We start from the raw sequence: 125,569 nt of genomic DNA, 5'->3' as shown, positions 1-125,569 counted from the left end.
TAACAGTTTATGTATGCTTTAATTCTGAGAGAAGTTTGGATAGTGGGATAGACTAACATTTTTATCTCATCCCCTCTTTAGGATCCTAAATTCAAATAGTAGAATTGTGAAACTGGTTTTTAGGAGAGGTATCTTGGATATCCAGTTTCTGTGGTTGATCCCTCACTTGCTCATCCAATGACAGCAAGAAGCTTTCTGATTTTAAAGTCTTCTCAATTGACTAGAACTTTCTTATTGGATTCTGCCTCAGTTTTCCTTATAAGCACTGCAGAAACAAAAGGGAAGCCTAGGAATATGAAACTAGTGAGAAAGGAAAGGCACATGGTGATATGTGACATAAATACTCTTCCAGCCATGGTGGGTGTAACAATTCATTTCTTAAATTGCGTTGTGCCTTCCCAATGATGTCAAACCCTAGAAGTATTACAGAGATAGTAGTATTTTAGAAAAGGATGAGCTCTGTTCTGGTCTGCAGTGACTCAGTTTAGATATGAAAATAGGTTCTGAAAAGTGACCTCTTTGTTCCATCTGATTAGACTAGTCCATGTCCATGTGATGAACATTTATTCATCTTTATCAGCAAGGTTTAAAAGATGAATGGATTATCAAGACTCCTACATCTTTTGGTCAGACTGTATTTTGGTAGAATATGTGAAGAGGAGACCCAGTTTCTAAATGAAGGAACTTTGCCTTTTCTCTGTCATGTTGAAAAAGCTGATAAGTAAAATATCACTAAGTGATATTCCTTCCCTTAACTATTCCTTTCTTGGCTTCCTATATGTTGAAAGAGAGAATATCTTTTGAGGAATGTGTGTCAAGCAGGAACCTTGACATGGATTTGGTTTCAGTTGTTTTAAGGCTTAATTAATGAAATGCCTTTATCAGCTTTCCAAACTTTTTTTTATATATTGATACAACAGACCGGGGAGCTGGATCTCCTGCTATACTCACATGTTTGCTACCCATCAGCTAAAGCTATCATTACTGTCTTGGAAAAGTGGCAAAAGATAACATAAAATCTTTGTGTAAATTAGTCAGTAGGGTCTGATACATGCTAACAAGGTTCCTGACTAGCACCTCAGTATTTCAGCACCTTAAACACAATAAATTTCAATCAGTCAACAATAAAGTGAGTGTTTCAACTAGACTTGTTGTCTTGCTTGTTTTTACTATTGAATTGGTGATCAATAGAAACCTCATTCATCATGACTGGTAATCATATTAGTAAAGTTCAAAAGGAAATGTGCTCTGTTTTTCAAAGAATCCAACTTAAAAAAGTCCTGAGTTTTCTTCATTTACACTTGAATAGAGATTGAATCCTTAAAAGGCCATTGAGGATAAGGACAGTTCTTAGACATGCTTATAGAAACCTAGGTTTGGGAAAAGAACCAAAGTCTTCAGTAACTTTAGTCAGTGCAGATGTGAAGGTAGATCCTGAAGGGTGATCTGTCTCATGTGGAAGGTTGGTAGTAGGTGTCAGTGTGGGCCCTTCATTACCGCAGTGATGCCATTTGTATGCCATCTCTGTGGAAGTTAAAATTGCCCAGGGTTGACTCCAAAACTTTGAAGCCAGAGAATAATTTCTCTTGCTTATCAATTCTGCTGACTTTTCTTGTCAATACTGTGTAAATAAGCACAATATATCAGTGAACTAAGCCCTATAGAGCTGTTTGGTTTGATCCCAAGTAGCTCAAGGTACCCAGCCTCATGATACCTATTATTGTCATTCTCAGATCTCAGGGCTTCCTCAAGAGAGAGCAACCACATCTGTATTTTTTTCCTTTCAACTAAGTATCCATATTAAGCCTTTTAGGTTGGGTATCTTAATTCCTTTGCAAGTTTTAAGCAGGAATAGGTGAGGCCAAATCAATCAGTAGGTTACTGTTTGTTTAAAGGTGTTTTTGCATATATCAGATATATAATAATGTATATTTAAAATTTGTTATACTTTTATATGGAATACATAAAAACATAAAATCATAGCAGACTTTTAAAAAATTCTCTCCAGAAGAATTAGATCTATTCCTGTCCTTTAGGAAAGGAGCTATAAAAGGTCTTTATTTGCATTATGTTCTTATGGTCCAACCAATAAAGAAAAAGTGCTGAATTAAGAATTTACTTTAGAATTTATCTCTCAGCTTTAGGTGTTATTAGGCCTAAAATGCCAAAACTATCCCCTAAACCCTCTTTAAAAATTTATTAAATTTTTAATTGAAATATAATTGAATTACAATGTGCTAGTTTCAGCGTGCAACAAACTGACTCAGACACACACACACATATATATATATACACACACACACCCATTTTTCTTCAGATTCTTTTCTGTTATAGTTTATTCCAAGATACAGGCCTTTGTTGTTTGTTTTACACACAGTCGTCGTGTCTGCTGAGCCCAGACTCCCTGATTCACTCCCCGCCACCTCTTTCCCCTTTGGTGACCGTAAGTTTGTTTTCCATGTCTGTGAGTCTCTTTCTGTTTTATAAGTTAAGTTCATTTGTGTCATACTGTAGATTCCACATATGAGTGATATCATCTGATATTTGTCTTTGGCTTGCTTCACTTAGTATGATAATCTCTAGGTCCATCTATGTTGCTGTAAATGGCATTATTTCATTCTTTTTTATTGGCTGAGTACTATTCCATTGTATAAATGTACCACATCTTCTTTATCCATTTATCTGTTGATGGACATTTAGGTTGCTTCCATGCCTTGGCTATTGTAAATGGAGCTGCTGTGAACATTGGGGTAAATGTATCTTTTCAAATTAGACTGTAAACCCTCTTTAGGGATAAAATTCTCAAGGTGACTAGGTCACGCATACCTTTTGCCTTCAGAGGCATTATGTCATTTAATCTTCACAACAAACCTACAATGCAATTATTCTCCACATTTTACAGGTGATCAATTTGCACAATTATTTTGTACAAGTTAGAAATTGTCTTAAATTTTATGTGCTTCTTGCCACAATTTAAAATGTGCTTTTTACCACAATAAGCATGTAGCATAAATCTTAACCTTTTTTAAGTGTAATGTTAATCCTATTCACATCATTGTTCATTTGTACAATTTGGAAAGATTATTGGCCTCAGGTTAAAAGTAAAATGTCTGGCCACAGTCAAATACAATCTGGTCATTTTGAAAACTCAAATTTTAGAAACATACATCAAAAACTTTTGCATTCTTTCTAAAGACAACGTTACTAGAAGGGTTATTCACAAATGTGGTAAAAGTTACTAGAAGGATTATTTTTCACAAATGTGGTAATTAACCAAAAATTAGTTTTCTTTTTGCCTACACTCTTATTAAGCATATATATTTACCCCTTTACTTGTATTTACGATATAGACTTACTTTCAGTCTCACATTGAAGGCCCAGGTCTGATCCACAGTATTATTTCACATCCCAGGGATGTAAGAAGAAAAGAACAGTTTCCAGCCCTCTGACATCACCTAACGTAAAAGCTTGGTACAGGCACAGTTTAGCAAAGAGCTACTGAATTTAAATTTGCAAGAGCTGAAGAAAAACTGCATAAAATGGACAGAATCCTTGCCAGGGTAGCTGACTTAAGAGCAATAAATCAGTGAGATCTACAGCACAGGATCACATTATTCTGGCTTTGTGGCCTTTATAGACACTGAAACCCGGAAGAGCAGAAATCCCTTTGAACTTACATTTGCAGCATTTGTGTTTTTTTTTTTTTGGTCTTTATTTCCTCATCCCGCCATCCCTCTCTCCTGGGTGCAGAATCTGCTTACCTATCTGCTCATGTGGCCTTGATTTACCTGTGGGAGCTTGCTTACTCAGAGAAAGGTACTGAGGACTGGACTGGGTGCAGTTTGGCCATGGCACAATAGAGGGAGGTGGGGAGCCAGAGAAGGGCGAGCTCAGGAACGTGTCTGGGGAAGTGTGCGCGCACCGCGCCCCAGGCAGCCAGGAGGAGGGGGCGGGACGGGGCGGCTGCCTCTGGCTGCTCCACCCTCACTTTGTGTCAGCAGGTAGAGAGCGTGATTGCAGTCCCAGGGGAGGGAGTCCGAGCTAGAACACCAATTACAAACCACAGGCTTCCTCCTCTAGGGAGTTGATCCAGAATTGTCTTTCTGGAAGGGAAGCACTCGAATCCCTCCGAACTTTCCAAGTCTATCCATGATTCAGAGACCTTGCCTTCTCCCTTTGGGATTGTCTGTGTTCCTGGTAGTGAATTGTTGCTGGTGTCTTTGCTTCTTTGCTCTTTCAAGATCTCATCATTTTTATATGCGGTTTGGGGAGAAAAAGGACTTTTGTTAGAAAGGAGATTTCAGAAATGGTTTTGGATCCTCTCTAAGTGTTTTTAGAGTTCTTGGGGACAGTAGCTCTAACCTTGGAGTAAGTTTCTGCCTTTGACCTGCATGGATTATTTTTTCAGGCTGCGGAATTTCTCGGCTTCTACCTGCAGTGTGGGGCACTTGGTTTGGTTGCAGAGTAAGAAGGTGGAAGAATGAACTGTACTTGGTTAAGCAGTTGAAACCTTTTCTTGAGCAGGATCTATAAAAGCATAATTGAATTTGTTTCACCCCCGTGGATTCCAGTGGGCCCGACAGCACAACAGGTTTGCAGATTTCTTTTGAAATTCTTTTTTTTTCTCCCTTTGCCTCAGCGAAAGAAAAGAATCTATATAACAGGTTCATATTCAATTGTTTGGCTTTTCAGCACTTATTCTGAAGACTTAATAAGATTTTTTAATTTGACCTCTGAACACAGTGGGCTTTGTGATTGAAGTGCTTTTATATTTACTTAAGGGTGCACATTTTGAAATCTTAGAATAAGATTTTGTTTGTACAAAGACCCAAATTCTCAAGTGTGCCTAGAAATAGCACAAACCTACTCTACTCAGGATTATTTTTACTTTTTCAGGGCATTCTACTTAGAGCCTGTAGGCTAATCACCTCCTTACTCCCCCTATCTTTTATTCCCCACCCCCTCAAGGAATTTGAAAACGTGTTAGGAATAGTCCTTTGTTTTACTATGAACCCAGAAAATTACAGATTATAAGATCTGGATAATAAAGTAGTTTCCAAAAGCATCTCATGGGAAATCACAGTGCTTGGCATTCTCAAGTAGGGGAATAAAAGGTGGAATCCCTAAGATAGAAAGGAAAATAAAGATAGAAATATGAATTTCTAATGGAAAAGATAATTGGAAAGCCAACCTTTTCAAATATTCTTCTAATTATGAAAGTTAGAAAAGATTGTGATGCTCAGATTTATCCTGTGAATATGTGAAGACATAATTAGCACCTAACTTAATGGCAAATCTAGGTAGAAAATTTAAAACTCATAGTATATTTAAGTTCATGAAAAGTGTTATAGGTTCAGTGGGCCTGGAACTTTGACTAAACTGAAATACAGTTTAATGCTGAAACTTTTATGAATATGTGTAGCATCTTTGGCCATCTCTCAAGGTGTGGTCTGAAATATTGTTCCCTCTCCTTCCCCTTAAAAAAAAAGCTCTGTGATTTTTAGTCTTTTTCCATTGACAAGTTTTGTAACTTCCAAGGGCCACCTCTTCATTTTCCGAGCTGGAGTTTTTCACTCTCATCTTTGATGCATGGCCTTAGTCGTTTACTTTGCCTTGTTTTGTTCATTAACATTGGGTTTAGTGGCTCGAGAAGTTGTTGCATATGCAAGACCAGCACCAGGTGATCTGACATAATAAAAATTCAGGATGTGACATTCAACCTCAAGCAACATTGAAAATTCCAAAGAGAAGTGCGATATCTTTACTAATCATAGTGAAGATGGGAGAAAATGACATACTTGAAGCAGAAGTAGGCTGACAGTAACCTTCTTCCCTGCTTGAGCAGGAATACCACCTGTCCTTGGGAATATACTTTAGAGAAAGGAAGGGCCAAAACTACGACTCGGCTTTCTGAAACTGAAGCAGAAATTTCTTTTCCTCCGTTTGTCTGGATTTGAGAACCTGCGTTTGGTCTTAGCTAGTGGAAGCAGTATGTATGGCCGAAGTGCATCGCTGCAGCTGGTAGCATGAGTGGTGGCCACCAGCTACAGCTGGCTGCCCTCTGGCCCTGGCTGCTGATGGCTACCCTGCAGGCAGGCTTTGGACGCACAGGACTGGTACTGGCAGCAGCGGTGGAGTCTGAAAGATCAGCTGAGCAGAAGGCTATTATCAGAGTGATCCCCTTGAAAATGGACCCCACAGGAAAACTGAATCTCACTTTGGAAGGCGTGTTTGCTGGTGTTGCTGAAATAACTCCAGCAGAAGGAAAATTAATGCAGGTAAGGATGACTTTTATTTTTTTTCACTTTCCATCTGTTTGAAATATACCTTCCTTCTTTTGTCTCCCAAATGGAATTCCACAGAAGGGTTCTGTGGCTTTCTATTTGTTTCATCTTGTTAAACATGTTACTTATTGACATTCTAAAGCAAATTCTGAGTTTATACTCGAGAAGAAACATAAATGCTGTATTTTATAAGATCAACTGCTTATTTTTAACTCTGGTATTGCACTGCATTACATAATAAGACCTTTCTTTGCAAGTGATATATTCTGGACACTTTTTTTTAAATAGATGAAATATATGGGCTTATATTTAATTAACCCAAAGAGTGTACTTATATCCTGTTTTAGATTTGAGGTGAGCACGAAGGAGGTTGATTTTGATGGTCAGCAGCACCCTGAGGTTCTAGAATGCCTGTGGAGCATATTTGATCGCTGTGTCACTTTTAAAATCCAGTCAAGCTTGAGTGCTATGGTTGGCTTTATACCGTGTGTGGCACCCTATTGCTAAGCCCAAAATGGAGAGGATTGGATTACAAAATGGACACAAGGTGTAAACCTGCCTCCTGATCACTTTGGACTTGTCTACACTTTATTATTTTCAACAATTTTAAATTTAACATCTGTTTTTTATTGACCCACAGAGTGTTTCAGACACAGTTTCTTAGGCTTTGCGGTTGTGAATTTTGCCTATAACTCATTCATAGCCTACTCTTATATGTGCTTAATTTATGAACTGACTGAGGCCATAGCATTTCATAGATGAATTGCTCATACCCGCCCCCCACCCTGCAAAGGTAGAGCCTGGGGGGCTCTGCCTTTTTAATGTGGCATTCTAGTATCTTATTCTATAAAATTATATTACTTGTTGATTAAAATTCATTTTATCAAAGGACATTTCTTGCTGTAGCTCTCAGTCACAGGTGAAAATGTTGTTAAATATGATTCATCTTAGCATCCAAGCTCAGATTTTTATTGCATGATATGAACAGAACCAAAATATTGTATTAATTTAAATTTTGGTCCACTCAAAGGAAAAAGATGAGAAAATTTAACAAATTACAGAACTCTCTTTGCCCAACACGGAGTTTTATGTATATCACTTAGTGGCGCTTCATGATCACTTCTTAGGCAATATTTTGAAGCTGGGATAAGTGAAATGGAAGAAGAATTGGGTGAAAAGGAGGGCTCTGTTATTTAGAAAAATAGACAGGCAAAAAGAATATATCTGGAAAAAATAGTGTAAGAATTTTTGGAAAAGAGTCTGTTTAATTTGAACTTTTAGGACAGACTTAGGAATATTTAAAAGTTGAAACCATAAATCATTTTGAATACAATTAGAAAGGAAACTTCCTTCCTGACTTTGCCTGGTCAATACCTTGAAGCACGAGGTATGTACCCCATTTTAATTTCTTGCCCTAAGTAATTTCAGTATGGAATCATATTCTGATAGCTCTGAGGCCTTGGAAGCTGTACTAAAGCTTTGTGCCTTATTAATGTCCTGTGGCAGCATGTTCAATGGGTTAATTATATGCTGCGTTAAATAGTGTCCTCTTTTATTTTAAATTTTTTGTCTTCTATTATAATACATCTCTACGTAAAGTTTCTGTGTATTCATAAAGGAAAAGGTATGTAAGAGATGTTAGCTGGCATTCTCTCTGCGATTTATTACTTTGTCAATCTTTATCATATCTTCTCCTATTTTAACCTTTTTCTCATGCTGGTAGGTATTGCTTAATCCTTTTTTTCCACCTATTAACTTTGAGTCTATCACTGTCTTAAGTATTGATTCTTCACTTTGTGAAGAGGGAATTTCATTGTTATTTAGCAAGACCTTTCCAGGCTTTCCAGTGGCTAGTTTGCGTCATTGGCAATTTTCAGTCTTTCCTTCACCTTTTCTCTCCATGCAAGCCTCTTCTATGTCAGGGTCAGTAATAAATTTGTATATTAGCTTAGTATTAACCTCTGGAGATTTTCAGTATTGGTCCTGGTTTATTGTCTATTAATCAAGTTTTAATCCACAATAATTACTAAATTTTCTTAATAATCTCTATGAGAGACTTAAAAAAAAAACTTTTGAATGAGATGCATCAGTTCTTTTTTATCCACTATTTGATTAACTCTTTCAAAGAAGTCTAGCGTGTTAGGGACACATGGTGTACACTTCTAGAATCCATGCTGTTTGTTCCTTATCAGATTAAACTGCAACGCAGGTTTACTCAACTATGGTTAACCAGGCCTTCCACTCAGCTCAAGTTCTGTTCAAATGTCCTAGAGCTGTGCTTTGCTGCACTTTAGCTTTCTTGGTGGATATCTGTCCCCCTGGTGTCACAAATCCAAAGACACTTTTCTCTGTTGGCATTGCAGAATTTTGGATAATTCTATGTGTCCTTCTACCTATGAATTATTCTAGCTGCCTGTTAAGCTTGATTATCTTCAAAGATACAGTTAAGTCTTTGTAAAATTGGGCATGCTATGCATCAGGAAATGTGAAGTTATGAGGACAATGATTTAAAAAAATAATAATGACCGAGTTATTGTGGTTTCTGTAATTTCCAGAAGTTTCATAAAATCTGACATGTCTTTACATTTTGTTCAGTTATTTCAGTGTATGTACTATTTCATAAGGACCAAATTAACTGGATTTTCATTTGTATTACAATTTGGATTTTCCTTAAACAAAGAGAAACATCCTGTGACAGTGTGCCCCAAATATTATTATTCTCTTTAATAATAAAATAGACCATAGAACTTTCTCCGAAAATAATGTTGTTTGTCTCAGCTTCATCTGATGACTATATATACAAGACCAGGTCTTGGTGAATTTTTGCCCTGATTCTTTTTCCTCCGTTTTCTCTTTACCAAGAGTTATATCCATTGTATAGTATATGTTTAGAGTCTCTTTAAAGTACTATAATAAAGTCAAAATAAAAGAGGAAATGTTGCTTTGGCCATATTTCTTCCATTTCTCAAACTGTCTCTTCTCCGTTTCAAAACTCCCCATCTTAGTCTTGACCAAATTATATTGTTTTCCTTCCTATTTGGCCCAAGAGCCGCTTCTCTGCACAACCGTATTATTTCAAATCCCTGTGAGGGTTTGCCATTGTCTTTAAAGTGTCTACTTCTTAGGTTTCCTCTACATTTGCCAAAATCCTGTCTCTCCCTCTTTTCTGATTTCCTGCTACTTTTTAAATCTGTTTCCCATTTAATGTTTATGTTTAGGATAACGTTCTACCACTCTTCTATCTCAGTATTTCCCTAACTAGCCATCAAAAATCCAGGTCCAAAAAAATTTTTTTTATAATTATGAGTATTGATGGATGTTAACTAAGCTTATTGTGGTGATCATTTCACAGTATATACCTAAAAATAATACAGTGTTATGTATCAATTATATCTCAGAAAGAAAAAACAGAATGTGGGGGATACACACACACAAAAATTCATGTCAAGGAAACTAATTACTTGGCAGTGTGATAAAGACAGTGGTAGCGATTACACTATTATTCTTATTGTTTTGACCATTCTTTCAAATATACTCTTTTTTTCCTCCTGGTTTATACAACTGTAGAGGGAAAATCAGCTGTAGCTTATGCACTGTCTCATTATCCAGCTTTCTGGTTTGTTAACCTCTTATCAACATTTGTTTGTATTATTTCTTAGTTATATTGTTGCTACCACTTCTAAAAATGATTACAGTCCTGTTTTCTTTCTCAATTCTTGCTCTTTATTAATAAACGTTACTTAGAGGGACAACCCAAAATTCATTTTCCTTCTCTTCAAAGCAGAAGCCCAAGAGGATCTGAGTGTAGCGCAGGAGAGGTCACTGATTCTTTAAACATCACATTCTTCCTGCTCAGCTGGTTGTCCTGGATTTTCTTAGACTCCAGGTTAAAGTTATGATCAAGATTAGAATGTGTTGCCCTGGGGCTTCAGACCTGCTATGGAAGCTGTGGCAGGGCAGCGTTTGGCCAGCAGCAGGGAGCACCTCCTGGACAAATTCCCCCTCGCACGGTGTCTCTGCTTGCCCCTTCACTTACCTATTAGTCAGCTCATAGTTATCCTATCTTGGCATTCTCACTTTATTTGTAGTCAGGGCCTGAAGTGAACGTTTTGGGGAGGAGGAGAAAACTTCAAAGTTTAGTAAGTTTTGGCCAAAGCCAGAGAGACAGTGCTGTATGGCAAACTTGCAGTTGACAAAGTGATTAAACAGTAACTAAAGGGACTTGACTTTTAGCTCCAACCCTGCCACTCAGTAGTTGGGTGACAAAATAGCCTTTTCCCTTTCTTGGCTTTATTTATTTATTTATTTTTCTTTCTAGGCTTTAGATTTGCATCTATATAACTGAACCTGGGCCGTGCACTTTACGTGTATCAGCTCCCTGAATCTTCATTATACCTTCAAGAGAGAAATACAGTCCTTTTTTAAAAGATTAGGGCAGATGTTTTTTAATTGTGTTTTTAAATGAAGTGGAGTTAATGTACAATATTATATAAGTTACAGGGCTTCCCTCGTAGCTCAGTTGGTAAAGAGTCTACCTGCAATGCAGGAGACCCGGGTTCGAGTCCTGAGTCAGGAAGATCCCCTGGAGAAGGAAATGGCAACCCACCCCTGTATCCTGACCTGGAGAATCCCATGAACAGAGGAGCCTGGCAGGCTACAGTCCATGGGATCTCAAGAGTTGGACACTACTGAGCACACACAGGACAGCATATAAGTTACAAATATACAATGTAGTGATTCACAGTTACTGAAGGTATAACTCCATTTATAGTTATGATCAAATATTGGCTATAGTCCCTGCGTTGTACAATCTATCCTTGTAGCTTCTTTTATACATAGTAGTTGGTACCTCCTACTCGCCTATGTATTGCCGCTCCTCCTCGCTCCCCCCACTGGGAGAGGCACTAGTTTGTTCTCTGTGAGTCTGCTTTTTTTGTTGTTGTTGTGTTCACTAGTTGTTGTATTTTTTGTTTCCACATCTAAGTGATATCATACAGTAGACATACAGTACTTTTATTTTCATATATTATAGGTAAAGAAACGGAGGCTCAAAGTGAGTCTCAGAGCTATTGGTCAAAGTCTAAAAGTAAGTGGCACAGCTGAAGCTTGAACCCCAGAGATCCTGCTTTGCTCACTCTAAAATTTCGTACATCTGAAATGCTGCAGATGAACACCAGGGTAGGCCTTATATAAATGATGAATTTATTTCCAGAATAGAAGAGAATGCAAATGATGAGTGTTATTCTCTGCAATTAATCCAAACTATATATATTTCTTCTTTTTCTCTTCATTTGTGCTTCATTTACAAAGATATTTGTAAATCAGAATGTGATTTACTTGGTATATCTGTTTTAGTGTAACAATTATTATTACCTGTCTCTTCATTTTATAACAGTAAGTTATTTAATATAGGAACATGAAATAATAAACTTTGAAGTAGTATGCATCTAACTGTCATTGCTCAAGTCAGAGCTTCTTGGAAGCAGAGATTTCAAAGATTTTGTAATTTTGCTTTGAGGCCAGCCTTTAAAAGAAGTATAACTATTTGAAGTACAGTCAACTCTCAGTTATTTATGTTAGTGGGGGTGCAGAAAATTCAGTTAATTGATAACTGACTTTGGCATGTAGTCAGAAGTGTACCATCGGATGTAAATCCTCTGTGCACAAGCAGGCTGAGGTGCTTGCCCCCTGGCATCCCAGCCTGACTTGGCTTTGTTGTTAGAAGCGTGGCACCCAGAAGAGAGAAGAAAGCTACAGATTGTTTTAATGATAATTTTTCAGGTTAAGGAGATATCTCACTTATGTAAAAGCACCCATCAGACAGATTTGTATATATAATCATTCTGCACTTCATGTGGAAATCCAGCAGAATTGTTATACGTTCAAATTCATAAATCTCTCTGGTTGTAGGAGGTAATGAATGAGTGGTGCCCTTGGTTATTGCCCCTATCAGGCTATTTAGTGTCCTTTGAGCTGATTCCAGGGGTAGGCATTTCCTTGGTTTTTGTGGTAAACTGTGTGTGTGTGTGTGTTGTAATTTTCTTTATCTATAAATTAGTCATGGTTAACTTTTTTTTACAGTTTTAAAGATATCCGTGAGGCTCAAGGTTTTGTTTTGTTTTCTATTTAAAAAAGCCTTTACATTTTATCCACTGAGAAGTATTTATTGGAACTTTATGTGCTCCCCCCCCATCCCTTACTCCCTTCAAATTACTAAGTACAGTAGAGGAAAAGATATTATAAATGAGCAGTGTACTATTATAAATGTTCTGTCAGGAACTAGAATTGATAGCAGGGTATTATTGTTAGAGAAGTGTGTGATGATGTTCCATCAAATTTCTGTAGTGCTTTTCTTCCAGGGAGCTTAAAATGATTCACAAATACTTGTAAACCAAATATGGGTGATACTCCCTTTTATAGAAAAGGGAACCTAACGAGAGAGAAAGCAAGTTAATTATCTTAGAACAAAGTCACACAGAAATAAATGGACCCTGTGTATTTTGCAGGAGATAGATGAATAATCCACTTTTTTTTTTTTTTAGTAGTCCACTTTTTAAGTTATCCAAGGATGTGCTTTTCTCAGGGAAATCCTCAAAAGCTAAAGTATTGTCAATGGCTGAGATATAGGATATGGTCCCAGTATCCTCTGTTGGGACCTATGTTGCTCAATTTGGCAATTCAGCTATGGGTGAAGCAGAGTGCCAAATATTCGTCTCAAAAAGCCCTCTGAGCTGACTCTGTGACCTGCATTCATTGTTTTGTTGAGAATTGTTGGAGTGGGAGCCAGAGCCTTTACAATGAGCTGCTGAGGGCCTGCAGGACCTGGCCCGGCACCTGCACCTCTCACCTCCTCAGCCCTCACTCTGCTCCAGTTGCTGTGACCTTGTTGTCCTTCAGCTGAACCGGGCCTGCTCCCACCTCAGGGCCTTTCCGCTTCCACGTCCCATTTACATCCCAGGCACTTTCTTCTCTTAGTCCCTCCAATGTCAGCCCCAAGTGTCAAATCACCTTCTCACGAGGCCTTCCTGGGCCTTCCTGCTCTGAGGACTCTTCCTGTTTCCCCAGGGCTCCTCTTCTCCGTCCCCGCTTTTCTCTTCTTTATAAACTTGCTGCAGGGGCACACACTTTCATGCTGTCTCCCCTCAGGAGGCCGTGAGCTCTGTGCAAGCAGGGATTTCATCTCTTCAGTTCAGAGCTGTGTTTTGGGGAATAGGGCTTTCGTATACATTAGTGCTTTTCACATAGCAGGTACTCAGTAAATATTTACTGAACGAATATAAGGAACATTATGGTGGTGCTGAGTGTCTGTGATTGGTCAGAGATCACTCTAGGATGAAACAGACTTATTTATCTCATCACATTTTTTAAGTACATTTTTTGAAGTCAATTATTGAGTGCTTTGGGCTTGATAGAGCATGCTGTATTCTGTTACTTCTCTGACTTATTACTGACAGCATAGTGTCTCCTTGAGTGTCATTTTCAAACTGTAAATTTGGCTATAAACAATTTGTTTGGTTTAATCAATATCCTTTACACAGCACTTACTTAGTTTTAATAGCCCAATAGTTTAACTGTTAATTAAACTAGTTAAAATAGTTTAACTAGCCCAATCCCTGCTCTTTAGGAAATTCTCATTTTCCAAGAAAAATGCATCGGGGTACTGCTGTTAAATCTGTGATTATAAGATGGTATGTGCATGTGTGGCGTGCCCAGTGATGTCTGATTCTTTGCGACCCCCCCTAGAGTGCAGCCCACCAGGATCCTCTGTCCATGGAATTTTCCAGGCAAGAAGAATACCGGAGTGGGCTGTCACTTCCTCCTCCAGGGCATCTTCCCGACCCAGGGATCAAACCCATGTTGTCTGCATTAGCAGGCAGATTCTTTACCACTGAACCAGCTGGCAAACCTGATTATAAGATAATAGCATGCATCCAAAGGACCTTACCTTCTTAGTCCTTAGGGCTTGTGAATCCCAATTCTGATTCTGAGATACCCTAACACAGTGGTTTTTGATCTTCTTTTTTGGAGGGGGATCACTGGCCCCTTTGAGAATGTGATGAAAGTGATTGACCAAATGTACTTAACGTACAATTTTGTATAAAATCCCAGTGGAGAGAATCTCTGAGACACATGTAAGAATCTAAAGATTCTAGATTAAGAGCTGTTATCCTAGAATAATCCCAGTTATTTCAGAAATGAAACCAAATTCTCAAAACTAACTTACCTTGAGTTTACTTAATTTGAAAAATCTTTGTATACATTAGGAGAAGTCAGACAGACAACAATATTACGGTGCAGTTATAAGAAGGTTGGCCTGACCTAAGATGACCTTAGATACAAAAATTGGTATCTGACCAAGACTGCTTGTGTGTGGTTAAGGAATTGTGCTCCCCAAATATTAAGTGAAACCGCATCAAGAAATGCCTGTGTGTGCGTGTGTGCTAAGCCCCTGGAGTCATGTCCGACTCCCTGCGATCCCATGGACCACAGCCCGCCAGGCTCCCCCTGTCCGTGGGATCTTCCAGGCAAGAATACTGGAGTGGGGTGCCATTTCCTTACACCCCTTCATCATGGTGGTTTCACTCAAAGACACATAAGAATAAAAGATATTTTACTACTTTGTTTTGATATAAGCAGAACAATTGTGGCCCTGTGTGCCCATTTGGTCCCTGAAGTCAGAGAAGAGAAGCTGTAAAACCAGCTAACTTTGGTGACTTTTCCACATCTGTTTGTCTTCTATCCTTTAAGCTCCATTGCTTTTCCTAAGGTAGGAGGCCTTGGGCCTCCTTCAATTTCAGTTTGCTCTAACGGAAAACTTTGAATCTCTTTAAAAAACATTTATTATTTCTTGTATGTTTGTTTTTAAATAACAGGTAAGCTACTTTACATACTCTTCTTTTTATCTGGGTTCTAAACATTACAGTTCATTTTCTTTTGATATTTTTAAATATATTAGAGTTTGTATTTAATTTCAAATTTAGAAACATCAAAATAATCAAAGTGATTTAAATTAGGGTTTTTAAAATTGTAAACACAAAGTCTCACATTTTTCCTGGAGAGAGGAAATTAGATTATTTAGATACTACGATCCTGAATCTGAAGCAGTGCTTTTTCTTCAGGATGGCAATATAACTATCTTCAAGACCCCTGTTTGTTTTTTAAAAATCTAGAGCACCTCTATTTGATGGAAATCAACCATATATTACTGTAATTTAAAATAGCATAGTCAGTTATCATTACCTATCAATTTTGTGTATGTTAATATATCAAAAGGGCACTGTTGTGCATAACTAACTATATGATAGTTGATAATTGACAAACACTGCTGCTGTTATTTCTGTGGAATAACTTGGATAAGACTGAAGACCTTATGTTTTATGCCTACTAATCTTGCTGTTTCCTAAAAATTGATTGTAGATTTTCATTCTTTTTTCTCCTGCTTTCTACAGTATTATGAATTATCCATTCTTAAAAAGAAATCTTTCACATGGTTCCAGTTTTGTGTTCTTTCACTGTTATATCTTCTACTTAGAATCATATTGGCTAATCTAACTTTAAAAATCTTGTGGCCAAATTATTTTTAAATTTTGTGAAGGACTTTATTGGCCTTTTACTGGAATTAGGTCCTATTCAGTTTTCCTTACCTAGGGTGAAATACAATTTTGGGTGGGAGGGCAGAGGACTAGCCCCCATTTGTAAAATATAATCATCAGATTTCAAGTTAGGAAAAAACCTAATCCAATCATTTCATTTTACAGAGGAAGAAATAAACTCAGATTAGTGCTTTGCCAGTCAAACAATTGCCAATCTACTGCCATATCTTACTGGCCAGCATTTTTAGCAAACCTTATTTATGTATTTTAAACTTTTTTGGGTCATTGTGGGAAGATTAAAAAGCAGATGTTGGCAGAGATTTTCTCCCTGAACATTCCATTAAGAAGATATTATGGAGTGCCGTAGGGTCTCTTTCGTCTTTGATCCCTAGTCAACTAGAAGGCATACTTAAAAACAAGTAAACAGACAGAAAAATACCTTGCTGCAACTTAGCATTACTTTACATGGTGCTATGCATACAGTAAGTTATGCCACAGAATCACTGCACGAGGTGGCCTTTGGTCCTGGACTGTGTTCTCAGAACAACAGAGGCTCTTTATGAACTCTAGGCCAAGATCCTTATTGAGAGTGGGGACTGCTCTGGAGTCTCTCCATGTCTTATACTTGGGGTCTTCTGCTGTGGGGTCTTCACTTCCATACTCTGGGCCAGGTCCTGTGGGAATGATACAAAGGACAGCACCCTTGCCTAGACCAACTGAGGAGATACAGCTTTAACAGTGGAAAGCAGTATGTGATGAACGCCAAACAAGAAGTGCAGGCATAAATGCATCATAGTGCCAATTTTCATTTTCTTAGCAGTCATTCAAATGACTGTGGTGATTCTGTCTCGAGGTCCACTATGATTGAAGAAAAAATAAACAAAAAATGTAAAATTTTAACCCAGGCAACTTCAAGTAGTTTAAATCTAGAGGACAGTTACAGCCCAAACAGTCATACCTTCTAATTTTCACTTTTATCAGTTAAGTATAGGTTATAATAGTGCCTGTATGTATAATATTCATCAGTAGCATTTTCTTTAGAGGTCCAAATAACTAAACACAATGGCTTTCTTTTAAAATTGCAAACTGGCTTTCTAAAATGAGAAGTTCCTGTTAAATTGTAGTAAAATTAAATAAAAAATTTTAGCTTTAAACAGAATTCAACACATTGGGAGTTCTGTTTGAATTGATAATCTCATTGGCTCATTTTAAATCTTCATAAACTGCATAAAAGAAAAAATAAATACTAGGACTATATAGAAGGTGAAAAATATTTTTTAAATTAATTTATTTAATTGGAGGAAAAATATTTGAATATCATCTATATTTAGAAAATTTAGAAAAAGCCTTCAATACCAAGGCTTTTATTATTATCATTGACTTTAGTCATTATTAACTGTTATTCTCATTCTCTTGGTTTTAGTATAATTTACCTGTATGCTATGACGAAAACACTAGGTTGTTACCTACTGTGAACTTAGTAAACTGTATTGTATACATCATATATTTTTATTGCTGTCAGAGATTATTTGAAATTTAGTTGTCTCCCTTTGGACGTAGGAAAAGTTCACAGGTGCTTTGTGACCATTTAAAAGGTAAAGGCAAGTCATTTAACCTTTCATCTGTTGGGTTAGGGTTGGTGGAATAAGTAAATAACCTTTAAGTTTCTTTCCAGCTCTAGACATTTAGAGGTTATACTTATTTCAGAAATAGACTTATTAAACAAAAGGACATGCAATTTGCTTATTTTTTTCCCCTTGAGATAAAATTTATTTGGTAGGTAGTCACAGATTTTTTTGGTCAGAAGAAAATCTGACCAAATTCCTTAAAGTCACACAACAAATTAGTAGCCAAACTAAGCCCTAGACTCAGTTGCACTTTAGTCCTTTGGTCCTATACTGTGTTTGCATTCAGTTAACACACATAGAAAGGACTTTTTCTTTGGAGTTTCATATTTTAAAATATGTGTAGTAGATTGAGGACCCTTGTTCTAAATCCTTCATCAAGGCTCTCCCAGTGACCAAATCACACTGACATCAATGACGAGCTTATGTCTAAGTGAATCCGACCGAACCTTTGGAAAGGCTTGAAAAAGCCAGAGATAGCCCAGAACCATTGTAGTAAAAGGAAGATTATGAACCTGCCCCTAAAATAATTTGTAAAGTTGAATTATTAGAAGTTAAGCTGAATAGTTAGGCTAGAAATAAAATTTCAGGATAGCTGATGGGTGCCGTGTGTGGAGCTGTGGGTTAGAGCGTTAGTATGTGAGCATATGGGGGCATTTGGGAGGAGTGGAAGTGGGGCCATCTGATTAGTAACTGTGCCTTGTTATTAAACAGTGACTTTCCGCATTGTGTGTCCCCAGAGTTGGAAAACTTCCGCTGGCAAAAATAAAGAGAAGGGCTGCCGTGCTGTTGCTGAGGGCCCTACAGTAGACACAAAAGCGCCTTCTCAGAGGCCTGCAGCGGAGGCGGCTTGTACAGGCAGGCCCGTTCCTCTCAAAGACTGGGAATCAGATTCTTTCCCCAGGGGGTTTCCAACTAGTTTGCACTTCAGAAAAATCTTTTCTTTCTCCTGCTGTTCACGCCCTGCAAAGAATTTTCTTCCAACCAAAGAAATTGTTTTCTAATCAAAGATTCTTGTCCTTAGTTGTTGGACATCAAAGAAAGTTTGGAGGAGACTGGGGGATTATGTGAGTGCCTAGAGTTTATTTTGAATGCAAACTTGCAACATTAGCAAGTCTCCCAGAGAATATACTTATTTAAGGACTGGGAGCGAGCCTAATATAGCCAAGGCTCTGTTTTTCCTTGGTTGGATGTCAGGTACCCCAGTCAGATACAAATGAGCTGAGCAACTCTGTCAGGACTTAACTCCTGTATGTTTGGTTCTTGACGTTCTTCGCAAGGGGAAAGGTACCCTTATTCCACCTACCCTTTTAAAATCTGATATTAGGGAACATCAAAATCTATTGATAAACTCGAAACAAAACCCCCTCTTTTTTAACCTTCAGTACTTCAACTCTTTTAACTTCTCCCAGGACGGTTAATGAGATCACCAGTGTTGGGAGCCGCATTCCCTGCATTCCCCCACTGCCTCCGAGGTGTTGATGATGTCATTTTCTCCCACAAAGGAAACCCTCAGCACCCCAGGGCCTGAACTCAGGTCTTGGCAGGTAAATGAAGGAGGAACTTAAACTGTTGGGTTGAGTCAGGCGTAAAAAGGCACGACCATGTTAAGCACCAGCTTCATAGTCTCATCTCTGGGGCCTGACTAGGGAGAATTTATCATTTAGGGAAAATTAAGACTGTAACTTTAAGAAATTATTTTCTGGGTAAGAACAATGATTCACTTGATATTTTGGTTCTTGCGCTTAGGGACATTCACAGGGCATTGTTCTCAGATTATGGCTCCTTCTTAAATATCCTTCTCTTGAATCCACAAATTTTTTCCAGTTTTTCTGGAACCCATTTGCAGATTATCTAACTTTTCTTCTAACAACAACAAAAACAAGAATTAGGAAAAATAAAGTGATGAATCAAGAAGATTTAGGCAGAATTATGCCCTGGGTAAAGTACATTCTTGTTATTTTACTCTTGGCTCTGTGAATATGAACAGAAAAGAGTATTGCTCTAGAAAATTTCCAATCTCTTTCTATCCCTTCATCGCAACCACAAAGTAGTGGTTGGAAATAGAATTCCAGGAACACCAAAAATGCTCACAATTTCAGTAGTGGCAGCTACAGTGCCCCCACAGGGATCTCTGAGCATTCTTCCTCGGGGGCCTTCTTGTGGCCTCTTTGTGGTTAGGAGCCCACATCATCAATCACAAAGGCTTGCCCTGAAGACAGACCTGCTAAAAATGTCAGTTATCTGTCCTTGCCATCAGAAATAATTCTTTATATTTTACTCTGTTCTGAACTAACATGCTATAGTTTTTTTTTTTTTTAAGAGAGAAATGCAGCCTCTTTGATGGACTCATCAACTGACCATTTTCACAGAACTTTAAGTACACTAGTTTATAGTACTAGGAAACTGTCTGAATGGGTGGGTTAAGCAGGATTTACCAAAGGTTTTTATTCTACTCAGTAGTGCTAACTTGCCTGTGTTACTCCTATGCAGATATTAGATTGCAATTGAGGGGTTTTATTTCATTTACTTATTTTTGATTGTTTTAAGACTTTATCTTCTAAATGCTTACATATTTGGCTGCAGCACGTGGGATCTTGAGTTGCAGTATGTGAATGACCAGGGATTGAACTCTGGCACCTGCCACATTGGGAGCATGGAGTCCCAGCCACTGGACCACCGGGGAGGTCCCAAGGCTTTATTTATTTTATTAGGAGTTTGAGGTTTGGGCTTCTCTGCTGGCTCAGACAGTAAAGAATCCACCTGCAATGCAGGAGATCTGGGTTCCTGCAGAGACACTGGGTTGGGAAGATCCCCTGGAGAAGGGCATGACAGCCCACTCCACAGTTCCAGAAGAGCCTGGTGGGCTACAGTTCATGGGGTTGCAAAGAGTCAGACACGACTGAGCAACCAAGCATGGCATGGCGCAGCACGGCCCAGGAGTTTTAGGTTCACAGCAAAACTGAGAGGAAGGCATAGCAATCAACCGTATGCCCCTCCTTCCCACGCTCGCGGAGCCGCCTCCATTATCAGTGTCCTCCAGGAGAGTGGTGCGTTCATCAGTCGGTGAACCCACACATCATTGTCACCTGCAGTCCATAGTTATATAGGGTTCACACTTGGTTTGAGGTTTTTTAAACACTAAGCATATATGGAGAAAATTCACTGAAGTGTGTGTCCCTTTAGCTTATATGCAGGAATAACTTGAACTATAAGGGAAGCACCCAACCTGCAGCAGACCTTTCATTTTCGTCATGTCATTTCTTCCTGAGTTGGTGTATGATTGAACCAAATTAATGCTATTATAGAAAATGCCGTTTTTCAGGCAGTATCAGTCTTCAGGGTATGGAGCAGGATTTGGCGTTTTGTTTCCATTTTTATTGTTTTGTTTTCTAAAGGGATGTTTGAATTGGAGCCTGTCTGGCAGGATTCCATACTTCTACCAAACCACCTGTCCTGGCAGAGACAATGGAATCAAAAGTCAAGTTCTTTATGACTGCACCTGCCTTATAAGTGCTGCCAGAAGTTCTGATTTTCTCCTGTTGCCAACCTCTACCCAGAAGCTACAGTAGCTGACACCCGAACAGGGGGTGCATACACCCCAGGTGGGGACTTAGATGTTGCAGTTCAGGAAGACCAGTGCTAGTTCTCCCATTGACTTCTAACGTAGTCTTTGCAGAGCATTCAGTGATCACTGTTTATCAAATGGAGGAGATGTAACTCCCTGGTCCACTTGGTTTTCAGGATTTTTGTGAGGGTTGATTAATAATGATGAATCGTTTGGTAATTCATTATTTGGAAGTTTTCTTGTGCAGTTATACACCTAGTAAGCATGAAGGAAAGTATGATCTACCTGAAGGATATCAGGAACATGTCTCTGAAGTCAGAACACCAGGCAGCATTTCCAGGAGTGAGGAGTCACCATTGTCCCTGCTGCTTTTTCCTTTTCCCAGATGTGTAAATTACCCTGTGGGCCTTCAGCTGAATGCTCTCTGGTTAGGCAGTTGTTGTGGAAGCAATCGAACTCCCTTGATGAGGACTTTTCTCCTTTTGAATTATCAGAGCATTTCTTGGGTTCCCTTAGGGTAGAGTTACTTCATTATCTTCTAACTTTATGTATAACTGAAGACCTTCTGGCCTAAGTGCATAATTTCTATCACCGATCGGGTAATTGAAGATAATTACGCCCACCAAATGGTGCTCTTTGCACAGTATCCACATATGATGATATAATATGATAATAAGGCATAAAGTACATTCCAAAATGAGTGGCAGCATCCTGCAGTGAAAAGAGCTCTCAGTAATCCTGTGTTCAGTCTCAGCTCTGGTCCCTCTTAGCTTTGTGACCTTAAGGAAACTTGCTTAACCTTTTTGAATCTGTGTCCTCATAAGTAAAATGGGGATAATAGTAATAAATAGCCTGCCTACTTGAAATGAAATAATATATGAGCATTGTCTTTGAAAATTGCAAATATAAGGTACTGTTATTCATAGTAATTTGACGTGAACTGTTTCTTATTCACCTAATTACTGTAAGAAATATTAAGTTTGAGGGTTATTGATTTTGGCTCAGTTGACCTGTTTGAATTCAGCTGGCATTATCCCGAAATAACTAAGCAAGACCATTTGTGTTTTTTATGTAGCTAAGAAGACAAAGCTTTAGATTCACAACTTTGTGGGCCAAAGAGCTGATTACATTAACCATAATACAGTAACAGGTAGCCATGGTGACTTAGAGAGTGACTAAGTGTGTGGAGGCTCTAGGGTAGGAACCTAAGTTCCATAACTGCCTTCCTTGTGCCGTGGTGAATCACGTGCCCTCCTTGGACCTTTGCACACGGGTAAGCCCATGACCTTCCTTCCGTGGTCAGTGAGGTAATAATCACTGACACAACGTAAAACAGCTACTGTCTAAGTTTTTACTTCTCAGAGTCAGAGGATCCTAGAGCCGTATTACACATCACTTTCACATTTTCATATTTGAAGTTTTTAGAGTATTGTTTTAATGACTGCTGCCCTGGAACAGCTGCTCAGACTGCTGAAGGTTCAGCTGCCCAGCTTTGCAGCAATTTTCCAAGGGCTGGAAGAGGAGTTCAGGATTATCAGGGAACAAATTCACCCAGTTCTTTATACGTGCACTGTGCTGGTCCCAACATGTAGGTCTTTGAAGCTCAGCAGATGAGGTTCTATAGCCTGCTTGGAAATTATCCCACAAGTCCCTGCGACTCCCAGTCCCCAACCTGAGAAGTATTAGATCAAAATGAGAGTGCGCAGTTTCGGACGTAGCACCTATCAAGTGTTTGTGGTCTGGAAATCATTTTCAGGTAAAGATCATCATTGAGCCATCTCAGGGACTATTATTATGCAGTACGGAAAATCTGTATTCCATCCTGTAACCTTACCAATTTGAAACTTCCCCCACAAATAGGTAAATAATGGGATAAACGTAATTATGGGTTTTCTCATCTTTTCTACTTACCTGTCGCTGTTATGATTAAATACACGTAGCTTCTAACTCTTTTAGAAACAAACTCACTCACCATTATTATCCTCTCAACACTTGCATGGTATGATAATCCCTTTCAATCGCAGTGTGGCATAGTGGGAGTCCGGAGGCAAGTGTGTTTGGGGGATGATGGAAAGAGGCAAATGTTATCTCTTCTATTGGTTTTGGGAAGCGTCCTCCTCCTCTGAAGGTACTTCTTGGGGAAAACTGTTTTCTTCTCAAGGCCTAGGAAAGATTAGTGAGAGATGTCTGCAAAGCGTTTGAAGCTCTTTGAAATAAAGTCATGGATAAACACTCAGTATCACTGTTACTATCATTAAAAAGGAGAGCCCAGCATGTGATGTTTTGGGTCAGTTCCAGCGGTCTTGTTTGATGTTCTTAGTTCCTTTTTTGACCTTTACCTCTTGATATCTTTATACATTTATTGAGGCTGTTGGACAAAGTCTTGAGATCCTAAGCAATATGGTGTGTTAAGAATGAATGAACTGCTAGCCTCCATTTTTTAAAATGTGTTTAAAATGAACAATAGAGATTTCTGTTTTGGATACCTGTTATTCCCAAGTTTGACAATCTTGGTAGCAAACTTAATACCTCATCCTTTGATTTTTTTTTTTTTATTTCCAATTCTATTCTTTACCTTGGAACCAGAGTTTTAAAGGAAATTTTTCATCAAGTAGAATAAATACCAAATTAGCTAGGTTTTTTTTTCTATCTTTGCTTATGAATTAGAGATAAAAGAATGAAACAAATACTATGAGAACTAATGGAAATAATATAAATACTTTCTAGGGATCCTGTACATTCCAGTTTCCTGCACATCAGAATGTTAAATTATTTCATGCTAAAAATGACCATAATGATATCCTTCTAGTGTTACAAGATATCAAAGATACTAAATAAAGGCTAAATTATGCTCAGTATAATGTACTTAAATGGGAAAGTATACCATTACATTTCATTTCATTTATTTAGGCTGCACCATGGTTTAAGGATCTTAGTTCCCCAACTAGGGATTGAACCTGGGCCCTGCCAGGGAAGTCCCAGCATGTACACATTTTAGAAAAGGTTTCAGGATTTCTCTGGTGGCTCAAGTGGTAAAGAATCCCCCTGCCAATGCAGGAGACAGATTCAATCCCTGGTCTGCAAAGATACCCACGTGCCATGGAGCAAGGGAGCCTGTGCACCACACCTCCTGCGCTCACACTTGGAGCCAGGGAACTGCAACACTGAACCCACGCGCTCTAGAACCCGTGCCCCGCAGCAGGGGAAGCCCGCACACCACCGCTGGAGAGGAGCCCCCGCTCGCGGCAGCTGGAGAAAAACCTGTGCAGCGACCCAGGCCCAGCACAGCCCCAGATAAATAAATTCTGTAAAAATTTAAATTAAAAAAAAAAAACCGACATGAAGGGGTTTCATTAGTGTGAATTGAATTTAAAAGGACTTCCTTCAGGTCTTTGGAGGGTTGAATAAATCACAAACTTTTATTTTGTGCCTTCTATCTTGAAGGACTTGTGCTAGTCAGAATATCCTGTTCCCTGATTGACAGTTCTTTTTGAGAACTGAGTAGAATTATCAATTATTATCTCTTTCTTTTTTTTAAATGCTGCCAGTCCTTTTTTTATTTTTTTGGGTTTGTGGGGTTTGCATGTTTTGTAAAAAAGTGGACACATTCTTCATAACTCTAGTTAATTAGTTAGTGAACTATTTTTTAAAATACTTATTCTACAGTCAAGTTTGCTTATACACACATGTATTTTTCCCCTTCTAGTTTTTCAGTTGAGTTGTTTTATTCTTTTTTAGTCCCCACCCTAATTTCAGCATCTCTGCATAGACAGGTTTTTTTTTTTTAATTTCTAAGCTTAGATGTCACCAAATAAATGTAAAGATGGAAAAAGAATTGAGATTTCCATCAGAATCAAAGGAACTCAACAGAAATTGAAGATGAGGATGGTGTTTGTTAACCACCAATAGAAAATTATTTGAAATTAACATCATCTTTAGCTTTATGTAAAAACAACCACCCTGAATCTACTCTGCTAATATATGTGTTTGTATGATACACATACAAAGGACTGAAAATGACTGTGTATTTTCAGTCCTTTAGGGAAAACTCCTTCCTTTAAGCAAACCTAGGATCAGTGTCTGAAAACAGCTGCCTTTGGAGACCCTGCAGCCAAATTAATCACCTGGCCTTTGAGAAATTTTGCCTATTGAGAGGATGGTCACATCTGAATGGATAAATTTAATACACTCCCCCCTATCTGTTCTCTTTCCTGAAGTCCCTTCTTCCACTTATGATTTTAGTTAATATCACTTAGCAGCAAACAATCAGGTCTAATCCCCCCACAAATTGATGTCTTTCTCTCTGTTTCAGCCTTGTCTCAGATTCAGTGTGTGGGAGTTAAGTTTCTAAGTCCTGCTCCCTCACCTCACCCAGGTTGCATTGGCTGCTTCTGTTTCCTTTCTCTCCTTTGCATCTCATAGCCACTAAAAAAAAATCTGTGCCCACTGTCAGATCAAATGTCTCTTCTGACTATGCAAAGTTATCACTTCTGTATCATCCATATTACGTTGGTCTTACTCGGTTGGCATTCTGATGACCAGGTCTACTCCCTTCTATGTCATGGACTGCACAGGTTCACTGTATGTGTTCAGTGGATGTCATCAAATGCCCATCACTTTGTTGAACACACTGGTGTGCTGCTGCCACGGTTCACCTGGAGACTGCTTTCTGCAGGCTGCATTAACAGGCGACTGCATGCCAGATTGCATGCTGACAGCCATGCCTTCCCATCAGAAAAGGATCCTTTTTCCCTCCCTATCAAATGAAAGCTTAGATTTTAGAGAAAATTACAAAATACAGAAAATGAGAGAGAAGAACTGAAATCATAGTATCTGCGGTTTTCTCTGTCCTTAAGGGTAAGGCAGCTTCCTGGAGGATTTTATTGTAATAGGTTGAGGGAATGTTTATAGTCATCCCTTTGCAGTTGTTTAGAAAGTAATTTCTAAGCAGAAGTTCCTGCATCATCTAGAAAACTTTTAGCTAGAGAAACCACATTTCTTTTCTTTCTCAAGCTGCAAAACCAGTCTAACTTTTTTTTTTTAGTTTAACACTTGATCTTTATGGTGAGAGACTTAAGTTACATGATCTTCCTTGCAAAAGGATGTTTCTCAGATTTTTGTGTTTTATGGCTTTCTAATTTCATTGCCATGGTCGATTTGCTTATCAGGGAACTGTGACTATCTATAGGAGTTCAAGGGTACACGGCAATAAACTGTCCCTCGAAATAAGGAATAATTTCATAGCTATTGCTATGATAGTAGATTTGGATGCATCTTACCATGGGTCCAGACCTCTGGAATAATTCAGTCATGTGTATATTTAAAGTTAGGGAACTTACCATAACATCCTGTTTAATATTTGCCAGTTTTACTAGGTACCAAGGCAAAGAGGTTGTAGTAGTATTCTCATGAAGAAGGAATTCAGTATTTCTTATCTATTTTCCATATATTGTCAATCTGTCCAAACAAACCTACTATATGGAAACCTGATAAGGAACATTGTTTTCCTCTTGATATACTGCCTACTCAGCACCATGCCCCACTTTGGAGAACCCTATGGCAGAGTTTCAGCTCTCTAGATAAGGCAGAATATCTGTAAAAGAGCTGAACCATTGAGCCTCCATAGATTTTTCAAAACCGTAAAGGTGAGAGGATTTGGAAGATGCGCGGGTGCCATTTCCTTAAAGAGCCCTAAAGTTCAAAGATGCAGCTGGCGTTGTACAGCTAGTGTATCAGGAACGGCCCAGGAACTGGAAAAGTAACTGTCGCACCATGGTCTTCCGTTGTTATCCTCGAAGGTATTCAACTAGGTGCCCTTGCCCTTCCCTGTGAATCACTTCCTCAAGTTCTTCTATCCTTCTGCAGTCCTGCTTTGAACTTGTGTACTGATCTCCCTTACAAAGTAAGGGCCCTAAACCAGGGACAGTAAATGCTCTAGGCAGACTCTCAGCCACGCTGTGTGAGGAGGGTTGTCCAACTGTCAATTTCTGCATTGTGTAATATCCAGTGCATTACTTTTTTTTTTCATTCTAACTGATGTCAAGTCATTGTTAACCACCAGTATAGGGAAAGACTGGAGACATGTTCTGTTTCCTCTTTGAGGCTGTTTTTCTCAAAGTGTTTGGGGCTAGATTCTTTAGGATTGTCTGGAATTTCTTCATAAAATTCACCATCAGTGAAGAGGTTTTATTTTTGTAGTTTTACTTCTCAAACTTACTTCTGACTCATTTTCTCCCTACAGTTTCAGTGCAACCAAGATTAAAATTTATATTTTAAAACTTAACACGAACTCTAATCTTTCCCTAGGAGAAAAGGGTACCCTCACTAGGTAGGGGTCCAGAGAAGGTTGGAAACACTACAACAATATCCAGTTGTGTTTCTGCTCAAGGCATGGTGTGAGTAAATGCTCATTTCTGTTGCAGAAAATACAAAACATTATAATGAATCTCAAAAATCAGTCAGTTTCCTGACCTACACTGTAATCAAAATAGTAATGTCAAGTTCATCTCCACCTCAAAGTAGACAGTCTGAAGAATTGTCTTTGAACATGAAGGGCTATCTTCCACTACACAGGGTGGGTCACTCACTGTCCCGTAATAGCAGCATCACCAGCAAGTTAGGACAGGAGAAGAAAACAACCACGGCCAATGGAAGCAGCAAAGGAATTCAAGGAAGCACCATGTGATAATGATCTCATATATTATTATCATACATGCATGGACAGAAGAGCATGAATTGGTCCACTGTCCCCAGATTTTCTTGTGAGAGCATATTGTGATGTTATACAGTATCTGTTCCCTCAACATCAGACCATGTATGGAAATTAAAAAGCCATAAATCTAACCCCTCCTTAGATTTTGAAGATAGGTATTTCCTTTTGAGAGAGTTGTAGTAATAATAACTTTGGAGTAAATATGCAACTATCTTACATATTGGCTTCAGACTTATAGGTCTTAGTTGCCGTTTCCTCTGCTTTCAAATGTATTCAGAGGCCAATAGGTACTTAATAAAGAAATAGTCAAAGTTTCTACTATCATTCTTTGAAGTCTATAAGTTAGCATGTAATCAAAGATAATTAGACTCAATGTTCCCTGGCTTAAGTGGTCTTTTACTATTTGCTGACCCCAGAAAGCTTTTCTGGCATTATTGGTGCTAGGTCTGTTTCCCCATCATAAGCTAGCTGGTTTCCCATTGTAAGTCATGATTAATACTCATATTGCAACTCATTTGTATTTGTGTAAAAAATATTTTGACAGTGTTCAAACAGATGCCAGTCTCTTGGGAGTCACCCTAATGAAGAGGGTCACCCTTAGCTTCCGAAGTTTATTTACTATCATTTTTGGAGTCTCTCATCCTATCTTAGTCTCAAGGTGATATTCTTTTTCAACTTATACATTGCTCTCAGAAAAAAGAAAAAAAAAATACAATATACTGTCCCTCCTCCTGTGTCTGCTACCCTGCAATAATAAACCCAGCCTCGCAGCTCTGCCGTCCTCGAGGCTTCTGCGCATGTGGCAGTGCAGATTTCTGCTTCAGCTCAAGGTCTAGTTGACCCACCCCCAGCATCCTCTAGCTGTCAGCCGTGAGGACTCCTGCCTACACCTCCTGAACTGCTTGGAAAAGAATCAGGTTCTTCTGACCCCAGAGCTGACCTTGACCATTCCCCAGCCCCGCGCCTCCCTGAAGCTCGGCCCCCTAGGTGCCTGCTTCATGCTTGGGACTCCGATTTTCTTACTCAGGCCCCGAGAGAGAGAGTACATTCTGAACACTCCTCCTTTTGTGTCGGCATCCCTGTGAGGTGATTTGGAAGGACTCCAGTCAGGCATGCAAGGGCTCTTTTGATACTATCTGATGGGTGGGTAACAAATTCGGGCGCCTGGCCAAGATACACATTGCCTGTAATCGTTAACTCAGTCTGTAAACAGTTCAAACGGCACCGAGAGGCCGTCAGTTATTATATTAGAAGAAGCCTTTCATCTCTCTTGCTTAGAAGCCAGGCGTCCAGCATTGGCCCTACGGTGGCCACTGGAGCCCTGGAACTCTCTGCACAGCCCCCAAGGCCGAAGCCACCGTGGACGGACGCTGGAGGCTGCTCCAGTTACTGCCTTTCAAGCTTTCAGCACTAGAGCAGCAACTAAACCATTCATTTCCTTTTGTTCTACACCTGAATGATGCTGGAAGGACAAAAGAAAAAAGAGGCGAAAAAACCCCCCAGAAAACCCTTCACTAGGAATAAAATAGTGAGGAAGGAATTATATTATCTGGGATCGGAAATTTATTTTTCAGCTCAATTTTTCTACCCACATTCATGTTTTGAAAGCTTTATAGCTAACCATTGACCTTTTTATTACCCCTTTACTCCAAACTGATTTTTTAAAAAAATATATTTATTTATTTGGCTGCACTGGGTCTTGGTAGAAGCTTGCAGGATCTCCCTGACCAGGGATTGAACCTGGGCCCCCTGTACTGGGAGTGTGGAGTCTTAGCCACTGGACCACCAAGGAAGTCCCTCCAGACAGATTTGCAGTTTGGTCCTCAGTGTACCTCATGCCTCCAATTAAGCTTTCAAGTTATTCAGTGTTACTAGATCCCAAGTGCAAGCCACAGTGCTGAGCCCAAAGGAGCATGAAAATTACAAGCATTCCTGTCCTCAAGGTGCTTACTGATGGAGACGTTAAGATGATACCAGATATATACTAGAGGTGAATACCACCACGAGTGTTTATCAGTGCTGAGCATGGTATACACTGAGTTTCTACTGGTGTTCATAGCAGTGTGAACAAGGCTGATCAGGGAAACCCCTTTCCAATTCTGTGAGATAACTGTTTTCAGTACTTAAAGAAAATTGACCTGTTTTCCTTCATCTTCTCATCCACTGTCTTTTTGCCTTTTTCATTTTTTTTTTTTCCCCTTTGCTTCTTTTTTTTTTTTTTTTTAATTAGTTGGAGGCTAATTACTTCACAACATTTCAGTGGGTTTTGTCATACATTGATATGAATCAGCCATGGATTTACACGTATTCCCCATCCCGATCCCCCCTCCCACCTCCCTCTCCACCCGATTCCTCTGGGTCTTCCCAGTGCACCAGGCCTGAGCACTTGTCTCATGCATCCCACCTGGGCTGGTGATCTGTTTCACCATAGATAGTATACATGCTGTTCTTTTGAAATATCCCACCCTCACATTCTCCCACAGCGTTCAAAAGTCTGTTCTGTATTTCTGTGTCTCTTTTTCTGTTTTGCATATAGGGCTATCGTTACCATCTTTCTAAATTCCATATATATGTGTTAGTATGCTGTAATGTTCTTTATCTTTCTGGCTTACTTCACTCTGTATAAGGGGCTCCAGCTTCATCCATCTCATTAGGACTGGTTCAAATGAATTCTTTTTAATGGCTGAGTAATATTCCATGGTGTATATGTATGCCTTTTTCATTAAATTGCAGGTTTATGCTAGGCATACACTGAGTGGTCTAGGTGTTTAGTGAATGAAGTCACTAAGCCTCTTTTAGAATTATTCTGATAAGTAGAATTTTACAGAGGTGGAAATACAGACTTGTCTTCCTATTGAGCATTCTGGTACTAGAAGACAGTGCAGGAAAACCGAAAACCAAGCACAACTTACTCTAAGCATCTTAATTGCAGAGGCACCTTTATTGAAGATTATATTTGAAGTTTTCCAGGTTCGTTTTAAGGTCACTATTGCTGAAACAGTTTGTTCCATATGTGTGCATCCTCTCCAACCTAGCAGTTTTCTCTCTAGATATGGATCAAGAATGTGTGTGCTAAGTTGCTTCAGTGCTGTCCGACTCTCTGTGACCCCGTGGCCTGTAGCCGGCCAGGCTCCTTTGTCCATAAGATTGTCCAGGCAAGAATACTGGAGTGGGTTGCCATGTCCTCCAGGGGATCCTCCAGGGGATCTTCCTGACCTGGGGATGGAACCCGTGTCTCTTAAGTCTCCAGCATTGGCATGCAGGTTCTTTACCACTGGTGCCACCCAGGAAGCCCATGTTCCACAAAGCATAGGAGCAAAATTTAGATTAGGCCACAGATGTTAAGTAAACATGTGAAATAAAATCCTATGCTCCTCGTAATCACAGGTGAGCATCAAAGCCTTGGTTATGCCCCTTACACCAGAATCCCAACTATAAAGCAGCTGTATTCTTTTCCTCTACAAAGCAATGTCTTAACACTTGCCCCGCTTAACTTCAACTAAAGGAAAGTGACAGAGCCCAAGATATTTTTCCAGAGGAAAAAGGGGTATTCAGGGGTGGAGGGGGTGGCCTGATATAATTAACTTAGTGGGATCTCTTGATTTGTTAGTTAGAAAGTTCTGATCTCATGCCTCTTACTTGCTTTGTTTCATTTTCCATTTTGCTCAGCTTTCTGGGTCACCTTCTCATCCCCTTTTCATATTTTGGACTTGGGGTTTGCCTCTGTCCTACCACCCAAGTTTTTGATTCTGAATGCAGCTTTAGAAGAGCATGGATAAAAGAAAAGAGAAGGCATGCCTTGAAGATGTGCACGCTTGTACTCCATCCTGGGTTCAGCTTCTGATTTACCAGCCTGCCGAGGACAAATTCCAGTAAATCCTTTCTTTTACCTAGGTTGACAGTATTTTCAAAGAAGCTCAGTCTTAAAGAAATTAAATCCTTTAGAAGAAAAAAGGCACTAGAGCAAACAAAATCAAGTTTCTTTACCATTTGCTCAGCATTGTTATTTGTTCATGGTAAACAGTGGTTATTTGAAAGGGTGTGTTAAATCACATTTGTACAGTAGAATTGTAGAAATACAAAATTTATAAGGTACTTCTACGAGGAAGCTTTGAGGCACACTATCTGATCCATTCAGTTCAATGCCTTGGTGAATTCTGAGGTCATTTACAGGTTTAATATGATGGAGAATAATGGAAGCCCCTGCTCTTTCCACCTGACTAGAGCCTGTCTTTTGGGAAATGATATTAAATTCTGGCTCCCCAGCCTCCTTCCTTTCCTTGGACCTGTTAGTAAAGAAACTTCCTCAAGTTATTTTGGCCCCTTGAGGTCAGTGGTTTACAAAATTTAATACGTAGCAGAATCAGTTTTAGACAGCTTCCTGAAACTCAGATGGCTGGGCTCTATCCCTGAGTTTCTCATATGGTATGTCGGAGGTGAGCCCTGAAAATTTGCACTTTTTGAACAAATTCCCAGCTGATATTGATGTTGCTAAGTCTCAGGGATACATTTTGAGATCCAGTGTGCTGAGGTTACTGCCTACTTTATAACCATGATGACTTTAACAGAGATTGACCATCTTCACAGGGCCAGAACATCCAACTTGTGTTGAAGTGACTGAGGCTTTCCTCTCTGAAAGTGAACGCTTAGTTATGAGAGATTTTGGCCTACTTGCAGAGATTGAGTGGCCTGAAGGAAGGCTGGGTCACTTACCTGAAGGCACCAGGCAGATGGCTTACCAACTCTTCTAAGCAGCAGGTTGCAGATACCAGGTGGGAGTTTGCTTTTGGAAAATCGACTAGCTGGACTACAGAACTAATAATATGACATAAGGGGAATAAAACCAATGCTTTTTTTTAGGTCCATGGATTTTATAGCTCTTTTTAATTTTTTATAACTTCTAATTTTGTATTAGGGTATAGCTGATGAACAATGTCATGATAGGTTCAGGTGAACCGTGAAGGGACTCAGCCACATATATGCATGTATCCATTCTCCCCCAAACTCCCCTCCCATCCAGGCTGCCACATAACATTGAGCAGAGTTTCATGTCCTAATACAGTAGCTTAAAACCAGTGCTTTTGATTAGTTTCTTTGTCATCCTCAAGGAAAAGATTCCAAGGTTGCCTTGACTTTTGGAACTCTCATTTTTCTTCTTTCCACTTCCCTAACTACAGGACCTCTCAGGTTTTACATTCGATCATTTTAGAAGCTAAATGATTCAAGTTTTACTCTAGCATAGCAGCCTACACAGCATCTGCCCTTCTGGATTTTTTGTAGTGGGACCTGCTCAAGTGAACCAACAACCACAAGCTCTACTTTTAATAGGATTCATTTATGCAGTCATTTTAACCTTAAGTGTTTTCATGCATTAAATTTAACGTTTAATATGTTACATCAATACTACTATATCTCAAGGTACAAACAGTGTTTGGCAAGTTTGTATAAATAGCTCCGGGCCTGTCTTTTCACTCAGACTCCAATTTTTATTTCAAATTGCCTAAAGGATTTGAATGTTCATCTCAAATTTGTCATTCCCAAGACCAAATTAAATTTTACCTGCTCAAAATTAACTTCTTTCCCCAACATGCCTCTTTTGGTTGATGCAACATTTTGCCCCAGTTCTCTAGGCTTAGAAACTTTTAACTCCTTCACCTCTATAGTTCAATCTGTCAGCAAGTGCTTTCAACACTTCCGTCATAATTTCTGTGATTCATCCCTTTGCCTTTTAAGCACTACCACCAGAGTTCAGGCTCTCATCATGCCAATAATAGGTTACTGGAATAGATCTATTATTGGTTTTCCCACCACCAGTTAGAATTTCATTCCACTGTAGTGTTTACTCTGATACTAAATTGTTCTGCTTAGAGTATTCTTTTGATCACGAGCTCCCCTTGCTTCAGGATTTAGCATGATTCCTTTTTCACAGATGGCCAGCAGGGTCTAATTCTTACCTTGTCAGTCATGGCCTTTGCAAGTAGACCTTACCTCAGCTATCCAAACTGTCCCTGCAGACATCTTTTTTCTTAAGTCATCACATCATATACCTTGAAGACCTGAGAAAAACTGGTCAAGAACCCTGCTTTTCCTCTCACTTAGGCCTTGTTTTTCTCTGAAGGTCATAGATGGGAAATCTCCCAAATCCATTTGACAGGCGCCCATAGAAGTGTCTTTGTTGTTGTTGTCATGGCTTTGTTTTTGGCCACGCAGCTTGCAGGATCTTAGTTCCCCAACCAGGGATTGAACCCATGCCCCCTGCAGTGAAAACACCCCGAGTCTTCACCACTGGACTGCCAGGGAGGCCCCTGACAGATGCCTGTGGACCAGATGCCGCTTGTTTTACTCACGCGGTTATTTCTCTCCTGTTTAAATCCTGTCAACCTTAAGAGTTGGCTTAAGATCTGTCTCCTCCATAAAGCTCATAGGACTTTACTGGCTGTACTGTGCCGTGTCTGCAACGCAGGAGACCTGAGTTCAATCCCTGGGTCGGGAAGATCCCCTGGAGAAGGAAATGGCAACCCACTCCCGAATTCTTGCCTGGAGGATCCCAAGGACAGAGGAGCCTGGCGGGCTACAGTCCATGGGGGTCGCAGAGAGGCAGGCATGACTGGGCTACTGACACTTATTTCCCTTACCGTGTGTCACTTGATAATAAATCATTTTGTCCCACCATTTACTGTGTATGTGTTATCTCCCCGATGAGACTGTGACTCCTGGGAAGGACCTCACACAATTTTAAGAGGGAGATACTTGCCAACTAAGAGGCCACATTACAGCCCCTTTCTGAAGTATGCATGGGAAGAATCTCCACACATCCCCATTTAGCATCCTACTCAATAGTAACATCATGTGACTCTGTATCTTGACAAGGAACACTGGGGAGCTATTTATCTTCCCTGTTATAAATGGTTTGGGGGGATATTGTAGCAATTGCTATTTTAGGGAGAAAGATGGCTCCAGAAACAGGCTTGATAAAGTCCAGGCTAAGGATAAATTTAGTGACAGACAGCAACTCTGCGAGTTAAGAATTTGGCTAGGAAGGGAGTTCAGCCTCTGAAGCATCTCAGGTAGGTGTGGGCTTAGCACTGAGATATGCTGATACTTTCTGAGGTACGCCTATCTAAAGGCAAAAGCATGGCCTGATGACTGGCTGCCTGATGACTCCTACACCGTAAGAACTCATTTATAGGCATCCGCACAGAGGTACCCACCCGAACAAACACTAAGAAGAAGCTAAGGAAAGTGCCCAAGATCTCAGTATAGTCACTGAGTCAACAGCGATATCAGATAAGGTGCTTTTTTTATGGGGAGAGGTATGGTTGGGGGAAGAACCGCCGATGCACCTGTGGTTGGTGATTCAGAAACTTGGTGCCACATTATATGGCACCATGAAGCCACCTCATGTTCCCGCCACCCCATGGTGGCTGATGTTGTATAATTACCCATTTGTAACCAAGCCAAGAGGAAATGGACTGGATGAAAGCCAGAGTGAGGCGTAGTTACCTCTTAGCTGAGCCACACTCGGGACCTATGAAGCTGAATGGCTTTTCAGGACTCCGTTCTGTACCTGTGAAGCAATTGTCATTGTCAGCCTAATAGGGGTTGATTCTTATGGGTGTTATGCATTTTTTTCTCGCCTCTGAAGACAAATATATGTTCACATTTGGGGCTTTTCTGGTAGCTCAGCTGGTGAAGAATCCGCCTACAATGCAGGAGACCCTGGTTCAATACCTGGGTTGGGAAGATCCTCTGGAGAAGGGATAGGCTACCCACTCCAGTATTCATGGGCTTCCCTGGTGGCTCAGATGGTAAACAATCCGCCTACAATGGAGGAGTCCTGGGTTGGGAAGATCTCCTGGAGAAGGGCATGGCAACCCACTCCAGTACTCTTGCCTGGAGAATCCCATGGACAGAGGAGCCTGGTGGGCTACACAGTCCATGGGGTCACAAAGAGTCGGACAGGACTGAGCCACTAAGTACACACATGTTCTCATTTAAATATATTCAAATGAGGGATTTCCCTGGTGATCCAGTGGTTAAGATTCTGTGCTTCCAATGCAGGAGGTGCAGATTCAATCCATAGTTGGGGAACTAAGATCCTAAGTGCCACATGGCCAAAAAATTAAAAATAAATGTGTTCAAATGAGCCCCCATGGCTCACACAAGTTGCCAAATTATGATATCTCAAGCAGGAACAGGGTCCAGACAATTCCTGTTGGCTGAACTAGGACTGAACTTAATCCTAGACTGACTCAGCTTCTCTGTTAAAGTTGTTTGAAATTCTGATATCCCGCCAGAGATTGTTTCTAAAGAGTTCTCAGTGTGAAGTATGAATCACAAATGAATGGAGTCTCGGGAGACCAAAAGCTCAAGCTTTCAGTTTTAATTCAGCATACATTTATTGATTGCCTGTTAGGGTGTTAGGGCACTGTGTTATATATGGGGATATAAAGAAACCCCTGACCTCAATGTGGTAGATGAGTATATAAATTTATGCTGAAGATGTAAAGTACCTCAATAAATACAAACAAGTCAATTGGGACATTTCAGATGAAGAAGAGAGTCTTCATGAAAGAGGTGGCATGTAAACTTGTCCTTGAAGGATAAGTAGGATGTTTGAAAGTGACAGGATAGAAGTAAGAGGCATTCCAAGAGGATATAAGAGTGAGTAACATGATTTGGTTTGGACAAGTGGTATATAGTATGTTTAGAAGGGAAGTGGAGATAAAGCTGAAAAGGGAGAGGCGAAGAGGAAAGAATTAGTACTTTTTGAGTACCTATTGTGTGCAGAAATGGTTGGTACTTTAATTACATTCATTTCATTTAATCTCTGCAATGCTCTTGGGTAGGTGGTGGTACCCACATTTTTTTTACCCACAAGGAAACCAAGACTCAAGAGATTAGGCCACCCTTCAAAGTCACACACATCTTGTATGTGTATGTGAAACCAAGTTGTCTGATTCCCAAGCCAGTGCCAAGCCCTGATTCAGTAGGCTGAGTTTGAGTTTAATTCAGAAGGCAGAGAAGAATCATTATGGTATTTGAACAGGACAGTGACATGATCAGGGCTATCTTTAGGAGATTGTATAGTGATTTAGAAAAGCGAGACATTGGAGACTAGTGAGAAGTCTATTGTAATTGTTCAGACCCTGGAGACATAGAGAAGGTAGGTTTCCAACTATGAGTTTGAGTGATTAGATACGGTGACTTTGAGGTGCTCAGGCTGTATCTCTAGGAAAATGATGGTGTCATTAACAAAGATGGGTTAGTTAAGAGGGCTTACTGGTTTAGGGTGGATTAGAGGGTACCAGTAAGATGATTAAGAAATAATGTCAAACAGGAAGTGCACGAGAATTTGACTTTGGAAGCAAATTTGGGAATTATCATTGAAGATATTGGAATGATAAGAACTCTCTGTAATAGAAATCGGAGAATATATCCTTATATTAACATGAGCAGAAGAAGAGAACAAAAAGAGGCAACACATGAGGGGCACTCGGAGAAGTAGCATTATGTCATGACCAGCAAGTGAAGAGGGTGTCAAGAATGGGTATCCAACAAATGAGAAGGAATTTAGAGATATATGTCTTCCTCTAGCCTCAATCCCTTTCCTTAGGAAACAGCTGGCACCCCTGGGTTCAGATTTGTCCACCCCCGCCACTCCACATTCAGTCAAGGGAATTGTCTGTTAAAGACATGTTTGGTAGTCACATTTTTGATTGAAGCTAGTGAAAGCTCTCAGTTTTTGTGCTACCAAAATAAAATAAAAAAATTCAGGTCTTGCCCTAAATCACTGGAGGTTTAGCTCCCAAGAAAGTTCTTAGAATTTTGGTGCTTCTGTTCTTTTACTCTCTGATTCTTCCTGTGGTCAATCCCGTCTCCTTTCATTATGCACGAAATTCACGCCTGAAATTCAGGATTCCTGGTTGCAAGCCCAACATGCATTGCGTTGTGTCTTCAACCTAATTTGTTAAAATGGGTGGTAGTAATAAAGGAGAATAAAATAGCTAATGAAGGATTATAAAGCACTTTGCTAATATAAAATACAACATCAAAGCTGAATAATAGTCTTAATTTAGGTTGAAGGGTTCGATTAGCAGAGTGAAAATAAAAAGGACAAAGGGTAGTGTTGCTTTGTACCTTGATAATCAGTGTACAAATCAGAAGTGCCTATTGATCCTTACTGCACTGTGAACTCTCAACCCAGGAATTTGGCTCACCTCCCTGACTAAGTACTTCCCTCACCCACTCAGTCTGATGATGGTACCTCCCCGCATCTCCTGACAAATGCAAAAACAGGAGCTTGTGTTCAGCAGAGCTAACTTGATAACTGAGAGGATTCTTCTTCCGTTTATCAGCACTTTGATTATCTTTTGGTATCTCTTACCATTTGCACTTAGCAGGAAAAATAAAGAGGTTTGGGCAATTATGAGGTAACAAAGAACTTATAGTTCACAAAGAGCAAGTCAGGGGATGTTGGAATATTTGAACACAGTCACATTTGGTGTGAGGCAGCCTCATGCCATGTCCTCAGGGCCAGTAGAGACTGGACAGCTGATCAGGCTCCCGGGAACCTGAAACAAAGGCAAGGGGGGCGATAGCAAATGGCCCCTCAACTAAAGTCTTTACGTTTTGGGCTTCAGATACATCAACTTTTTAGGGTATAAAGAAAAGAGAGGGACTTCCCTGGTGGTCCAGTGGTTACGACTTCGCCTTCCAAAGCAGACGGTACAGGTTCAGTCCCTGGTCTGGGAGCTCAGATCCCACACGCCTTGTGGCCAAAAAACTAAAAACATAAAACAGAAGCAGTATTGTAACAAATTCAATAAAGACTTTAAAAATGGTCCACATTAAAAAAAATCTTTAAAAAAATAGAGAAAAGAAATATAATTCATCCCTCATTCCACTAAAGGTAAGATAAAAGAAACCACTCAGAAAAAACATGGAGTACCGTTGAAAGTAAATCAACTATGAATTTTCCGTGCAGATCACTGGTCCAAGTTCTTGTAAAATCTTAGTAGTAGAGACTAAAGCCACCAGAGAACCAGAGATACTCAGCCAACACTGTGGGCTAAACCCAATGGGAGGCAAAACTTTGTGTCATTTCTGTAGGGGTGATAAATAATAAAATTGTTTTTAACAGTCTCTAAATGGCTCCTGCCCTGAAAGAGCTTCCGATCAGATCTAGGGGACAGACCAAAGAACCCAAAGTGACGGGGGATCACCTAAAAGCGACATAGTAAGAAAGTGAGTCTCCCTTTTTATTTCACGGTCTCCCAGCACACATGCGCTGTGCTCTGTGAGTCCGTTCCCTGTGTATTGTTTCACAGATGGCCTTGGGATTCTTGTACATAAGTGGGTGTATACATGGCTATAGATCTACTGTCAGATTTAATCTTTTGAGAGCAGGAACTAGTCCCTTTTCTGGGGTGAGGCAATGCATTAAGGACTATGCTCATTTCTGCACATTGATACTGAAGAAAGACAATAAATAAGAGTAACCTGGGTATGGGTTATTAAGCAGAAAGTTCTTCCTAAAATAAGTGATTTTGTTCAGGGTTATAGAGATTTAAGCATCATATAAAAGGGAAAGAAGAGAACTCTCCCCTGCTTAGAGGCCAAAATATAATAAAAGTGGCTTTAAAATGTAAACTTACAGGGAATATAGAGAAGGTTTCTAAAGAGAAAGCAGAAATATGAAAATAATCATATCCTGATCAAATGACACGGCAACTACCAAACTTATTTATCTCAAATATGGTAATTAGAACAGATAATTCAACATGCATTTTTCTTAACATCTAGCATGTACAAGTCCTTCTTACTTGAAGGAGCTCAGGGTCGACTTTACAGGAAGTGAAGTAGTTTTGTGGAACATCTCTTAAGAGTCAGGTGTTCTCCTGGAGGAAATGGGAGAGAGGGTGGGTCACAGTGAAACACTGATACAACTAATTGTAAGGGTTATTAAGTGTCATTTAAGAATGTTGAATATATCACTTCAGGACACTCCACATGTGTGTTAGTCGCTCAGTCACATCCAACTCTTTGTGACCCCCTGGATGGCCCGCCAGGCTCCTCTGTCCATGGAACTCTCCAGGCAAGAATACTGGAGTGGGTAGCAAGGCCCTTCTCCAGGGGATCTTCCCAACGCAGGCCTCCTGCGTTGCAGGCAGATTCTTTACTATCTGAGCCACCAGGAAAGCCCAGGAGACTCTACGGGAGAAAGTAACTGGGGGGACTGAAGGCTGGAGAGAGGATTAGAGAGGGGCCCAGTTTGGCCTGGGCTGAGAGGTCAAGGATAAAAAGGGTGGGGAGCTCTAGGACTTAGATCTCGGAGCCTCTGGCTCACAGGAGACTGGGAGGTGCCACTTGTTTTTTCTGTAGAGCCAAGGAGATAGGGGAAAGGTTCATGGGAAGAGAAAGTAAAAGGAATTTATTAGCGAACCAAACTACTTTCCCATATTATACACTTCCTGTAAAAGATTTCTTAAAGCAAAGACAGTGTTTTTCAGGTCTTTCATGTCTAGAACTCTGCCACAAGAAGCCACTTAGATATCTTACTTTATAGTTCCTAGGAGCTCAAGAGATGCTATTAGGAATTACTTAAGTATTCAGAGGATGGAAATACTAACTGGCACCAATGCCAAGATGCCCAGGCTCTATCCATAGAGACCCAGTGAAATGCCGAGCCCAGAATGGTAGTCTCTCCTAGGCTCTCATGATACCCTCTCTCACTTTTTCTTTTATCCCCTGCCTAGAAGGCTGCACTGTGGGTGGGAATAAAAATCGACTCTCCCACTGCATCCAGGCAGCCGCCAGCAGTCTGTTTGCCTTGTTCTTTGCTGGAAAATCATTAAACAGTCCCCCCCAGAGCAGGCCTCTTCCCCAGGGCCACCCCGTGGACGGGGGTTCAGAGCTGTGGTCAAAGGACTGTCAGCAGTCAGGCTGGAGCCCTTGGGCTGTCTCCAACACAAGCCTCCCCTGGCTGCTGCCTCTTCTGAACAGAAGCCTCTTTGGCCCAATCTCAAACCCCAGTGGCTTTCGAGGAGAGACTCTGGGCATCTGTGTTGGCTGTGGCCTGAACCACTGTGTCCTCCTCATCCTCCTGATGTAATTTCTCAAGGCAGCTGCCCCTGTATTTCCTTTGTTGTTTCTTTATTGAAGCACTGGCCCATGATCCATATTTTTTTCCACTTTGCAGTGTAAATGGAACAGTCTGTGACTGCCCAGGATCTGGGGATTGGGATCAGGCAAGCATACTCCCTAGCTTCACCTCATCCCCACTCACAGTGTGACCGTTAAAACCTGGGCAGAGGGACCTCCCTGGGGGCCCACTGCCTTCCTACACAAGGGTTGTTCAGTCCCTGGTCTGAGAGCTAAGATCCCACCTGCCTCTTGGCCAAAAAACCAAAAGAGAAGCAGTATTGTGACAGATTCAATAAAGACTTAAAAAAAAAAAAAAAAACCAAGAAAACAAACAACAACAACAAGGAAACAACCTGGGCACAGATTTGGTTGACCTGGCCCATGTGAATACAATTTGTTGTTGAGTCACTCAGTCGTGTCCGACTCCTTGCCACCCCAGGGACTGCAGCACACCAGGCCTCCCTGCCCTTCACTATTTCCCGGGGTTTGCTCAAACGTGAATCTGTTGAGTCAATGATGCCATCCAACCATCTCATCCTCTGTGGCCCCCTTCTCCTCCTGCCCTCAATCTTTCCCAGCATCAGGACCTTTTCCAGTGAGTCAGCTCTTCATATCAGGTAGCCAAAGTATTGGAACAATATAGTACTGAATACAATATCTGCCCTCAGAGGGCCTCCAAGCCAGTCGTGGAAGACAGCAGCATGAAGCAGAGTTTGCAGGGCAGCTGGAAATCCCTACAACATCTGAGCAGAAAAACACGTGAAGTGTGTGTGAAACAGCCAGATTTATGTGGCCGTTTCACACACACACTGAAATCACTGAACTTAGCAATGCTTGAGTAGCCCTGCTGATAGTCCTCATATACCGATGGCATATTTAAATGAATAATCTGACTTCCTCAAATTTCATTTCTTTGGTCTTTTTCTTTTTTTTTTTCCCCCACAGGGACTGTTTGGTTTTAGTCTTTGGCCTTTGCAGCATTAAAATCTGAATCTAAATAATTACTTAAAAACAAACACTGCCTGCTTCCAGCAGGTTTCTAAATTCCTACCATCTCTGGCATGCATTTGGCTAGAACAGAAAAACAAAATAATAAAGCAGACTGTGTCAAGGTTGTTTGCAGCACATTGGGTTAAGTGGAGAGTTCAGTGAACTTTCACGTGTGGGAAGAGTGAAGGCCGGGCCTGGGAAGGGCCCTGTCCAAAGCCTCTTTAGACCCTTATCTTGGAAATATGCGGAACAGGTATTAAACCCTTGTGATGCTGCCACCCGTGTCCAGACCTCAGCCTTCCTGCAGGGGACCTCTTTGAACAAGACCTGGCTAAATGAGGGGTCTCGGGTACCTCCTATAGGATGGAGGTCAATGTGGGTGTCAAAATCTCCCACGACAGTGGTCACTAGCTGAGCAGCAAAATGCAGCTGACATGTCAGATCTCTTGGTAGGATTGTTAGCATTTGAGGCCAGGTGAATTCCTCACCTGCTGTGGGGAGAGACTCCAAACCACATGACTGAGGTGTCTTCTAAGGTCTTGACATTTGTTGGCCTCAGAGCCTTAGTATTCTATTTCCCAGCCTTCCTTCCAAAACACATTGATGTAACTAAAATGATATTTGATGGGCTCCTCCCTCTCTTTTGCTCCTAACATCATGCATAGCTTCTTGGTGCCCCTATAACTAGAGGTCCTTCTGGACTGAGTCAGGACAAACCCTGGTTCTCTATGGGAATGTAATGGACAAAAAAATCTACCTCTTGAGGGGCTTCCCTGGTGGTCCAGGGGTTAAGACTCCACCGTCCAGTGCAGGGGGCATGGGTTTGATCCCTGATCAGGGAACTAAGTCCCTCATGTCATGGGGTGCAGCCAAAAGTTTAAAAAAAAAACCAAAAACTAAAACCTCTATCTTTTGGTGGTTGTGATTTTTCTCCTTTTCTGATTTCCACCAAATAAGGTTTCTTCTCTGATACCAGTTTATTTCAAAATCAACCCAGATAGTCAGTTCTCTTCTTTCTCTACCCTTTCTTCTTCCTTCCTGCTTAATTTGTAAGATATATTTTAGAAATTACAGCTTGGGGATTTCCCTGGTGGTCCAGTGGCTAAGACTGTGTACTCCCAATTTAGGGGACCTGGGTTCGATCCCTGATCAGGAAACTAGGTCCCACATGCCACAACTAAGACTTGGTGCAGTCAAAATAAGTAAATAGATTTTTTAAAAAAGAAATTACAGTTTGTATCTATTTAATATGTGTAACTTTTAAAAATGTGTGCATGTGTCATTTTAAAATTCCAGAAAGAAAAAAAAATAAAATAAAATTCCAGAAAGATAGAGTAATACTTAATATTATACTTCCTCCTTATATGTATTTTATTAAAAGAAATTACAGATAGGTGGTGATGACCTTGGCTTTTCAGGTGATGCAGTGGTAAAGAATCTGCCTGCTCATGCAAGAGATGCAGGTTTGATCCCTGGGTTGGGGAGATCACGTGGAGAAGGGAATAGCTATCCACTCCTGTATTCTTGCCTGGAAAATTCCATGGACAGAGGAGCCTGGTAGACTACAGTCCATGGGGTTGCCAAAGTGGGACATGACTGAGTGACTGAGCGTGAGCATGCATGACCCTGTGAACCACAAGGATGCCAGGCAGAGGATGGGGTCGGGAAAGGCCCACCATAGGACCATCGTAGGGTAAAGGAGTCCAGTCACATCATGGAGTTGGACACGATCTGAGACAAGGAGAGGTAACTTTTATTTTATTTTATTTATTTATTTATTTTTTCTTTTTTTCTGAGGTAACTTTTTTACTTGAAGAATGAAGACTAATGTGGGAGGAGATAGTGAGAGAGGTGGTAGTCTGCCTGAATGTCCATTATCTAGGTCTGAGCTTGTGTGACCTCTAATTTCAGGACACACCTTTCTCATCCTAGACAAACATGGACGATTCATTGGGAAAGCATCTCTGAGCAGCGTCTGGGTCTGACTGCCTTGTTGTGGCTAGGAGAGATGAGATAAGCCCTAGAGGGGAAGAAGGAAGCTGAGACTGCTGGGCAGAGAGAGCCTGGGCCCAGAGGGAAAAGGAGCAGACAACTCCTGTCTCGTTGTTAAGAATGATTCAAGTTGGAAAATTCTAGAAATGTAGATCCTGAAGCCTTCTGTCCAGGCCTTCTAGTACTCAGCTGATGTTTGGTATACCACCCAGAATACTTCCCAACACATAGACCTGGAGGCGGACTGGTATAATATTCAGGGAACTGGGGTTGAATTTAGGAGACTTAGCCTCCTGTAACCCCCTTATGTAACCATGGCCGTCTGTAGCATGAAGCTCACATTCCTTGTCTGTGTAAAGCAAGTTTTAAAGGTACCTTACAGGTCTGAACCAGGCTCAACTGTTAGCAATTCACATCTCTTTTATAAACTGTATGGCAACTGGATTCAAATTGAGTTTTATTCATTCTTTCGCCAAATACGAAGGGCCTGTTGTTCTTGCTGTGCTGTCGTGTCCGACTCTTGCATGGACTGCAGCACACCAGGCCTCCCTGTCCTTCACTATCTCCCAGAGTTTGCTCAAACTCAGGTCCATTGATTCGGTGCCCGCCAGACTCCTCTGTTCATGGAATTCTCCAGGCAAGACTACTGGAGTGGGTAGCCATCCTCTTCCCCAGCGGATCTTCCTGACCCAGGGATCAAGCCCGGGTCTCCTGCATTGCAGGTGAATTCTTTACCATCTGAGCCACCCACTTAGTGGGAAGCCCACTAAGAGCTTCCAGATGCAAAGTCCCAGACTGGACCCTCGGCGAGCTCAGCTCCTCACCTCAGACTGCCCCCGCCTTCTGCTGGAAGCTGGCGGGTCCTTTCATCTCTTCTCTTATCAGCCCTCTTACTCACCAGCACCCCTGTCCCCAGGAAGTGTTCTCTGGATCAAGCAAGAGATACTGGAGGCTTCTATCATCCATCCTGTCTCTGCTAGTCCCTTTCCATCAAGGGTATGCTTCTGTTTCTCTCCTCCCACCAACATTATTTTCTTTCGTACCTTTAAAAAAGAAATCACACCATCAAGCCGGAATACATTTTCCTTGTAAAAGCATTTTAACAAATAGATAAAAGGAAACTCCTCTTGACAATCCTCCAGCCTCCCAACTTAACTGATTAGGAAACTCAGCCACCCCAAAGAGGCAGAGATGCAGTCTAAGGATGGATGGAAATGCAGTCTAGAAGTTTCCAAATCCTAAACAATTGCCATTAGGATCTACCCTGTAGAGGTGAGCATCGGCCTCTTTAAATAACGGGCAAGATGCCCACACTGGCCCTCAGAGACTACAGCAGCAGCAGCAACTCCAGGCCAGTCTGCTTTTCCCAACGCCCAGCTCCAGGGGCGTGACTTTACGATGCTCCTGGCTCCTGTCGCCGGAGATAAAAGTCAGGTAGTTCCAAGTTCAGGTAATGGAGGTTGCACGGGAGAGGATCATTATAAAATCTGAGAAGAGGAAATGGGGAGAAGGTGCCTTTGATGCCTGGCCAATGTTCCCGATTACAAAGGCAAAATTGTAGCAGGCAGTAAAGTTACCCGTCCAAGGCCTGGGTGAAGGTCTGTGAGTCGACTCAGAGAATAAGAGATTATTGCGGCTGAGCTGGGCGGGGACGAGGGCGGCTGGGAAATAGGAGACAGCAGAGAACTGCTTGCAAGAGCACACACCCCGAGAGGAGGAGATGCCATGGATTAAATAAGACCCGAGTTAAGTTCGGGGCTCAGTTGAGCCCTGGAATGCCCTTTGTGAGGAGGTAATGAGATCACACGGGAAGGAGGCGGGCTGAGAACTGGAAGAGCTTGTTCAGTGGGGTTGGAGGGCTGAGCCCAGGAGGGAAGTGACCGTGGATAATGAGCTGTCCCAGACTGGGCTGAGGGGAGCGCTGGCATTCAGAGGTGCTGTGACGACCGCCGAGGGAGAAGCTGTCAGGATGGGCTTTGTCCCTTCCGAGAATAAGAAGGCATTTTACTATTGTGGATGCAACGGTGTCAATAAAAATAGTGACCATTTAATGAGCACTTATTGGGACAAGCCTGATAATCCAGGGGCTAAGACTTAGTCCTTGCAATACAGGGGAGCTAAACCCCGCATGCCACAACTAAGAGTTCGTATACTTCAACTATAGATCCCACAGGCTGCAACTAATACGTGGTGCGGCCAAATAAATCAATACATACAAATAAATATTTTTCAAAATAGTAATGAGCACTTAGTGTCGGGAGGCTCCATGCTAGGCACTTAGGGCCATTTTCTCCAGACTTCATGATAATCAGGAGGCATTTTTTATTCCATTCTGAACATGAAGAATAGGAAGTTCAAGAAAGCTAAGTGACAACCTGTCCCAGGTCACACAGCTAAATGATGGAGTCAGAAAATGAACCTAAAGGCTGGGAAGGGAATGGAAAAATCAGAACAAATAAGTTGAAGGAGGAGGGCAGAAACATACAGACCAGAGCATGAAATGCAGCACACACCAGCAAAGACCTGCACCTTTACATCGGTGTTCAAAATGTGTGTGCAGAGTTGAGTTCTCAGCCGGAGTGGCCTGGATCCTATGGAAGAAGTCCTTGTAATTTGCTTCTCTCCTCATAGCAGTGTCTGGAATTGGGCATTGGGTCTCCTGGCCTTTCAGCAAGATGCAAGTAGTTCTTAAGCTGGCTTGGTTTCTAGGAGCCCTCCCCAGCCACACCATCTCCAGGTCCTGCAAGCCCATTTCTCTTGGTTCTCTCCTGATATCACTGACAGGACGGGTGGCCGATGTGGAAATCATGTTTACATCTGCATTATTAGGAGACATTGCTTCCCAAGGAAGTGGATGCATTTAGATCTGCTTTCGTCTTAGGAGCCCTCTTCCCAGCTGAAAATTCCCTGGAGGAGGGGGTAAAAACAGTCTCTGTGTTACACCCCAGGGAGACCAATCCTGCCTTGCTAGGAATTGAATGACCTTTTCTTGGCTTTTGTTTTTAAACTGAGAATACGTACTTGAGAAACTCTCATTGTAAAAGACTCCACACAGAAGCACAGTCAGCATGATTTTCATGCCACAGATATGACTATGCAAGAAATACCATGGTACTTTATTTTTTTAAAATGGAATTCCTGACTTAAAGGTCCTATCCCACTTTGCAGGAGACCCAGGTTCGATCCCTGGGTCAGGAAGTTTCCCTGGAGATGGGCATGTCAACCCTCTCCAGTATCCTTGCCTGGAAAATCCCATGGACAGAGGAGCCTGGGGGACTGGGTCCATGCGGTCCCAAAGAGTCAGACATGACTGAAGCGACTGAGCATCCTCCTCACAGAGCAGCCAAAACTGAGAAAACTAATACTTTTTACTTGTCCACACTGGTCGCCACCAACGTGACCACTGTCTGAGCACAAGTGTTCCCTTGGAGTCCAGGTGGGCACAGCATCTTTGCCAGGATCCAGCCTCCGGGGTCCCTCCTTCTGGGGCACAGGCTGTAGATTCCCACCACGTGGCACTGTCCAGGCCCCTTCCCCATCCTCCAGATTCTGGGGACTCTGACTACCCGCTACGCCCACCCAGCTCTGCAGACAGACTCCTTTCTGCCCTCAGGACACTCCCATGTCCTCAGGACACTCCCATGTCCTCAGTGACTTCAGTCTTTCACCAAAGTCAGGAGGAGAGACCTTTAGCAACTTTTGCTTTTGGTAAATGCCCCCCAAGGCAAGGAAAGAGAATGCAAGCCTCTCTTCTTGGAATGAGAGGAGGGAAAAGACAGGAGCAATATATAAATAGCTCTTGTTCTTTTTTATTCTTCCACAACAACACAAAATAAAACTCAAATTAATATCTTTTGTACATTGTCCTATGATTGAAGTACTCAGCAAAACACCAAAGTCTCTTCTCCATCTCCTCTCTAATTCCTCTCCCAAAGCCATGGTTATCAGGATTTTGGTAATTCGTGCTGTCTTCATAGGTAACTATCAGTTATGTGGTTGTAGGCATTCAGTATTTAATTTTAAAACCTATGTAGCAGGGACTTCCCTGCTGGTCCACTGGCTAAGACTCTGAGCTCCCAATACAGGGGACCTGGGTTTGATCCCTGGTCAGGGAACTAGATCCCACGTGCCATAATGAAAAGATCCCGAATGCCAAAACTAAGATCCGGTGCAGCCAAATAAATACTTTTTGAAAAGAAATAAATAAAACCTATGTAGCAGGCACTGGAGGGGCAGTGGAGGTCTATCACAGGCTGCGGGAGGGAGGGAGGGAAGTAAGTTGATAACTAAAATACCTTGGGGTAAGTCTGTGTGTGTGCTAAGTCACTTCAGTCGTGTCTGACTCTTTGTGACCCCATGGACTATAGCCCGCCCGGCTCCTCTGTCCATGGGATTCTCCAGGCGAGAATACTGGAGTGGGTTGCCATGCTCTCCTGCAAGGGATCATCCCCACCCCGATATAGAACCAGCGTCTCCTGCATTGGCAGGCCAGGGTAAGTCTAGGCCTGGGGAATTACAGTGCTCTAAGGGCCTATGGACAGAGGAGCCTGGCGGGCTACAGTCCGTAGGGTCACAAAGAGTTGGACACCACTGAAGCAACTTAGCACACACACAAAGGCCCTGAGGAGGGTCTCCAACCTACCCTGACAGAGCAGCAACACCAAAGGTTTTGAAGACATGAAACAGGTTCTTTCTGGAGCATGGGCTGCCAGCGGGGAGAGGTGTTGGAGGGGTGGTAAGCCATGAGGAGGCATGAAGGCTTGACCTGGAGTGGGCAGAGCCTTTTAAGCCATGTTTAAAAGTGCAGCCTTTATTCTAAGAGATATGAGGAGCCTTTTCAGCTCCTAGAGAGGAAGAGTGAGTGAAAGTGAAAGTCGCTCAGTCATGTCTGACTTTTTGCGACCCCATGGACTATACAGTCCATGGAATTCTCTAGGCAAGAATACTGGAGTGGGTAGCCTTTCCCTTCTCCAGGGGATCTTCCCAACCCAGGGATCGAACCCAGGTCTCCGGCATTGTGGGCAGATTCTTTACCAGCTGAGCCACAAGGGAAGCCCAAGAATATTGGAGTGGGTAGCCTTTCCCTTCTCCAGGGGATCTTCCTAACCCAGGAATCAAACCAGGGTCTTCTGCATTGTAGGTAGGTTCTTTACCAACTGAGGTGTCAGGGAAGCCCAGAAGGGAAGAGAGATGCCCACATTAGACCACTTTGGCTTCAGTATAGGGAACTAAGCCGGGTGGGTTGACCCCAGTTAAGTGGTTATTTCAGTAAATCGGATGGTGGCTTGTGTTAGAGTTAGTATGGGAATGTCAGAAAGAGGACAAAGAATAGAAATGTTTAGGAGATAGAATTGCTAGAATTTGATGATTGGGGACTTCCTTGGTGGTCCAGAGGTTAAGAATCTGCCTTGCAACACAGGGCACAGGTTCAATCCCTGGTCTGGGAACTAAGATCCCCATGCCTTGGAGCAGCTAAGCCCGCACACTCTGGAGCCCATGTGCCCCAGTGAAGAGACTAAGTCCTGCAACTAAGTCCTGACACAGCCCAATAAGTAAATATTAAGAAAAGAATTTGGTGATCAGTTGTTGGAGGTGGTGGTAGGAGGTGAAGGTGCTCAGAGGAGACTAGGAAGTCGTCTGAGTAATAGGTGGATGGTGGTTCCAGTCCCTCAAAAATGGAACACTGGAGGGGCAGTTTTGAGGCATAAAATGATTAGTTTGATGCTGAGTTTGAGGTGTCTCATTTAAGGTTCTTCAGGCAGAAATGTCCAGGCCCCTCCTGAGGGTCTGGAACTCAAGAGAGGTCTGGGCTGCCCTAATGTAATTAACCACCTCAGTGTGGAAACCAAAGTTGAGGGTTTGGCTGGGGTCACCCGGGGGGACCATGGAGCACTCTTCACTAAAAGAGAGCCTGGAATATTCCTGGAAGTCACCACCAGCGTTTCAGGGACTTGTGTTTGGGTCGTATGCTTTAGGAATGTATAATTAGAAAGCCAGGTTTTCTTGCTTATGAGTTAGGGGAAGGTACCATGTTTTCAAAGTCAAACGGATTGTTTTTTTTTTTTTTTTTTTAACTTCATCTTACTTCTTTCTATCCCTCTAATGATCTGCTCTCAGCTGTGTAATCCTGGGCATGTTCCTTAACTGTTCTGTGCCTCAGTTTCATTTTTAAAATGGAGATGATTATAGGGTTGTTAAGAGGATAAAAAGAATACACAAAAGTGGTTAGGACACTGGTCCACCATATTTACTCAATCCATGTGAACTCTCATCATCATCCTCATCATTAGATTGACTATGGCGTTGACAATCTAGATTGACAATTAGAGTTACATGACTCCAGAGGGTGGAGCCAGGTTCTAACCTTGTGTGACCTTGATTTCTCTGAGCCTCAAGCTTCTTCCTCTCAGTGGGGATGAGCACACCTACCTGGTAGTGAGATAATATCTGCAGGCTCTGGCATGCCAAAAGCAGTTACTAATGGTTAATTTCCTCCATGTCCTTCTTCTGTGGTTGTTAGTTCAGGACCAGGGAAGTCTGGTGACGCTGCACCCTATTTTCCCCTCCATCTCAGCACCCTCTGTTGAGCACTGTAGGCAAGTACATGTTGGTTCCCACCCCTGCAAGAAGACCTGGGGGCAGTGTGGTGGTTACATCTTCACAAATCCTTCTCTAAAGACTGCTCCTCTCCAAAGTGACTTTCTCCGTCCCCCTTGACCCTCTGGTCAGGGAGAAGCATCTTGGAGTTATCTGGAGAAAGTTGGACTATACGTACGGCCTACATCGTAGGTAAGATCCTACGTGCATGCTTGCTCAGTTGCTTCAGTCTTGTCCAGCTCTTTGCGGCCCCGTGGACTGTAGCCTGTCAGGCTCCTGAGTCCATGGGTTTCTTCGGTTTGCGGTCCCTCCCAACCCTCAGCACAGGCTGCTTCCTCTGCCAGGAAGCTGACCTCCCGTTTGTTGTGGGTCCCCTGGGTGAACACACATCATTTAAGTCCCCAAAGGAGCACAAGTCGCTCTGACCTCCCCGTGGGATTGGAGGTCCCCCTCCCCAGGCCCTCCAGTGGGCCCCTGAAGGAACCTGCATCAGGACAGCACAATACAATGCGTTTGCACTCTTGTATGCTGAGCTTCTTTGAGGCAAAGAGCCTACCGTATTCCTTGTTGACTCCTCCACTCATTGAACAGTGCCTGGCCCCAGGAAGGCCTTCGGTGTTGGTAAAATGAAGAAATGAATGAGCAGATGGACAGACTTGTAGAGCTTGTTGAGATGGGGCTACAAACTTCACTACAGCCCCCAACTTTATGCCACACACCACTTCCGGGGGCTGGGGGATATAGAAACTTTCTCTCACACTAAATCTTGATCACCACTGGCCTGATAGTCCTTAATTTCTGGCAGCAAGAATGGAACTCACTCCTCTCTCAACACCCCCTGCTCAGAGATTTTTATTCACAGGGATACAATTCAAAGTGAGCTAGTGCATACTTATTGAGAACCTACTATGTTCAAGGGGCTGCAGTGACACAGTATGAGAAAACAGCCCAAAAGTGCTTTCAAAAAGTGATTGTGCTTTTAAATCCAGCATTGGCATTATCATGTTCATAAACATCTTCATAAATTCAAAATTGTTCTGGTTCCTCTGACCAAATTCTCTCTGGTTCTTCCTGGAAGTCCTTTAGACTTCAACAGCAGGAACCAGGGAATCATGGGCAACTCCCTAGTAGGAAGTCCCATTCTTGCCAGGATACGTTGGGTTTCTGCCATATGGGAATCCCTGGCCCATAGACTTATGTTTTGCTCTCACAGTACTCTGGGAAAATTAGGTTTGAGTGGGTATTAGAATCACCCTGAAGGAGGGACTTCCCTGGCAGTATAGGGAAGTTTGGTTAAGACTCCATGCTTCCAATGCAGAGGTAGCAAGTTCAATCACTGGTTGAGGAACTAAGATCCAACGTGCATGCCATGTGTACTTGCTCAGTCGCTTCAGTCGTGTCTGACTCTGTGTGACCCCATAGACGCCAGCCCACCAGGCTCCCCTGTCCCTGGGGTTCTCCAGGCAAGAACACTGGAGTGGGTTGCCATTTCCTTCTCCAGCGCATGAAAGTGAAACATGAAAGTGAAGTTGCTCAGTCGTGTCTGACTCTTTGTGACCCCATGGACTATAGCCCACCAGGCTCCTCAGTTCATGGGATTCTCCAGGCAAGAATACTGGAGTGGGTTGCCCTGCCCTCCTCCAGGGAATCTTCCTGACCCAGGGATTGAACCTGAGTCTCCTGTGTCTCCTGCATTGCAAGTGGCTGAGCCTTCAGAAAAGCCCTGCATGCTGTGAGGTGTGGCCAAAAAAAAAGTCACCCTGAAGAAGAAGAGAGTGTGCAGAAGGGCAGTCTCATCCCCTTGGCACGGGGACCTGTAGTCTCTGTTAGGCCTGTTGGCCTGCTTCCCCTGAGTCACTGCTCTGCACCAGCCAGGCTGGAGGCCCCAGGTCTTGGCTGGACCTGCCATACCCTCAGAGCAGGTGGGCAGAGCAGGCTGCATCCTCCTATCTATCCTTCCAGGGCACAGGATGAGCTCCTAGGAATTGTGCTACTCGAGGCTTAACTCTTAGCCAAACCTTATCCCCAAACAGTTCTTCTCCCTATCAGCAGCCTGCTTGCTCCCAGGGTAGGCACAGGGGGATGCTTAGGGGAGCAAGATAGCACCCAGTGAGAAGACTCAGGCCATAGGAGCGATGGGCATCTCCATGGCAACAGCTGCCAAGGGGACAGGAGGCACCAGCGGCGCCCAGCACTGCCCTTGGAGAGCAAGCGGGGAAGGCGAGATTCTGAGTGCAGTGAGAGTGGCTCTGCACCTGGGGTCTTGGAGCAGAATTAGGAGGTGGGAGAGGCTAGGGCCAGGAGAGCCCTCTGCAGCTGACTGGTTTGGAAAAGCAGGGCTTGAGGGTGGCTGGAGCAGCTTTGCCACAGGCTCTTCACTTCGGTGCGCGTTTTGGACAGCCCTCACTCCTGTCTGCCCCCACCTCCATGCATCGTTGGTCCTGGTGCCCCTGAAACGACAACTGGGGGCTCCTAGCTTGCTATGAGACCGTCTGATAGGAAGCCTCCTCTATTGCGGCACCAGGAGGCCTGCCAGGCCCCCGTGAGAACAGTGAGGAAGCGCCCGGCGCGCCCAGCTGCGCCTTCTGCTCCCAGAGCCTCCTAACCTGTTTCTGTCCTTCTCCCCGCAGTCCCACCCCCTATACCTGTGCAACGCCAGCGACGACGACAATCTGGAGCCTGGGTTCATCAGCATTGTCAAGCTGGAGAGTCCCCGACGGGCCCCCCGCCCCTGCCTGTCACTGGCCAGCAAGGTAGCGTCACCCTTGGCCCCCACACCCTCGAAACGTCCCCCAGCTCTGGGGTGTGAGAGGTCCTGTGCTCACCGTCTACTCGTTTCTCGAGAGTGATGTGCTCAGCTGAGGTTTTTATAGCCCATGACAAGTCTGAGAGACGTGGAAATGCAGGCCCCCGTCCTTTCCCCACCAACTATGGGCCAGCAGAACCTCCTGGTGGCCCCTAGGGCTGGGACCCCCTCCTTCCTGCTCCCCATCACGTGGACGTTCCGACACCCCGCCCCGTGCCCAGCATCAGCGCAAAGAAGGGGTCAGCCGGAGGGCTTTTCCATCTTTCAGGTGGACTCACTGAGCACCGTGCAGAAGGAGCAGAAACAGAGCCAGTGCCCCTTAAAATACTGTTCCTCTGAGATTGCAGAGTGGCGGCCCGTGCTTCCACAGGGCGCCCCTGGCTGGAGCTGGCAGCCGCTGCCACCTGTCCACTGGCACGGGCTCTCTGGCTGGCACGCTGCCCACCGGCCTGCCACCTCACGGACCCGCACACATCTGCGTTCACGACCCCTGCTTTCACATCAGTTACTGCTTTCTTTGTGCTGATATGAGGGTGGGACCCAGCACAGACACTTCTTGCATGTTAATTCTCATTTGCGTTCCACAACGATCAGGAAAACTAGACACTGTCATTCTCTATTTGACGTAGAAGACAAGTCAGGCAGATTTCAGGGCGGGGTTCCTGCTCACAGGGTAGGGGTGAGAGAGGGGGGTGACAGCCCCACCCTGCGGGCCTGCTCCTTGTACTTAGGCCCAGGCCTTCCCGGGGGGTTTGTGGTCCTCCTGAGGGCTATTTCCTGGGCTAGGAGTCTCAAGGGAAGAGCCTCCGTTCTTCTCTGATTCCCCAGGGGAATCAGTGGGCAGAGTGTGGTGCCCATGGACGGGTGAGGATATTCTCTGGTTATGGTGATGCCGAAGGGGCTCCCAGGGAGGGGGAGATGGGGACCAGGGCCCACCGGAGCTGCTGGAGACTGTGGTGTGTCTGCAGGATGGTGCGGGGCCTTGCTGGCAGCAGCGTTTTGTCAGGCTGAAGCTGCCCTGCTTCTGGCTATTTCATTTCCATCGCTTGACAAAGTATGGGCAAATGTCACTCACTGTGTATTTGGTAAATGACTGCCTGCTGTTAGGAAGGTAGTGTGAGCAGAGAGAGGTGGGGAGACAGACGGATGGGGAGGACAGGTTCTGAGAAGCCCTGCTGTCCCTCTGAAGCAGAGAGTGACTTCACACAAACGTGGACACTCAGCAACCCGTCAGGATGTGCCCATGTAGGACAGAAGGCTTCCTGTCACCCCTAGAGGCCCAGGTTTCTGTAGGAGACGTGAGCCACGTGCAGAGATGCTGGGTCACGAGGAACATCGGTTAGTGCTCTCTGAGGTACTTAATTAACCTGGTTGGGCCTTTGTTTCCACTCCCATAAAATGGGACTTTGATTTCCTACCCCGGTGACCAAGGTGAGGTTGGAAATAGTGTCTGCCAAGTGCCAAGTAGTGCCTGAGCTAAATCAAATGCCAAACCAACAGCTCAGGAGAAGCACCTTGACTTCCCAAAATTTTAGACACCCCACTGGCTTAACTAAACTTTTCAGTGTTTTTTTGTTTTTTGCTTTTGGTTGGAATTCTATCAGTTCCATGTGTTAATACAAGTTTTCTCATAGGAAAATGAACTGTGCCTAAGAAATGCAGTTAGCTTGGTTAAACATATTTAAAACTAGGGTCATGGGAGGAATAGGGGAAAGGTGGCTCTTTGGTGAGGAAACTTGAAAACCACTGACCTCCGTCAGCTCTGCGTTGGCGTATCCCCAGAACTGGGGCTCCAGAGCCAGGCAGCCCTGCGTCTGGAGCCCAGCATCTCCGCTGCCCTCAGTGTGACTTAAACATTTCAGCTCTTGGAGCCTCCGCTTCCCCATCTGTAAAAGGGGAACAATAAAGGGGCTGATGTCATGTAGTAGTTAGGAGGGGTGGAAGAGACAGCGCGGATGAAAGCTCTTGGTCTCTGCCTAGCACACAGCGATCACTCAACAAATGATTGTAGCGGCTATCATGGCCCTAGTCATTGGCATCTTTATCTTGTACTTTCACAGGCAACAAGGTTGGTCTTTCTCTCTCCCTGTTCTCTCTCCATCTCTGAAACCCTCACTGTAGTTCTTCTGGACTCTTTCCTTCTTGTCAGCACCACCACCTTCCTCCTCCTGCCCAGTCACCCAGATTGGTTTCTTTTTTATTATTATTTAATATTTTTTTGGCCATGCCTCATGGCATGTGAGATCTTAGTTCCCCAGCCAGGGATGGATTCGGAGCCCCCTGCCCAGGAAGGGTGGGGTCTTGACTACTGGACCACCAGGGAAGTCCCCGTCCCTGTTTCTCTATTAGTGGCTCCACAGCCATCCCTGTGATTCCCCAGGCCCTTCCCACCCTGTGCCTGGACTGGAAAGTGGCCTTTTGCCTGGTGGGAGGAGCTGGCTCTGGAGGCAAAAAGATGGATATAAGCCCTGCTTCTCTTACCATAGAGACCACCCCTTGGTAACCAGGCACTCAGAAGGCTGAAGTCCTGGGTGGGAATTCTGCTTGCACTGCTTATCAGCTGTGTGACCCTGGACAAGTTGTTCAGTCTCTCTGAGCCTCAGTTTCCTCAATTCAGAAGTGGGGCTGATGACTGTCTTATAGAATTGTTGTGAGGAGCAAATGAAATCACGCACGCAAAGCACATGATAATAGCTAATACCATAATAACTAACACTTACGGAACATTTACTCTGTGCCAGGCACTTATTATAAGGCTTAACATGGATTAAATTATATAGCCCTCAAAACAACCCTATGAAGTAGGTTCAGTTATTACCCCTAGTTTATAGAAAGGAAAACTGTGGCACAGAGCAGTTAAATGACTTGCCCAAAGTTTCACAGCTAATAATAGCAGATTCAGTCCGGGCAGAGTGGGTCTCAATAAAGGTGTTATCCCTTCTCCTTCCTCCTACCCTCACTTTCAAGGCGAGATGAAGCCCACCTCTTCTACTGAATCTGTCCTGGCTGACTCAGCCCAGCTAGGCCACTGAGAGCAGAAGCCCTTACCTTCAGGCATGCTGCCAGGGTCTCTGGCCATGCTTTACACACCAGGCTTCATGGAAGGGCCTTGTCAGGGGCAGGGTGGGGGCGGGGAAGCCAAGGGTCCTTCTTACCCCCAGTCCCACCCTCAACCTCAACTCACCTCTATCTCTTTTGTGTTGAAGATTTGTCAGTGTGTGCGTGTGTGTGGCGGGGAGGTGGGCAGGGGGGAGATGGAGGAAAGGGCTTTCTGCAGCGAAAAAAGGTTTGGAAATGACTGGTCTGTTTCATTTATTTGTATTCTAGAATGTTGTTATCAGCATTATAATTTTACATATATGCCTTGTCTCTGCAACTAGATTATGAGTTGTTCTGGAGGGCTTGGCCTTCCCCAGCTTGGTGTCCTGGGCACAAGGGGCGCTCAGTCAGTCAGTGATGAGGGGGAGATCCTCAGTGATGTGTCTGGAGAGGGAGATCTAAGGCACGGGGCAGTGCAGAGCATAGACGTGCCCGAGTCCTGGGACGCACTGGCCTCCCTGCTCTAGGCTGTGGGCAGCCTGCTTGCTGCTCTTAGAAGGCCGGCTGCCTCTGCAGCTCCCAGAGAGGCCTCTGGGATGTCTTTCTAAAGCTTATCTTTCTATCTTGAGGGCCTGCCCATCCCCTCTCTTCCAGGCTCTGGTCTTGAAGAAATGCTTCTCTTCCTCCCTCCCTCTTGCTCAGGTGCAGGAGCGCAGCCATCTGGCCCTAAATCTTGCTTTTTGATTCCTAGAACTCTGGACACAGGCACCCACTGCCTGAAAGTCCTGTTTGTTTCCCCTGTTGGCCAACCCTCTCTCTTTGATCACTTTTACAACTTTGTAATTATGGGCTGTATTCGGCTGGGGTGTTTGAACGTCAGGGTAATTACTTTCCACTGTTCCTACCCCAACCCTTCAAAGAGAGAGAGGTGGAGAAGGCAGAACATCTCCAGAGGAGGAAGTTTATGCCCTTCCCTCCTGCTCTTCCCGGCTGGGCTGGGTTCAAGGTCTCACCCTAGGGGTGAGAAACAGAAGGCCTTGGTAGCACTGAGGATCCAGGAGTCTCAGTTCTGTGCCCACCTCTTGGCCAGTTTATGGACTAGGAGATTAGCAGGAGTCCTTCTCCTATTCCCCTGGGGTAGCTCCCATGCTCTGGTTTGGAGGTCTCTGAAGATTGGACAACTTTTTTTTTTTTTTTTTAAATTTGGTTGGCCACCTTCACAGCATGTGGGATCTTAGTCCCCTGACCAGGGATGGAATCCATGCCCATTGCATTAAAAGAGCAGAGTCTTAACCACTGCACCACAAGGGAAGTCCCTGGACCACTTTTTTTTTTTTTTTTTTTTTCTGGGGTCACCTAGATGGCCTAGGGGGTCTCCTAGGGGAGACTTCCAGCGCATAAGCAGGCTAGAGGAGGATGAAAGCTGTGAGCTCTCCGCCTCTTCAGCAGTTCGCACAGGTACAGCCTGGCGAGCCTGGGCCTGGGCGCTGGTGGAGGGCCCGGCCCAGCTCCGCAGGGAAGGAGGAAGGGAAGGGGGAAGTTGCCCTCCTGACCGAAAAAGCCCCGCTGGAGTGTCTCCACCAGTCTCCCGGGGCGCCCCTGCCTGTTCTGAGGGGCCCCTGCGGCTGCCCGGGGAGTGGGGAGCCGGGAGCCGGGGGCAGCTGCCGCTCCCCCGGCCGGCCCAGCGGGAGACCTGCCCGGAGACCTGCCCTGACAGGCTCTCCCGGGAAGGGAAGCCGAGATCAAAGCGCTGGGGGTGTGAGCGAGTGAGTAAGCCCGGCGCGGGCTCCTCTTCCTGCCTCCACCGCGTGCGGAGCGGTTAACTCCTTCAGCGCCTGCAGGAAGGCCCCGGGCCCCAGTCCGCCGAGGCCCTAGGCCCGAGGCCCCAGCCCCCCGAGGCCCCGGCCCCAGGCCGGCGGGCGATGCCCCCGCGCCAGGCTGGCGGCCTGGAGGACGTCTGCGCCCGAGGGAGGCCGCGGAGCGCTCTGTCTGCCGGTCCTCTGCCCGCGCGCCCCCACCGCACCCTCAGCTCTCAGCTCCGGCGTCTTCCGGCACCCCCAGAGCCCCTCGACTCTCGCTTCTGGTTCTCTCTCTGGCTCTGCCGTCTGCTCCGCCCGCTTGGCTCGACTCTGGGAGCTTGGCGAGCTCGCATGTGGCGTCCTTGTGGGAACAGCCCCTAGGGTGCCTCCCCGGCCCAAGGCTCTGTCGCCCCCCTCAGGGAGGGGTGAAGGGCAGAAGGCCGGGGCCTCCAGTAAGGCCCCGAACTGGAGCCGAGGAGGGGTTGGCCAACTGGACCTCGGTGAGAGACAGATGGGCTGAGCCCGGGGTTGTCCTTGACGGCCCCTGGGGAGAGCACGCCCCGGGCTCCTGGATCAGCCTGTGGAGGCCGCGGAGGCGAGGGGATGCCCTGCGCCCTTCTCTTGTCGGGCACCGCTGGACCCTGGAAAGCCCAGTTCTGTTCTGAAGCAGCTCTCCATCCTTCTGAACAGGCGACCGGTCATCCCCCAATGCCCGGGGTTGGGGGACCGCAGTCACTCCCTGCTCTCGGTTCTCACCCTTCTTAGTGAAGGCAGATTAGAGATACATCCATGGCAGGGCCATCTTACTTGTCCCCTGGCCTGGAGCCTAGTCCACCCCCTGGCACCTACTGAACCCTGTTAAGGATTTGCTCTGTTACAAAAGGAAGGACTGAATGTGGTCCTTGAAGGCAGTGGCCCTGGGCTCAGGGCAGGGCAGGAGGACCCTAACCCTACTGACCCCTTGCGTGTGTTAGAGGTGTGAGTGTGCAGAGGTGTGGGGTGTGCCTTAGGCAGGGGTAGACCTGTGAGGGGGTGAGCCCGGGGTGTGGACGGGCTGTGTCTGACCCCCCCGTCAGACCTCTGCTGTGTATCTCTGCAGGCCCGGATGGCGGGGGAGCGGGGAGCCAGCGCCGTCCTCTTTGACATCACGGAGGATCGTGCTGCTGCTGAGCAGGTACCCTGGATGAGGGCTGCCTGAGGGGGGGCCGGAGGGAGGGAGAGAAGGGAGAGAGAGGTGCTGTGGGAGCAGAAGTCAGGCCACCTCAGCCACCCTCGTGGGCACTTCCTCTCCTGCAGCTGCAGCAGCCCTTGGGGCTGACGTGGCCCGTGGTGTTGATCTGGGGTCACGATGCCGAGAAGCTGATGGAGTTTGTGTACAAGAACCGAAAGGCGCACGTGAGGATTGAGCTGAAGGAGCCCCCGACCTGGGTAAGCGGGCCCAGTCTCCAGCCCCGGCCCCGGCCCCTGCAGTCACCCCCACCTTTTCCTGTGTGACTCTCACCGAAGCCCTCAGACTCCTGGAGCTCAATAGACCTTAGAAGCCCCCCAGGCCAACTCTATCTCCAGCTGTGCTCCTCTGGGCAAGTTTCTTCCCCAGTCTGGGCAGGATGAACAGATTGGGCCAGCTGAGTTCTGAAGTGGTTTTTCAGCATCTTGGTTTCATGGAACACAGTAGCAGAGCCAGAATGAAACCCTGGGCCCTGGGCCCCTTGAGGCCTGGCTGGGAAGCTCCCACCTTGCAGAGGGGTCGCTGTCCCCTTTTCCCCCAGCACACAGACCTTGAGATCATACCTCTCACAACTGGCGTCTGGAGGACCCTCCCCAGTGAGTGTCTGTGGGCAGAAAGGGACCACCTAACCCCACCTGCAGCCTCACCACCCCCTCTTGGAGACTCAGGGGGCCCCCCTGTTCCCCATGTGTCTCCTGTGTTTCTCCCAAGTTGGCCCCACTCCTTCCACAGGTGTGACCCTTTCTCTCTCTGCTCACTCCCCCAGCCAGATTACGATGTATGGATCCTCCTGACGGTGGTGGGCACCATCTTTGTGGTCATCCTGGCCTCGGTGCTGCGTATCCGGTGCCGCCCCCGCCACACCAGGCCGGTGAGCAGGGTGGGCTTCCTGGTGGAGGGGGGCAAGTGCGTGTGGGGGAGGGTGGGGAGCAGGAAGGGAAAAGTAAGGAAAGAAGGTGCCTTATGCCTGTGAAACAGTCACACCAACCCCCCTTCTGTCCCCTCCCCCACTCCCTGCTTGCAAATGACTTCCTTAATTTCCAGCAGCCTCTCTGCACAGGTGTCCTCATTTGTTCATTCATTCAACAAAACATTCAACAAATAGAGAGCTCCTGTTATGTGTCAGGCACATTCCAGGTGTTGGGGCTCATGCAGTGAGCAAAAAGACAAAAGCTCCCTCCCCTCCGGGAGCTTTCATTCTAGTGGGAATAGACAACAAAGTAAGTAAAATATAGAATACCTTCCATGGTGGTAAGTCCGGGGAGAAAAATAAAAAAGGGGAAGGAATGCAAAGGGAACAATGTTAATTTTTAAAAGTAAGGTCAAGGAAGGCCTCATTGAGAGGGTGGCATTACAGGAAAGACCCTCAGTGGGTGAGGGGGTGATTCGTGCAGATGCCTGGAGAGAAAGTGATTGAGGTGAGAAAACAGGACACTACAAGCCCTTGAGGCAGAAGTGTGCCTGGTATGTCTGAGGATCAGCACGAAGGCATGCGGTGGAATCCAGTGAGTAAGAGGGCAGAGCAGGCGGTGAGGACAGAGTTCATGCGGGCCCAGTGGTATTGGACTTCTAGGCTATTGTCAGGATTTTTTTTTTTATCCCTACTCTGGATGAAATGGGAACCATGGGATGGTTTTGAGCAGAACTAGAGCCATGATCTGACTTAACTTTTAACACGATCACTCATGCCACTGTGGTGAGACCAGATTACAGGGCGGCAAGGCTGGAGACAGAGCAACCAGCACAGAGGCTATTACCAGATTCCAGGTGACAGTAATGTAGCTTGGCTCAGGGAGGAGTCAAAGTGATGAGGATTAGATTCTTCCCTGGTGGCTCAGAGGTTAAAGTTTCTGCCTCCAATGTGGGAGACCCGGGTTCAATCCCTGGGCCCTGGGTCAGGAAGATCCCCTGGAGGAGCAAATGGTAACCCACTCCAGTATTTCTTGCCTGGAGAATCCCATGGACGGAGGAGCCTGGTTAGGCTACAGTCCACGGGGTCACAAAGAGTCAGACACGACTGAGCTGTTCATACTTTGAAGGCAAAGCCAACAGGTTTTCTTTTTCTTTCTTTATTTGAAATAAGAGAATTAGTAGTACTACTTTCGTAAACTAAAAGGGAAAATGCAAAACCTATAACCCATTCAAGAATCGGAGACTTACTGTAGTTAATGAATCTATTTGATAAAAAGATTAACTCAGTGTATTTGGTGCCAGTATTAGGAAGACTCCATCCACCCTAATGGATCATAACATTGTATGACACAGCCTTCCCTTCTATGCTGCTGCTGCTAAGTCACTTCAGTCATGTCTGACTCTGTGTGACCCCATAGATGGCAGCCCACCAGGCTCTGCCGTCCCTGGGATTCTCCAAGCAAGAACACTGCAGTGGGTTGCCATTTCCTTCTCCAATGCGTGAAAGTGAAAAGTGGAAGTGAAGTCGCTCAGTCGTGTCCGACTCTTCACAACCCCATGGACTGCAGCCTACTAGGCTCCTCCATCCATGGGATTTTCCAGGCGAGAGTACTGGAGTGGGTTGCCATTGCCTTCTCCATTTCCCTTCTGTAGATTTCCATAAAACGGGTCTACCATACCCACAGTTACTCCCCTGGTGTTCAAAAACACAAGATCCCAAGTGCCCATCAGATGGTAGCATTCCAATCAATCCAGATCCCCGTTAGCATTCCTTAACAAGTGATCAAAACCATCACAGCCTTACCACCAGCTATTACCCATGCCCAAAGCATCCTTACTCCATGGTATGAATGGATCTTCCTTCATAGGGGTTTTCTTCCACTCTAACAGTAAAGTTCTAAATGGGCAAAATATTATTAGGAGAAAAGGTGAACTCCTGGAACTATCACTTCTATAGAACCTCAGGGCCAACAGGTCTTCTAATGAATTGATCATGGAGGGTGAGAGAATAGTTAAGAATGACCCCGATGTTTTTGGCCTGAGGGGTTAAAAGAACAGAATTGCCATTTACTGAGGGGAGGATGACTGGGGAAGGACAAGTGTGTGGTTGAGGTGATTCATGGGATTAGGAACGTGGAGCTTGTGAAGTTGGATGTGCCTGTTAGATATTCAGGATATGATGTCAAGGTGGGGCAGTTGGGAGAAAAGTTCCTCTCCTGGGTCATCAAGGGAAGGAAAGTTAATAGTATGCATGGGGGAATGGGATGGGGATGCTTAGCAGGGCTGTGGAAGGACTCTGAGGGTATAAACTCCCCGGGTGGTCCAGTGGTCGTGTGACCTAATTGCGTGACCGGGACCTGAGCACAGGACAGGGTCCAGGGGTGCGGGGAGAGGAGCCCTGGCCCCATTCTGGCCCACTGTTCTCCCCAGGACCCCCTTCAGCAGCGAACAGCCTGGGCCATCAGCCAGCTGACCACCAGGAGGTACCGGGCCGGCTGCCGGGGCACCCGGAACGAGTGGCCAGACTCCGGGAGCAGCTGCAGCTCCGCCCCGGTGTGCGCCATCTGCCTGGAGGAGTTCTCCGAGGGCCAGGTGAGGCCAGGCTGTGGTTCGCCCCTGTGCCCAGGCTGGAGAGGGAGGCGGGTGAAGCTGGTGTGGGCGTGCAGTCTGCATCTGTGTCCTGTGTATCCTGCGTGGACAACCCTGAGGTTTGGTCATTTTCCTGGTTTTCCAGGGAAAGAGAACTTCTGTTTGTTGAGTGTGTACCACATGCCAAGCTCTGCAGTGGATGCTCTAGAGGCATCGTCTGTCACCCTCATGACAGTGAAGGGTGGGGGTGGATTAGTTTTTTAGCCTCATTTTACACAAGAAAACTGTTCAGAAACTTGCCCAAGGTCATATGCAGTGGCAAAAGTCTAGATTCTCTTGATACCAAAGCCCATACTTGTTCTGTTGTGCTAGGAGCTCTTTGAAAGCAGGTACTGGCAATAAAGGAGAGGCCAAGAACTTCTCTGGTGGTCCAGTGGTTAAGAAACTACCTGCCAATGCAGGGGACATGGGTTCAATCCCTAGTCTGGGAAGATTCCACATGCCACAGGTTCAGTTAAGCCCACTCCACAGCTTCTAAAGCTTGTGTGCCCTAAGGGCCCGTGCTCTGCAACAAGAGAAGCCACTGCAAGAAGCCCATGCACCACAAGGGAGTAGCCCCTGCTCACCACAACCAGAGAAAGCCGGAAAGCAGCAACAAAGACCTAGTGCAGCCAAAAATAAACAAAGTTTTGAAAAGGGGAGGGCAAGGGAGTCAGGGATGCCCTGCTTCCTAGCCAAGGGGGTAGCTGCCGTCAACTTTGGCTCTGACCCTGTTTTCTCCAGGAGCTCCGGGTCATTTCCTGCCTCCATGAGTTCCATCGTACCTGTGTGGACCCCTGGCTGCATCAGCATCGCACTTGCCCCCTCTGCATGTTCAACATCGTAGGTAGGAGGTGGGCCAAGGGCTCCCCTGTGTGCAGGCAGATGGGTAGAGAAGGGGCTGCCTTCTGGGCAAATGGTTTGCCTTGAAGTGGAGCAGAAGGCGGGACTGCCTCAGTCGTTCTCTAAGCTGTGCCCTTGGGACTTCCGTCGTGGTCCAGTAGTTAAAAATCTACCTTGTAATGCAGGGGATGTGGGTTTGATCCCTGGTCAGGGAACTAAGATCTCACACACTTCAGGGCAACTAAGAAACATAAACCCAAACACTGCAATGAAGACCCAGTGCAGCCAAAACAACAACAGCAGTTAATAAAATTTTACAAAATAGAAGTTGTGCGCTGGTTGAGGGTACCTCCCCTGAGCCGGGCAGACAGCTTTACTGTGTATTTTCATGACAGCTTTGTTGATTCTAAATCTGGCCGACGGGTATATTTATTACTCCACTTTTCTGGCAATAAAGTATCCTATTCTAACAAAACCAGGATATTATGACCATATTCTAAAAGATGAGAGGGAAGTATCTGGCGAAAACAGAGCCTTTTTCTAATTCACCCAAAGGTTCAGTGTGGGCTCACGGTGGCCCCCAAAGGACAGTTGATGGGAGGAGCCGTGCTCAGCGGAACCCCGCAGGGGACAGCTGATGGGAAGGGGCAATGGCGTCCCGGGGCGCAGGCAGGGAAGGAGCATCCTGGGTGCTCCAGACTCTGACGGAGCTTGTGGGCGACTGCAGGCTGAAGACGTGCAATAGAGCCCCACTTTCCTGAATGTACCCTCCGTCGGCCAGTGGAGTCAAACACCTATGCTCTTGGTTCTTTCTTCCAGAGGGAGATTCGCTTTCGCAGTCCCTGGGAGCCTCTCGAGCTTACCAGGAACCGGGCCGGAGGCTCCACCTCATTCGCCAGCACCCCGGCCACGCGCACTACCACTTGCCCGCCGCTTACCTGTTGGGCCCTTCCCGGAGCGCGGTGGCTCGGCCCACCCGGCCCGGCCCGTTCCTCCCGTCCCAGGAGCCAGGCGTGGGCGCCCGGCACCACCGCCAACCCAGAACCGCACACCCCCGGGCTCCGGGCGAGCCCCAGCGCCTGGCGGCGGCCCCGCACCCCTACGCGCCGGGCTGGGGGCTGAGCCACCTCCGCTGCACCTCCCAGCACCCGGCCACCTGCCCCGCGCCCCCTCGCCGGACCAGGCCCCACGACAGCAGCGGGTCCGGAGAGAGCTACCGCACCGAACGCAGCGGCTACCTGGCGGACGGGCCAGCCAGCGACTCCAGTTCGGGGCCCTGTCACGGCTCTTCGAGCGACTCGGTGGTCAACTGCACGGACGTCAGCCTGCAGGGCATCCACGGCAGCAGTTCCACCTTCCGCAGCTCCCTGAGCAGTGACTTCGACCCCCTGGTCTACTGCAGCCCCGACGGGGAACCCGCGGGGAGGACGGCTCCACCTCGCCTGGCCTCCCGGCCCCGTTCTCTGGACTCAGTGGTGCCCGCGGGGGAAACGCAGGTTTCCAGCCACGTCCACTACCACCGCCACCGGCACCACCACTACAGAAGGCGTTTCCAGTGGCACGGCAGGAAGGCTGACCCCGAAACTGGAGTCCCCCCGTCCAGGCCTGCCGCTCCTCGGACACAGCTCCAGCCAGAGCCGCCTTCGCCCGATCTGCACGCGGCCAGGTGCAGCCCAGCAGCGCTTTCAGGGCAGCCTCCCGCCCTGCCGCGGCCCCGGGCCCTCACCGAGCCAGCCCCCGGGCCACCCGTCGCCTCCAGCCCCAGCCCCGCAGCCAATAGCCTCTTCCACTTACAGAGATCCAGCCTCTCTGTCCGACACCCACAGCGGAGACGGCGAGGGGTACCCCCGGAGCCCACCCCAGCCTCTCGATCCCAGGACTTGACTACCCACCCAACTTGCCAGATTTTCCCCCATTATGGCCCAAGTCTGGCACACCCTTGGTCCGCAGAGGCCCACCCACTGATCTTCGGACATCCAGGCCTGGAGAGGAGGCTGCTACCAGAAGCCCCGGGCCCCACATACCTGAGTTCCCAGCCAGTGTGGTTGTGTCTGACTCCACGCCAGCCCCTCGGACCGCACCCATCTGGGGAGGGGCCTTCCGCATGGAGTTCTGGCACCCCGGAGGGCAGGCCATGCCCTTACCCACACTGCCAGGTGCTACCAGCCCAGCCTGGTGAGTTCTCAGGGGAAGTGGGGCTGGTGGGGAGAGGGGGCTAGAGCTGGATATGGCAGAACAGGTGGCGTCATCCAGGGGACTGATGGAACCTGAGAAGGGCCCCACGGGGTGACATTTCAAATACTGGACAACTGGCATAGTGTGGGATTGAGTGGTCTGGCTCTGCCAAGTGTTAATCCTTCCGTTGCCAGATTGTAGGGAGGTCTAGGTGAGGTCAGAGTGTGGTTGAGACACCAGAAAGCACTTGGGGTGGTTTGCGGCAGCAACGCAAACCCAAGTGTTTCTTTTGGCTTGTTGGTTTTAATAATTTATCTGTTTTGGCTGCACTGGGACTCCGTTGCTGCACGTAGGCTTTCTCGACTTGTTGCTAGCAGGGGCTGCTCTTCGGTGCCCTGCGGGCTGCTCTGGTTGTGGAGCCCTGGCTTAGCTGCCCTGTGGCATGTGGGATCTTCCCAGACCAGGGATTGAACCCATGTTCTAAACCACTAGTCCACCAGCGTAGTCCAAACACAAGTGTTTCAATATTTTAAAAATTGGTACAGCTATACCAGTGCATATAGCTCAGAGTTAGCTGTAAATACAAAGGAAGCCAAGAAGAGTGTGGACAAATAGTTCCTGAAAAACATAATTCCAGGCCATATGAAATCTTATAGGAGACATAACTAGAGATAACCATATTTCTGGGCTTCCCTGGTGGCTCAGATGGTAAAGAATCTGCCCGCATTGTGGGAGACCTGGATATGATCCCTGGGTTGGGAAGATCCCCTGGAGAAGGGAAGGGCAACCCATTCCAGTGTTCTTGCCTGGAGAATTCCATAGACAGAGGAGCCTGGTGGGCTACAGTCCATGGGGTTGCAAAGAGTCAGACAGGACTGAGTGACTAACACACACACACACACACACACATTTCTGGGCTATACGAGAAGAGTTATGTGAATGATGCGGGGGTGGGGGGTGGGGGGGAGGAGTGGAGATCACAGGGGGTTCCCAGCAGCCCTGTGTTTTTTTCCTTTCCCTTGGGTTAAAGGAACTAAAGGAACCAGGGCTTCCCTTTTATTACCTTTGTTGATAAGACCAACATTATTCTCTTGGAGGCTTCATGCATCCCTGTTACTGATTTGCAGCCGATGGTGAGAATGTTTGCTCAAATCCTCCCCTTCCTCTTCCCGGTCCCCCAACTCCAGTTCTTCTCCATCTTTTCCTGTTGTGTGGATGACAGTGCTCTTTGCCACTGCTAGGAGGATGTCTCCGCCCCTAAAGGGGCCCTGAAAGTCCTGAACTATAAGACTTTAGGGTCTGGGAATCCACAGGCAGGACCTGGGAGCTGCTGTCATCCATTCATTCATTTCTTCCTTCCATTTTTCTTTCTGCATTGTACGCATGCTATGTGCTAGGTCCCAGACTCTCAGGACATGGAACTTGTCAACCAGGAGACCCAGGTCTGTGGAGAGATGGGCATGCAAACTGTTATCATATAGAAAAGAATTGTTCCCATAGGGCCACGTGACGTAGACTCTGACCGTGTGTTTGATGGCTCCATGTGGATCCTGTCACACTTACTTATACTTTCGCTGCCACCACTGCCAGACCCACCACCTCCTCTCTCTCCCAAACTCATAACTAGTTTCAGTGCCTCTCTGTCCCCTGCCCTTCAAACCCAATCCACCCCAGGGTCTGTTAACTGTATCTCTGCCAGCTTTGCCATATTCTCTTCCAGTACTGCTGGCCCCTGTCCGTGTTCTAGGTGCAGCCTAAAGATCGAGGTGGGAACCTCCTGGGTCCTTCCTTTCCTCTCACAGGGCCCTGGAGACCGGGCATGGAGCATCAGTGTCCCACCCTGTCGAGCCATGCAGTACAGTGACCTTGCTCACGTCCTCTCCCTGCTGCGGCCAGTGTCCTCCTCCTCAAATAAACTGTCCAGAAATCTTCAAGTGTTGTTTTGTTCAGAGTAAAGAAAAATCCAACCTGGTTTGACCTTCAAGGCTGTAGTACCAGCTAGCCCCCATCTGCCTTCCCAACCTTATTTTCCACTGTTCGCCTTTCCTTCCCCTACTCCAAGCTTTAGCCAAACTAGGTAAACACTTCTTGCAGCTTCTGCAGCTCAGAATATTCTGCTGCCTTCTATTCCCATAGATGGAATTCTTCGCTATTCCTGTAGGACCAGCTCGTGCATCTCCACTTTCAGGAAGCCCTTCCTGACGCTCCACTTAAGACATGGTTTCTCTCCTCCCTTGATTCATCTCTTATGAGCCCAGTCTGCCCCCCCTGGCATAGTTGCAGCTTACTAAACGCACACCTCTCCTACAGGGTTGCCAGGGCCCTGCTTAGTCTTTTTGTCTTCTCTTTGGCACAAGGTTGCAGGCCAGATCCACTGGTGCTTAATAAATATTTATTGGGTGAATGAATGAATAGTAAGTGTTGGTAACACACTGGTTGCTATATATGTGTCTTACTCTGGATTTGTTTTTCTCTCCCCTGTGTCCCAACGGGAGTCCCTCTCAGCTTTCAATCTGATCACCCTTCTGGACCCATTCCCTGCTCTTGCCTCTCTCTTACAGGTAGAACAAGCAAGAGGCTGGCCTGACCCTGAGTGACCTCTCTCCTCCCCTCTCTAAACGCAGGCACAGAAGAGGAGCTGGAGGAGCTGTGTGAACAGGCCGTGTGAGATGTTCAGTCCTGGCTCCAACCAAGAGTGCTCGCCGGATGACTTGTGGCCCTCCCTGGCACAGAGTCCTGCTCCTCAGAAAAGAAAGGACTTCAGAAAACAACCCCCCCCCCTTTTTTTTGCCATATTCCTGGAACCACTGGCAGAGGGTGGTGATGGTGGGTGGCAGGTGTCCTCTCCTGCTCCCAGCTCCAGCCCTTGTCTGCAGAACTATCTGTGTCCAGCCAGGCAACCAGCTACCACTGGTGTGGGTGGGCTCCCTTGCAGGCTGCACTTTTCTGAGAGCAGGAAGCTAGGCACAGGTAGGCAGGTGTGATAAAGGTGGTGCTCCTTCACCAGCCTGAGGACTTCTTCTTCATCCCAGGCCTCATGTTCATACCAGCAAATGGGTTCAGCTGAATGAATGAACCCTGCTCACCTCCTTCCTGAAGACAGTCTTGCACACCAGCTTTGGCTTCCCCTCAGTAAGGCTGCTGTATCAATGGCAAACCCAGTTCTTATTGTTTTCCTTCTTTGCCAAAAGATGATGGGCTTTGCAGCCTCACCAGGCATGGCCTGCCCTGGTGCACAAGAGGAGTTTTCCCTCCTTGTCCATACTTGTCAGCTCCTCTGTATTCAGTCCGAGGAGAGGCCAGGGTGTACAGTCCCTGAGAACCTGGGGTGAAGCCTCTGATCTTCAGGCTCCCTGGTCATTCCAGCAGCCCCAGTCCCTCTGGGGGAGAGTGGTGGGGGTAGTGGGAAGGGACTCACTCTTCCTTGGAGATCACTTAGCTGGAAATCCCAAAGGAAGTGGAAGAAGAGGATTTCTGCTGGACTTTATTTAGGAAGAGGGAGGAAGGGATGAAGGTAGAAAAGGCTGAATTACAGCTGAACAAAGAATTTTTCTCTCGACACTTCCTCTCGGAGCAGGGATAGGTAGCAGGGGAGAACAAAGGAGGAGCAGTTTAGGGCCCTTGGATTAGATGGCCCGGAGGCCCAGCTTCCCAGTATAAGCCATGCAGGTCAGATTCACACAGTGTGGAGTGGGGTCAGAGAAGGAAGTCGGGCCTGGGGCAGCTGATCCCAAGTGGGCAAGAGCTGAGGGGCCTCCTCGGGGCGACGTTCGCCCTAGGGCAGCTGGACCATCGCTGGCCCCCTCGGGCGTTATCCCATTTGGAATGTGAATGTGGGAACAGAGTGGGCGCAGCACCCCACCTGGGGATCCTCTTCCCTCAGAGTCAGTGGGGAACTAGCACCTAGGCACCCATGTGGGTATTTATATCTGAACAGGCAGAAAGACGCTTGAATCAGGCATTATGATGAGAAATGTATTTATTTGCTAATATATTTATCCATAAACTTGATCTGGTCTCATGGTTTTCTTCTGTCATGACTGTCGCTCAGGGTAACAACTTCATCTTCTACATGGGCAAAAATACTCTTGACATCAGAGGTTAGGCTCTGGTTTATGAAAGGACAGAGTAGTGTGGTGGGCTTGGCAACGAGAACTGTCTGGTAAGCCCCTAAAAGCACTGTTTAGTGAGATCAGGGAAAGAGCAAGTGTGACTGGATTCTCCTTGTGGTTCATTGTGTCATCTGTACTATTACTGTATGTTTACTTCACACTCTATAATGCTTCAGGGACTTTCTTTGAGACCCTGCAAGACACTGTTGCCTCACTTTTCCACTCATGAAATGGGCCCACTTCACAGAGTTGTTGGAGAGCTCTCCTGAGACAAACAGGGTGAAGTGTGTTTCAAAGTATAGAGTATGCAGTGATAAAGAACATCCTAAACCCAGGCCCAGCACCCATCTGAACACAACATGGGACGGGCCCCAGGCGCAGACCGGCCTTGAAGAAGCTCCGTTTCAATTCAGGAGGCCTGGCTGGGAGGATACAACAGCAGGGCCTGAAACCATCTATATCCCACAGTTCCAGTCTAGATAGACACGTCCTCTGCCTACTCGTGGGACTATGTGAAGCTCAAGGGAGCTGGTGCTACGTGGGTATGGAGAATTCCATAGAGCCTGCAGGGGCTTATCCTCTTCTCACAAAAAGCGTTTTCCCTTCCTGCTACTTCGGCAAAGGTTTGGTACAGGTGGGGGCTGTCTGGTGCCAGTTTTGAACCAGACAACGAAGCATTTGTAAATCTTCCTATAGGGTGCAAAATAAAAAGGACACGATCTCCTACAGACCATCTGAAGTAGAGGAACTGGATCTAAACGCTACAAGCTGCACAAAGCGTAAATTATCAGTTGGAACGAGGAAACTTACATAAAGAGTTTTTAGAAATAACTACGCTTTTTTTTTCGGAAGTCGGCTCACAAACCAGCATTCCTGTGGACTCAAAGGGAAACCCAATCACACTCTAGGAAACCCAATCACTCGCTGGCAGGAAACCCGATAACTCGCAGGTAGGAAACCCAATCACGCTCTCGCTGGTAGGAAGGAGGGGGGCGGTCCGTGGACTTCTCAGCTCCGCTGAGATAATCCAGAGGGAGACAGTGGGCTCTCTGGCCCTCACTCTTAAGACAGGAAGACAAAAAACACCTCTGCTGTCACCCGGAACGCTCCAGGGGACCAGCGGTCCAGGACAGAATTTCCGGCCCGCGGCGTGCTCCCGCGCAGGCGCCAACCGTGCCGCCCCGCCGCTCGGGACCCGCCCACAAGCTCGACGGCGCCGCAGTCTCGCCCCCGCGCCGACCCAGGTGCCTCTCGGCTGGCCCCGCCTCCTGGCGGGAGAAACCATATCAAAGGCGGGGGGCGGGGCGGGGCCGCCGCGCCGGAAGGGGAAGTCTGAGGCAGAGGAAGTGCAGGCATTCTGGGTAATTTTTACTATTTATCCGTAGGGAGAGGCGATTGTGGCTCATTCCTTCGCGGCTTTTCGGTGCGAGAGGATGGCTTTGGAGACGGTGCCGAAGGATCTGCGGCATCTGCGGGCGTGTCTGCTGTGTTCGCTGGTCAAGGTGTCTGTCGGGGACCTGGTTGTACGGGCTCACGGGAGACCAAGCTGGGGGAAAGAGGGTGGAATAGATCTGGGGGAACAGTGAAAAAGAAAGTCGGATCCAGGACTCGGGGCGGTGGCAGAGTGTGGGAAGGAGCAGGAAGCCATCGTTTACTTCAGCAGGGACGCTGCTAGGTTGTGAAGCCGTGGGCGGGGGGCTCTCACATGCCTTTGCAACTTCAGCTTTCAGCAGAGGCATAACTACAACAAGAAAAGGGGTGTGAGAGTGGAACTTAGGAAAGGAGCTGTAGGAATGGTGGGTGGGGGACATGATGAGACAGCCAACATAGGGAGCTTTGTGCTTCACTAAGTAGAAGTATGGAAAGGCTGTTTTTTCTTTTGGCTCACCTTTCTCCTTTTTTTTTCCTCTCCCAAGACTATAGACCAGTTTGAATATGATGGCTGTGACAATTGTGATGCATACCTTCAGATGAAGGGTAACCGAGAGATGGTATATGACTGCACCAGCTCTTCTTTTGATGGGTGAGCCCTTTGGATTGCTACATTCATTCTTTATATTACCCCAACCCCACCAAGTAAATTTGGACACTCTTGAGACTCTAATGTGAGTTGGTCTCAGTTATTTTGAGACACACTAGTGCTGTGCTGTCCAGTACGTTTTGAACATACTGGGTTAAGGGGACTATATTACTGAAGTTAATTTACTTTTTGTCGTTACTCCTTTAACATGGCTATAGAAAATTTAAAAATGAATTGTGTGGCTTTCATTATATTTTCACTGGACAGTTCTTCACTAGACTATTAGGGAATTTCTGGTAGGGATTGTATTTGTCTCGTGCACCATCACCTGGCATAGGGCCTTAATACATGTTTATTAAATGCAGGAGGATCATTTTTGAAAATGAAGGGTAAATTTTGGCTCCAAAGCTGATACCTTTAAATGTGTCTAAGAGGACCTATGAGAAAAGTTTTCACTTAGTGAGATTGTCAGTGGGGGCAGGGGAATGAGAGAAACCTAAGTTGGATGGGTCTCGGTTTTCTTTCCCCAAGGGAGGAGCCAGGAGGCAGTATTCTTTGGCGGTTAAGTTGGTACTATTAAGTTTCTTTTGGTCTCTAGGCCAATGAACAGTTTATACATAAACTGGGCCCAAACCAGTGCTTGCTAAAACTACTTCAAGGTGGGCCCACTTCATTCTTCTTTGTTTTCCTTTAAGGGAGAGTGAAGGATTGGGCAGAGAAGATGTTTCATGGAACCTTTACTTTGTACATGTGTACACATGCATGTGCACGCTCAGATACTCCAGTTCTTTCCTTCGTTTGTTAGCACATCTTCTCACTTCTCCTTCTCCCAGCCCCTGGCAACCACCATTTAACTTTCCTGTGAGTTTGATTACTCTAGGTACTTCATATAAGTGGAATCATACAATATTTGTCCTTTTGTGATTTGCTTATTTCATGCAGCATAATGTCATCAAGGTTTATCCACATTGTAGCATGTGTCAGAATTTCCTTTTTAAGTGTAATGTTATCTTTTTCTATGTATATACCAGATCTGCATCTATCGATGGACACTTAGATTGCTTCTACTTTTTGGCTGTTAGGAATAATGCTGCCATGAATATGGGTTTACAAATACTTCTTTGAGTCCCTGCTTTCTTTCACTTCTTTGGGGATATATATCCAGAAGTAGAGTTGCTGGATTATTCTATGTTTAACATTTTGAGAAGCTGCCATACTGTTTTCTGTAGCAGCATGATTTTACATTCCCACCAGCAGAGTACAAGGGTTCCAGTTTCTCCACATCTTTGTCAGCACTTGTTGCTTTGTTTTTTGTTTTTGGTAATAGGTATCCTATTGGGTGTGATGTGGTTATCTTATTGTGGCTTTGATTTGCATTTCCTTAATGATTAGTGAAATTGAGCATCTTTTCATATCTTTATTGGCCATTTGTATATCTTCTTTGGTAAAACGTCTCTTTTAAGTTTTTTGCCCATTTTTGAATCAGGGTTTTGGTCTTTTGTTATTGAGTTGTAGGAGTTATTTATGTATTTTGGTGCATATTAGGATTTGAACAGTGAGTATATCCAAGGCTAACGAAGATTAGAGGAGGACTTGATGAAGTCAGCCAGAAGTGGAGGAGATAGCATATGAATCAGGCTCTTAATAAAGGAAAGAAGTGTAGGATTTTTGAGGAGGCCAAGATGAGAAAAAGGAAGAAAAAGCATTCTAAACAAAGGGATTGACTTGAGCAAAGGAATGGATGGGTAAAGCAGGGTATGTTTGGAGAATGGTGGGGATTCTGATTAGATTAAATCATCAGATTGGATTAACAGGCACTGTGAGGCTGGAAGGATAGATTTTGAAGGACAGAAGGCCAGAGGAAAATACACATTTGGTCATGAGAGCAGCCTGTGTACATGCCTACCCCAGATTGGCCTGCCAGGCCAGAGTGGGCCTTATCCTACTTGCCACCTCTAGAGGTGAGGTCAGTTCCGCTCGAAGCATATGACTGTGAATATAGGATTTGGATGGGGAGGGAGGCTTCCTAAGTAAGAATCCAAGATGGTTAGCAAGAGAAGGAGGAGTGGATACTGAAGAGGCAGTCAGCAGACATCAGTGCTCTGTGCAGGTCTGTCCCAGGAGGCAGTCAGTAAATATCTGATTGAATGGGGGGATGACAGAAATGACCTCTGTAGCTTCTGAAAGCACCTGAAGCTTACCTGTCATGCTCAGTAGCAGGCTTCTGGCCCTTTCTGTGGCCTGTGCTCTGGGTTTACAGCTACCCTGGGAGGAATGATTAGGATAGTAAGGAGAGCTAGTGTTTATTTAGCATCTACTCTGTGCTAGGGCTCTTTCAGGTATTAGCTCACCCTTTTAATTTCATCTTAAGTTCTGAGGGAGCTCTTCATATGTGAGTCAGGCTGGATAGCTCATTAGAGACGGAGCTTGATTAAATCTAACTTGTTTCTACTAAGGGGACCCACTGTTTAGACTCAACCTCCCCTTTGCCCTAAACCCCAGCCTTCAGTGGTCGTGCTGGTTGTAATCAGCCATCTACCTTGAAAGCTGTCCCACTCCCCAGGGCATCAGTCTTTTCGGGGGGCGGGTGATGACTGACCTGTGACTGGGGGCCGGGGACTTAAACCCAAGGACTGTCAGTACTAGCTCTGAGTCAGTCCCTTGCCAGCACTAGAACTCTGCAGAGTTTTCCGTGCTTCCTAGTAGAAACTCACGTCTTGGCTTTTCCCGAGGTTTCCTCTCCCAGAACTGTTGTGCTGGCAGGGAGCAGAGTAAAGGTGGGGGTGGGGCTGGGGGTGGGCGGTGCCCTCAATCTCACTCTCTAGTGGAGGTGGCTCAGGCTGACTCTTGTTTCTTTTCCTTTCCTAGAATCATCGCGATGATGAGTCCAGAGGACAGCTGGGTCTCCAAGTGGCAGCGAGTCAGTAAGTGTCTCCCTTTGTCTTTATCCTGGCCTAGATGTATTGTCGGGTGGGGGTGGGGTGGGGTGGGGAGCCTTCAATCAGCAGGTAAGTGGCCCCAGAGTGAGAAAGATGGGTCAGAGGAAAGCCACAAAAAGTATCCTATGCCCTGTCACTTAAAACTTGTAGCCAAAGGAAGCGATTGCTGTTCTCTTAGAGTTCCAGCATTTCTTTCATTTTTAGCTTAAGATTGTGTTTGGGCTTTCGTCGTAACTCACACTTAACTACAGTCTCTTTTCTTCTCTTTCAGGTAACTTTAAGCCAGGCGTGTATGCAGTGTCCGTCACTGGTCGCTTGCCCCAAGGTAATAATAATTACAGTAACAGCCCATGTTCATTTATTGTGCCAGGCTCTATGGAAGTTTCTCATGTGAATTAATGCCAGTGCTCATGGCTCTGTGAGGGAACCAAAACTTCAGAGATGTTAAATAACTTGACCAAGGTCACTCAATTAGTAAGGAGCCAGAATATCCACCCAGGCATCCTGGCTCCAGAACCCTTGCTTTTGACAGCTGCGGTGTGGTCTTCCTGACCTTACTAAGTCATTGACAAGCACATGCCTGGGTCCTTAAGGGGGTGACATGCCAGCCATGCAGTTCTCCTGATGAGCAGTCCAGAAATTCCAGTTTGCCTAGAGTGTACCATCCCCTCTCCTCCCCACATGGGAGCCAGGCAACACTTCTTGTCTTCTAGAGTCTTCTCCCTTCACAGAGCTGTTTCTCTTCCCACTGCAGGAATCGTACGGGAGCTGAAGAGTCGAGGCGTAGCCTACAAGTCCAGAGACACGGCCATAAAGACCTAGGAAGGCGCACGGCTGCCAGCATCTTGGCTCCTCGTCTCTGCCGCTGCTTGTTTTCTGTCTTGGAGCTAAATGGGCAGAACTTCAAACACATCCTGCCCTCCGATACTAGACTCAGCCGACTGTCACCAGATCAGCCCAGTGTGTCCTTGGGCCATTTTTACCCTCTTTGGACGACTGTGGGGGTGGGTAGAGACTGAATTCAGTGGGGAGTAGGATGCTAGTTTTCCTACCTTCAGCCCAGGGCTGCACCCTTGCTCACAGGCAGGACTCTGGGTCAGATGCCAATAAACATGAAGCCCTAGGAATGTTCTTAAGCCCACACAGAAGCCTTCCCTCCCTCTTCCCCTTAGGTGGGCGCAGTTAAGAACACACTGCCCAGTCTTGGCATCTTCCCAGAGCAGCAGAGCCCTCTGCTCTTCGTGATCCATCTCTGAGCCTCCAGGGTTGTAGCCTTTTGAATGTGCTTCCTGGGGTCTCAGAAGGTCTGCTGTCCTGAGTCTAGGCAACCGTGTCAGCCCGGCAGTCCTGGTGTCTGGTGGTTGCAGCCTTCTGCCCTCTAGACCTGGCACAGCAGGTATCCCTTGAAATCCTGAGGGCAGATAATACCTGTGTGAGTATTAGTGGCCCTTGACCGTGTTTAATACCTTTTTTCCCTTCTTTGTTCAGTTCTTCCTATACTCTAGGCCCACCAGTGGCACCCTTGACCTCCCCCTGCCCACCTTCCCTACGTTCCCCTAACTGGAGACCCTCAGGTTACTGTTGGGTCCTGCTCTGGTTAGTTCGGGCCTCCCCAGGAGGGGGCCTCTCCTTTTCTCTCTGGCCTAGTAGGGGTTCTTGAGTCATGTCATGTTACTGGCCAAGGTGAATTATTTGTTTTAGAATTAAATATTTATCATACATTCTCATCTATTTAAATTTCTGTAATAAATCCTGTTAGTGTCCCCATTTTTGTTGTTACTGTTGTTATTTATTTGGCTTCTCCAGGTCTTAGTTGTGACATGTGGAATCTAGTTCCCTGACCAGGGTGTGAACCTAGGCCGGCTGCGTTGAGAGCATGAAGTCGTAGCCACAGGTCCACCAGGGAAGCCCCAGGGTCCTCATTTTTATTTCCCTGCGTTTCTCGCTCCCCATCTGTTCAGAACGAAAGTGATTTCATTTACTTCAGGATTTTTGTGATTATGAAAATAAAGTGATGTGAAAATTCTGTAACTTCAGTTTTATAAAAGGTAAAACATTCACTCTTGTATTAGCCATTCTTAAATATACATACAACATGTGTGAAAGTCTCTCAGTTGTGTCGACTCTGCAACCCCATGGACTAGCCTTCCAGGAGCCTCTGTCCATGGAATTCTCCAGGCAAGAACACTGGAGTGGATAGCCATTCCCTTCTCCGGGGGATCTTCCCGACCCAGGGATCAAACCCAGGTCTCCTGCATTGCAGCTGGAATCTTGACTATCTGAGCTGTATACAGACAACCAAAAATAGTGGGGAAGTGAGGACTGGCAGGCCCGCTGAGCTCTGACTCGGAGCCGAGGTGCCTGCGCTGGGGCTGTGTGTGTCTTGGCCACCTGGTGTTGCTAGTGAGTCAGTGTCTCAGGTTACCTGTGACCTGGAGTGTGAGAAGGCGGGGACGTGCTGCCTCTCCAGTGACCCTCTGCATACAGGCCCAGGGAAGGAACCTGGGGCCGTCCAGGCTGCTCACGTCACTGCCAAGTCCTCTTCAAACTGGAATCATTTTCTCTGATGCCTTCGAGCTCAGGGAGTGTTCTGTTAACTCCAACCCCAACTGAGTTTTTAAAGGACTTCCCCAGCCCAGCAAGCTGACCGGGCTCCAGGGGTAGTGGTTTCTGTTGTTCAGTTTCAGTCTGAAAGGGGACCTTGGGAAGCAGCCCCACCAGGCTGGAACTGACACGTCCTGCAGGGAAGAAGTGGGTTTTACCAAGAGTGCCCAGGCCATGCAGCCAACGCCCAACTTTCACTGGCGTTCTCAGAAAGTCCCTTGGAAATCCCCCGGCCGCCGTCCTGCGTGTCTGACCCGGACGTGGCTGCTCTGTGAGAATGGAAACAGTTGTGGGGAGGGGGGGGCGAGGAGCTGTGCACAAATAACCGCACTCACGCTGCCTCAGCCCCACACCAGAGGGGCCCTAACTGTCAGCTCCGCAGGAAGCCAGAGACACGGGCGCTGGTGGCTGTGGGGGAGGGCCGGCCCGTCACGGTGACCGGATTTCACAGACTCAGGGTGCTGGCAGCCTCTTCCTGGGAGCTGCCTCTGAACCCACCTTCTGGCTTTCTCTGGTCCTGGAACCCACCCGGCAGCCCAGACAGGCGAGAAGGCGCTGGAGTCCCATCCCCTGTCAGGAACCTGAAAAAGTGGGAATCCTGACCCAGGGATGGAACCCGGGTCTCCTGCACTGCAGGCGATTTGGGCTTCCCTGGGGGCTCAGATGGTAAAGAATCCGCCTGCAACGCAGGAGACATGGGTTCGATCCCTGGGTCAGGAAGATCCCCTGGAGAAGGGAATGGCTTACCCTCTCCAGTATTCTTGCCTGGAGAATTCCATGGACAGAGGAGCCTGGCGGGCTACAGTTCATGGGGGAGCAAAGAGTGGGTCTCCCCAAAATGGAGGGGTTGACTGACGGTGCATGCAGCTTCCAGCCCAAAGCAGGGATAGGTAGCTGATAGAACAAGGGTCAGCAGACTCTGGTCTTGGAGGGAGCAGTTTCCCTAAGAGTGATGGGATGGACTGGTGAGGGCCTAAATTCAAACTGTTCTCTTCAGGTTTGGGCACTGAGGCCTCACTCCTCTGGCCTGGTCATTACCTTCATATTCCCAGCCTGTCTGTGACCGGCAATTCTGTCCTCAAGTCCCTACCATGACACCTGGTTCATGTGTGTGTGTGTGTGTGTGTGTGTGTGTGTAAAAGAGTCAGGTAGAAAATGTTTAAGAACAGCTTAACATCTCACTCTGTCTGGCACTCTGGTTCATATTTAGAATTAGTAAAGTCTTTCATTTAAACAGCATTTTAGGGACTTCCCTGCTGGGGCAGTGCTTAAGAATCCACCTGCCAATCCAGGGGACATGGGTTTGATTCCTGGTCCAAGAAAATCCCACTGGCCTCGGGGCAAGTAAGCGCGTGTACCATAACTGCTGAGGCTGTGCACCCAGAGCTGCTGCAATGAGAGAAGCCGCCACAGTGAAAAGCCTGAGCGCCTCAATGAAGAGTAGCCCCCCACTCACCACTACTAGAGAAAGCTTGCACACAGCAACAAAGACCAAGAACAGCCAAAAAAAAGAAATACCCACTCCTCCCAAAATACCCCCCAAAACAAAAAAATAGCATTTTACAAGTTGACAAAAGGGCTTTCACATCCACTGTTATTTGACCCCCGACAAAACCCTCTGTGTCGTGGTTAACATCCTGAGGGAACGATGAAGAGATTAAGGCTCTAAGAAGTAAAGTGCCTGGGCCACGATTAAGCGGTGGAGCCTTAGCTCGAGAAATGCATTGCCTATGCCCAGTTTAGGGCTGCGTGCTGACACGGTTCACCCCAAACACAGCAGCTTTGCTCCCTTCATGATTTTTCCACAGAAACAGCAAGTTACATGTCCCCGCACATGGAGCCGCCACAACCACCCTACTCTCACTACCTACATCTCTAGTCTTCAAGTCTAAAATTGGCCAGAGAGGGGGAGGACGTGTGGGGAGAATGGCCCAGGGAGGAGATGCTTGGGGGTTACAGAAGGATCCCCGAGCGGATCATTGGGAAACTGGTCCAGGCCTCCAGTTCCCGCCTGGCTGCATCCTCTGTTCCATCCATCAGCTCTCAGGTATCTGCTGCCCTCTGTCAGACCCTGTCCAGCCTCCCCTGCCTTTTTTTCTGCTGGCCACCACCCTCCATCTGCGCCCTCCCACTGAACCAGGGGCGATGTCGCTGCCTCCCAGCCCTGCTGCCTCCACCACCCACTAGCCCTGACCTTTCTAAGTCACTTGACTTCTCCAAAAGAAGTTTCCTCTTTATAAAATGCAGTTGACAAAACCCTGGTGTTAGGTGACAAGACAATGGTTACTTGTGAAAGGCGGGGTTGGAGAAGGGCACAGGGGCCCCTGAGGTGCTGGTTACAGTCTGTGTTTTGATCTAGATGCTAGGTACACAGGTTGATTCACTTTCTGGAAATTTCCCGAGTTATGTACTCACCGTTTGTTCACTTTTCTGTTTGTAAGTTATAATTGAAATACTTAAAGATGAATCGGCACTTCTTATTTTAGGATAGTTTTGAGAATCAAATGTAAGCATTCAGGTAAGAGCAATTTGAGAGCTGTAAACTACTAAGTCTATACATGGGACTTCCATGTAAAGTTGTCCTCCTCTAGATAAGTTCTAAGTAAGAATGTCATCATTCTAACCTTCTTGGGCAATAGATCTTCAAGTGTATCTATCATTCACAAATATATCAAAACTGCAACATTTTCCTTCAAGTACCATGGCTTTTTATCTTACTCTCTTCTTTCATTTTTTATGACCTACTTTGTGTTTTTTTAAAATATGTACTTCCTTTCTATTTGGATCTGAGATTGTGAATGTCATTTAACCTCTACTTGGCTTTGATCATTTGTTATAAGACCTCCATTTTTGTATCATGTGGTGAAATGATTCCAGGACTAATTAATTTTCTACCTCTTGGATTCATGTCAGCCTGTCAGATGTAACTTTTGCTGCTCATGAATGGCTGGCCCCTTCAGGTTTTTTAAAAAAATTATTTATTTATTGGCTTCTCTGGATCTTCATTGCTGTGTGCGGGCTTCCTCTAGGTGTGGCAAGCAGAGGCTCCTCTTGGCTGGGGGTGCAGGCTTCTTATTGCGGTGGCTTTTCTCATGGAGCACAGGCTTCAGAGCGCGGGCTCAGTATTTGTGGTGCTTGGGCTTAGTTGCTCCAAGGCACGTAGGATCCTCCTGGACCAGGGATTGAACCCATGTCTCCTGCATTGGCAGGTGCATTCTTAACCACCGGATCGCTCAGGAAGTCCTCACTCTCGTTCGAACTAGGAGAACAGATAGCCACGCTGATAAAAATCGCTGCTGTGTGAGCCAGTAAGACTTGGACTGAGGACGAAAGCACACGGACCTTGGATTCAGAGGCCTTCACCACTGGGAGGTGGAGGTCCAGAGCATTGGGGCGGGGGAGAGAGTGAAGGCAGGCCATGCAAAGAATACGCAGGCTGGGAGAGTCACGACAGGCCTCGCTGTGTGGGCATGGAGACAGAGCCCCGGAGTCAGGGGTCAGGCTGCCCTCAAGAGGGGTCACTACGCCTTTGTGTGTCCTCCACTGCCTGATTGAGCACCTTTCACCTATAGATACTGATGTTTTTCTTTGCTTTGAGATTTCAGGAAGCAGGGACTGAGTGCAGAGAAAACGCTGCCCTGGGCTGCTGGCACCGCAATGCCAGAACCTCTGAGCATATGACAGAAACCATCTCCCCTCTAGACCTAGGCATTCCTAGTCTCACCACTGCCCACCGCGGAGAGAAGGGCAGGCCTTACAGGGGCGTGGACACAGGACTTGAAGCCCGGACTTTCCTTAGGGGGGTCGTCCCACAGCAGTGGGAGGCCTGTTAGAAGTCAGGGAGCCAGAAGGCCGCTTCGAGACCTTGTGTGGCTTCCTGACTGCTTCCTCTCCTTCCTCTGCACTGAGTCTTGTGCTCCAGAGAGAACTGGGTGCGGGGGAGATAAGGAACAGCTTTGGACACCAGGGTGGGGAGACCCCAGCTTCCTAAGCAAAATGGAGTCCTCATCCCTTCTTCCCCAAACCCAGCCACTGCTGCCTTTTCAACCCCTCCCCCGAGCCCGGAAAATACCTGAAAGGAAGTGGGTGCTCTGGGCCACTAGGCGGAAGAGGGGGTTTAACTGTCACCTGGTCCCCGGGGGCTTGAGTGGCAGAAGGCAGAGAGGAAAATGCAAATCTGTGCTTGGGAGAGAGAAGAAGTCCACGGGGAGGATGACGCTGGCCACCGGGGCCCAGCCTTCCTCCTGGGCTTGATGGTCCTCCTGCGGGGCCTGAGGCCAGGGAGTGATCACAGGCCCGGGGAGAAGCCAGCAGCTGCCCCCACCCACCCTGGGCAGGCAGCCACGTGGTGGCACTGGCACTTTCTCTGGGCATCTGAGTAGACTCACTTCCTCAGCCCTGCACCCCGGGGGAGCAGGGGAGGGGGGTGGGGTCTGGAACCCCTAGAGCCAGGCCAGCGGTGAGGAGCTGGAGGGGGTCCAGGTGGGCGTTGATACGCCTGCTTACGGAACCTGGGAGAACCTACTGCGTCTGCAGCAGGGGGGGCCTAAGCTCAGACTGGAAAGACCACCCGCCCCCACCCTGCCCGCCCCGGCCTCCGCACCTCTCCTTCCCCTACCAGAGGCCAGAACTGGGGACCACGTGGTGTCCCAGCCCAGGGTTCTTCACAGCCACTGGGAGGCGAAGGGAGAAGCGGCCCTCGGGCCAGAGCTTCCACAGTCATAATTTGTTCTGTCAGGATGACAATTACTCGGTTCAAAGACTTGGCCACCTGCATGATCGCCTTTGCTCGTCAATACCATCCCGTGGGGCATTATCTCCCTTTCCCAGATGAGAAAACTGAGTTTCAGGGAGCATCGTTTGCCCAAGGTCCGTGGCCAGGCAAGGCTGTGGGGTGGGGTGCGGTGGGGTTCAGCCCAGCTGTCCTCACGGGGTCTCTTCGGTTCCTCCGCGGCAGATGGGGACCGGGGCACAAAACTGGGGCAGGGGTGAGGGCTAGTTCTTCCTTTTGCCCCCTTGAGCCCCAGACTGCAGGTGCGGGTCTGCTGACTGCAGCACCAAGGTCTCTGGGGACCAGGCGTCCGCTTCACTCCCGGACTCACTGGCCCGTGGACCCTTCCTGGAGGGCCTGGGCCCCCCCGGCCCTGTCCCTGCTCCCCGTTTGGCCCCAGGACTCTCCCCAGCACCCCTTCCCCCCACAGCCGCAACCCCAGGACACAGCGGCCCGCGCCCCATTGGCCGGCCTGGGAGCATTTGCCCTTATTTGGCCAGGCTGCTCCAGGCCGCCTCCACCCCCAGCCCAGCCCCCGCAGGCCCGTCTCTCTCACTTCGTCTTTTTGAGGTTTGGCTCTGGGGCCCTGGCGGGCGTCGCTTCAAACGCACTTTCTGGTTGAGTCACTTTTTTAACGGCTCCAGGGCTGTGAGCTGTCGCGGCGGTGGCCGGCGGCTGCAGAAGCAGCTCCCGGCCTTGGTGGCCACCGCCCCCCCACCCGACTGCTTTAACGGGTTCCGAGGGAAGAAGCTGGGGTGGCCCCTTGCTGTTGACCACTTGGGGACCCACTTAGACCCCTCTGTTCCCCCCACTCCTGAGCCTGGGGGCCCGGGAAGTCTGCCCTGGGTTCCTCTCTCTGCTTTTTTTCCAACCCTCTTCTCCGGCTGGGCTGGTGAGGAGGGAGGCAGGCTGCCTCTCCCTGTCCTGTTTCGTGTCCACGCTGAAGTCCGCCTGGTCCCCTGGGGGATACTTGAACGGAGTTCCTTAGGGAAACAGAAATGGGTTGCCGGCTGCTGGCTGATTTTCAGGAAGGTGAAACTTAACCTCGCTAAGCTTCCGGTTCCTCATCTCTGAGATGAGGATACTATCATTTACATCACTGGGTCAGCATGATGATCAAATGAGGTTTTATAAAGTTCTTGGCTGCCGTCCTTCCCCCACCGCCCCGCCAGCTCAGCGTGCACACCGTGGAGGTGAATGAAGACACAGCCCAGGGCGGTTCACGGAGCAGTCCCCATAAAGCTCTCGGCTCTTTCCGCCCCCTCACCCTCTGCTTCTCCAGCTGCCCCCTGGGCTGTGAGGAGGGCTGCAGAGGGCAGGATGTGGGCAGGAGGGAACAGACAGGCTGAGGGGACCCCCAGCCCCCTGCCCCTGTTCTCAGCCACGAGGAGGGGTGGATTCAGCCCCAGCTCCCTTCCCAGCCACGGCCGTCTCTGAGCTGTGGGAGGTCTGCCTGTGAACTCAGTGGGGAAATCCATGGGCAGGCCCTGGAACCCAGGCCTGCTGTTTCTTCCTCCAAGGGCCTTGGGGCCCCTTGCTCTTGGGGACTTCCTAGAGTACACACAGGTCCTTGGGTCAACCTCTTCTTCAATTTTATAGACAAAGGAACAAAGGCTGGGGGCTGGGGGCCAGATTCAGGAACGGGTCCAAAGTTACACTGTGAATAGCCCCAGGGTAGGGACTGGACTCCTGGTCTCCCATCTCCCAGGTTTACCCTCTCTTCCGTGGTCCTGATGTTGGGGGTAGGCAATTAGCTTGATGAGAGACCATAGTGGGTTCCAGGCAGGGATGAGCTGACCAGCCCCACTCTAGGGACACACACACACACACACACACACACACAGTTTATATGTAGCAGTTAAAACTGGAGCCCATGCAGATCTGCAGTTAAACCAGGCACCTTCGTACCTATGTGTGCAGGGAGCCAGGAAGCTGTTTTCTCCCTGTCCTTCCTGTGTCCCTAGGGGATCCCGGTGGAGGATGTGTCTGGTTCCATGGGCACTCCCACGGCAGTGGTCAGGGTGTCCTTCTTCCTCACACCCACACCCCCTTTCCTACCCAGCCCACCCTGCCTCTTCCTGGATGATGCAGACAAAACCCTGAACCTGGCCCTGTGTTGCTTTGTGACCTCAGGCCGCCTTTGGCCTGTCTCTGGCCTTGCAGCTCCGTTTCCTCACTCAGGACAGTTTGCTGCCTGATCCTGACCTCGTCCCGGAATGGAGCTGGCCTCCCAGGGTTCACCGCAGCCGCCCCTCACAGAGCAGCGCGGGAGGGCATGAGGTTAAACTTAGAGGGTGTCTGGGCCCTGCAGGCAAGGCCAAGGGCAGAGGGTGCCCACCCTCCTTGTCTGGAGGCTGCTCTGCACTCCTGGCGCCCCTTCCCCTGTCCCCCCAGGCTCTGGGCTGAGACACCGGCCTTCTTAGGTGCTGCAGCGTCCTTGGGGACCTAGCCTGTCAGCTTCTCGGAGGGCTTCCTTCTTTCAGCCCCTGCTTCCGTTGGCAGCCCCCGCCTCAGGGAGTGTGACATCCTAACATTTGGGGCTACAATCGCCCTTAGCCCCATTGTGCAGCACCGGGGGCTCAATCTCCCTCCTTTGTGGCCAGGCCCGTCCCCCAGCCTCGCCTGAGGGAGGGCGGGCCGCTCTCCCCTGACTTCCTGTTTGTGCAGCGGGCCCCGTGGCTTCTGTCTTGTTGTCTCTGCACCAGGCAGGTTATCTGGGCTGCCATCTTTGCCTCCCTGCTGAGTGAGGGCCCTGGGACCATGCAGCTGGAGAGGAGGCTTGGTTTTCTGCTGTACTTTCCTGTGCAGACAAGACCCTCAGATTTCTCCCACCCTTGGGGTCCGTTCTCCCTTGCAGGTGTTACGCCTTCAAAAGGCCGTTTGCTCTCCGTTTCTCCTTACCTGGTCAACTGCTCCCTTTTATCTCCTCCCCTTCCAAATCCTCTTCCATCCGTGCTCACTTCCTCCGGGAAGCCTTCTCCTACGGGCCCCAGCCACTTTAGCATCTGTCCGTCCAGCCCCATGGGCCCCTCAGCTCCACTCAGGACTGACATGCTCTTGTTGCTGCCGTTTTGTAAGATGTCGGCATGTGTGAAGGCACGTGTGTGTGTCCCCCCCCCCACCCCGCAGATTCAGCGCTTGCTCAAGCAAGAGTCCTGTGTCCCCATTAGGCCTGAAGCCTTGCGCCTGCTTTAGGTACAAGCTGCTCGCTCACCATGACACGTGGAGCTCCCACACCCTGCATGTGTATATGTCCTATCTCTCAGACTGGGGAGCCCTGAAGACAGGGCTATGTCCTTTTCTCCTCGGGTTCACCTTTACCTGCCTGCAGCCTCAGCCTGGCACACAAAACAGGCTGTCCCCAAGGTCAGCAAGGTCGGGTGGCACTGGAGATTGTGAGCCTCGTGCCCTCCAGGAGGCCAGGCCCAGACCCAACAGCCTCAGGGCCCTGCCCTGGTGGAAAGGTTGTTCCCACTTTGTTTCTGATGTCAGCTGCCCTATCCCTACTCCTTCTTAGTTTGGTCCCGACTCCTTTTCCCCTCTTGCTGCCTCTGAGTGGGTTCCAGGAGCGTCAGAAATGGGAAGGACCGTGGAGGACACTTTCTAGCAGAGTCTAAGTGAGCCCAGGCTACCCACTGAGTGCCTGGCTGAGCCCAGACCTGCCAGTCACCATGGGGTGGAATTGGAAGGATTGACTCAAACTCCTCTCTCCTTCACAAAGAGAGGCCCCCTGTCTCGGCCACCTCCTCACTCAGCCAAAGGCCATCAGCAAGGCTGTTTTCTCTCATCCTGGGGAGCTCTGGAGGCAGGAGTGAGAGTTGCTCCTTTCTTAAGGGTGCCAGGGTCCTGAAGCTACTCCCACCTCCGCCTAGTCACCCTCCCAAGCACAGGCCTCAGATTCCCAAGTGAGCCTCCCCGGGTTTTTCTAGGGAGCAGGTTGTGTCCAGGAGTGTACAGGGGGCCTTCCTCAGAGTGTAGGCCTGAGCTGGGGTGTCACTCGCAGGGCGTCTGTGTGGATCTGTCTGTGGGCTCGCTGTGCTCTCTAGGCTAGGGACTGTGAGCCTTCTGGACTCTCCAGGCCCTGTGTGTACATGTGCATGCTTGTGTGTGTGTGTATTTGTATATGTATGTGTGTGTATACGTATATGTGTGTGCCTGTGTGTGTTTGTATATGTATGTGTGTATGTGTATGCATGTGTCTATCCGTGTGTGTACATGTACATGTGTGTATGAGTGTGCATGCCTGCGCTGAGGCTCTTGTTGCTCAGCCATTCATTCAGGCCACACCTACGGGTTGTGCAGCACAGAGCAGGGCCTCCAGCCAAGCACTCCTGCTCGACTCACCTGGGTGGTTCTTACTGTCTCTGTGTCCTTATCTCAGACCCTGACCCTCCCTTGTCTTTGACTTTGTGTCTGGTGTCCACATTCTCTTCCTTTGAGGCCCAGCAGTGCTGGGGGAGAAGTCCAGGGTATGAAGGTCCTGACCACCCCTGCACCAGTTCCGTGCGTCCTCAACCCCAGCCTCAGGATGGAACTAGGGAAAGGCCCAACCCGTCCAGAAACGGCCCGACCCTGGAAGCTCTGTGGTTGGAGAGGCTGAGCCTCCAGCTCTCTCCTTAAAAAAAATCAGTGGTCCTTGGCCTAGAGCATTGAGGACAAAGAGGGAAAGCAGCCTCTGTCGTCACAGACGGGCAGGCATCAGGGGTGCCCCCCACTCAGCTCGGGTCAGGAGAGAGGCCAGGCTGGGGTTGAGGACTGTTGAGGGACAAGCGTGTCTCTCAGAAGGAAGCTCAGGTCTCAGTTGCTGCAGGTCACACGCTGAGGGAGCCTGCGGCAGAGCTGGGCCCCAAAGCCAGGCCCCCTGGCCTCCAGCCTGTGACTTGTTAGCTGGGACGAAACACCTCTAAGGTGATGACTCTAGCGATACTTTAGACAGAAGGGGGGCGGCAAGACGCTCCTGGAGGAGGAACCCTGAAGGGTGGGAGTCCAGGAACTCAGGTTACTGCACGACTCTGATATTCTTATCCTCTTATCGCCCAGGGCAGCCACTTCCCCTCCACCCAGGGTCTGCTGCAGTGGTCTGTTAAAGGAGCACTGTCCCATTTCTGGCCAGCTCACCTTCCTCACCACTGTCCCTTCAGGCCTGCAGGTGAAGGACTGTGTTTGCCCTTCTCCGTCCTATTTATGGGCCTGGAGATGGGTAACGATTTTCCAGGTTGCCAAGCCTGAAGGAAAAGATGCAAGACAGTTTTCTCCCCTGCTGCCTCCCTGGCAGGCCAGTCCTCTTTTAGGCCTTTGAATCCGAGAGTTCCCGCAGTCTGTGCATGCCTGGTCCGGAATGGGGGACCCAGAGAAGATGCCCATGGGAAGGAGTCCCCAGGTGATTCTCATCCACTCCTACCTGCTCTCTCACCTCCTTGGCCCTGGCACAATCCACCCCTCTTGATGCCAGAGCCAAGCCCACTGAAAGGCTTGGAGAATCACTCACCCTAGCCCCCCAGCCAGCCCCACACCGTTTCCCGCTCCCCCCCCCCACCCCCAGCCAGGGGCCCTGGGATGGGCAGCTTCCTGCCTTCCCCATGGGGAAAGCGGGGGTGGCATGCAGGTGGGCGGGCCCCGTGCCCACATCCGGTAGCAGCTTAGAACCTCTGCTCTCCGAGCCTCTCTCCCTCCAGCCCTCCAAGCCCAATGACGCCCAGGCCCTGCCTGAGACCCCAGACCTCATCACCGCCCTGCCCTGCCCTCTTATCCTGACAGGCCCTGCGGGGCATGGGAACACCAAGTCTAGGGCCAACAGGCCCACCTGGCCTGAGTGTGACCCCCACAGCGTGCTGAGGGCCGGGCCTGGTCTTGCAGGCGGTGCAGGGGGAGGGGTGCCTTGTGGGGTGCTGGGGGCAACTTGGAGGGTATTGTGGCGTGCTGCTCTAGACCCCCGTTGGACACCTGTTCCTCGGTGGCCTCTCTGGGCAGCATGTAGAGGAGCCACAGCCCGGTCTGAGCGCCACAGCTGTCCCAAAGGGAAGGGAGTTTTTCTGGGCTGGGGTCGGTGGGGGTGGAGCTCAGAGAAAAGGTTCTTCTCTTGTGCTAGAATTTAGGCCCTGAGAGACAGCCCTTACGTCCTGGGGTCACTCCCATGGCAGCCCCCAGACTTCTGAACAACCCCAGCGGCTGGTGTCAGGGGGGAAGGGCAGGCCTGGGGTCCCGGAAGCCACCTGCCAGGGTGTGTGCCATGGTCTCTTCAGCCCCCTCCCGCCAATACCCAGCCTTGTCTCTGGTTTCCTGTCAGTCTGTCCTCCCCAGGGAGGGGAGGGGCAGCTAATCGGCACCGCAGTGTGGGGGCGGGCTCCAAGACCGTTGGGCGCCCTGAGATCTGACCCACGTGGCCTCGGGGTTATAAGCCCTGCCCGCCCTGAAGGGAACCCCACTTGGGAGCCTGGCGCACAAGGCTTGCACCCTTCAGCCCTGCAGCATTAGGTAAGGATCTGAACCTTCACTTCAGCCCCAGCTGGGGCTCCCCGACTACGGGCCTCAAGGGGCGATGAGGGGCTTGGGCCGCAGACGTGGGCGGCAGGCCTTGGGTGGAGGCGCTGGGGAGGGGCTTGGGAGGCTCTGGTGCCAAGGCTTCCAAGCCGAGCGCTGGGCAAAGAGGGGCAAGACCCCTCAGGTCTACAGCTTCTGTGGTAGGCCAGCACCTCAAAATCCTTGACTTCTCTCTAGACAAGGGAGTGAAAATGGCTCCTGGCCCTCAGTGAAGAAAGAGGGGTCCAAGGCTTCAAGGGACAAGGGCGGGAGAACAGGGCGGGGATGGCAGAGGCTGGCGAGAGGCTGGAAAGGTGGATTTGGTGTCACTGAGAGGTGCTCAGGGTCTCCCTCCACCCAACATGGCCACCATCTCTGTCAAGAAGGCCTTGGGCTGCTGTGTGGGGAGCCACAGCGGTGGGTGGTGAGGGATTCTGGCCTTGGGCTGGAGAGGAGGCCGGGGATCCAGGCCTCTGGTCTGGCTCTGGAGGGCATCACGTCAGGGGTCAGAACCGGGGACTAGGGTGAGGCCTCCTGAGTGGCCACGGTCTCCACCTGAGTGCCCCGAATGTGGGGGCGACGGGGTGGAGTCAGGTCCGGGGGTGAGGGGGAAGGGAAGAGGGAACCAAAGAGGAAGTGGGGGAGGGAGGCCCGGTCTGGCGCCATGCTGAGTCACCGCCCACAGGGCCCAGGCGGGCTGGGTGCCGGGGCCGGTGGGCAGGGGGCCGGGGTCTCGGAGCGCAGGGGGAGGCCCGGGGGGCTGTCGGGCCGGAGCCTGGAGGAAGAGCCGGCGGCCTGAAGAGTACCGCAGACGGACAGACAGACAGTGCAGTCACCCATAAAGTAGAAAGCACTACTAACAGCACTGGAGGGTGTAGTGTTTCCTACTTTATGGATGAGTGTACTGTGGGCTTCGGAGACCACGCCGCCGCCGCCGCCCGCCGCCGAATTCCCCAGCCATCGGGGCCGCGTGGGACAGGTGAGCCCCGCGGGCGCCCCCGCACGCCGCCCGGACCCCCGAACGGCCGCCCCTGCCTGCCGTGGCCCGCGCAGAAACGCGGCCCAGGCTCCTCGGCTGCCCCGAGGGCCGGCAGGTGGACATCTGGACCCGATGCAGCCGGAGAGGCGCCCCCTGAGCGGCCCGGCCGTCGGTGGACGGATGCCGGATGAGAAAGAGGCGGGAAAGTGGGGGAGGAGACGGCATGGAGGCGGGAGCGGTGCCCGGGACCCCGACAATAATAAAGACTGGACTCCTCTCTGTTGTCTGAGACTCTGTTGCTGGGTGCGGTGGGGCGAATGGGCACATGGATGCGCAGAAAGGCCGGAGGGAAAGTCACTCTCTCCTGAGAGAAATGGGTTTGGCTCTGCCTAAGGGGCCAGAAGGGCGCTCTGGGCCTGGTCGGCTGGTGGCCTGCGGAGGGCCATCCCGGGGGGAGGACCTCTCTGCAAAGGAGGAGAGTGGGCAGGACGTCAAGGGCAGGGCTCTGAGGACCTCCTGCCCTTTACCTGAGCTCCGGCCTTGCGCTGCCCTCCACCTGCTTTTCACACCCGCAGACTGAAGGCGGCCTACCTTTAAGCTGTAATCTCAGACAGTCTAGGGGCTCCTTGGTAGTCTAAGAACTGGGAACAAAGCCACTGTGTCTCACACACAAAAAGTGTCTTATACGAAAGACAAGGGCACAGATGCTAATATACAGAGCACACGCCAGCACATGAGTGCAATCACACACAGGGCCCAGTATACATAAGCTGTCAATACAAACTGTGTCGGGATTTCCCTGATGGTCCAGTGGTTAGGACTCTGCGCTTCCAGTATGAGGGGTGGGGGCCAGGGTTTGATCCCTAGTTGGGAAACCAAGACCCTACAAGTTGTATGGTGCAGCCAAAAGAAAAAAAAATTTGAACTGGTACGTATACATGGCAGCATGTCATGCAGTGACACACAGGGATATACCCACACTCAGGACACAGATATATTCAATAGTATACACACATGCAATGATATAAATACATATAATGTGTGCCACAAAAGAGCATACAAACACACACATAGTGACATTCACATAATAAACACATTGCTTCTGTACACATACACATACAGTGACACGTATGTGTACACATACACATATAGTGACATGTTCATACACAATACACAAGAGAGACAGTGATATATATAACTACATATATAACTACAAATATATATATATATAACTATGTATATAGTGATATATATAACTACATATAAATAAAACCATGTCACTGTATGTCATTACATATCCATGACTGTATGAGAGTGTGCTATATTGTGTGATGTCATCCATATACATTTATGATGACTTGCATGTTGTAATTTATACACTCACACAATCATAGCCTCACATACACATCACAGCATGTGGATGATGTGACAAGTATATATGCAATGGCACATACACAGAAACATGCATACGTGTATACCCAATGAGGCCCACAGACACATAATAGCATACATGCATGCATACATATATGTGTGTGCATGTGTATATAAAGTAACACAATGTCTACCCATATACACAGAGACAAATTTATGTCCTATGTATGTGTACTACACATATGCATGCACATAATGGCACGTGCATACACCCTGCATGTATGGATCTGTATACTGATTTAGGGAAGTGAGGATGACACGTCTTCTTCATGCTCCCCCACCACCAACAGTTCCATCAGCTCTGGCCTAGGTAGAGCTATCAGGGGCTCTGTGGCTTAGCACTACTGGTGCTATCCCTTGGGGCTGCCACACGGGGGCCCCCTCCCTTAGGCGAGACTGGCTTGAGCCTCAGGTTGGGAGGGACTGAGAATCCCGTCCAGAGGCCTCTCTGAGGTCCATCCTAACATCCGTGTCCCTGGGGACTCCATCTAGGTCTCTGCCACCAGGTAGAGGCTGGTTTAACGGTGGAGGAGTTCCACATCCTTGTCCCCAAAATGCCATTTTACCATAACGAAAAGTCTTAGGATGAGACAGAAGGTGAGCTTCCTGACAGTTTGGGGCTAAGCCAGCCTCACAAGCCACGTGGCCTTCCCCGCTGGCCTGAGATGCCAGGTTGCCCCCAAAATGCATCAGCCAGGAGGAAGCGAAAGCAATTATCTCAGCCTATTTCCACCTCTGTCTCCTTGTTTCTCTCTTCTTGTTTTCATTATCTTGATTTCCCTGTCTTTCTCTTTGTTTCATCGTAAATTCCATCTTTTCTGTTCCTGCCTTTCTCGGTGGCTGGATCTGTCGTGCCAACCCCGTCTCTGTCTCTACCCGGCTTGGACTGGGACAGCTATGGAGACAGAGGTCTGCAGCCCCCCCTGACACCGTACCCCGGAAGATGTGGGGTGTGTGTGTGGGAAGGGTGGGCGCTCACACGCTGGGGGTACTGGGTCGACATCCTAAGGAACCTGTTCTTCCCTCTGTCCCAACCCTGCCTGCCGGTCCAGCCCACCAGTCCAGCGCCATCCCCATGGAAACCAGCAGCCGACTTCCTATTGGTGGGCGGGAAGGGAGGGGGAGGGGGCGGGAAGGGCTGGCTCTCTCTCGCTCACCGCCCCCCCCCCCCCGCCCCCCGCGGGTTCTGAGGCTCGGCCCTCCTCGGCGCCCACCATCTCGGGGCTCTGGGACTACAGGGGACCCCTTCAGTCCCCAGAGCTGAGGTCAGCAGGGAGAGAGACTATGAGGCAAGCAGCCCACCGACCCAGGCCTCCTTAGGACCAGCCCAACGGCCCAGCAAGCTGGCCAGCAGCGGCGGAGAGAGGAGCGGGAGATAAAGGACTCCAGCGGACCTTTGGGGATCACCCCCAGCAGCTCCTGTGGACCCTAGCCGGGCTGAGGGATCGTGATGGATGGTCAGGTTCGCAGAGGCTGAAACGGACACACAATGACAGCCAGGCACACACAGCAGTACACAGCCCTGAGACGCTCAGATACAACCAGTGACAGCATCACACACGGCCACAGCCCTGCAGTAGACACCCACACACGCAGAAACAGCTGGTGACTCTGATACAGGCACAGGCAGTGACACACAAAACCACAGCCCCCCAGCACACACACACACACACACACACACACACACACACACACACACACAAGGCTGTGCTGACCGGTACAGGCCGACCTGGAGACACGTGCACACCCTCAGCCGGCGCGGCTGTTGGTGGCCTTGGCACACGCTCCCCACCCCCACGGGGACACCCGTGCTCCTCCACAGGCTCGCGCACACAGCCACGAGCAGACAGCTCACACGCACACCCCTCGCTGCAGCTCCTCCGGCAGCCCCGGCTCCCGCAGCCTCCTTTGTGGGGAGGAAGCACCCGGCTAACCTTGGATGGAATTGCAGTGAAGCCCAGCGCTCAGAGAGGAGAGGGTCTGGCCTGGCGTGACCCTCGCCGGCCCCTCCAGCGGGCTGGGTGATGTCCCCGGGCCCGGGTCCTGGGGACCCTTGGCAGAACCATGGAGCAACTGACATCCCTCCCGCGGCTGGGGGACCCCGGAAACATGGAGCCGTGGGCACTGCCCGCCTGGCAGAGCTGGACTTCAGGCCCAGGGTGTGATGCTGGAGGAGCATCCCCAAGCATGGTTGGTGCCCCCACAGATCTGCGTGTTGGAGAACTGAGGCCTGAGGAGAGCTCCGAGCCTGAGGGAGCCCGAAGCCCGGGGCCTGTGGGGGGCATTGAGCCTGGAAGAACAGCAACTGGGCTGCCCAGCCCTGCGCAGGGAGCCTTGAGCTCCAGACCTGGCTGTCAGAGGCTGGAGGACCCGGAGGCAGAGGCTTTCTCTAAGGTAAGGGAGCTAGGACGGCCGGGGTCTGCGAGGCTGGGGCTCTCATCCTGCCTGCCGGCCTGGGCATGGTCTGGGACTTCACTGCCCCCTGTCTCCTCCGGGCCTATCTCTGTCTGGGGGTCCATCTCTGTGACCGTCTGTCCTCCCTTCTTTGGGCAGAAATCTCAGTGGTTCTGTTTTTCACCATCTGTCTGTCCTTCTGACTAGGCCTGTCTGTCTGCCTTGAACCCTCCATTTCCCCCTCCCTCTGTGAGTCTCTCTCTGACAGTCTGTCTGTGTCTGTCTGTCTCTCTTCTCTGCACCTCTCTGTCCTTGGGGGCTGGGGGATACTGGAGGAGTGTGTGTGGGGGAGTGTGTGATGGAATCAGAGTCTGGAGGAAGCGACTCAGTGGAGGGGGGCTCAGTGCTGGGCCAAGCCAGAGAGGACAAGGCTTGGGGTGGGTGTGAGTCGTCTCCTGTAGACGATGGAGGGACCTGGACTTTGGGGGACTCAGGATCTGGGGGAGCCTGGACGAGTGGGGGTGGGAGCTCAGGCTGGCCTTTCCCAAAAAAGGATGCTGGGCAGAGGTGGGAAGAATTGGGGACTGGCAGAGAGGGTCCCAGGGTTTGGAGTCACTAGTGTACCGAACAGCCCCTCCTGTGCCCCACTCTGAAGGCCTGGTATATGGGGGAGAACCTTCTTGTCTCCATGTCTCCTTGGACTGTGGAGGGGGAACGCGTCCATATGGAGGGCTCTGATTTCCATAGGCAGGGTAATTCCTGAGGGGCTGCGCCCCATCCTTTCCCATGCCAGGGCAAGCTGAAAATGGTCTTCGGGGACAGGCCCAATCTGGAGCTGCTGAGGGCCGTGGGGGAGCTGCAGCAGCGCTGTGCCATCCTTAAGGAGGAGAACCAGATGCTGGTGAGGCTTGGAAAGCAAGTCCTGGGTCCTGGGGGGGAGGCAGACTCAGACACCCCGGCTCTCTGCTTCGACATCCTTCTCATCCCATGAACATCCCTCCAAGCGGGAGCTACATGGAGCTGACATGACCCCAAGACCCAGAGAGGGTGAACCCCTACCTAGAGTTGCCAAGGAGCCCCCCTGTGAGCCCAAGAGTCTAGCCCAAGGCCCAGGCTTGTTATGATTGGGTCTGGGGTGGGGGCCGGCCTTCTCCCCACATGCCCCAATTCTGGCTGACCCCTTGTCAGAGGAAGAGCAGCTTCCCTGAGACGGAGGAGAAGGTGCGGAGGCTGAAGCGGAAGAATGCCGAGCTGGCGGTCATTGCCAAGCGCCTGGAGGAGAGGGCCCGAAAGCTGCAGGAGACTAACCTGAGGGTGGTGAGGATGGGAGGCCACTGGATGGAGGCTGGGCGGCCAGGGCAGAGGGGTGCCAGGGCAGTGGGGCTTGGGCATCATGGACTCTTAGTACCCAGGGACGCAGGAACCCAGCAGCTGAGGTGTAGAAAGGGCCAGTGCCAGCCAGGCTAGGGGGCTGGGGGCTTCTGGAGCCACGGAGGGAGAGAAGGGCTGGGTGGGGGTGTGGGGGGTGTGGGGGGTGTCCCGGGCAGGGAGAGCAGAATTCTGGATTGCCAGTGCTGGCGCTGGCGGCCACCTCCCGCTGCGCTCATCTCTGGGTGCAGAGCTAGCAGGGACAAGACCCATCACAGTGGCAGCCCTCAATTAGCAGCATACTTTGGGCCTAAGCTAGGAGGTGGAGTTAACTCTTTCACTCCCGCTTGAGGATTGCAGGGAAGGGGTCAAGTGAGGCTGAGGGTCGGCCCAGGGTAGACCCCCACCCCCCGACCCAGGATAGAAGCAGGTGAAGGCCACATTTCAAAGGTGTTCATCCTAACCCCTCCTTTGGGAGGAGCTGAGAAGTGGGAGAAGTGGCCCAGCCCTCAGATGACCATTGGCCTTGCCCCTCCCCCGGCCAGGTGAGTGCTCCCATGCCCAGTTCAGGGGCCAGCTTGGAGTTGTGCCGGAAGGCCCTGGCCCGCCAACGAGCCCAGGACCTCAGTGAGACGGCCAGCGCCCTGTTGGCCAAGGACAAGCAGATCGCTGCCTTGCAGCGGGAGTGCAGGGAGCTGCAGGCCAGGCTCACCCTGGCGGGCAAGGTGCGTGGAGGCCCCGGTCACCCCTGCCGGCTCAGCCCTACCTAGGGCCGCCGGCCTGGCGGTGTGGGATGCGGACTGAGATGTTAATGAGATGCAAATGAAGCGAGCAGGTGGAGGCTGCTGGGAGTAGGTTCCCCTGGCAACGGCCCAGGTGGGAGCGGGACCGGGCGCCTGAACCGAAGGGAGTGGAGCCGTGAGTCCCAGACCTGGGAATTTCTGGGCTCCAGGTTTCGGGCTGCAAGCCAGTGGGCCTGGCTGTATGACCTCACGCATAACCTCACACTGGGGTGCAGTAATGTTCGCAAGGCATTGAGCACAGCGCCGGGCACACCGCGAGTGCCCAGTAAACGCGCTCCCGGGAATGTTTGCACACCGGAGAGCGGAAGCATGGGGCTGTGTAGGCATGCATCTGCGACCGGGCATAGATGCATGGGGAGGGTGCGCACCTGCCCCCGAGGGCCCCTGCAGTCCAGCGGAGGGCGGGCTCAGCTGGGGACTGCGCGGGCGGGTCGGGGTTAGGCCCGACTCGGTTCCCGGTCCCCCGATTCCAGGAGGGCCCCCAGTGGCTCCACGTGCGGGACTTCGACCGGCTGCTGCGCGAGTCCCAGCGGGAGGTTCTGCGGCTGCAGAGGCAGATCGCCCTGCGCAACCAGCGGGAGCCGCCCTCGCCGCCCCGGCCCCCGGACCCCTCTGCCCCGGCCAGAGCAGGGGCGCCCGCCCCGGGGGCCCCGGGAGAGGTGAGCGCCGGCGCCAGGGCAGGTGTGTAGGTGTGCGGAGAACCGGGTGGAAGCGGCTCCGGGATCTCCCCCCTCCCCGTGCACCGCGCTCAGAGCCCCGAAGAGGAGGTGGCGGCGCGGGCACTGCCCGGGCCAGGTCCTCGGCCCGGCTTCCCAGGGCTCGTACCTGCGCCCCGCGCGCCCCCGGGGGCTCGGGCCCCCCTCTCCGCAGGCCTGAGGCCGGCGGCCCGCCCCGCCGCCCCTGCCGCGCCGGCAGTGGTACGGCCCGGCCGCAAATCCCCGGTTGCCCTGGCAGCCGCCCGGGGCCCAGCCCGCGCCGCTGCCTCCCGCCACAGCCACAGCGCGGGGACACCCCCTTCAGCGCCCGCCTGGTCCGTCAGACCCGGCCCGGCTCCCCTGGGGCGGCGCGGTGTCCTCCCCGGCTCCAGGTACGGGCGACCCTCACCGGGCGTCGGGCTTAGGCGGCCCCTGGCCCGAAAGCTGGGGACCCCGCTTCGGACCTCCGTAACTTAGAGGTCTGGCTCCTCTCCATCCTCCGTCCTGGGCGGCACCTGGGTCCCCCTCCTTCCGGGAAGAGGGGAGGGAGAAGGGATTTGGCCCCTCTTCCTGGTCCAGGGAGGGAGCATCACTAAAGATCTGTCCTCCAGAGTTTGCACGGATGGATAACCGGACATGCCCGTAGGGTGGGCTCAGGGAAGCTGGGAGGAGGGTCTGACAGGTCTGTAGGCGCTAGGCCAAGACTCTTTGGATCCATAACCCCTAGGTCTGGGGACATCACCTCCCTGGGGGCCCAGGCAGCCTCCTAGTTCTCTGCCAGTCACTGAAGGACACCCAGGACAGTTATTGAGTGCAGAGCAGGGCTGCAAGCTAAAAAGGGAACGCTTTGGCCTGGATAGAGGACCCATCTCCCCGGGGAATCATGGGTCTCTGGATCTCAAAGCACTCAGGATCAACTGGAGATGGGGGAGCGGGGGCAGACAGCACCCCTTCCCCTTCCTGAGCAGGGATCTCTTTGCTGACTGTGAGGTGGGGTGGGAAACCCCCTCGGACAGGCTGGGCTGGGGGCAGGCTGCCCTGAGGCCTTGCCCTCAGGTGCCAGCCCACTGCCCCTGGCCATTTCCAGGCCATACCCCAGGAGGATGTGGAAAACCCGGCTGTGGTCCTAGGGGAGCCCGAGAAGCAGCAGAGGGTGCAGCAACTGGTAAGACCCGGGTTAAGGAGCTGGAGGAGACCCTTTAACGGGTGGATCTGTCTTCCCGTGTGAGGAGTTCCTTTCTGATCCTGCAGGAATCGGAACTCAGCAAGAAGCGGAAGAAATGCGAGAGCCTGGAGCAGGAAGCCCGGAAAAAGCAGAGGCGATGCGAGGAGCTGGTGAGCACTGTGGGGTCTTAGAAGGCCGGCTCCTCGGGTCTCTCAGGACCATCAGGTGGAGGGCTCCCCCAGAGTGCCAATTCCTTCTCTCCTGGCCCGAAAGCATGCTTTCCCTTCTGTTCAGTGGGGCTTCCCTTTGCTGGCTGAGGCAGGTCCCAGGAGGGGGCCGGCAGGGTCCCGTGTGTGTGTGGGGGGGGGGGGGCAGGAGGAGGTGGGCGCTGGGACCCTCCCTGGACCTCCTCTCTGGTCTTGCAGGAACTGCAGCTCAGGGCAGCCCAGAATGAGAATGCCCGCCTTGTGGAGGAGAACTCTCGGCTCAGTGGGAGAGCCACGGAAAAGGAGCAGGTAGCGGCTCTGCCCAGGTCCTGCCAGGGTCCCGTCCCTGGGCAAGGCGCTGCCTCTGCCAACTCCCCAGTTGGGGAGAGCATCCTGAGGCCCCTGGGGGCGGGGGTGCTGGGGGTCAAGGCTCACACTCTCAGCTCTCTGCGCTCCCCCCTGTCCAGGTGGAGTGGGAGAATGCAGAGCTGAGGGGCCAGCTCCTGGGGGTGACGCAGGAGAGGGACTCGGCCCTTCTCAAGAGCCAAGGCCTGCAGAGCAAGCTGGAGAGCCTGGAGCAGGTGCTGAAGGTGAGGGCACTGGGCAGGTGGCAGGAGGGTGGCACGGGGCGAAAGAGGGATGGTAAAGCATGTGCCCTGCGTGGGGCGCGGGGGTGTAGGGCTGAGTCCTAGTGCCCGCGGCCCTTTCCTTCTCTAGCCGCAGTTTCCTTTTTAACAGTGTCTGGAACACATGGTGTCTGAGGCGCCCTCATCTTAGATCTTCCATAGAGACAGTAGAGCAGGGCTCGGGCCTTGACGCAGGCTCTTGCGTTTCAGCACATGCGGGAGGTGGCCCAGCGGCGGCAGCAGCTGGAGGTGGAACACGAGCAGGCTCGGCTCAGCCTGCAGGAGAAGCGGGAGGAGGTCCGGAGGCTGCAGCAGGTGGGGGTGGCGTCTGGAGGGGCGGAAGGGCGGGGGGGCTGCTAGACCCCAGCTGTAGCTTCCAGACCCTCATCCAATATGGGCTGAACCCCTGGTGGCTCAGACGGTCAAGAATCTGCCTGCAATGCAGGAGACCCAGGTTCCATCCCTGGGTGGGGAAGATCCCCTGGAGGAGGGCATGGCAACCCTCTCCAGTATCCTTTCCTGGAGGATCCCATGGACAAAGGAGCCTGGGGGGCTACAGTAGGTGGAATCACAGAGTTGGACACCACTGAGCAACTAACACTATCTAACTAACACACTGTGTGCCAGGCACTGTGCCAGGCCTTGGAGGGACTGTGAGGGGCAAAGGCCAGGTCCCTGATCAAGCCGCACATAAACAGATCCATGTGTAAGCTGATTGCAGGCATTGACAGGAACAGTGGGGGAAGTCACCGGGGTGATGTGACATAGGGTGGTGGGGATGGGGTGAGGGGTCTCTTCAGCAAGCTTGGCAAGGAAGGCCTCTCATACCTCGAGGGTCAGAAGGAGCCAGCTGATGAGCACTCTGGGGAGGGGGAATAGTCATGCCGATGCCCTGTGGGGGGGAGAAGCTTGAGGGGCACAGACCAGTGTGGCTAGCACGTGGTAGGATGGATGGAATGGCAGGAGTAGGCAAGAGCCAGATCGCATCAGACCTTCAAGTCAGGGGAGAAGTCTGGGTATTCTGCTTTCTGAGTCTTTTGAAGCCGTTGAAAGATCCCGAGCAGCGGAGTGGCATGGTCTGATTCGTCATTTAGAGTGTTGCTTCGGCAGCACTGTGGATGGTGGACAGGGGCGTGGGCACAGAAGCAAGGCATTGAGGTGGCGGGTGGCCGCAGGGGTCCGGGTGGGAGATGATGTCTGCCTGGGTGAGAGTATAACCCACGGCAGGAAACAAGTGGGCAGATTCGAAGTACATTGTGGACGGAGAATTGACAGGACTCACTGTGGGATTCTGATTGAGTGCCCTGCGCCTTCACCCAAGCGCTGACTACATGGATGGTTGGGCCTTTCACCCCCCAGGACTGAGGGATGACAGGCAGCAGGTTTGAGAGGTCAGGCATCCTGAGTTCTGAGTTCCGTTTCGGCCAAGTTTGGGTTGTGTGTTAACCATCCTAGTGGAGAGGCCCACAGACAGCTGGACTTGTGAGCCTTGGGTCCTAGGGAAGTCGGTCTTGGAGACAGGTTTCGGAGTATTCAGTGCATCTGGTCCTGTGACTAGATGGGAGTCTAGAGAGAGAGTGACCACGGGCCCAGCACTGTGCCCTGTGGGACCCTGACACTCAGAAGGGGCAAAAGATGAGCAGGCAGAGAGCATCAAGAGAGACAGGAAGAGGAAAAAACCCTGAGGGGGAGGGTCTGGGCAGCAGGAAGCAGTCCCAGGCCCCTCTTCTCCACCCCTTCACCTTTGGACTCAAGGTGTGGTTCAGAGTGGGAACCGGAGGGAGTCCACCCACAGCCCCTTCCCAGCCCCCTTCCCTCTCCTCTCTCCTTCGTCCTGCCTACCCTCCTCCCTCAATCCCACCCCAGTCCTCACCCCTCTCCTCCAGCATTTGCCTCCTCCCACCTGTAGGCCCAGGCGGAAGCCCAGAGAGAGCATGAAGGCGCTGTGCAGCTGCTGGAGGTAGGGTCCCCGGAGGTGGGGGGGGGGGGGGGCGGGGAAGGCTGGGGCGGTTCGGAGAGTGCTGCAGGGGGCTGCCTGGATGTGGGTGGGGGTGTGCGCTTGCAGAAAGGGTCCCTAGATGCTCTGGGCGCTGGGGAGATCCCCTCCACCTTTGGCCCTGAAATATCCTTCCACTTAGCACTTGCTTAGTCGGTTTAGGGAGCTGACTGAGTCTTGTCTATTTGGGCCCCTCCCTCCCTCTCTGGGTTATCCCCCGCCCCCGTAAGAGTTCTAACTCTCCTCTGGGCTTTCCTTTCCTGCCACAGTCTACCCTGGATTCCATGCAGGTACAGCCTCCTGATCCCCCATCTCCCTGGGGAGTGGGGGCGGGGGGCTCTCCCCAACACCCTTCCAGGCTGGCTGAGCTGAGTCTCCTCCCTCAGGCCCAAGCGATTCCAGCCGTGCTGTCCAACGACAGGGGTGTGACTGGTCACAGGCTGAGACTCTGTAGATGGGCTGGGATTCTCACAGGGCATGTGCCCACCCCTCCAGCCCCAGCCCCAGACCTGCCACTGTGCCTGGCACACACAGGCCCTGCCCATCTCTGAAGCCCAGCCCCTGAGACCAGGAGGGGTTCAAGCCAGCCAGTCTGACCCACGACCCCCTTGATGGGGACTCTCCTGATCCTTGAGAAAAACTCCTGGGTGTTAGCTCACTCCTGTCCCAATGATGTCCCGAGCCTCTGCGGACGTCTCTGAGGGCAGGGATGTGGGTCACTGGCTGTGGAAGGGTGACGAGCCACGGAGTGGGGAGAACCCCTGAATTGATACCGTGGTGGTGATGGGGTGGGGTGACCCCTTTTGGGGGCAACACGCAGCAAGTGCTGGGGCATGCGGCTGAGCTGGGGGCGGGGTTGGGAGTGATGCTGTCCCGCGGTGCCCAGGTCTCGACCCTCAGCCGCCCGATGAATGGGGCAGCCGGGCGGCCAGGCTGAGGGTTCGTGCCCTGCCCCGGGGCCTGGGCAGGTGCGATCTGAAGCGGGGCTGCGTGGAGATGGCACGGGCCCAGCCCAGGCAGCCCCGTGGCCCGGCGGCTCATCCTGTGTCTCGGCCCAGGTCCGGGTCCGGGAGCTGGAGGAGCAGTGCCGCAGCCAGACCGAGCGCTTCAGCCTGCTGGCACGGGAGCTCCAGGCCTTCCGCCTGCACCCCGGCCCCCTGGACCTGCTCACCTCCGCCCTGGGCTGCGGTGCCCCCGGGGACCGCCCACCACCCCCCTGCTGCTGCTCCACCCCGCAGCCCTGCCGCGGATCCGGCCCCAAAGGTGAGGTAGACCCCCAGCGCCATCAGCGTGGTGCTTTTGTCCTGAGCGGAGTTCAGGGTCAGAGAAGGCTAGCAGCTCACCCAAAGTCACACGGCAAGTTAGAGTCGGTTCTGGCTTGAGTCAGACTCCAGTGGGTTGGGGGGCGGGCAGGGAACAGCTGAGCCCACTGGAGAATCTCAGGGAGCTGCTCCTCCTGCTCCTCTGCGGTCCTGGCTGGGAGGTCAGCACCAGGAGTCAGTGACAGGCAGTGTGGGCTGGCGAAGAGCCAGCTGGGCATCGGTCAGATCGGGTGGTCCCGGCTCCACTCACTCAGAGAGTGACCCTGCTCAGCTCTGTGGGCCTAGGCTCTGTGTGTCCTAGGCTCTGAGACAGGGGCATCCACTGCACCTCATTGAGTTGCTCTGAGGATGCTGTGAAATAATATGTGTAAGTCTCCTCCACCTCCACTTAGTACACTCCCCCAGGATTTCCCTTCTTGTAAGGGAACTTGGCCACAGAGGGCCTGATCTCTAGCTCCAAGAGGACGCGTGGTCACTGGTCGCTCCTCGGGACACCAACCCCCAAGGCCACATGTCATCTTTCCTGTAGACCTCGACCTCCCACCAGCGTCCCCGGGGCGCTGCACCCCAAAGTCTTCCGAGCCTGCCGCTGCCACCCTTGCCGGGGTCTCCCGGAGGACGCCGGCCAAGAGGGCAGAGTCTCTGTCCAACTCCTCTCGCTCCGAGTCCATCCACAACAGCCCCAAGTCCTGCCCAACCCCCGAGGTCAGTGCTGGGGAGGGGCCTGGGCTCCAGCTCTGCCTTGGGCAGGTGGTGGCCCAGGAGCTGGGGGGCTGCTGGCCTGTGTGGGGGGTCTAACCAGGCCCTGGAGGAGAGGGGCCTGTGGATTCCTCCTGGCGGGTGGGGAGCTCCGATGCGGCCTGTCCTGCCTGCCGTCCCTCCTCAGGGGCTGCCCAGCCCACCCCTCTGGGGCCCAGCAAGGCCAGAGAGTCTTGGGCTGCAGGGAGGGAGACCCTTTGGGGCCAGGACCCACACAATGAGGCTGGTGGTGAGAGTGTCCATGGCAGAAGCCGGTGATGCTGTGAGAAGGGGCAACAGTTCTGGGATTGAGGTCCCAGCTGTGTCTCCGGCAGGTCGCTGACCCTCTTTGGGCTTGGGTTCCACTGTCATTTGAGTTTTGAACTAACAAGCCTGCCCGGTGAGGTTGTGGGGAGGATGATGTGAAAACAATACAAGGACGGTGCCTCCCGCCGTGTGGGGCACACAGTAGATGCTTAACATATGGCAGCTGGTATCTGCCAAGTTCTTTGGTATCACTCACAACCGCAGCCCTCCCTCTCTCTCTCCCGCCCAAACCCGAGAAAGTGCGGGGGAGGGGGCGGAATGGGGGCATCCGGAGCAGCGCTCCGGGTGTGGGAAGTGGTGAGCCCAGCCGCGGCCTCTACCGTCCCCTTGTGGGCAGGAGTGGAGGTGCTGGCTTTGGGTGCCCCCGCTTACCCTGGCAGTACCTCTGTCCCAGGGACTTCTCAGCCCCTTCTCCCCCTTTGCTTCCAGCTAGAGTGCTTTATTGCAGTTTTATAACTTTAAGGACACAGACTGTTGTAGGGCGCCCCCTTGCCCCCTGCCGCCAGAGCGTCTGCCCCCTCTACGCTGGGGATGGTGGTCTTATTTACTGAGCTGGTGCAGCGGAGGCCAGGGCTCAGGGAGGGGTCACCGATAACCCCTCTCCATTGACACAGGGCGTCTGGGCTCCACCAGGCCCCTCTGGACTCCACTAGGCCCCGAGGGCTGACGTTCTGGTTTAGAACTCATCGGCGGAGCTCACTGCTGCTGGCCTCGTCCAGCATCTGCCCCGTTTCTCGTCTCAGGACAGTGGGGCCTCCCCTGCCGGGTTTGCGGTCGGCCCCTGGGTCCTGGAGAGGACTGGCCCTTTTCTGTTGGTCCCCCAGGTGGACACGGCCAGTGAGGTGGAGGAACTGGAGGCGGACAGCATCTCGCTGCTCCCGGCAGTGGCAGAGGGCGGCCGGGGCGGAGCCAGGGTCCAGGTCTTCCTAGCTCGCTATAGGTGGGCCCTGACCCCTGCGCCCTGGCCCTCCAGCATTTGGGGTGCATGGGGGGCACAAGACGGTGGGGGCGTGGCAGGGGTCACGGCGGGACAGGTCATCTTCACCTCGTTGGGCTGGGGTGGGTACAGTGGGCGCTCCCTGTGATTAACGGTGGACAACAAAGTGTCCCCAAGGCCGGGCGATAGGCGGGGAGGAGACAGGATGTCGGTCACCGTCCCCCTCCTCCTCCGGGCCTCCCCGCAGCTACAACCCCTTCGAGGGCCCCAACGAGAACCCAGAGGCAGAGCTGCCGCTGACCGCCGGCGAGTACATCTACATCTACGGCAGCATGGACGAGGATGGCTTCTTTGAAGGTAGGAGGGAGCGGGGACCGTCCCATCCATTCGTTTGCTTTGAAGTTTCTCTTCCCAAAGCCCTCCACCCATGCGCACCCTCTGAGCCCGCCGTCACTTCTCAGACTCGGCTGAAAGGCAAGGAGAGACCCGGAGGCCCGTGGGGAAAGGGAGAGAAAGGGGTCCGGGAGCAGCTGGTCTGACTCCATGCCTGCCCCGTGCAGGACAGAAGGCCCAGCACAGTCCAGAGGGCGGACCGAGTGTCACAGGGAATTTCGGCTAAATTTGATTTTCTGCTGGCAGGTGGGGCATGGCAGCGCCCAACACTAGTGACCTCAAGGTCGGGCACGTGGTACATAGATCTGATGCTGAACCCAGTGAGTGTGGGGAGGAGGGATCAGGGGTCCAGGGCCCAGGAGAGGGTGTCAGCAAGTGGTCAGCAGTTGCCAGGGCCCAGGCAGGGCTGCGCTCCAGGGCGGTTCTGCAGTGCCCAGGGCGCTTCTGTGGTGCCCGTGGGGCGATCAGCTCACTGAAGCAGACACCATGTTACTGACTGGGCAATATGGCAGGGCCTGGCAGACTCCTCGGGGTGCCCTGGCTGGGTGCCAGGCTGCATCCTTTCACAGCATGGAGGACAGTGTGGTGTGGAGCCCAGGATGCAGGGTGGACAGGGCAGGTGAGAGCTGCAGCGGTGTGTGGGGATCAGCAAAGTGCTCGGGTCTGCGCCTCTATCAGCCACAGCTTGGGGTTTGTGGGGCCTGCTCAGCCTCTCCTCCTGGGGCCCCGTGCCTGTTATCTGAGCAGGTGCTGGGAATGATGGAAAACAACTAAACTCTCTCTAGGGATGGACGATGGAGAGAAGGATTAAATCGCTCCCAGAAAAATGGCCTTTTTAATGAGGAAAAAAAATCGAAACACCAACTCTGTCCAATCCCATGGACGGAGGGGCATGGCAGGCTACAGTCCATGGGGTCGTAAGAGTCAAACACAACTTACCGACTAAACCATCACCATCACCACCAGCAAGAACATAAACATTAACTAACCACAAGTTACTAGAATTTGAACTGTGCAATCTAGGGTAGCTGGAAAGGCATGTAGACACATGGGGGTCAGACTCCCTATTCCTCATCTTACTTTGGTGGCTTCAGCTGTGTCTGATCCCACAGCTGGGCTGCTTTCAGCGACAGGGGCTTCCAGACCGTGAGCCCGACTGTGGCCCCGGCTCCTGAACCAGCCTTGCAGGGCTGCGGACCTGCTTAGTGTGATGGTTCCTCCGGTTAGCATCACACCCCACAGTGTTGCCTGTATGAATTTCTTAGCGCTGCCGTAAAAAATTTCCACCAACTGGGTGGTGGCTTAAAGCAACAGCAATGTGTTCCCTCACAGTTCTGGAGGCCAGAAGCCTGAAAGCAAGGTGCTGGCAGGGTCACCGTGCCCCCGGAGGCCCTGGCGGAGATTCCGCTCCTTGTCCCGTGCAGTTTCTGGGGGTTCAGTTCCCTGCTTGCGGCTGCATCACTCTGGTCCCTGCATCTGCAGTCACATCGCGCCTCCTCCTTTTCTCTCAGTGCCTCTCCTTGTGTGTCCTCTTAAAAGGACACTTGTCATTGGGTTTAGGGCCCACCCAGATAATCCAGGACGATCTTTATCTCAAGCTCCTTAATTGCATCTGCGAAGACACTTTTGCCATATTTACAGGGCTCAGGGTTTAGGATGTGGACATATTTTGGGAAGGCCACCTTTCAACCCACTACTTACGCTCTGTTATCAGTTTTTTGAAAGTCTCTTTTGTTTCTCTTCATTTTCTTACTCCCCCGCCCCCACCCCCCTAGCCTAAGTAGAGAGAGATGGTGTTGGGGAAGCTTCCACGTCCTCCTGCTGCTCAGGACCGCCTACACCCACCCCCTGCCCTAAACCTGGCCCTTGTTCCCCTTTTCTCCCAAGAAGGCCCAGCAGCCGCCAGCTCCTCTGTGCCCTGGGACTCTTTTTCCTTTTCCCAAATTAGCTGTGATGTGACAGGCCGTTTGTCCAGGTTTTTTGATCCTTGACATCCCACAAACAAACAATACGAAATGTTTTATAATGTTCTGTTGAAAGTGTTCAGGGGAGCTGGTCCAAGGTAGCAGAACTTTGCTGCAATCGCTGTCAGAACTGACTGAGAGGAACCTCCCTGTGGTCCAGTGGTTAAGAATCTGCCTTGCAGGGCAGCGGATGTGGGTTCGATCCCTGGTCAGGGAACTAAAACCCCACATGCTTCGGATCAACTAAGCCTGCACGCTATAAGTAGGGAGTCTGTGTGACACAAATATCCTGCATGCTGTAACTGACGCAGACAAATAAATAAATATTAACCAAAGAACTGACTGCCAGTCATGCTCCTAGACCCAGTCCTGCTGTGGATCTCAGTGCCTTCGAGAACCCACAGGGGGCTCTTTCCTCTGGCACACGTGTCTTTTGTCTCTAAAGATTCCTGCCTTTCTGCTAGCCAGACAGGACCTCCCTCTCCCTTTGAGGGTGTCTGCTTTCCACACAGGAAGGTTGAGGTGTGTCCTTGCCCTCACTCCTCAGACCCATGTAATATGACAGTTTTCAAACAGACAGAAAAGTTAAATCGTAAAATGAACACCTGTGTACTCACCACCTGGATTCAACAATTATTAATATTTTGTCATAATTGGGTTTTTCCCATGTGGGTTAAAAATAGGATTGAAAAGCAAGGTGTTGACAGATGATATTTTATTTCTTTTTAAGTGAGTGGATTAATTTTGGCTGCACTGGGTCTCTGTTGCAGTGCATGGGCTTTCTCTAGTTGAGGAGAGAGGGCTTGCCTGTTGCAGAGTACGGGCTCTAGGCATATGGGCTTCAGTAGCTGTGGCGCATGGGCTTGGTTGTTCCGAGGCGTGTGGAATCTTTCTGGCCCAGGGATCGAACCCATGTTTCCTGCATTGGCAGGCAGATTCTTAACCACTGTACCACCAGAGGAGTCCGATACACAATATCTTACCTAGACATGCTTCCGTGTGCATCTGGACATCCTTCATCCCTGCAGCATCACCTGGGAGCTTGTTCAAAGTGCAGAATCTCAGCACTGTTCAGACCCAACTGAGTTATAATCTGTATTTTAAGAAATCTCCAGGTGATTCATCTGCACATTAAAATTTAAAAAGCCCTCCCCATAGAACTACAGTACGGTTATCACACCACTGAAAATTAACAATAATTTCCCAGTCCACATCGTGATTGCTCTTTTAAAAGTGCTAACAGGTGAATCATATGCCTCAGATTACTCACCAAGCTTCCCTACAATGCATTGATCGGGCTGTGTTTTTCTCCGCCTCCTCTCTTGTCTTCCCCTCCCCAGGGGAGCTCATGGACGGCCGGAGGGGCCTGGTCCCTTCCAATTTTGTTGAGCGTGTGTCCGACGACGACCTGCTGGCCTCGCTGCCTCCAGAGCTGGCTGACTTGTCCCACAGCTCAGGCCCCGAGCTCAGTTTTCTGAGCAGCGGTGGAGGCGGCAGCAGTAGTGGGGGTCAGAGCAGCGGGGGATGCAGCCAGCCCCGACCGGAGGACGAGGCAGCCGGGGAGGCACCCAGCCCGAGTCCCCCGCCCGAGGGCCTGGGGGAGCTCCCTGCCGTGCCTTACCCCCGCCGTCTGGCCATCCTGAAGCAGCTGGCCCACAGCGTGGTGCTGGCCTGGGAGCCACCTCCTGAGCGCATGGAGCTGCGCGGCTACCACGTCTGTGTGAATGGGGAGCTGCGGCAGGCCCTGGGGTCCGGGGCACCCCCCACGGCTGTGCTGGAGAACTTGGACCTGCAGACCGGGCCCCTCCGGGTCTCTGTGCAGGCCCTGACCAGCCGGGGCGGCTCCGACCCGCTGCGCTGCTGCTTGCTGCTGGGAGCCCGGGCCCGCGTGGCTCCTAGCCAGCTGCGGGTCCATCGGCTGACCGCCACATCTGCCGAGATCGCCTGGGTGCCCAGCAACAGCAGCTTGGCCCACGCCGTCTACCTCAACGGGGAGGAATGCCCCCCAGCCCACCCCAGCACCTACTGGGCCACCTTCTGCCACCTGCGGCCTGGTACCCTCTATCAGGCCCGAGTGGAGGCTCAGCTCCCGCCTCGAGGGTCCTGGGAACCAGGCGGGGAGAGGCCAGAGCCACGGGCTGCCACCCTGCAGTTCACCACACTGCCAGCAGGTAGGCGGGCTCGGGCGCCTGGTGCAGTCCCTGGGGCAGTCAGGCCCGGGAGGGTGACCCCAGGGGAGACTGGCTGCTACTTGCATCTTTAGGGAAGTGGCAGAGTGGGCTGTTCTCTCTGGTGGGTGTGCTCCAATCCTGGGTCTTGTGCCCCCTCCCCTAGGCCCACCTGATGCCCCCCTGGATGTGCAGGTCGAGCCAGGGCCCTCCCCTGGGATCCTGATCATCAGCTGGCTCCCGGTGACAATCGATGCGGCTGGCACCTCCAACGGCGTCCGGGTCACAGGCTATGCTGTTTATGCTGATGGGCAGAAGGTACAGCCCGGGGCTGCCCTCTCCCGTACCCTGGGAGTGGGGCGTGGGTCTCTGCCCTCTCCTGTATCCTGGGAGCGGGGCATGGGTCTCTCCCCTCTTTGTGCTGAGAGGCCTCGTCTCCCCGGCCTGGCATGGAGCTGCCCGCCCCGGGCATCTGGGCCCTAGGTAGCAGGTTGGTTAAGAGCATGGGTTTTGGGAGCCCACGGTCTAGGACTCCAGCCCTGGGGCCCCGTGGCCAGGAGGCTCAGCGCCAGCAGCTGTGGTGCTGTGGGCGCCTGTGTGTGTCACTGCAGCCCCCCTTTCCTGCGCTGTGCCCCTCACCCGCAGATCATGGAGGTGGCCTCACCCACGGCGGGCAGCGTGCTGGTGGAGCTGTCGCAGCTGCAGCTGCTGCAGGCGTGCCGCGCGGTGGCCGTGCGCACCATGTCGCCCCACGGCGAGTCGGTGGACTCCCTCCCCGCTCCCGTCGCCCCCGCCCTGGCCGAGGCCTCCGGGCCGGCCAGGGTCCCCTGCGCCTCCCCACGACCGGGCCCGGAGGCCAGGCCGCCCCTTGCTCCAGCCTCCCTGGGGCTGGGGGACTCCAGTTCTCCTCTCTGGTGCCCCGACCCCCGTGGAGCTCAAGAGCCCCCGGGCGCCCCCCCAGCCAGCCCTCCCAGAGAGACGGCAGAACGATCTTCAGAGGAGCCCCCAGTGCCTGTCTTGCAGGTACCCGGCTGGGAGGAGGGTGGCCGGCGGAGGCTGGGAGGAGGGTCCGGGCTCGGGCTGGGGGGCCCTTCCTCAGTGCCTGCCGTTCCAGGAGCTGGCTGGGGCAGCTGTGCTGGGTGCCCCTGGGGACGGGAAGGCCAGCGAGCCCGCCTTGGGAGACTGCGTTCCTGGCCCTGCCACCTCCTGTGTGGCCAAGGAGGACGCTGAGCAGACCGCGGGAGAGGCCCTCCTGGCACCCGGCGCCACCCAGGGAGCACTGGCCCAGAGGCTGCCCGGTGCCCAGGCCTGCCGTGGAGGAGACCCAGGGGCTGGGCTGAGGCCCCGGGCTGAGGTACGGGGCTGGGGGCGCCCCGGGCCACCGCGAGGAGTCGGGGGCCCCCTCCCTGCCTCTGCCAGCCCAGAGCTGGTTGCCCACTCCGCCCGTTCTCCGCCCCGCTCTCGCTCTGCCCTGCACTGTGTGTCTGGCTGTTTGCATTTGCCGCTTTGTCTTCCAGGTTTCTTTCCCTGCCCCGCACGGTGCCTATGCCCCGATTTGGGGGCATGCCCCTCTCTCCTGCCAGGGGACCGCCGCATTCATCCTGCTGGGGCTGACCCTGTCAGAAGGTCCCCACGTGCCCTCGCTCACCTCCCCGCTGTCCTCCCATGTCTGGCCTCTTGCAGGAGGAAGCGGCCGAGCCGGGGGTCCGTCCAGGGAACTCCCTTGTGGACCAGGGCCGCACCTCAGACCTGTCAGACATCCAAGAGGAGGAGGAGGAGGAGGAGGAGGAGCTGGGCGGCAGGACCTGCTCCTTCCGGAAGCAGGTGGCTGGCCACAGCATCGGGGGGCAGGGGGCCAAGGTATCGGGGTGAGGAGGGGCTGGGGGGCCCTTCAGGTTCCTGCGGCCTCTGCCCCCCGAGTCAGCAGCTGCTCTGGTGTGCCGGCAGCATTCTTGGTGTGCAGCCTGGGCCCTCTGCGGGGCGGCCGCTAGGAAGTAGCTCAGGCCCGGCTTCGACCCTCCTGAAAAGGAGGGGGGGGACCGAGGCGACCCGTTCTGTAACTTCTCCCACTCAAGCCCGCTCGATGCAGCGCCCTCTGAGAGCCTTGCGTTGCTGGGAGCTTCCGAGGAGGGATTGGGAGGCCCCTTGCTGTCTCAGGCCTGGCCTGCTCCCCGACACTCAGCCCCTCTGTGCATCCTGTTCTTGGGTGGGCTCCTCAGTGCTCCCGGGGCCCTGCCCCGGACACGCTGTGTGGCTCTGGGCCAGACTCTCTCTCTCTGGTCTTCCTTCTTGGAGGGAGGCAACAGGGGGTTGGGGGGGCGGGCCTTGGGTTACCTGAAACCCCTGCCCTCCTTTGAGGGCAAAGGTCACAGCTCTGTCCTTTTCCCACGGACCTCTCTTCCCTGCTGCCCCGCCCGGCCCCCCCCCCCCCCGCCCCCCAGCCCCAGCCCGACCCCTTGTGTGAGACCGACAGCGACGAGGAGATCTTGGAACAGATCCTGGAGCCGCCCCTCCAGCACTTCCGCAGCAAGAAGCTGTTTAGCATCCCCGAGGAGGAGGAGGAGGAGGAGGAAGAGGAGGAGGACGGAGAGGAGGATGGGGAGGCCGCGCAGGAGGAGAAGGGGCCAGGGGCAGGCTCTGCATCCAGAGACCCCGGCCCGCCTGCACCCCTGCCTCCGGGGCTGGGCTGCGACGGCGCGCGGTCCCGCGGACCTGGCCTCTGCGCTTCATCCTGCAGCCCCTGCAGAGTTGGGGACCGCCCGGAGGACCCGCTGGGACTGGTCGGTGGCGGCAGCTGGAGGAAAGGAAGTGGCTCCCCCGAAAAGCCCCCTGGCCGCAGGCGGTCTCCGGATCCCCGGGAGCACTGCAGCCGGCTTCTCAGCAACGGCGGCGGCGGGTCCCAGGCGCCCGGCCGAGCACCGGGCCCTGGGCGCGAGAGGGGCGGCCCCTCTGCGGCAGAGGGCGCCAGGGCTGCGCCGGACGCCGGCGGGAGGGCGCGGCCCGCCCCTTCCAGGAAGTGCCCCCGGGGCCGGGCCCCGGAACCGGGCCTGGCCAGCTGCCTCTCCCCCAAGTGCTTGGAAATCAGCATCGAATATGACTCTGAGGACGAGCAAGAGATGGGCGGCGGGGACATGAGCATCACCAGCTCCGGCTGCCTCGGAGACGGGGAGGCCTGGGGTGCAGCCCCCGTGGGAAGGCCCCGGGCACCTCCGAAGGCCGGTTCAGGCCCCCACCCCTACCCATGCTCCGCGGCCTGGGAGAAGGGGGAGCCGGAGCGGAGAGGCCGCAGTGCGACCGGCAGAGCCAAGGAGCCGCCCCCCCGGGTCCGTGCCCTCTCCTGCCCGGGCAGCCCCCTACCTGCTGCTGCCCGGTGGCCCTGCTTGCTGCCCACCGGCCGCTCCCATTCCACGCTGCCGCCTCCATCAGCAGAAGTGGGGTGGGGCCTCGGGGCTCCCTCACCTGCCTCCTCCCACCCACATTCCACTGCTTTGCTGCTTCTGCCGATCCATCGGAACTGGGATGCGCTGATGTTCTGTGGCCATAAGTCGCCCATTGCTGCCAGCAGGCCCCCTGCCTTTGGGGCAGGTGGCCCTTTCCTCCGCTTAGCTAGTGACAGCTTCAGGACCCAGCCTGCGATGTCCAGCATCGCCCAGCCCCGACACGGAGAAGAGGCCCTCCTCTCACACGCGCCTCGGCCAGCTCTCAGATCTAAACCTTAGTCCCTCTACTGCACTCATCTGCTAAGGTGGCCGGAGCCGGGGCCTCCCCTCCTGCCCTTCCTCCCCCCTGGGGGTGTCTGATGGCTCCAGTGAGCTTGGGCCACGGCTCCAGGAGAGGAATGTGTGTCCCTGCTCTGCTGTGCCGCTTCCGCCGACGGGGCAGAGCTGGGGGGAGCGCTCGTGGGGTCCTGCCGCTACTGAGGCGCCCAGCAGAGGGGTGGTGCGTCACTCCTGCTGTCTGTTGCCCTCTTTTTGCAGGCAGCAGAGTCTGGGGAGCCCAGAGGGCTGGACAGCCCCGGGCAGAGCGGCTCCCAGCGGAGAGGGGGCTGGGCCCCCAGGCCAGGCTCCATGGAGCTGGGTGAGCCTCTTTGGGGTTGGGCCAGGCCGAGGGGCTTCTCCCGCCTCCTTGGCCAGAGTTGATTGCCGTTTCTCCCCCGCAGGCCCCGCGAGGAGCCCTCCAGAAGAAGCCCTGGCCCTCCGGGACCTCCCTGTCAGGGTCTTTGTGGCTCTGTTTGACTATGACCCCGTGTCAATGTCACCCAACCCTGATGCTGGGGAAGAGGAGCTCCCGTTCCGGGAGGGCCAGATCCTGAAGGTGACTGACTCACAGTCTGGTCCTGCTTCCTCCCTCCTTTCCTGCCGTGTCCGGGAGGGATCATAGCCTCACCCGGGGCGGGGGAACGCAGCTTCTAGAGCCAGGTGATGTGGAGTGGGGTCACGACTGCCACGTCGAGCCATGAAACCAGGAGTAGACTCTTTCCTTTGGGCCTCATGGGTAAAGTGGGGATCATGTGAGTGTCTGCCTCACAGGCTTGTTTGGGGATTAGAGGATTCAGTACCCACAGAGCACTGAAACGGCCTAGCACGTAGCTCAGCGTGATACTGCTGCTGTTAGCGTGACGACATCTACTGAGCCTCCAAGGATTTCCTGAAGGCTTTGGGCTAAAACTCTGAGATCAGGGAGATCCAGTCTAGGGCGGACTGGGGGAATGGATGTGCAGACAGTGAATGATGATCGTTTGGATAGGGCTGTTTTCTGTCATCCCTCTGATTCTTCTTGGCTATTTCCCCCTATTTCCGATTCCATAAAAGGTAGAGCATTCTTCTGCAGTCCTGAGTTGGGGGCCCTGTGGGCTCAGGGAGCAAGGAGCAGGTGGAAGTGGCCTGCTGACACAGCTTGTCTGTTCTGCCTCCAGGTGTTTGGGGACAAAGACGCAGACGGCTTCTACCGGGGTGAGGGTGGGGGCCGGTGGGGCTACATTCCCTGCAACATGGTGGCTGAAGTGGCCGTGGACAGCCCTGTGGGGACACAGCAGCTGCTCCAGCGGGGCTATTTGTCCCCAGAGGTTCTCGCTGAGGGCTCAGGTATGACCTGCTCCTGCCCCTCGCCCACTGCCCCCCACCCCAGTTCCAACTCAACACCCCCCAACCCCAAGTAACTTGGACATCGGGAGTGGCCAGGGTACCTGGTTGATCCAGAGAGGGGCAGAGTCACTGGGACCCTCAGAGACTCGAGCCCTCTTGGCCGCAGTAGTGGGCTTGCCACGCAGAATGGGGGCTGCTGCAGGGGGACTGGCCGTGTGTTTTGGATCCTGGAGGTCGGGGATGAGAGGGGAAGAGTGGCCTTAGAGACTTGAGTGCAGGAATCCCAGCACAGCCCCTAGAGGAGACCAGAGTCACTGTCCGTCTCGCTCCCTACCTCGGTTTCCCTCTAATGTCTGCTTGCTGTCTGGAGCAGGGAACGGCCCCTTCGTCTACTCTGCAGCCCGCACCGCCGGGCCTCCCCCCAAGCCCCGCCGCTCCAAGAAAGGTGGGTGTGATCCTCTTCTTCTCCAGGGCCCCTGAGGATGAGGAGGGAGGTGGCCAGGGGCATTGCCTGGCTCTCTGGGGAAACACAGGTCTGTCTTGAGCAGGTGGAGGGAACCGGCCCCATCTTCACCCACAGCTATGCGTCCCATGGGGAACTTCACTCTAATGGGGATGGGCAGTGGTTTGCTAGAACCTTTGTTCTAGAAAGTGTCCTTGTCTCTTATGTCTCTTGCATTGGCAAGCGGGCTCTTAACCCCTAGTGCCGCCCGGGAAGCCCTGTTCCAGAAGGAACCTGACTATAGATTCTGTGCCACCTGGAGCAAGTGACCGACCCTATCTGGCCCTTAGTTCACTGTGAAGCCCACAGGGGGGGTCTGCTCTCGGCTGATGGTCCTTCTCCTGCATCTCTCCCTGTGTGAGGCTGAGCATCCTGCCTGCCCTGCACCAGCCCCCCCACCTTCCCCTGCCCCCCGAGGGGAGGGCCGGAGGAGCAGGGCTCACAGGCCTCTTCTCTCCGCAGCCGACTGGGAAGGGCCTGCCCAGCCCCGTGGAGGTGAGGGTCTTCCCTGCGCCTCCAGCCTCCCCTGGAGCCACAGCTGCTGGGGAGGCGGCGACTCCGACTCGGGTCGGCAGGTCTCCAGCGCGGAGGACAGGAGGCGGGTGGGAGTGCCTAGAAAGAGTCCCGAGTCGCCTTCTCCTCCCCATCCAGGGCCCCCCCAGCTAGCCTCCTCTGCTGGCCTGAAAGCTCCCCATTCCATGGTGGCCGCGTTTGACTATAACCCCCGGGAGAGCTCTCCCAACATGGACGTGGAGGTGAGCCCCTCCCGGAGCCCAGCCAAGGCGGGGTGAAGACCGTACCTGCCCCGGCCTGACGCCTACATTGTGGTCTCTCTGTAGGCAGAGCTGCCTTTCCGGGCGGGGGACGTCATCACTGTGTTCGGGGCCATGGACGATGACGGTTTCTACTATGTGAGGACGTGGGGGTGGGGGTGTGCCCAAGGGGGGTCTCCTGGAACCATGGGGGTGGGGAACCAGGTTCCTGATGGAAGCCCAGAGGGACGGGCCAGTCGCCTCCCTCGATGGTGACATGGACCCCAGGCCATCCCCCGCCCCGGGGCTTCAGCGTCCAGGGGGTGCTGTTGAGGCCCCTCCTGGTCTGTCTCACCTGCATCTCCTCCCCAGGGGGAGCTGAATGGACAGCGGGGCCTGGTTCCATCCAACTTCCTGGAGGGCCCTGGGCCTGAGGCAGGCGGCTCAGACAGGGAGCCTGGGGCAGCCCCGTCCGAGGGCCAGGTCAGTGAGGACCTGGGCTCCGGGCTCAGCAGTCGGGTCTCTACGCGGTGGCGTGGGAGGGATGCAGCCACGTGCAGCGGTCTAGGTGCCCATGGTGCCCAGGCGGGGGTTGTGAGCCATGGCCAGAGGGAACCCAGCCACGGTGGCTCCCCCACCCCCCCAGTGTGTGCCCCTCTGCGTGGTGGGGCGAGGCCGAGACCTTGATCCCGGTCTCATCTGACCCGGCCGTCCACACCCCCGGCCAGGGCAGGGGAGGGCCCCCTGGAAAAGGACCCTCGAGTCTCCCACACCTCTCGCCATCACAGCCCCCATCACAGGGACCCTCCCTGCTCCCCTGCTGCAGCTCCCCGGCTCCCAGGCGCTTTTTAAAGCCAGACGCCCAGCAAGGACCCAAGTCCTGGGTGGGTGTAGTACACTTACAGGCTCCCAGGGCAAGAAGAGGGTGAGGGGGCCAGGCCCCGACCAGAAAGCCCTGGGCCTCCATCTGCGCTAGTTCCAGAGTCAGGGGCTGTGCAAGCAGGATCTAGGGACCCGGGTGACCTGGAGACTGGGTGGAGGGCTCGTGGTCTGCCGGTAACCCATCTCCTCTCTTTGTTCCCTGTTCTTCAGAGAACGAGGAGGAGAAGAGTCCAGTGCTAGATGGAGATAGATATATGTAGAGAGAGCGACATGTAAGTGGGGACTGACCCCCTGGGTCCAGGTCACCCCGTTCCTCATCTCACCATAATCAGATAGTGCTCCTTGTCTCAGGCATGGGAGCCCCACTGGCTTGTCCACCTTCTTCCAAGGAACAGGGGAGGGAGCTTTGGCCGCGAGCCCACTTTGGAACTCGGATCAGCCCCTCCCCTTACCTTATTCAAGACGGTGCCAGCTGCCTTATGTACTGTCCCATGTTAGCTGACCCTTCATGTTCTATAGCACATGCGGCTCATAGAATGTTGTGTGACATCCATATTGTGGCTCATCGGTGTATTATGATACTATATGACTATGGTATTATAATATTGTGATTATTATTGGTGACAGAAGAGTGATACTAATGCCACCAGTAATAATAGTCTCCATCTCTCCACCCTTATCCTCTGTATCATGACCTCTTAGGGGTACCAGAGGCATGATTTTATGTCCAACTTTCCATTTTCTTGCTGGGGGGGTGGGTATTAAAGGGGAAGCTTAAACAGTCGGAGTCCATGTATAACCTCAAATCATTCATTTCTGGGGCCTCTCCCATGTGTCTCCTGGGACCCCTGGGCGGGAGTGGTAAGGGCCTCCGATCTCCTCCCCACCCCGGCCAGCCATCAGCCCTGGCTAGTTGGAAAGAGACTCTTTGACCTCTGGGTGCTGCCCTCCTCCAGATCTTCCCGACCCCAGGGATCGAATCCACGTCTCATATCTCCTGCGTTGGCAGGCGGGTTCTTTAGCCCTTGCACCACCTGGGAAGCCCCCTCTGGGTGCCAGCAGACCTCTTTGTGGGCAGCCCTGCCAGATCACCAGGGCCTTAGGTAGAGGCGGGCCCCAGGCTGGACACCCGGCACCTGAGTTCTGTGATTGGTTCTGCCAGTAGACCGCCAGGCCCTGGTAGAAGCAGGGGTTTGAGGAAGGGAGTAGGGGGCGGGGGCAGAGAACTGGCAGGGCCTGAGGGCTGTACCAGGCCCAGGAGGTCACAGAGGGGACGTGGGGATTCAGCGGGTGGGGGGAGTTTTCCTTTTGGCTCTCTTGTTTGTCCCGTCCCTGTTTTTAGGCCACTGACAGCACAGTCTGGGTGGGCTTGTGGCAGAGGGAGCCACTCGTGGTGGCTCAGAGAACAAGGAGATTCTGCAGAGGGGTTGTGCTAAGGGCAGGGCGGGGCGGGCAGGTTGGGCGGGGAGCAGCTCTCTCTGGAGAGAGCTCGTGGTGAGTGTGAGTGCCTCTGGCCCTGCCTCCCTGCAGCCCTCTCCGGAGCCATCCAAGGAAGAGTCTCCATCTTCCCCCCATGGAGTGGGCACTTCTCCCCTCCCTGAAGGCCCTCGCTCACCACGTGGGCCTGCTGCTTGTCTGTGCGGTGGTGCAGGAGCCACCTTCCCTGGAGTGTCTGGCTCCTTCCAGCATCCCTGTCTTTGCTCTCCTGTTGGCTGGGAGGGGATGATGGGGTGGGGAGGTGTTGGAGCACCCATCCCAAGGGTCAAGTCCAAGGGCTCTTGAGCTCCATCAGCCCAGCATCCTGCATAGAGACCCAGAGGAGGGGAGGGGCTCGCCTCCCTCCAAGAACCAAAGCAGAACTGAGCCTCCTTGTCTGTGCCTTCTGACTCCCAGCTCCGTGCCCCCCCCATCATCATGCCCTCCCGGTGCTCTATGGGGCGGCGGCCGGACCATGGATTCTGGTTCACACCCATGTTTCTGTGATTACCTGGGGGCTGCGGGCTCCTAAGGTCATGCGATAAAGGAGGCAGGGTGAGGTGGGGGTCAGGCCTTGACCTTGCCCCTTTTTTCTCACTTTCTAGGACTGGGTCAGCTCAACCCAGGGGCCCCCAGCACCCCCAGGCTGGCCCTGTGCTCCTGGCCCTCGCTGCTTCCCCGAGGCTGAACTGGGGTTGCCACAGGGCCCAAGCAGGAAGGTGTGGGTTCTCCTCTCCAAGGGGAAGCAGCTCCTCAGGAAACTGGGCTCGGGGAAGAAAGAGTGATGCTGTGGTCCCAAAGGCCCCAGCTGCGTGGGGAAGGCCCTGGATTCTGGTACTCCCGAGTGAGCACTGTGGCGCTGGGACAGGACTCAGACTCAGTGAAGGTCAGAGCTAGAGGAGCGGCTGGTCCTCCGGATGGGCATCGTCTTCTTACAGGCGGGGACCCTGAGCCCCTGCACGGGGACAAGTCCAGGGGCTGAGCACCTGGTCATAGAGCTGGCCAGGGACATGGACTTGTCCCTCCTGGTTCACCCATCTGCTCCTGGTGTCCACCACGCTGTGCTAGTCCCCTCTTGGCCTCCACACACCTGGCTCGGGGAGATGCTGTTCCCTCCGACGGCGCTGGCCATCCTCTTCATGTCTTCCCTCCCTGAAGGAAAGTTTGCACTGGATTCTGCCAAGCCCCCTAGCCCGGGGGCGGAGCTATGTATATAGATGTACATACTCAGTGCCTCAGCCCAGCTTCCTCCCTCTCGCTTCCACCGCACAGGCCCGGGAATGAGAAAGGCCAAGCCAAAGCGGGCCTGACCCCACCCCATAGCGCTCCCCCGCACCCCCCTGCCAGCCGCCCTCCTGGCCGAGACCCGGGGCGGTGGGCAGAAAGCAGGAGTTGGGTTTGCCTTATTTTGCTCATCGGATTCAACTTCTCTTTTGCATCGTTTTCCTCTGGCCCCTGTTGGAGTCTGGGGGCTGGGGGAGAGGACAGATTTATGCAACTATTTTCATACATTCCCTATTCAGAGTGGGGTGGGGGTTCGTCCCCCCTCCCCTTAGCACCCCTCTCCTCACACTCCGGCTGGGTGAGCGTCTCTGCATGTTTCCATTGCTGTGGTGGGAGGTTGTTTGAACTCCCACCCCCACCTTGGTCTCCAGGGGTGTGGAATGGTGGGGGCATTTGTTTAAAAAGACATTTTATTATAATAAAGTCTATTTTCACAAAACCCATGCTGGGCTCTACCTGGGATGAAGGACTCCTGAGGGGTGGGCCATGGTGGACTTTGGACTTCACTTTAGAATCCAAAAGTTAACATCTGAGGGTGACACCAAGAAGATCAAGCAGCTCTGGAATTGTTTTCTCAGGAAGGTTTGGGGGCTTCCTGACTTCCTGATCACCGGGTCAGGTGTTGAGACTTGGGTCAGGATCCTGGAGGAAGAAAGAGACCTGGGAAGGGGGTGCAGAGACAGGAGGAGAGAAGGCACCAGTTTCAAGGTGGTGGACTGCACTGATTGCATACCACAATCTTGGTTCTCCTGGACCAAATTCATAGGAATAACAGAGGTAATAAAACCCAGCCAAACACCCAAATAAACAACATACATAGCTCCATTTGAAGAAGGGGGGACTCCCATTAGATGAGAAAGAGCAGGATTTCAGAAAAGACAGAAAGCAGATGGGAGGACTTCCCTGGTGGTCCAGTGGCTAAGAGTCCAAGCTCCCAATGCAGGGGGCCTGGGTTTGATCCCTGGTCAGAGAATAAGATTCCCGCATGCCACAACCAAGACTGGGCACAGCTAAATCAATCACCCAGTCTTACAAGAAGAAAAGAAAACAGATGAGAAATCACATTCAGAAATCTCAAAGCAGAGCTTGGGAGACTTCTGCACAGCTCTGCGCCTAGAGGAGGCACCAACAGCCGAAGGACCACAGGGGCCGTGACAGCATGATTAGCTGGGATTCCACGTGGGGAGCCACCAGGCCGATGGCTGCACGTTCTCCTCTCCATGGGCCAAGGGGCAAAGGTGAGGATGGCTGCCTTTAGATGAAAACAGTGGAAGTGGCCAGAGACCAAATGGTAAATGGCTGGCAGATCCCTGGCAGAAACCAGAAGCATCATTGCCCAGGGAAGGCACCACCAACGTGAGTGCAGTGTTCCCACCTCCCTCTCTCGCTGAAACCCTCCAAGTCAGCAACAGTACCCACCGAGATGTTTTACAGGGACTCTCAGCTACTAAGGCAAGGACACGAGACAACACAGAGATCAATTTGGGAAGAACTGGCATTTGAATCATGTGAACCTATGCACAAAGCCTATCTCTCTGTTTACATATGTCTTTAATGTCTCTTGGCCATGTTTTGTAGTTTTCAGTACAGATTGTGTACATCTTTGTCAGATTTATCCATAATTATTTGATATTTTTGATATGATTATAAATGGTACTATTACTTTAAATTCCAATTTCTGATGCTTTGTTGTTAGAAAACAGAAACACAAGTGGTTTTTGTGTTTTGGGCTTGCATGCTGCAACCTTACTAAACCCACTTATTAGTTCTAGCAGTTGTTTTATAGATTCCTTAGAATCCTCTACACATGTGATCATACTTGTATGTGCACAAAGACAGTTTCACTTCTCCCTTTCAAATTTTGATGCATTTAATTTCTTTTGCTTGCCTCACTGCACTGATAGTACAACGCTTAATAGAAATACAGGAAGAGGACACACTTGCTTTGTTTCTGGTCTTAGGAGAAAGCCTTCAGTCTTTCACCATTATGATGTTAGCGATAGGGTTTTTTGGTAGATGCCCTTTGTCTGGTTTGAGGAAGTTCTCTTCTATCCCTCATTTGCAGAGAAGTGTTTTTTGTTTTATTTTAAAGAGAATCTGCATTAAATCACAACTGCAATGAAGTATCACCCCACACCCATTAGAATGGCCATCATCAAAAAATCTACAAATGATCAATGCTGGAGAGGGAATGGAGAAAAAGGAACCCTCCTACATCGTTGGTGGGAATGTAAATTGGTGCAGTCACTATGGAGAACAGTATGGAGGAGGTTCCTTAAAAAATGGAAAATAGGACTACCCTGGTGGTCCAGTGGTTAAGAATCCGCCTGCCAGTGCAGGGGACACGGATTCGATCCTTGGCCCTGGAAGATTCCACAGGACATGGAGCAACTAAGCCTATGCATCACAACTACTGAAGCCTGCAAGCTCCAGAGCTCGTGCCCCAGGACAAGGAAAGCCTCCGCAATGAGAAGCCCACACGCCACCACAAAGAGTAGGCCCACTTGCCGTATAATTCTGCAATCCCACTCCTGGGGCATAGATCCAAAGAAAACCATAATTCAAAAAGATACATGCACCCCAATGTTCATTTCAGCACTATTTACAAGAGCCAAGACATAGAAGCATCCTAAATGCCTATCGACAGAGTAAAGTATAAAGAAAATGTACACACACACACACACACACACACACAGGAATATTACTCAGCCATAAAAAAGAATGAAATAATGCCATTTGCAGCAACATGGATGGGCCTAGAGATTATCATATTAAGTGAAGTAAGCCAGCCAGGAAAAGGCAAATACATATGATATCACTTATATTTGGAAGTAAAAAAATGATACAAATGAACTTACCTGCAAAATAGAAACAGACTCAAACACAGAAAAAAAGCTGTGGTCACCAAAGGGGAAGTGGGTGGTGGTGGTTTAGTCGCTCAGTCGTGTCTGACTCTTGCGACCCCCATGGACTTTAGCCTCATAGGGTAAAGAATCCATGGGATTCTCCAGGCAAGAATGCTAGAGTGGGTTGCCATTTCCTTCTTCAGGGGATCTTCCCGACCCAGGGATCGAACCCGGGTCTCCTGCATTGCAGGCAGATTCTTTACGAACTGAGAGATGAGGGAAGCCCAAGGGGAGGCATAAAGTAGGAGTTTGGGATTAACATATACACACTATTACATATGAAATAGATAACCAATAATGACCTACTGTATAGCAAAGGAAACTACACCCAATATTTTGTAATAACCTATAAGGGAAAAGAATCTGAAAAAAAGATATATAACTGAATCACTGTGTTGTACACCAGAAACTAACACAGCATTGTAAACCTGCTATACTTCAAAAATTAATTAATTAAGAATGGAGAGAATCAGTCTTTATTTTTATTGTTTAATATATATATATATATATATATATATATATATATATATATATTTTCAAGTCCTTTTCCATATTGGCTTATTAGAAGATATTGAATACAGTTCCCTGTACTACATGGTAAGAGCTTGTTGTTTATCTATTTTGTATATAGTAGCTTGCATTTCCTAATCCCAAACTCCTAATTTTTCCCTCCTCATATTCTCCCCTCTGGTAACCATGAGTTTGTTTTCTGTCTGTGAGTCTGTTTCTGTTTTGCAAATAAATTCATTTGTATCATATTTTACATTCCACATGCAAGTGATATTATATTCTTGTCTGTCTCTGTCTGACTTACTTCAAGCTTTGCATAATAATCTCTTGGTCTACCCAGGTTGCTGCAAGTGACATTAATTCATTCCTTTTTCATGGCTGAGTAATATTCCATTCTATATACATATCATATCTTTATCCATTCACTTGTCTATGGACACTTAGGTTGTTTTTTGTCTTGACTATTGTAAAAAGTGTTTATAAACATTGGGGTGCACATATCTTTTTAAAATTTTATTTGTTCCAATTTTTTATTATTCTACTTTTCTTTTTTTTATTATTTATTTATTTTTGGTTGTGCTGGGTCGTTGTTGCTGCACATGGGCTTTCTCTAGTTGTGGCAAGCAAGAGGTTACTCTTCATTTTAGTGCACAGGCTTCTCATTGCCATGGCGTGTCCTGTTATGGAGCACAGGCTCTAGAGATTGTGGGCTTCAGTGCATGGACTTAGTTGATCTATACCTGTGGAATCTTCCTGGGCCAGGGGTTGAACCCCACTGGCAGGCAGATTCTTAACCCCTGGACCACCAGGGAAGTCCTGCATGTATCTTTTTGAATCATAGTTTTCTCTGGATGTATGCCTAGGTATTACTAGATCATATGGCAACTCTATTTTTAGGTTTCTTTTGGCCAGGCCATGCAGCTTGCTGGACTCCGTTCCCCCACCAGGGACGGAACCAGGCCAGACAGTGAAAACACCGAGTCCTAACCGCTGGATGGCCAGGGAATTTCCTATTTATTTTAGTTTCTTAAGGAACCTCTATACTGTTTTCTATCGTGGTGGCACCAATTTACATTCACCCTCACCTCCACTCCCCAGCAGTGTGTAGGACAGTTCTCTTTTCTCACATCTGCAGAGAAGTTTTGCTTTTAAACGATCACTAACGGATGTTGGATTTTGTCAGGCGCTCTTTTGGCATCTAATGAGAGATCGCACCACTTTTCTTAGTTGTGGCAAATCTCACTGCTTGATTTTGGAGTGTTAAACCAACTTTACTTTTCCTGGGATAAATTCTACATGGTCATGAGCTGGGAGGAGGATGAAAGCCTACTCTCTAGGCTGAGCACCTTATGCTGAATTGAGGAATGTGTACTGGGTAAAGAGAAGTGGCGATGGTGGGAGACTCACGCCCAAGAGAGATTCTGGTGTTAACATCTGGGCTCATCCATTCTCTGTTTCCTACCTGCCCTCAGCCATGGGTCCTTACCCATTAAGGAGTCTCTGTTTCTCTGTTAAGGTAAGAACCTCCCCTTGGGTCATAGAACTCTGATCCTCAGGGCAGAGGAAAGGACCTCTTGTTTCTGAATGTATCCAGGATCCATCACCACTGTGTAACGCCCTCTCTCACACACTTCTGTTGGCCATGAGGGGCTTTTTCTTGCCTGCAGAGAGGAGGACATAACTAGAAAGTTCTCCTTAGTCCCATCCCCTGCTGGACACGCCTGGTCCTGGCCTCATCTGCTCTCCGCCTTCCCCACCAGGTTCCAGGATCCTTCTGTCTCCCTGGGAGTTTCCCACAGCTCTTGTTATTTTCTTGCTCTACAACAACTTCACTTCCATGACATCTCCACGGTCAAGTTTGGCTGATGGATCCTGTAACTCACGTTAATTCTACTTTGCCTGAAATCAAGGTTAGCAGAATTTCAGGAGCTGGAAGTCTACTTGTGACAGAGAACTTAACTGCAACATTAGATGCATAAAGATAAAAGAGCAATATCTTCCAAGTGTTGGTGTGCTGCAGTCCATGGGATGGCAAAGAGTCAGGCACAGCATAGTGACTGAGCAACAACAATCTTCCAAATATTGAAGAGAAAGAAACTTGGACTTGAATTCTATACTTAGACAAATTATCAGTCATGCTACTGGAGCCTCCCACATGGGAAGCCTTTAATCCTAAATGCCATGTGTGCCAAGGCTATCATTTCAATCTTTGATAACATTTGACTTTATTTTAAGAAATCAAAGTAAAAGTAATCCAAAACTACAGATTATGTACAACAAATCAAAGTTTGGTACTTTGGGGGGAAGTTGAGGGGGAAAGAGAGATTATTAATCATTTGTGGTAAAATTATTATATTTTTCCTGATAAAACTCTCAGAGGGGTATTGACTTTAAAGTAAAGCTTTCACTGCCTCAGCCTTTTCAGTCCCATTCCCTCCCGGGAGCCAGCACACAAGATCCCACCCATGACAAGGTTGTGAGGAGGAGACCTGACAAGCAAGGCAGATCAGGACTTCAGAGATTTCGAAAAGCTGCCCCGGCGCTCACCTTAAAGATGATCTCTGTCTTTCTGATGCTTGCTATATTAGACTACTCCCTAATTTCTGTGACACGGGTAGAAGGCCTTCCCCGATCTCTTTCCAAACAGAATCAACTTAGAACTTTAATTAATATGTCTGCCGGATGGTGGTATCCTATAAGATTATCCAGGATGAAAGGAGTGTTTCAATTTAGACCCCTTTGCTGGCATTCTAGCCTGCTTGGCAAATGCGTACTAATGCACATGACTGCTCACAACACCGTAATCATAAACAGCATAAAGAACCTGATCACACAAAAGGCCCTAATAGGTACAGAGCCGTTCGGGGGTGAGGAAGCCCTATTAGAGAACATAAAATATTATTCTAAAAGTGGTTATAGTTAAAGATTTAGAAAAATAAGAGTTTAGAATTGTTAATTTTAACCAGGAATGCTAAACAGGCGCTGCCTCACTGGAGCTGCAGAGTCTTTTTGTGGTAAACCTTTTAGATAAATTTAACTGATAACTTCTGCAAAAGGACTGAACTTTGTGTTCATTAAAGAATAGATTACTGAAAACAGCTTTGCATTCACCTAGGTCATAAAATGTCAATAGACCCCAAGGCCAGAAGATAATGTTTAAGACCCTCATAAACAAAGAAGCATGCAGAAAACACCCTGGTTTCGTGAAGAACAAGCTGATGTAATGTTAAACTATCTTCCCCTTAGAAATGTACTAATTTAGGGTATAAAAGCCACGGTAAAAAATAAAGCATTGCCAGACTCTGCCAGACCCTGCAAACACCCCCGTCTGGTCACTCTCTCTCTTTCTCTCTCTCTCCCTCGCAGACTTGGCCCTATCAAGGCTGGTCTCACGACACCGTTCATCCTGAGGGTATCCCCTGGATCCTGCCGAGGCTGGACCCCGGCAATTCCCCACAGGTAACCATAGCTAATAGACTTCTGTGTCTGCTTCTAGAATGTTCTATACATATTTAAAATATATATGTGCATAAAAATGGCACGTGAGTGTGTGCACTTTGTATGAATTGCATTATGCTATATATAACATTTTATAGGGCTTCCTTTGTAGCTCAGTTGGTAAAGAACCTGCCTACAATGCAGGAGACCCAGGTTTGATTCCTGGGTTGGGAAGAACCCCTGGAGGAGGAAATGGCAACCCACTCCAGTACTCTTGCCTGGAGAATCCCATGGACAGAGGAGCCTGGTGGGCTACAGTCC

The 125,569-nt window shown here is 50.2% G+C and overlaps 3 protein-coding genes across 6 annotated transcripts; all 3 read left to right on the top strand.

Moving 5' to 3' along the window:
• The first annotated feature begins 3,999 nt into the window (after positions 1-3,999).
• Positions 4,000-69,948, top strand: RNF43 (ring finger protein 43). Of its 4 annotated transcripts, XM_061142622.1 has the most exons (10): positions 4,001-4,591; positions 5,642-6,278; positions 53,138-53,260; positions 59,251-59,325; positions 59,448-59,579; positions 60,146-60,250; positions 62,722-62,883; positions 63,664-63,766; positions 64,582-65,937; positions 68,562-69,948. In XM_061142622.1, exons 2-10 carry the CDS (start codon positions 6,027-6,029, stop codon positions 68,603-68,605), a joined length of 2,352 nt encoding a protein of 783 aa, XP_060998605.1. In that variant the 5' UTR covers positions 4,001-4,591; positions 5,642-6,026; the 3' UTR covers positions 68,606-69,948. The 4 variants fall into 4 exon arrangements, with proteins under 4 accessions (XP_060998606.1, XP_060998605.1, XP_060998607.1 ...); XM_061142623.1 differs by lacking the exon at positions 53,138-53,260 and having other exon boundaries at positions 4,000-6,278; XM_061142624.1 differs by lacking the exons at positions 4,001-4,591; positions 5,642-6,278; positions 53,138-53,260 and adding an exon at positions 57,812-58,118.
• A 1,486-nt stretch (positions 69,949-71,434) lies between these two features.
• SUPT4H1 (SPT4 homolog, DSIF elongation factor subunit) lies at positions 71,435-76,775 on the top strand. Its single transcript, XM_061142627.1, has 5 exons — positions 71,435-71,551; positions 71,966-72,072; positions 74,938-74,993; positions 75,280-75,333; positions 75,763-76,775. Exons 1-5 carry the CDS (start codon positions 71,483-71,485, stop codon positions 75,828-75,830), a joined length of 354 nt encoding a protein of 117 aa, XP_060998610.1. The 5' UTR covers positions 71,435-71,482; the 3' UTR covers positions 75,831-76,775.
• A 16,054-nt stretch (positions 76,776-92,829) lies between these two features.
• TSPOAP1 (TSPO associated protein 1) lies at positions 92,830-118,837 on the top strand. Its single transcript, XM_061142621.1, has 31 exons — positions 92,830-93,706; positions 94,500-94,607; positions 94,895-95,023; positions 95,620-95,799; positions 96,351-96,536; positions 97,660-97,737; positions 97,824-97,907; positions 98,163-98,252; positions 98,411-98,533; positions 98,780-98,884; positions 100,479-100,529; positions 100,835-100,855; positions 101,624-101,828; positions 102,417-102,592; positions 103,777-103,892; positions 104,137-104,246; positions 107,587-108,417; positions 108,581-108,732; positions 109,060-109,437; positions 109,529-109,768; positions 110,098-110,274; positions 110,856-111,737; positions 112,392-112,491; positions 112,574-112,728; positions 113,330-113,498; positions 113,872-113,943; positions 114,463-114,495; positions 114,652-114,755; positions 114,840-114,911; positions 115,125-115,235; positions 117,716-118,837. Exons 1-31 carry the CDS (start codon positions 93,377-93,379, stop codon positions 117,893-117,895), a joined length of 5,748 nt encoding a protein of 1,915 aa, XP_060998604.1. The 5' UTR covers positions 92,830-93,376; the 3' UTR covers positions 117,896-118,837.
• Positions 118,838-125,569: the final 6,732 nt, after the last annotated feature.

The sequence above is a fragment of the Dama dama genome, chromosome 5, assembly GCF_033118175.1.
Source record: "Dama dama isolate Ldn47 chromosome 5, ASM3311817v1, whole genome shotgun sequence".
NCBI classification, from domain to species: domain Eukaryota; kingdom Metazoa; phylum Chordata; class Mammalia; order Artiodactyla; family Cervidae; genus Dama; species Dama dama.
This window is presented reverse-complemented; position numbering and strand designations above follow the sequence as displayed.

Bases quoted from the DNA above. Each gene is read 5' to 3' on its own strand.
- RNF43 (XM_061142622.1), top strand. From the start codon at position 6,027: ATGAGTGGTGGCCACCAGCTACAGCTGGCTGCCCTCTGGCCCTGGCTG. The intron at 59,580-60,145 runs GTAAGCGGGCCC...TCACTCCCCCAG, and splicing joins TGAAGGAGCCCCCGACCTGG to CCAGATTACGATGTATGGAT. The intron at 63,767-64,581 runs GTAGGAGGTGGG...TCTTTCTTCCAG, and splicing joins CTGCATGTTCAACATCGTAG to AGGGAGATTCGCTTTCGCAG.
- SUPT4H1 (XM_061142627.1), top strand. From the start codon at position 71,483: ATGGCTTTGGAGACGGTGCCGAAGGATCTGCGGCATCTGCGGGCGTGT. The intron at 71,552-71,965 runs GTGTCTGTCGGG...TCCTCTCCCAAG, and splicing joins TGCTGTGTTCGCTGGTCAAG to ACTATAGACCAGTTTGAATA. The intron at 74,994-75,279 runs GTAAGTGTCTCC...CTTCTCTTTCAG, and splicing joins CTCCAAGTGGCAGCGAGTCA to GTAACTTTAAGCCAGGCGTG.
- TSPOAP1 (XM_061142621.1), top strand. From the start codon at position 93,377: ATGGAGCAACTGACATCCCTCCCGCGGCTGGGGGACCCCGGAAACATG. The intron at 98,253-98,410 runs GTAGCGGCTCTG...CCCCCTGTCCAG, and splicing joins GAGCCACGGAAAAGGAGCAG to GTGGAGTGGGAGAATGCAGA. The intron at 112,492-112,573 runs GTGAGCCTCTTT...TCTCCCCCGCAG, and splicing joins GCCAGGCTCCATGGAGCTGG to GCCCCGCGAGGAGCCCTCCA.